Source organism: Salmo salar, chromosome ssa02 (assembly GCF_905237065.1).
Source record: "Salmo salar chromosome ssa02, Ssal_v3.1, whole genome shotgun sequence".
Classification (NCBI taxonomy): Eukaryota; Metazoa; Chordata; class Actinopteri; order Salmoniformes; family Salmonidae; genus Salmo; species Salmo salar.
Genome location: NC_059443.1, coordinates 75,176,239 through 75,320,417, shown reverse-complemented (window position 1 = coordinate 75,320,417; position 144,179 = coordinate 75,176,239). Strand labels below are relative to the sequence as shown.

Sequence of the window (144,179 nt, the reverse complement as noted above, 5' to 3'; positions counted from 1 at the left end):
AGCACTCTGACACGCTTCATGAAGCCCAGGAGTAGAGGCGTAATCTGGGGCTGAGAAACTAGCTTTGTGGGCTGTTTTCACAGATTAGATTAATCCAGGAGTAGGTTTAATCCTGACTAGGGTTAATTGAGTCAAAATGTGGTTGAATGAACAGCAACTGACCTCAGTCTATATGCTCCCTCCTGATCTTTTATTTTGATTTAACTAGGCAAGTCAGTTAAGAACAAATTCTTATTCACAACGACGGCCTACCTCGGCCAAACCCGGACAACGCTGGGCCAATTGTGCGCCGCCCGATGGGACTCCCAATCACGGCCGGATGTGATGCAGCCTGGATCTGTGACTTTACATTTGGAAACTGGTGTCCCAGACACACATTAAACCTAGTCCTGGAAGAAACACCAATCTCCATTCAAAGGGTGTTGAAGCCATATAAATATATGAACCCTGGTTTAGTGAAGTCCAAATCCACACAGTAATAATTCTGACTCAGTACGTTTGTTTTAGTGGTTTATTTCGCCATCCTCAGGACTTGACAGGTATTACAACCAGACTAACAGAAACCCTCTCAGGTACATTACAGATGAAACATCAGTCTATCACTTTTAAATTGTTACATTTCGACTATTTTACTAATGATACAAGTTAAGCATTTTCACACACACCATAGAGTCATACAGACAACATGGTGAGTAATTATACACTACCGACTGATATCAAGCTGAATGTAAAGGCTGCTCGCAAACTACACAAAATACATTTATAAATAATGACAAATAAATACACAACGGAGATGACAATGAGTGGAGAACCTTCTAGTCAGTGTGACAGAAATAAAACTGTTTCTCTGTAAACAATGAATAATGATAAAGGAGAATAAAATTACCATACTGCTACAGCGCTGCCATTGGCCAGGGTGAGATCTACAGCACTGCCATTGGCCAGGGTGAGATCTACAGCACTGCCATTGGCCAGGGTGAGATCTACAGCACTGCCATTGGCCAGGGTTAGATCTACAGCGCTGCCATTGGCCAGGGTGAGATCTACAGCACTGCCATTGGCCAGGGTTAGATCTACAGCGCTGCCATTGGTCAGGGTTAGAGCTACAGCGCTGCCATTGGCCAGGGTGAGATCTACAGCGCTGCCATTGGCCAGGGTTAGATCTACAGCGCTCCCATTGGTCAGGGTTAGATCTACAGCACTGCTATTGGCCAGGGTGAGATCTACAGCACTGCCATTGGCCAGGGTTAGATCTACAGCGCTGCCATTGGTCAGGGTTAGATCTACAGCACTGCCATTGGCCAGGGTGAGATCTACAGCGCTGCCATTGGCCAGGGTTAGATCTACAGCGCTCCCATTGGTCAGGCTTAGATCTACAGCGCTGCCATTGGCCAGGGTTAGATCTTGAGTTGTTACGTAGGGCTGACTCAAACCAACACAGTTGTGATGTAGGGCTGAGTCAAACCAACACAGTTGTTATGTAGGGCTGACTCAAGCCAACACAGTTGTTATGTAGGGCTGACTCAAACCAACACAGTTGTTATGTAGGGCTGACTCAAACCAACACAGTTGTTATGTAGGGCTGACTCAAACCAACACAGTTGTTATGTAGGGCTGACTCAAACCAACACAGTTGTTATGTAGGGCTGACTCAAACCAACACAGTTGTTATGTAGGGCTGACTCAAACCAACACAGTTGTTATGTAGGGCTGACATTCATTATGGAAAGAGGGATATGGTAAGCAGCTCCAAGTCTGTTGTTGATTGGTCGATTGATTAATTAATTGATATGATACATGGATAACAGGTCAGTGTGGTAACATGGATAACAGGTCAGTGTGGTAACGTGGATAACAGGTCAGTGTGGTAATGTGGATAACAGGTCAGTGTGGTAACGTGGATAACAGGTCAGTGTGGTAACGTGGATAACAGGTCAGTGTGGTAACGTGGATAACAGGTCAGTGTGGTAACGTGGATAACAGGTCAGTGTGGTAACGTGGATAACAGGTCAGTGTGGTAACGTGGATAACAGATCAGTGTGGTAACGTGGATAACAGATCAGTGTGGTAACGTGGATAACAGATCAGTGTGGTAACATGGATAACAGGTCAGTGTGGTAACATGGATAACAGGTCAGTGTGGTAACATGGATAACAGATCAGTGTGGTAACATGGATAACAGATCAGTGTGGTAACATGGATAACAGGTCAGCGTGGTAACATGGAGAGCAGGTGAGCGGCAGGTGAATAAAGCTAATATGTGTAGTAACAATATGACACCAGTAGGGGGCGGTGGTGTATTACAGTAAATACTGAGGCAAGGGCCCAATCCCAAATGGACATCTAACTGAAGGAGCTCAATCACCACAGCAGCCCTCCGTACCCCTCTACTGTTCAGGGTCATATATAATATTCCAGGGCTAGGCCAGGTTGAGGTCAGTGGGGTCGGCTACAGAGTTATCAGAAGGGGTGTCCTCCAGGGAGGCCTCGACAGTGTTGTTCCAGGGGCCGTCCACCTGGGGGTCAGAGCTGTTGGCCGAGGGGCTCTCCCCGACCACCGGGCCCTGAGAGGGGGTCACCTCGGGGGCCTGGGAGGGGGTGGGTGGCCGGTTGGCTGGGAGATCTGAGGGGGAGTCAGCGATGGTGCTGGAGGGGATGTGTGTGGCATTGGGTGTGTGTGAGGTGTTGGGTGTGTGTGTGGCGTTGGGTGTGGCGTTGGGTGTGTGTGTGGGGGTAGGTGTGTGTGGTGGGGTTGGTTCCTGGGGGTCAGAGCAGACGGCCTCTCCCTCAGCTACGTACCACACCTCATTGTGTCTGTTCAGCAGCTTCAGAGGACTGGAGAGAAACACAGGAAAGAATCAACACACACACACACACACACACACACACACACACAGACACAGACACAGACACAGACACAGAGAGCGAGACAGAGAGAGAGAGTTCATATAGCAATTGGGATAGATAGAGACAGACAGAGACAGAAACACAGGACAGAATGAATACTAAGAGGGAGAGAGAGAGGGGTGTGTATGTGTATTTATGAGATCATAGTGTGTGTGTGTGTATCTGAGATTAGTCTGTGTGTGTGTTTGTGTATCTGAGATTAGTTTGTGTGTGTGTGCGTGTGTGTGTATCTGAGATTAGTTTGTGTGTGTGTGTGTACATGCAAAAATGTGTTTGTGCATATGTGTGTGTCCAGGCCTACCTGTCGTAACCCACTCCATAGTGGTAGGTGTGGTTGTAGTCAGCCTGGACTCTGACCAGCTCCTTGGTCAGTAGGTGAGCATGAAGCCTGGAGGTCACTGATAACATCCAGCCTCCGTAGCTACGCACGTACACATCCATAGAGGGCATCTCAGTAAAGTAGAGCTAGAGAGAAACATCCCAACAACAATAACACATTATAACATCACTGATAACATCCGGCCTAGATTAGTTCCCACAGACATAATGACATGGCACAATTCCTTAGAATTCAAGTCATTATCCCCTCTGATAGAAATAACTCCAGAACCATAGAGCATTATCCCCACAGATATATAGATCGTAGAGCATTATCCCCACAGATATATAGATCATTATCCCCACAGATATATATATATCATAGAGCATTATCCTCACAGATATATAGATCATAGCACAATATCCCCACAGATATATAGATCATAGAACATTATGCCCACAGATATAGAGATCATAGAACATTATCCCCACAGATATATAGATCATAGAACAATATCCCCACAGATATATAGGTCATAGAACATTATCACCACAGACAGATAGATCATTATCCCCACAGATATATAGATCATAGAACATTATCCCCACAGATATATAGATCATTATCTCCACAGATATATAGATCATAGAGCATTATCCCCACAGATTTATAGATCATAGAACAATATCTCCACCCATTTTTCCCTCAGAACAGCCACAATTTGTTGGGGCATGGACTCTACAAAGTGTCAAAAGCGTTCCACAGGGATGCTGGCCTATGATGATTCCAATACTTCCCATGCTTGATACACACGGGAAACTGTTGAGCGTGAAAAACCCAGCAGCGTTGCAGTTCTTGACACAAACCGGTGTGCCTGGCACCTACTACCATACCCTGTTCAAAGGCACTTAAATATTTTGTATGTAACATCTCATTCCAAAATTATGGGCATTAATATGAAGTTGGTCCCCCCCTTTGCTGCTATAACAGCCTCCACTCTTCTGGGAAGGCTTTCCACTAGATGTTGGAACATTGCGGGGACTTGCTTCCATTCAACCACAAGAGTATTAGTGAGGTCGGGTACTGATGTTGGGCGACTAGGCCTGGCTCACAGTCGGCATTCCAATTCATCCCAAAGGTGTCCGATGGGGTTGAGGTCAGGGCTCTGTGCAGGCCAGTCAAGTTCTTCCACATCGATCTCTATGGCCCTCGCTTGTGCACAGGGGCATTGTCATGCTGAAACAGGAAAGGGCCTTCCCCAAACTGTTGCCACAAAGTTGGAAACACAGAATAGTCTAGAATGTCATTGTATGCTGTAGCATTAACATTTCCCTTCACTGGAACAAAGGGGCCTAGCCCGAACCACAAAAAACAGCCCCAAACCCTTATTCCTCCTCCACCAAACTTTACAGTTGGCGCTATGCATAGGGGCAGGTAGCGTATTCATGGGAACCGCCAAACCCAGATTTGTCCGTCAGACTGCCAGATGGTGAAGCATGATTCATCACTCCAGAGAATGCGTTTCCACTGCTCCAGAGTCCAATGATGGCGAGCTTTACAAATCAAATTGAATTTTATTGGTCACATACACATGGTTAGCAGATGTTATTGCGGGTGTAGCGGAATGCTTATGCTTCTAGTTCCGACAGTGCAGCAATATCTAATAAGTAATATCTAACAATTCCACAACAATACCTAATACACACACATCTAAAGGGATGGAATAAGAATATATACATATGTATTTATATGCACACCACTCCAGTCGACGCTTGGCATTGCACATGGTGATGTTAGGCTTGTGTGCAGCTGCTCAGCCATGGAAACCCATTTCATGAAGCTCCCAATGAACAATGCCCCTTGTGCTGACGTTGCTTCCAGAGGCAGTTTGTAACTCAGTAGTGAGTGTTGCAACTGAGGACAGATAATTTTTCCACGCTTCAGCACTCGGTGGTCCCGTTCTGTGAGCTTGTGTGGTCTACCACTTCGCAGCTTTGCCGTTTTTGCTCCTAGACGTTTCCACTTCACAATAACAGCACTTCCAGTTGACCGTGGCAGCTCTAGCAGGGCAGAAATTTGACGAATTGACTCCTATGACGGTGCCACGTTGAAAGTCACTGAGCTCGTCAGTACGGGCCATTCTACCGCCAATGTTTGTGTATGGACATCGCATGGCTGTGTGCTCGATTTTATACACCTGTCAGCAACGGGTGTGGCTGAAACAGCCGAATCGACTAATTTGAAGGGGTGTCCACATACTTTTGTAGCACTGCAGACCGGTCCCAGCTCCATAGCTGTCTACTGTACAGCAGAAGAGAACATCTTGATTCATCATCTGTTGAGAACATCACTGTGTATACCTGCGTAGTGTAACGCTAGGAACGCCAAGTTCCTGGGTTCAAATCCCGCAGGGGGTCGCACACACTCACATGCTAGAAATATATATAAATATACACACACTCACTACTACTGTAATACACTACTACTGGATAAACACCTCTGCTAAAATGGCAAACATCATAATATTAACTGTGTGATGTGTTCGTTCCACCTGTTTCTGATTGGAGGGTTGACCAGCCAGACTCACCTTGTCATTTGTGGGTGTGGGAGGCCTCTCCTGATAGGCTGCTGGAAGCAGGAAACTAAGGGTGTAGATGGCTGGTTCCCACATCCTGGTCTCCTCAGGGATCCTCACCAGGACTGGGGCAGTCATCTCCATCTGGAGACCTGTGGGACACGCAGACATGTTCACACGCAGACACGCAGACACGCAGACATGTCCACACGCAGACATGTCCACACGCAGACACACAGACACGCAGACATGTCCACACGCAGACATGTCCACACGCAGACACGCAGACATGTCCACACGCAGACATGCAGACACGCAGACACGCAGACATGTCCACACGCAGACACAGAGACACACAGACACGCAGACACGCAGACATGTCCACACGCAGACACGCAGACACGCAGACATGTCCACACGCAGACACACAGACATGTCCACACGCAGACACGCAGACATGTCCACACAGATGTACACACATATCCATTTAGAGGTGTATAGTATTCAGACACACAGTGCATTGTGTAGAGGTACAATGTCCTAGAATGGGTAAATTCAGACACACAGGACTAAACACTCTCTCTCTTACCTCTGTTGTTGTCTCCAGTGATGTACTGGAACAGTCTCTTACCTCTGTTGTTGTCTCCAGTGATGTACTGGAACAGTCTCTTACCTCTGTTGTTGTCTCCAGTGATGTACTGGAACAGTCTCCTGAAGGCCATGGCTGCTCCCACCCCCATGAAGTAGGCCTCCGCATCCGTAGACACCCAACGAGTAGGACTGTAGTGACGGACCTGACAAACACACACACAAATATTATTGAAGGAGACGTTTTTAACATGTAGGTGCAGGTGTCCGTCTATCTCTGTGTGTGTGTGTGTGTGTGTGTGTGTGTGTGTGTGTGTGTGTGTGTGTGTGTGAGATGGTGGGTGTGTGTGTATGTGATGGTGTGTGTATGTGTGTGCATGTGTGTGTGATGGGTGTGTGTGTGTGTGTGATGGTGCGTGTGATGGTGTGTGTGTCCACTCGCCTCATATTCATCTGTTTTGCACACCAGCTCATACTCCAGACATTCCTTTGACTCGGAGCAGAAACTGGAGTTGTTGCTGGGGCTAGAGGACAGAAGATACAATGAGACACTATTAACACACACACACACAGTAAAGGTGTGTCATTGAAAATGAGAGATTGTCTTACCCGACGCCGCCTTCAACTGAAACCATTAGAGCCACCAGCACCACCAGCCCTGGGAACAACTCCCTGAGGACACACACACACACACACACACACACACACACACACACACACACACACACACACACACACACACACACACACACACACACACACACACACACACACACACACACACACACACACACACACACACACACACACACACACACATGTTCATATCCACTGTCTAGTGGTGTGTGTGTGTGATGGTGTGTGTGTTGTGTGTGTGTGATGGTGTGTGTGTGTTGGTGTGTGTGTGATGGTGTGTGTGTGTTGGTGTGTGTGTGTTGTGTGTGTGATGGTGTGTGTGCGTGTGCGTGTGTGTGATGGTGTTTTCTGCAGAGGTACAATGGGGCACATTATCCTCTGAGAGGGAGAGAGAGAGCAGGGAGGGGTGTGTGAGAGAGAAAGAGAGAGAGATAAATAGGGAGAGAGATTTTGCTGCATCGTCATACTCTCTCTGCACTAGTCCCAGCATCAGCAGCAGGACAGGCGATCTGAGGTCACGGTGGAAAAGATAATGATGCCAATGGTCTTAACTAGATCCTTATCAACCACTGACCTACTGCAGGGCAGAAACAATCCCGTTACTCAACTCAGCTAACAGCCGTTATTTAACGGTTGGAAGCGAGCCAACGGTGGCGTTTCAATGCGGAAGACACACTGTGCTTGCCTTTCCTCCGCCAGGACCCGGTTAATATTGATGCAGCGGACCGAAACATGAGAGGGGGTGGCTCAGAAACAGACTCTCCCACCCTCTGTCTCTCTCTCGCTCTCTTTCTACCGCTCTCTCTCCGTGAGATGCGCAAGCAATGCGTCATTTTGCTGCTCAGGTCAATGTCACACCCACTTTACACTTTCTTTCTCCTATTTTGTTATACAACTACAAAAATGATTTCAAAAACCTTACCCATAGAATTACTCTCGTCCCACACACACGTTGAAGTAAAACAAATAAACCTAACAAAAATGGTCCCATTTGCTTTAAGAAAACAATATGCAATAATGAAAACGCACTTGCCCAACATAGTCCACTAAACAGCAGCAAACATGCAGTATGAGAACTCACATTGTGACGAGGAGTGTCCTGTCCCGTGTCCGTTATCCGCCGGTGAAATATGACTAGGCTACTGCGTGCTTTGTGCGCTCTGGAGGACGACGACAGTCACCCAGCTAGATCAGCAGTAGCTTTATAGTCTACTGCAGCTCGCGCTGCTTACGACACCACAGCCAGGTCTGGGCTGGCCCACTAACGGCCGACCGGAGGGGCGCAGGTGTGTCTGTGTGTGTTAATAATGCATCGGCGTGGGGTTAGCCGCGGGAAGTAGTTTAAGGGATGCAGAATGAATGCATATTTTTGGCTGCACTGAAGACATCAATACTGGTCCGCTGATACTGAACTAGTGAAGGTCCAGTGCAATCCTTTAGTGAATAACATTTAACTAAATGTATTTGAGTGTTTACCAGCATTTGTAACTTGAGTCTGATAATTATCTGTACAAAACAGTTAATCTGATAATACTTGTGAAATATAAAAAATGATTGCTTAACTCTTGTGTTGTTTTAAGGGTAAAAAAGAAAAGAAAAAAACAAATTTTTTCTTGAAATTTGATGACTTTTCCTAAGGGTGAACTCCTTATCCATTAAAGCTGGACACCACCAGGGTATAAAGATTGTCTTAGGGTCATTTCACCCTGAGGAAGGCACCGTGATGCCCAAACATTGGTAAATACCCATTCAATTGCTGGGAGTTTATATATGGAGTGTGCGACTTTCTTTTTGACCCGGCAGTTATAAACTAATTCATACATCACAAAACCACACACAAAACCACACACACACACACACACACACACACACACACACACACACACACACACACACACACACACACACACACACACACACACACACACACACACACACACACACACACACACACACATATTGAGAAATTGAGATTAAGTGTGCTACTGATTGAACTCAGCCAGCAGCTCCTGAAGAGGAAGATCCCCATGGTTGACACAGTTAGAAAGAACAAGCCTGATCTCCCCCTTGCACTCCTCGCAACAAGGGGGAGAGAGGCCTTCTCATCAAAGTTTGCCTTCACCCCCACCGCCACTCTAGTTTCTTACCTCCCAAAGAGGAACAAGAATGTGGTCCTCCTGAGCACACTGCACAAAACGGCTAAGATCAGTGATCGTGAGGACAGGAAGCCAGTCATTATCCTGGACTACAACCACAACAAAGGAGGTGTGGACAACCTGGACAAGGTGATTGGAACTTACAGCTGCAGGAGGATGACTGCCCGCTGGCCCCTGGTCATCTTCCATAACATCATTGATGTGTCCTCATACAATGCCTTTGTGATATGGAACAAGATCAACCCTACCTGGATGCCTGAAAAGCGGAACAAGATGAGGGTGTTCCTGGAGCAGCTGGGAAAGGCACTTGTAACCCCACACATTCAAAGAAGGGAGCGCCTCCCCCGCACAGCAGCCTCTGCAGCACTTGTGAAAGCTGTTCAGCTGAATCTTGTCCTGATCCACCTGAGGCTGCAGCTGGGGCAGGCAAGAGGAGGAGATGCCAATTCTGCCCCGCAAAGAAGGACTGTAAAACAAATACTATGTGCTGCACATGTGAGAAATATACTGCTTAAAAAAATAAAGGGAACACTTAAACAACACAATGTAACTCCAAGTCAATCACACTTCTGTGAAATCAAACTGTCCAGTTAGGAAGCAACACTGATTGACAATACATTTCACATGCTGTTGTGCAAATGGAATAGACAACAGGTGGAAATTATAGGCAATTAGCAAGACACCCCCAATAAAGGAGTGGTTCTGCAGGTGGTGACCACAGACCACTTCTCAGTTCCTATGCTCCCTGGCTGATGTTTTGGTCACTTTTGAATGCTGGCGGTGCTTTCACTGTAGTGGTAACATGAGACGGAGTCTACAACCCACACAAGTGGCTCAGGTAGTGCAGCTCATCCGGGATGGCACATCAATGCGAGCTGTGGCAAGAAGGTTTGCTGTGTCTGTCAGCGTAGTGTTCAGAGCATGGAGGCGCTACCAGGAGACAGGCCAGTACATCAGGAGACGTGGAGGAGGCCGTAGGAGGGCAACAACCCAGCAGCAGGACCGCTACCTCCGCCTTTGTGCAAGGAGGAGCACTACCAGAGCCCTGCAAAATGACCTCCAGCAGGCCACAAATGTGCATGTGTCTGCTCAAACGGTGAGAAACAGACTCCATGAGGGTGGTAAGAGGGCCCGACGTCCACAGGTGGGGGTTGTGCTTACAGCCCAACACCGTGCAGGACGTTTGGCATTTGCCAGAGAACACCAAGGTTGGCAAATTCGCCACTGGCGCCCTGTGCTCTTCACAGATGAAAGCAGGTTCACACTGAGCACATGTGACAGACGTGACAGTCTGGAGATGCGGTGAACGTTCTGCTGCCTGCAACATCCTCCAGCATGACCGGTTTGGCGGTGGGTCAGTCATGGTGTGGGGTGGCATTTCTTTGGGGGGCCACACAGCCCTCCATGTGCTCACCAGAGGTAGCCTGACTGCCATTAGGTACCGAGATGAGATCCTCAGACCCCTTGTGAGACCATATGCTGGTGCGGTTGGCCCTGGGTTCCTCCTAATGCAAGACAATGCTAGACCTCATGTGGCTGGAGTGTGTCAGCAGTTCCTGCAAGAGGAAGGCATTGATGCTATGGACTGGCCCGCCCGTTCCCCAGACCTGAATCCAATTGAGCACATCTGGGACATCATGTCTTGCTCCATCCACCAACGCCACGTTGCACCACAGACTGTCCAGGAGTTGGCGGATGCTTTAGTCCAGGTCTGGGAGGAGATCCCTCAGGAGACCATCCGCCACCTCATCAGGAGCATGCCCAGGCGTTGTAGGGAGGTCATACAGGCACGTGGAGGCCACACACACTACTGAGCCTCATTTTGACTTGTTTTAAGGACATTACATCAAAGTTGGATCAGCCTGTAGTGTGGTTTTCCACTTTAATTTTGAGTGTGACTCCAAATCCAGACCTCCATGGGTTGACCAATTGGATTTCCATTGATTATTTTTGTGTGATTTTGTTGTCAGCACATTCAACTATGTAAAGATAAAAGTATTTAATAAGATTATTTCTTTCATTCAGATCTAGGATGTGTTATTTTAGTGTTCCCTTTATTTTTTTGAGCAGTGTACATCTGCAAAGTCCATGCACACACACTTGCATACTGTCCTGCATGTGCCAATTAGAGATGATTGATTTATGTTCTTCACCCTTTTGTTTTGTATCTATTATCTTATTTTATTCTTATTTATTTATTGTTGTTGTTTATACACCTTGTGGGTGGGGGCAATGGTTAAAAAAATGGGAGAAGACTAGTATTTTGTAGTCGAATTCTTCATTGTACAGTATATAAGAATATATCACTATGTTGACAAAAAAATGCAAGACTTATTGTTTCCCTTCAATAAAATGCATTCAAAACTACTTTCTGCACATTTCTGCTACTTTCTTAGGCTATACAAGTGCTATCTCTTGCTAAAAAATGAATTTTACACCTATGCAGTACCGTTAGCAATAACAATAATAATAAACCTCTACTTTAGTAAAGAAAACAACTATGACAGGTGTGTTGTAATAAAAACGAGTGGTGTCCACTGATTAAATGCAGTCTTTCTGCATTGTGAAGAGAGAAAACCCAGATATTCACAAAGTTTGTGATGAATGACAGGTTGTTTCTTCATGCAGAATAGATTTGGGGTTTAAAATTCCATTAAGCTGCTTTATTTTAGGGGTTAAGTGACGGCGGGTCATTTTTGACCCTTAGGAGTATACAGAATGTTAAGACTACACAAGGATTAATATATGTTTCCCAGTTTCTTGAAATACTTCGCAAATGCAATGTGAAAGCTGAAACGGTTTATTCATTCCTTTTCCATTTTAGCAGACACGCTTATCCAGAGCAACTTACAACAGTGAGTGCATACATTTTCATACTGGTCCCGCATAGGAGTCAAACCTACAACCCTAGTGTTGCAAGCACCATGCTCTACCACCTGAGTCACATCATGGCATCACATCACAAACCTCTTGATGTCTCAATGTAGTCAATTACTGTAGTGGTCATTGTTTTTCTACATGCTGATAGAAAGTCTACAGGTATAGATCCAGATGACCTGCCTATGTACAATATCAAATCAAATCAAATGTATTTATATAGCCCTTCTTACATTAGCTGATATATCAAAGTGCTGTACAGAAACCCAGCCTAAAACCAGTCATGTACATTCACATTAAGTGGTTTGTAAGGATGGTAAATTAATACGTGAACAAAAACTGGTTGTTTTCCATGTTATTTAATTTGATGTGGATGTTTTGTGTCTTTGTCCATAACTTTGCACCATTTGATGTAAATGTTTGAGGACAGCGTTTTGTTCTTTCTAGATTCCATTAGAATGACATCACAGAGAAAGAGGCAGGGCAACAACTCTTACAATTCCAACTATTGAATCCTGATTCTGTTCCTAATTATACAACTACCTTTTTTTGACAAAGCTAAGACGCTGATTTTTTGTTGTCTATATCAGTCCACTTATACTAGTAAAGGCCCAGTGCACTGCTTTTGTGAGAATTTTTTTTCTCCAAAAATAATAATTGTTTCTATTAATTCACATTTTTAATTCTGATTTTTCAGGGGGTGCTGCAGCCCCCTCAGCACCCCTACTTCCCGCAGCTCTGGGCGTGGCCAGGGGTGCCTAGAGCTGCATAAATATGCTGGTTTCGGCAAGCAGTTACTGTACGCCCAGCCAGACAGCGCCCCAGTTACAGTATGCCCAGCTAGACAGCACCCCAGTTACAGTACGCTCAGCCAGACAGCACCCCAGTTACAGTATGCCCAGCTAGACAGCACCCCAGTTACAGTATGCCCAGCTAGACAGCACCCCAGTTACAGTACACTCAGCCAGACAGCACCCCAGTTACAGTATGCCCAGCTAGACAGCGCCCCAGTTACAGTATGCCCAGCCAGACAGCGCCCCAGTTACAGTATGCCTAGCTAGACAGCACCCTAGTTAAAGTATGCCCAGCTAGACATCACCCTAGTTACAGTACGCCCAGCCAGACGCGCCCTAGTTACAGTACGCCCAGCCAGACAGCGCCCCAGTTACAGTACGCCCAGCCAGACAGCGCCCCAGTTACAGTACGCCCAGCCAGACAGCGCCCCAGTTACAGTATGCCCAGCTAGACAGCGCCCTAGTTACAGTACGCCCAGCCAGACAGCACCCCAGTTACAGTATGCCCAGCTAGACAGTGCCCTAGTTACAGTATGCCCAGCCAGACAGCGCCCCAGTTACAGTATGCCCAGCTAGACAGCGCCCTAGTTACAGTATGCCCAGCCAGACAGCGCCCTAGTTACAGTATGCCCAGCCAGACAGCGCCCCAGTTACAGTATGCCCAGCTAGACAGCGCCCTAGTTACAGTATGCCCAGCCAGACAGCGCCCCAGTTACAGTATGCCCAGCTAGACAGCACCCCAGTTACAGTATGCCCAGCTAGACAGCACCCCAGTTACAGTATGCCCAGCTAGACAGTGCCCCAGTTACAGTATGCCCAGCTAGACAGCACCCCAGTTACAGTATGCCCAGCTAGACAGTGCCCCAGTTACAGTATGCCCAGCTAGACAGTGCCCCAGGAACAGATGACAGGCTGGCATCAATATTCAGATCACCAGAGACACTTCTTCAGTGGTAGGCTAAAGGTGACAGTTTAAAAAAGACTTTTCTTTGATATGTTTTGAATGTTTTAAATCAAATGCCACCACTTTCCTTCTGCCCTTTTCCGTGTTAAACGACCCTTTCCTTCTGCGCTTTTCCCTGTGTGAAACAACCCTTTCCTTCTGCCCTTTTCCCTGTGAAACAACCCTTTCCTTCTGCCCTTTTCCCTGTGTGAAACAACCCTTTCCTTCTGCGCTTTTCCCTGTGTGAAACAACCCTTTCCTTCTGCCCTTTTCCCTGTGTGAAACAACCCTTTCCTTCTGCCCTTTTCCCTGTGTGAAACAACCCTTTCCTTCTGCCCTTTTCCCTGTGTGAAACAACCCTTTCCTTCTGCGCTTTTCCGTGTGACACGGCCTGTCCTACATGTCTTAATGGTCTTGGGTGAGCTATATTGGGCCTTCTTTTTAAAGCCCAAAGCCCAGTCTTGACCCTGACCCACAGCTTTGCATAACATTCTTAAATCTGTTGACATACAGGTGTGTGTGTATTAGTGGAGAGTATACACTGAGTGTACAAAACATTAAGAACACCTTCCAAATATTGAGTTGCACCTCCTTTTATCCTCAGAACAGCCTCAATTTGTTATGGGGCATGAACTCTACAAAGGTGCCTAATGCGTTGCACAGGTATGCTGGACCATGTTGACTCCACCGCTTCCCACAGTTGTGTCAAGTTGGCTGGATGTCCATGCTTGATACACAAGGGAAACTGTTGAGCATGAAAAACCCAGCAGCGTTGCAGTTCTTGGCACAAACAGGGGCACGTGGCACCTACCACCATACCTCGGTCAAAGGCACTTCAATCTTTTATCTTGACCATTCACCCTCTGAATGACACACATACACAATCCATGTCTCAAGGCTTAAAAATCCTTCTTCGACCTGTCTCCTCCCCTTCATCTACACTGATTGAAGTGGATTTAGCAAGTGACATCAATAAGGGATCATAGCTTTCACCTGGTCAGTCTATGTCATGAAAAGAACAGGTTTTCTTAATGTTTTGTATACTCACTGTATAGATATGCTATATTAAAGCAGGTTGTAGATTAGGCTATAGGGGCTCGCTCGGTCTCTCCCACATGTTCCAAAGGTCAGCTTTATTTAACCATGTGACATCCGTCATACTGTTAGACATTACATCGTTGGTTAGCAGGTTTTAGTTTAAAACCGTAGACGCACAACAAACCCTGGAACAGATCCATTCAACTCCTCCCTCTGTGCCACAAATGGCATCCTTTCCCCTTTATAGTGCACTACTTAAGGGATAGGGTTCAACCCATAGGGCTATGGTCAAATGAAGAGCACTATATAGGGGATAGGGTGCCATTTGGGATGTAAATTAGGTATACTTGTGACATGTTGCTATTAGCAACAACTCCACTGATGTACAGTCCATGTCTGATCAGATCTTTAGAGTTAGAGCAGGAAACGTACTTAGAGGCTACTTGTCCCCTTCATAAGCAATACCTAAGGGCCTATGTCATCCCTGTGGAGGATCCATAGCCCAATCCCAGATCAACAGGTCTGTAATGATTGGATAGTTTCAAATACCTGCTGGAAGGCTGTGGGGGTTGTTGTGATTGGGTCGGTACATGTCATATTGGAATAGAATCAAGATGATGCATGTACCTATGAAGCCCACATGCACCGCTTATGAAGCCCTCATGCACTGCTTATGAAGGTGCTATGTACTGCTGGTGAAGGTGCTATGCACTGCTTATGTTGCCACCAACGATAATAAAATCATCCTCTCAGTCTTTTGTCAATATCAATATTTACAAACTCGTGATCTGTTAAATAATGTCAATAATAACAACACAGTAAAACCAAAAACAGACTAAATACAAACATCAGCCGCTCAGTAAAAAGCATTTCATGAAAATCTGAGAAACAAAATAAAAATTCATCCCCAGTCTATGATTCTGACAAACACAAAGTCAAATACATCAGATTCCTTCAATCCCAGTCCTGGAAACCCACAGACTGTGCAGGGTTTTGTGCCAGCCTAACACACCTCAATCAACTTATCAAAAGGGCTTGATGATTGGATGATTGATGGAATCAGGTGCTGAGATGGAACCAGGATTAAAGAAAAGTGAAATAAACAATATCTTGATATACATTCAAACATATGAATCATCTATATTGACAAGAACAGAACAGAAGATATGGAGATGCTAATCAAATGATGAAGATTGATTGAACAGTGGACCTGTCACTATCCTGACCAGGGTTCTGATAACTTCCCCCAAATACCCACATAGATGCTGCTTTCACTGGGGGTGGGTCAGTCTATCAGTGGGGGTGTCCGTTCTCTGGACCAGGGGTGAGACAGTCAGAACCTGTCAGGGCCACGGTGGGTGTCTGTTCTCTGGTCCAGGGGTGAGACAGTGAGAACCTGTCAGGGCCACGGTGGGTGTCTGTTCTCTGGTCCAGGGGTGAGACAGTCAGAACCTGTCAGGGCCACGGTGGGTGTCTGTTCTCTGGTCCAGGGGTGAGACAGTCAGAACCTGTCAGGGCCACGGTGGGTGTCTGTTCTCTGGTCCAGGGGTGAGACAGTCAGAACCTGTCAGGGCCACGGTGGGTGTCTGTTCTCTGGTCCAGGGGTGAGACAGTCAGAACCTGTCAGGGCCACGGTGGGTGTCTGTTCTCTGGTCCAGGGGTGAGACAGTCAGAACCTGTCAGGGCCACGGTGGGTGTCCGTTCTCTGGTCCAGGGGTGAGACAGTCAGAACCTGTCAGGGCCACGGTGGGTGTCTGTTCTCTGGTCCAGGGGTGAGACAGTCAGAACCTGTCAGGGCCACGGTGGGGTGTCTGTTCTCTGGTCCAGGGGTGAGACAATTAAAATAGACTAATTAATCAGTTGAATCAGCTGTTCTTTATTGATAACTAGAATTAAATCAACTATATAAAAAAATGATTAGTTGAAACAGGTGTTTTACTGCAGGGCCAGAGCAAAAGCCTGCACCCATACCAGCTCCTTCAGAGGAAGGTTGGATAACCCCTGTTCGACAGACGTCTCAAACTGCATCTCCAATTGGAAGAAACACACAACAGCCAAAACACGCATCAAAATACAGCCAAAGTAGTCCAACAGAACAGAAGTACCACTTAAATAGACAGAGGCTGCGTAGTGTAGTGCACTACATCAGGAACAGGGTTCCAAACCACACCCTGTGTAGTGCACTACATCAAGAACAGGGTTCCAAACCACACCCTGTGTAGTGCACTACATCAGGAACAGGGTTGCAAACCACACCCTGTGTAGTGCACTACATCAGGAACAGGGTTCCAAACCACACCCTGTGTAGTGCACTACATCAGGAATAGGGTGCCAGTTGGGACACATTAAAACAGAACAAGATACTCTGAATATAAAATATACCAATCACACATCTGGAAAATGATCATCTTTGGAGTCTCGCTTCCTCCGTTCTCCAGAGAGAAGAAAAGGAGAGGGAAAGGGAGTGAGAGAGAGAGAGAAAGAGATCATTAGAGGTCCATTCTATCCCAGACCAGACCATTCCATTCATCCATCGATGAGGGGGGGTGGAAGAGTTCTCCCTGGAATGAACCATTATGACACCAGGCAGGGGTGCAGAGCCTCCAGAAAGTCTCCAGATAAATGAGAGAGAGAAGGTCCAACGACAACTAAAGTCTGTCATCCTTTGTCTTGTTGCATAGCGAGGCAGTGGTTGCTTTAGTAACAGCCACCCAGTTTCAGATCGAGGAGTGGTTTTTTTGGGGTGGGGGGGGGGGGGGGAGTGGTGAAGGAGGAGTGTTTTTTTTTGGGGGGGGGGGTAAAGGGTGTGCCTTGGTCCGTTTCAGTCCCCGTTTCTCTCAAACGCTGAGGGGTTATATGGGTGTTTAGAACACCCCCCTCTTGCCAAACACACACACTCTCACAAGGTAGACTATTTCTGGCGCTCTCGACCATTAGATGTCTTCTTGACTTTAGAGATGCCCTCCAACATGCCGGACTCCGTCACCCTGCAGAGAGAAGAGGGAGAAAGAGAGGGTTAGTTTAATACTGAACACATCACATGTTTAAACATCCCCAGATGCTACCTCACAAAAAAACAACACTGTCTCTTACACTTCATCCATCTCCACGTCCTCCTCATCCAGGGGCAGCTGGAGGTAGGGGTTGTTGGAAGCCGGGCGGAACTTATACCCCGTCAACACAAAGAAGATCAGAGTAGACACCTCCACTAGGAACTACAGGAGGGAGGGGTAAAGAGGGAAAATAAAACATGCAGACAATCTCGAAAAACAATGAAGAAATGGCTATCGTCAGTGTCAGAGTTTCACAGTGTGACATCATCAGAAGTGGACAGTGTCTCACCTCGTAACACCACTGCCACTGGAAAGGCACCGTCACCTTCAGCAGGATGGCTATGATCCTCGTGAAGTAGATATAACACACTATCTACAGATCGAGAGATGGAGGGAGGGATGGAGGAGGGAGAGAGGGAGGGAGAGAGAGAGGAGAGAGAGAGAAGGAGAGAGAGATTACCTATCCTGACATCTTTCAGAACTTTCACAGAAAAATAAGTTCGAATTCAAAATATCTACGAGGAAGAGAGACAGACAGACACAGGTCTCCTCACCATGACATAGTAATGTCTGAATAGCTTGAGCTTCTCCAGGTTCATGGCAGCTGAGGGAAACAAAGAGAGGCAGACAGTATTACTACAGGGGAACTACAGTATTACTACAGGGGAACTCAGCACCAACTACAAGGTTGAAACTATATTTGACTAAGCTATAGTTATTAACCACTGCTAATTGTCCATGAAATGTATCCCTCCCTGTAGATGGCTCACCTTTCCCATCAGTGCTGGAAGCCTCTTGTAGGTGACGAATAGACCTGCAAACACAAACACACACACACATTATCCTCTGATGGCCCGTCAGGGAGGAAGGAGCCCCCTTCTCAAACCCAACAGTAATATTCTCCAACAAGGCAGCTGCATTGTCTTTTACATAAAATTCATGTTAGAATGTTCTAGTCACCCAAGTTATAGACTGTTTTCTCTGCTAGCGCACAGCAAGCGGTACCGGAGCGCCAAGTCTAGGACCAAAAGGCTCCTCAACAGCTTCTACCCCCAAGCCATAAGACTGCTGAACAATTAATAAAATTGTCACCGGACAATTTACATCGACACCCCCCCCCTCCCTTTTGTAGACTGCTGCTACTCGCCTGTACCCCTACACACTGACTCGGTACCGGTGCCCCCTGTATATAGCCTCATTATTCTTATGTTACTTTTTATTTTAGTCTACTTGGTACATGTTTTCTTAACTCTTCTTGAACAGCACTGTTGGTTAACCTTTTAGGGCTAGGGGGCAGTATTGTCCCTTTCGGATGAAATACGTGCCCATATTAAACTGCCTCCTACTCAAACTCAGAAGCTAGGATATGCATATTATTAGTAGATTTGGATAGAAAACACTCTAAAGTTTCCAAAACTGTTTGAATGATGTCTGTGAGTATAACAGAACTCATATGGCAGGCAAAAACCTGAGAAGATTCCAAGCAAGAAATGAACATCTGGTTCCTGTAGTTCTCAAGTCCTTGCCTTTCTAACACACAGTGAGTTAGGACTCAAATAGCACTTCCTAAGGCTTCCACTAGATGTCAACAGTCTTAGAAAGTTGTTTGAGCCTTTTGCGGTAAACACAGACCGAAGGAGAACGCTGGTAAGCAGGTGCCCTGAAAATCCATTGAGTTCAAAGGGCGCGTTCATGTGAAGAAGTCCCTTGTGTTCTAAACCATTTTTCAAGGCAATGCAAACGTCCGGTTGGAATATTACTGAAGTTTCACGTTCTCAAGGCCCTAAAGATTGATGCTATACAACGTTTGACATGTTTGAACGAAAGTAAATATAACTTTTTCTTGACTTTCTGTCGTCACATTTCCCTCGCGTGCCTACATTTTGAGTAGCCTACAGAACGCGCGAACAACAAGGAGCTATTTGGACATAAATGATGAACTTTATCGAACAAAACAACATTTATTGTGGACCTGGGAAATCCTGGAAGTGCCTTCTGATCAAGATTGTTAAAGGTAAGTGAATATTTATAATGCTATTTATGCGTTTAGATGACTCCAAGATGGCCGGTGTCTATAATTGCCTGCTGTTTTTTTCTGAGCACAGTACTGATTATTGCAAAGCGTGCTCTCCCAGTAAAGTTATTTTGAAATCTGTCGATGCGATTGCATTCAAGAGATGATAATCTGTAAATCTTTGAATAACAGTTTAATATTTGATCAACGTTTCTAGTGAGTAATTTTGTAATTTGTTGTGCTGATTCACCGGAATTTTTGGAGGCAAAATATTTTCTGAACATCACCGCCATTGTAAAATGCTGTTTTTGGATATAAATATGAACTTGATAGAACAAAAAATGCATGTATTGTCTAACAATGTCCTAGGAGTGTCATCTGATGAAGACTGTCAAAGGTTAGTGCATAATTTTAGCTGGTTTTCTGCTTTTGGTGACGCCTGTCCTTGTATTGAAAATGGCTGTGTGTAATGTTTTGTCTATGTACTGTCCTAACAAAATCTAACTTTATGCTTTCGCCGTAAAGCCTTTTTGAAATCGGACGACGTGGTTAGATTAAGGAGATGTTTATCTTTCAAATGGTGTAAAATAGTTGTATGTTTGAGAAATTTGAATTATGACATTGTTGTTTTCAAATTTGGCGCTCTGATATTTCACTGGCTGTTGATAGTGTGTACCGTGGGTGGGACGCTAGCGTCCCAAGTAGCCCATAGAAGTTAAGGGCTTCTAAGTAAGCATTTCACGGTAAGGTCTACACTTGTTGTATTCGGCGCATGTGACAAATACATTTTGCTCTGATCTAAGTAGCTGTCTATGGGAAAGCAGATGAAACACTTCAGCATCTGAATCCTGAGTCGACACGCCACCCGAATCACTACGCCACCCGAATCCTGAGTCACTACGCCACCCGAATCCTGAGTCACTACGCCACCCGAATCCTGAGTCACTACGCCACCCGAATCCTGAGTCACTACGCCACCCGAATCCTGAGTCACTACGCCACCTGCTTGACATACGCCACTCTGAGTCGACTTCCCCATCGGCTTTAAACAGGGCATCCAGCTTACACCCAGGAGGCAGCCCGGAGCAAACTTCACAGCCAGCTGAAACTAACATTAAACCCTAATACTGACCATACAACAGGGAAGAGGATAAGGTCAACCAGGAACAACACCTCCTCCTGACAGTACACTGACCATATAACAGGGAAGAGGATGAGGTCAACCAGGAACAACACCTCCTCCTAACAGTATACTGACCATACAACAGGGAAGAGGATGAGGTCAACCAGGAACAACACCACCTCCTAACAGTATACTGACCATATAACAGGGAAGAGGATGAGGTCAACCAGGAACAACACCTCCTCCTGACAGTACACTGACCATATAACAGGGAAGAGGATGAGGTCAACCAGGAACAACACCACCTCCTAACAGTATACTGACCATATAACAGGGAAGAGGATGAGGTCAACCAGGAACAACACCTCCTCCTGACAGTACACTGACCATATAACAGGGAAGAGGATGAGGTCAACCAGGAACAACACCTCCTCCTAACAGTATACTGACCATACAACAGGGAAGAGGATGAGGTCAACCAGGAACAACACCTCCTCCTAACAGTATACTGACCATATAACAGGGAAGAGGATGAGGTCAACCAGGAACAACACCTCCTCCTGACAGTACACTGACCATATAACAGGGAAGAGGATGAGGTCAACCAGGAACAACACCACCTCCTAACAGTATACTGACCATATAACAGGGAAGAGGATGAGGTCAACCAGGAACAACACCACCTCCTGACAGTACACTGACCATATAACAGGGAAGAGGATAGCTCCACAGCAGATGAGGTCAACCAGGAACAGAACCTCCTTCCACAGGGCGTACTCACTAGAGCCCTCCTCTGTAGACTCTATTATGATGTAGGCTACATTGGCCAGAACCTGGGAGAGGGGGAGGGGGAGAGAGAGAGAGAGAGTGAGAGTCAAACTGGTGGAAGTTTGCCAGAGATTAAGAAGAAAACATCACTAAATCTATCTCTGTCAGATCATTGGTTAACGAGACGACTGTCACTTCCGCACACCCCGCCCCCAGGTGTACATGTAGAGGGATGATGATATAACCCCCCCCCACAGGAGGACATGTAGAGGGATGATGAGATGTTCTTGTCTATTGATGTTCTGTATCACGTTTCAAGTTGTGTGTGGACCCCATTAAGAGTAGCTACTGCTTTTGCTCCAGCTAATGGGGATCCTAATAAAATACCAACCCCCCCAGGTGTACCTGTAGAGGGATGACGATATAACCCCCCCCAGGTGTACCTGTAGAGGGATGACGATATAACCCCCCCTAGGTGTACCTGTAGAGGGATGACGATATAAGCCCCCCCAGGTGTACCTGCAGAGGGAAGACGATATAACCCCCCCCCCCTAGGTGTACCTGCAGAGGGAAGACGATATAACCCCCCCCAGGTGTACCTGTAGAGGGAAGACGATATAACCCCCCACCCCCCAGGTGTACCTGTAGAGGGATGACGATATAACCCCCACCCCCCCAGGTGTACCTGCAGAGGGATGACGATATAACCCCCCACCCCCCCAGGTGTACCTGTAGAGGGAAGACGATATAAGCCCCCCCCAGGTGTACCTGTAGAGGGATGACGATATAACCCCCCACCCCCCAGGTGTACCTGTAGAGGGATGACGATATAACCCCCCACCCCCCAGGTGTACCTGTAGAGGGATGACGATATAACCCCCCACCCCCCAGGTGTACCTGTAGAGGGATGACGATATAACCCCCCACCCCCCAGGTGTACCTGTAGAGGGATGACGATATAACCCCCCACCCCCCAGGTGTACCTGTAGAGGGATGACGATATAAACCCCCCCCCCCCAGGTGTACCTGTAGAGGGCTGACGATATAACTCCCCCCCCCCAGGTGTACCTGTAGAGGGATGACGATATAACCCCCCCCAGGTGTACCTGCAGAGGGAAGACGATATAACCCCCCCTAGGTGTACCTGTAGAGGGATGACGATATAAGCCCCCCCCAGGTGTACCTGCAGAGGGAAGACGATATAACCCCCCCCTAGGTGTACCTGCAGAGGGAAGACGATATAACCCCCCCCTAGGTGTACCTGCAGAGGGAAGACGATATAAGCCCCCCCCAGGTGTACCTGTAGAGGGATGACGATATAAGCCCCCCCCAGGTGTACCTGTAGAGGGATGACGATATAACCCCCCCCCCCCCAGGTGTACCTGTAGAGGGATGACGATATAACCCCCCCCCCCCAGGTGTACCTGTAGAGGGATGACGATATAAGCCCCCCCCCAGGTGTACCTGTAGAGGGATGACGATATAACCCCCCCCCCCCAGGTGTACCTGTAGAGGGATGACGATATAACCCCCCCCCCAGGTGTACCTGTAGAGGGATGACGATATAAACCCCCCCCCCAGGTGTACCTGTAGAGGGCTGACGATATAACTCCCCCCCCCCAGGTGTACCTGTAGAGGGATGACGATATAACCCCCCCAGGTGTACCTGTAGAGGGATGACGATATAACCCCCCCCCCCCAGGTGTACCTGTAGAGGGATGACGATATAACCCCTCCCCCAGGTGTACCTGTAGAGGGATGACGATATAACCCCCCAGGTGTACCTGTAGAGGGATGACGATATAACCCCCCCCCAGGTGTACCTGTAGAGGGATGACGATATAACCCCCCCCAGGTGTACCTGTAGAGGGATGACGATATAACCCCCCCCCCAGGTGTACCTGTAGAGGGATGACGATATAACCCCCCCCCCAGGTGTACCTGTAGAGGGATGACGATATAACCCCCCCAGGTGTACCTGTAGAGGGATGACGATATAACCCCCCCCCCAGGTGAACCTGTAGAGGGATGACGATATAACCCCCCCAGGTGTACCTGTAGAGGGATGACGATATAACCCCCCCCAGGTGTACCTGTAGAGGGATGACGATATAACCCCCCCCAGGTGTACCTGTAGAGGGATGACAATATAACCCCCCCCCCCAGGTGTACCTGTAGAGGGATGACGATATAACCCACCCCCAGGTGTACCTGTAGAGGGATGACGATATAAACCCCCCCCCCCCCAGGTGTACCTGTAGAGGGATGACGATATAACCCCCCCCAGGTGTACCTGTAGAGGGATGACGATATAACCCCCCCCCCCAGGTGTACCTGTAGAGGGATGACGATATAACCCCCCCCCCCAGGTGTACCTGTAGAGGGATGACGATATAACCCCCCCAGGTGTACCTGTAGAGGGATGACGATATAACCCCCCCCAGGTGTACCTGTAGAGGGATGACGATATAACCCCCCCAGGTGTACCTGTAGAGGGATGACGATATAACCCCCCCAGGTGTACCTGTAGAGGGATGACGATATAACCCCCCCAGGTGTACCTGTAGAGGGATGACGATATAACCCCCCCCCAGGTGTACCTGTAGAGGGATGACGATATAACCCCCCCCCCAGGTGTACCTGTAGAGGGATGACGATATGAACCCCCCCCCCAGGTGTACCTGTAGAGGGATGACGATATAACCCCCCCCCAGGTGTACCTGTAGAGGGATGACGATATAACCCCCCCAGGTGTACCTGTAGAGGGATGACGATATAACCCCCCCCAGGTGTACCTGTAGAGGGATGACGATATAACCCCCCCCAGGTGTACCTGTAGAGGGATGACGATATAACCCCCCCCAGGTGTACCTGTAGAGGGATGACGATATAACCCCCCCCCCCCAGGTGTACCTGTAGAGGGATGACGATATAACCCCCCCCCAGGTGTACCTGTAGAGGGATGACGATATAACCCCCCCCCAGGTGTACCTGTAGAGGGATGACGATATAACCCCCCCCCAGGTGTACCTGTAGAGGGATGACGATATAACTCCCCCAGGTGTACCTGTAGAGGGATGACGATATAACCCCCCCCAGGTGTACCTGTAGAGGGATGACGATATAACCCCCCCCAGGTGTACCTGTAGAGGGATGACGATATAACCCCCCCCCAGGTGTACCTGTAGAGGGATGACGATATAACCCCCCCAGGTGTACCTGTAGAGGGATGACGATATAACCCCCCCCCAGGTGTACCTGTAGAGGGATGACGATATAACCCCCCCCAGGTGTACCTGTAGAGGGATGACGATATAACCCCCCCAGGTGTACCTGTAGAGGGATGACGATATAACCCCCCCCAGGTGTACCTGTAGAGGGATGACGATATAACCCCCCCAGGTGTACCTGTAGAGGGATGACGATATAACCCCCCCCCAGGTGTACCTGTAGAGGGATGACGATATAACCCCCCCCAGGTGTACCTGTAGAGGGATGACGATATAACCCCCCCCCCCAGGTGTACCTGTAGAGGGGATGACGATATAACCCCCCCCCCCAGGTGTACCTGTAGAGGGATGACGATATAACCCCCCCCCCCAGGTGTACCTGTAGAGGGATGACGATATAACCCCCCCCCCTCAGGTGTACCTGTAGAGGGATGACGATATAACCCCCCCAGGTGTACCTGTAGAGGGATGACGATATAACCCCCCCCCAGGTGTACCTGTAGAGGGATGACGATATAACCCCCCCCCAGGTGTACCTGTAGAGGGATGACGATATAACCCCCCCAGGTGTACCTGTAGAGGGATGACGATATAACCCCCCCCCCCCAGGTGTACCTGTAGAGGGATGACGATATAACCCCCCCCCCAGGTGTACCTGTAGAGGGATGACGATATAACCCCCCCCCAGGTGTACCTGTAGAGGGATGACGATATAACCCCCCCCCCCCAGGTGTACCTGTAGAGGGATGACGATATAACCCCCCCCCCCAGGTGTACCTGTAGAGGGATGACGATATAACCCCCCCCCAGGTGTACCTGTAGAGGGATGACGATATAACTCCCCCCCCCAGGTGTACCTGTAGAGGGATGACGATATAACCCCCCCAGGTGTACCTGTAGAGGGATGACGATATAACCCCCCCCCCCCAGGTGTACCTGTAGAGGGATGACGATATAAACCCCCCCCCCCCAGGTGTACCTGTAGAGGGATGACGATATAACCCCCCCCCCAGGTGTACCTGTAGAGGGATGACGATATAACCCCCCCCAGGTGTACCTGTAGAGGGATGACGATATAACCCCCCCCCCAGGTGTACCTGTAGAGGGATGACGATATAACCCCCCCCAGGTGTACCTGTAGAGGGATGACGATATAACCCCCCAGGTGTACCTGTAGAGGGATGACGATATAACCCCCCCCCCCAGGTGTACCTGTAGAGGGATGACGATATAACCCCCCCCCAGGTGTACCTGTAGAGGGATGACGATATAACCCCCCCCAGGTGTACCTGTAGAGGGATGACGATATAACCCCCCAGGTGTACCTGTAGAGGGATGACGATATAACCCCCCCAGGTGTACCTGTAGAGGGATGACGATATAACCCCCCCCAGGTGTACCTGTAGAGGGATGACGATATAACCCCCCCCAGGTGTACCTGTAGAGGGATGACGATATAACCCCCCCCCAGGTGTACCTGTAGAGGGATGACGATATAACCCCCCCCAGGTGTACCTGTAGAGGGATGACGATATAACCCCCCCCCAGGTGTACCTGTAGAGGGATGACGATATAACCCCCCCAGGTGTACCTGTAGAGGGATGACGATATAACCCCCCCAGGTGTACCTGTAGAGGGATGACGATATAACCCCCCCCCCAGGTGTACCTGTAGAGGGATGACGATATAACCCCCCCCAGGTGTACCTGTAGAGGGATGACGATATAACCCCCCCCCAGGTGTACCTGTAGAGGGATGACGATATAACCCCCCCAGGTGTACCTGTAGAGGGATGACGATATAACCCCCCCCCAGGTGTACCTGTAGAGGGATGACGATATAACCCCCCCAGGTGTACCTGTAGAGGGATGACGATATAACCCCCCCCAGGTGTACCTGTAGAGGGATGACGATATAACCCCCCAGGTGTACCTGTAGAGGGATGACGATATAACCCCCCCAGGTGTACCTGTAGAGGGATGACGATATAACCCCCCCCAGGTGTACCTGTAGAGGGATGACGATATAACCCCCCCAGGTGTACCTGTAGAGGGATGACGATATAACCCCCCCCAGGTGTACCTGTAGAGGGATGACGATATAACCCCCCCCAGGTGTACCTGTAGAGGGATGACGATATAACCCCCCCAGGTGTACCTGTAGAGGGATGACGATATAACCCCCCCCAGGTGTACCTGTAGAGGGATGACGATATAACCCCCCCCAGGTGTACCTGTAGAGGGATGACGATATAACCCCCCCCAGGTGTACCTGTAGAGGGATGACGATATAACCCCCCCAGGTGTACCTGTAGAGGGATGACGATATAACCCCCCCAGGTGTACCTGTAGAGGGATGACGATATAACCCCCCCAGGTGTACCTGTAGAGGGATGACGATATAACCCCCCCAGGTGTACCTGTAGAGGGATGACGATATAACCCCCCCCAGGTGTACCTGTAGAGGGATGACGATATAACCCCCCCAGGTGTACCTGTAGAGGGATGACGATATAACCCCCCCCAGGTGTACCTGTAGAGGGATGACGATATAACCCCCCCAGGTGTACCTGTAGAGGGATGACGATATAACCCCCCCCAGGTGTACCTGTAGAGGGATGACGATATAACCCCCCCCAGGTGTACCTGTAGAGGGATGACGATATAACCCCCCCCAGGTGTACCTGTAGAGGGATGACGATATAACCCCCCCCAGGTGTACCTGTAGAGGGATGACGATATAACCCCCCCCAGGTGTACCTGTAGAGGGATGACGATATAACCCCCCCCAGGTGTACCTGTAGAGGGATGACGATATAACCCCCCCCCAGGTGTACCTGTAGAGGGATGACGATATAACCCCCCCCAGGTGTACCTGTAGAGGGATGACGATATAACCCCCCCCCAGGTGTACCTGTAGAGGGATGACGATATAACCCCCCCCAGGTGTACCTGTAGAGGGATGACGATATAACCCCCCCCCCAGGTGTACCTGTAGAGGGATGACGATATAACCCCCCCCAGGTGTACCTGTAGAGGGATGACGATATAACCCCCCCCAGGTGTACCTGTAGAGGGATGACGATATAACCCCCCCAGGTGTACCTGTAGAGGGATGACGATATAACCCCCCCCCAGGTGTACCTGTAGAGGGATGACGATATAACCCCCCCAGGTGTACCTGTAGAGGGATGACGATATAACCCCCCCAGGTGTACCTGTAGAGGGATGACGATATAACCCCCCAGGTGTACCTGTAGAGGGATGACGATATAACCCCCCCCCCAGGTGTACCTGTAGAGGGATGACGATATAACCCCCCCAGGTGTACCTGTAGAGGGATGACGATATAACCCCCCCCCCAGGTGTACCTGTAGAGGGATGACGATATAACCCCCCCCCCAGGTGTACCTGTAGAGGGATGACGATATAACCCCCCCCAGGTGTACCTGTAGAGGGATGACGATATAACCCCCCCAGGTGTACCTGTAGAGGGATGACGATATAACCCCCCCCAGGTGTACCTGTAGAGGGATGACGATATAACCCCCCCCAGGTGTACCTGTAGAGGGATGACGATATAACCCCCCCCAGGTGTACCTGTAGAGGGATGACGATATAACCCCCCCCAGGTGTACCTGTAGAGGGATGACGATATAACCCCCCCAGGTGTACCTGTAGAGGGATGACGATATAACCCCCCCAGGTGTACCTGTAGAGGGATGACGATATAACCCCCCCCAGGTGTACCTGTAGAGGGATGACGATATAACCCCCCCAGGTGTACCTGTAGAGGGATGACGATATAACCCCCCCCAGGTGTACCTGTAGAGGGATGACGATATAACCCCCCCAGGTGTACCTGTAGAGGGATGACGATATAACCCCCCCAGGTGTACCTGTAGAGGGATGACGATATAACCCCCCAGGTGTACCTGTAGAGGGATGACGATATAACCCCCCAGGTGTACCTGTAGAGGGATGACGATATAAACCCCCAGGTGTACCTGTAGAGGGATGACGATATAAACCCCCAGGTGTACCTGTAGAGGGATGACGATATAAACCCCCAGGTGTACCTGTAGAGGGATGACGATATAACCCCCCAGGTGTACCTGTAGAGGGATGATGATATAACCCCCCCCAGGTGTACCTGTAGAGGGATGATGATATAACCCCCCAGGTGTACCTGTAGAGGGATGACGATCATGAAGATCTTCTTCTCCTTGTCTGACAGGATGTATTTAACGAAGGCCCAGCCAGTACCAATCAACGCCAGAGTGATGAACAGCAGAGCCCCCTTCAACCTGCACGCAACACGTTATTACGCACAACACACACGTTATTACGCACAACACACACGTTACTACGCACAACACACACGTTACTACGCACAACACACACGTTACTACGCACAACACACACGTTACTACGCACAGCACACACGTTACTACGCACAGCACACACGTTACTACGCACAACACACACAAACAAACGTAACAGACACACACACACATCAAAACGTACACACTGATCAGAAACATACACATCAAAACTGCTTTACTCATTTCATATGTATATACTGTATTTCAGTCAATGCCACTCCGACATTGCTCGTCCTAATATTTCAAAATGCCATTACTTTTAGATGTGTATATTGTTGTGTATTGTTAGATACTACTGCACTGTTGGAGCTAGGAACACAAGCATTTCACTACACCTGCAATAACTTCTGCTGAACATGTGTATGTGACCGATAAAATGTGATATTATACATACACTATGACACACACCCATTTTATATACACAGATGTATCATCCCCCCCTCCAGAAATATCACCCAGAATGAAATAGAAGTCAGACTGACAGGTGAGTAATGTAGTACATGACAGCCCATCCTTCTATGGGGTGTCCCTCTGTGTTGATGAAGTGGTAGTTGATCTGAGAGAGAGGAGAGAAAGATCAACATTTTATAGGATATTCCATTTTACATCAAAAGGCAATTATAATTTAGTGGGGTCGGTTAGGTGGAGGATGTATGTGGAGGTCCGTGTGTGTGGGTTGCTCTGTGGGTTGCGCTCTGTGTGTGTGGAGGTCAGTATGTATGTGTGTGTCTACATGTGTGTCTGTTGTACTCACACTGTGAAAGACCAGGGAGATGGACTTGGTGAAGGCCAGAGCTGCCATCAGCCAGTGGATCTTAAACACACTGTACCTACAGGAGAGGAGAAAGGAGTGGAAGAGAGGACGAGAGAGACAGGAGAAGATAGAGGAGAAGAGGGAGCGAGGAAGAGAGAGGATAGCAGAGGAAGAGAGAACCAGAGAGAGAAGAGAGAGGATAGCAGAGGAAGAGAGATCAAGAGAGATCAAGAGAGGAGAGAATAGCCGAGGATCAGATGGGTTATAAACTGTTTACTGGGAGCGTTCCTATGTGTACCGGTGCTTCATCAGTGTGTAGACCCAGAACAATGTCTGCTACACGGTTTCCGGCTGATAAAATGTATTAATTAATATCCCATCAAAATAAAATTGTAGCCGGCCAAATTGTCCAGGGCTGCCCATCGTACACCCTGCAGCACCATACCCTTCTCTCACTGCCTTATGAGCTGCTGAGAGACCGAGACAGAGACTAGGCTACTGTTGATTGTGCAGATAGAGGCCTCTTTCATTGCAGTAAAACGAACAGTAGAGACTAGGCCTATAGAGAACAGCCTACAAGAAGAGTAGATACTAGGCCTATAGAGAACAGCCTACAAGAAGAGCAGATACTAGGCCTATAGAGAACAGCCTAGGAGAAGAGCAGATACTAGGCCTATAGAGAACAGCCTAGGAGAAGAGTAGATACTAGGCCTATAGAGAACAGCCTAGAAGAGTAGACACTAGGCCTATAGAGAACAGACTAGGAGAATAGACACTAGACCTATAGAGAACAGACTAGGAGAAGAGTAGGCCTATAGAGAACAGCCTAGGAGAAGCATAGGCCTATAGAGAACAGCCTACAAGAAGAGTAGATATTAGGCCTATAGAGAACAGCCTACAAGAAGAGTAGATACTAGGCCTATAGAGAACAGCCTACAAGAGTAGAGAGTAGGCCTAGAGTGAACAGCCTAGGAGAAGAGTAGATACTAGGCCTAGAGTGAACAGCCTACAAGAAGAGTAGCGAGTAGGTCTTTTGAGAACAGCCTTCATGGGTAATGTACTCCACATAAATAAGTTTACTATGCAACTCGCTCTTCAGGTAGGATGTAATCTTGAAAATTGAATGTATTTTTTTCATATTTATAATTTGTTTCATCATTAGTGTTACTACTGTAGGCCTATTATACATTTATTATTTATGTTGTAAAATCAATATCATTAGTGTTAATACTGTAGGCCTATTATATATTTATTATTATTTATGTTGTAAAATAAATATCATTAGCCTATTGCTCCTATTTGTTGGATACAGTAGACACTAGCCTTTCTTGGTAATTGCTGCAATATAGCCTGTTTCAAACTTTTGTGAAGGTTTAAACCATTTTTGCAAGCGTTTTGTTTCATTCTTTTGAGCCATTTTCTTTGGCCAAATTAAGTTCCAACTAATGTTGTGTTTGCCACAATATAATAATCCTGTTCGTATTTTCCCTATAAAACAATGGCTTGACTTTTGATATTACCCTAATAAAGTTTACAACTTTTGAAAAAGGTTTGTTGTTGCTACTAGCCTCCTATACTGCAGGCCTATGATATGAGGGCGGCGTGGGAGGCCTATGATATGAAGGCGGCGTGGGAGGCCTATGATATGAAGGCGGCGTGGGAGGCCTATGATATGAAGGCGGCGTGGGAGGCCTATGATATGAAGGCGGCGTGCGAGGCCTATGATATGAAGGCGGCGTGCGAGGCCTATGATATGAAGGCGGCGTGCGAGGCCTATGATATGAAGGCGGCGTGGGAGGCCTATGATATGAAGGCGGCGTGCGAGGCCTATGATATGAAGGCGGCGTGCGAGGCCTATGATATGAAGGCGGCGTGCGAGGCCTATGATATGAAGGCGGCGTGCGAGGCCTATGATATGAAGGCGGCGTGCGAGGCCTATGATATGAAGGCAGTGTGCACCAGTGCTCCAGACTGACAGTTGTACTTGAGGTGAGGAAGAATGTTTTAGTAACCAAAGTTACTCCTATAATTTAACAATATAATACTGATCATAATAAAAAAAATATGTATATACTCTGACCGAAGATTAACGAATTAGCCTTCTCCTGTACACCTATATGTAATAATAAATCATAATAGTGTTTCTTCTGTACACCTATATGTAATAATAAATCATAATAGTTTGTGGGGTGGTTGTATTTACTTGTGGGCATTTCTTGTACAAGAGTGTAATGGCAATGTGTTTCTTCATATCCAGACTCCCCCCCCCGACACACCCACAGGGGTGTGGTCTCCCTGGTCACGGCCAGGGAGACCATTGTCCAGCACCCCTGGAGCAAATGGGGATAAGTGCTTTGCTTAAGGGCACAGCGACAGATTTTTAACGTTGTCGGTTGTGGGATTCAAACAAGCAACCTTTCGGTAAGTGGCCAAAACGCACTAACCTTGAAGCTACCTGCCGCCCCCGTTTAGCAGACACAGTAGCCTATCTGACAAGGATAAAGAAATGCATGTCGGTGTCGTAGCATGCCGCCGTGTGTGTGTGTGTGTACCTGTGCTTCAGCAGTGTGTAAACCCAAACCATGGCTATAATGAAGAAAACTCCAGCCATGAAGATGTATAGACGAGGGAGAGGGATCTCTGCTGCTGACAGGTAACCTCCTGGGTTCTTCTCCGTCACCTCCACCTGGACACACACACACACACACACACACACACACACACACACACACACACACACACACACACACACACGTAATCAGAAAATGCTAAGAAATGTAAACACTAACAAGGTAATACAGAACACCACTCACGTTGAGAGTGTAGGGGCGGTTGGTGCCTGGCAGAATGTTCTCACAGTAGTGGAAGTTGAGGTTGTACAGGCCCTCATCCAACTGGCCAATCACCATGTGGAACTGTGGAGAGGGAGGGACCACGGTCAGCTGTCACTCAAATAAACACCCAGCAGTGTGAAGGTTGAACAATGTGTGGAAGACTAAAAGCTGTGGAAAGGTTGGAGAATTATTTGACAATGTCTGTAAAAAGGTTGTTTTAAGGTTTTGCGGAAGATGTTTGAAGGCATTTAAACATTGTGTAAAGGTTGTGTAAAGGTTAGTGGACTCACGCTGAAGCTGTAGGAGCCGTTGATTTTCTGCACATCCAGAGTCAGCCCGTTGATCCGCCCCACCTGGAGAAGCATACAGTCAGAAGTTACACACATAGACAGAGAGACAGAGAGAGAGAGAGACAGACAGACACACAGAGAGAGAGAGAGAGAGAGAGAGAGAGAGAGAGAGAGAGAGAGAGAGAGAGAGAGAGAGAGAGAGAGAGAGAGAGAGAGAGAGAGAGAGAGAGAGAGAGAGAGAGAGAGAGAGCGAGAGAGAGACACACACAGAGACACACAGAGACACACCTGCTTGGTAGGTTTTTTTGTCTCAATTTTGTCCAAATGCGCCTTTACTTCTTCCTCCTTGGGTTCTGGCTTCTTTTCCTCCTTCGTCCCCTCCTCTTTCAGCACTGTATCTTTCTTATTTTCCTCCTTCGTCCCCTCCTCTTTCAGCACTGTATCTTTCTTATTTTCCTCCTTCGTCCCCTCCTCTTTCAGCACTGTATCTTTCTTATTTTCCTCCTTCGTCCCCTCCTCTTTCAGCACTGTATCTTTCTTATTTTCCTCCTTCGTCCCCTCCTCTTTCAGCACTGTATCTTTCTTTTCTTCCTCCACATTACTCTTCTGTACGGTCCTTTTCAAGTCCTCAGAGTCATTGAGAGCCGCTCTTCTTCTCCTGGAACCTGAACACACAGCCAATCAGAAGACAGCACATAATGATGATGGATGCAACGTGCATAAACTAACCTTGATACTCTGCAGTCAGGTTATATAATGACAACACTACAGGTTATATAAAACTACTCTGTAGTCAGGTTATAGAAAGACAACACTACTCTGTAGTCATGTTATATAATGACAACACTACAGGTTATATAATAACACTACTCTGTAGTCAGGTTATATAATGACAACACTACAGGTTATACAAAGACATTACTCTGTAGTCAGGTTATATAATGACAACACTACAGGTTATATAATAACACTACTCTGTAGTCAGGTTATATAATGACAACACTACAGGTTATACAAATACATTACTCTGTAGTCAGGTTATATAATGACAACACTACAGGTTATATAACACTACTCTGTAGTCAGGTTATAGAAAGACAACACTACTCTGTAGTCATGTTATATAATGACAACACTACAGGTTATATAATAACACTACTCTGTAGTCAGGTTATATAATGACAACACTACAGGTTATACAAAGACACTACTCTGTAGTCAGGTTATAGAAAGACAACACTACTCTGTAGTCATGTTATATAAAGACAACACTACAGGTTATATAATAACACTACTCTGTAGTCAGGTTATACAATGACAACACTACAGGTTATACAAATACATTACTCTGTAGTCAGGTTATATATAAAGACAACACTACAGGTTATATAATAACGCTACTCTGTAGTCAGGTTATATAATGACAACACTACAGGTTATATAATAACACTACTCTGTAGTCAGGTTATATAATGACAACACTACAGGTTATATAATAACGCTACTCTGTAGTCAGGTTATATAATGACAACACTACAGGTTATACAAAGACAACACTACTCTGTAGTCAGGTTATATAATGACAACACTACTCCGTAGTCAGGTTACATATAATGACAACACTACTCTGTAGTCAGGTTATATACACTGCTCAAAAAAATAAAGGAACACTTAAACAACACAATGTAACTCCAAGTCAATCACACTTCTGTGAAATCAAACTGTCCACTTAGGAAGCAACACTGATTGACAACAAATTTCACATGCTGTTGTGCAAATGGAATAGACAACAGGTGGAAATGATAGGCAATTAGCAAGACACCCCCAATAAAGGAGTGGTTCTGCAGGTGGTAACCACAGACCACTTCTCAGTTCCTATGGTTCCTGGCTGATGTTTTGGTCACTTTTGAATGCTGGCGGTGCTTTCACTCTAGTGGTAGCATGAGACGGAGTCTACAACCCACAGAAGTGGCTCAGGTAGTGCAGCTCATCCAGGATGGCACATCAATGCGAGCTGTAGCAAGAAGGTTTGCTGTGTCTGTCAGCGTAGTGTCCAGAGCATGGAGGCGCTACCAGGAGACAGGCCAGTACATCAGGAGACGTGGAGGGCAACAACCCAGCAGCAGGACCGCTACCTCCAACTTTGTGCAAGGAGGAGCAAGAAGAGCACTGCCAGAGGCCTGCAAAATGACCTCCAGCAGGCCACAAATGTGCATGTGTCTGCTCAAACGGTCAGAAACAGACTCCATGAGGGTGGTATGAGGGCCCGACGTCCACAGGTGGGGGTTGTGCTTACAGCCCAAAGCCGTGCAGGACGTTTGGCATTTGCCAGAGAACACCAAGATTGGCAAATTCGCCACGGGTGCCCTGTGCTCTTCACAGATGAAAGCAGGTTCACACTGAGCACGTGACAGACGTGACAGAGTCTGGAGACGCCATGGAGAACGTTCTGCTGCCTGCAACATCCTCCAGCATGACCGGTTTGGCGGTGGGTCAGTCATGGTGTGGGGTGGCATTTCTTTGGGGGGCCGCACAGCCCTCCATGTGCTCGCCAGAGGTAGCCTGACTGCCATTAGGTACCGAGATGAGATCCTCAGACCCCTTGTGAGACCATATGCTGGTGCAGTTGGCCTTGGGTTCCTCCTAATGCAAGACAATGCTAGACCTCATGTGGCTGGAGTGTGTCAGCAGTTCCTGCAAGAGGAAGGCATTGATGCTATGGACTGGCCCGCCCATTCCCCAGACCTGAATCCAATTGAGCCCATCTGGGACATCATGTCTCGCTCCATCCACCAACGCCACGTTGCACCACAGACTGTCCAGGAGTTGGCGGATGCTTTAGTCCTGGTCTAGGAGGAGGATCCCTCAGGAGACCATCCGCCACCTCATCAGGAGCATGCCCAGGCGTTGTAGGGAGGTCATACAGGCACGTGGAGGCCACACACACTACTGAGCCTCATTTTGACTTGTTTTAAGGACATTACATCAAAGTTGGATCAGCCTGTAGTGTGGTTTTCCACTTTAATTTTGAGTGTGACTCCAAATCCAGAACTCCATGGGTTGATAAATTGGATTTCCATTGATTATTTTTGTGTTATTTTGTTGTCAGCACATTCAACTATGTAAAGAAAAAAGTATTTAATAAGATTATTTCATTCATTCAGATCTAGGATGTGTTATTTTAGTGTTCCCTTTATTTTTTGAGCAGTGTATAAAGACAACACTGCAGGTTATATAAAGACAACACTACTCTGTGGTCAGGTTATATGACAACACTACAGGTTATATATAAAGACAACACTACTCTGTAGTCAGGTTACATATAAAGACAACACTACTCTGTAGTCAGGTTACATATAAAGACAACACTACTCTGAAGTACTTTTTGGGTTGGGGTCCCCCTGGAGTTCAGGCCTACCAGACAGCATACGAACACATCTTAAGTCTTTCCTTCAATCATTATTTATGGCAAAATGTGTAGAACAGCATGAAATTAACTCATGGATTCTTGAAAGTCGAGACAAACTGAATTTTTATAGTTGGGAAAAAATGCGTTACGTTACATTGAGAAATGTTATAAGGGAAAACATTTGCTTTGGGAATTTTCCTAATACTTTCAATATTATTCATTTCCATTTTGGTTCTATTCCTGGGAATACTCTTTTTTGGTGCAAAGGATCCCAATTTCAAACGCTCCCAATAAAATGTTTAAAATTCCAAAAACTTGCAATAATGAATATTAACTGACAAAATATTGTATGTAGTTTCTTGCAATAACCCTAAAGAATATTTCTCTCAAAACTGATTGCTAAAAGATTTGTCCAGAGATTTAGTCAACTCCATCAGATCAGTCTAAAATCTTAAATGAATCAGGAATGCGCAGGGGCAGCTATACCATAAGGACCCTGTTTTTAATGACCTCAGTTCATGTAGAGCAGCAAGACCACTCATGGTCTGTAAAGTTCATCATGTTCTGTACACTCAGTGTATATATATATATTTCAAATTCATATTAAGACAAATATTTGTGGGGAAAAAAGTTGAGATTGTCCCATCTTTCAAACAACAGTTCTCTCTGCACCATGGCAACAACCCCCCCATATACCTCCCTGTATTGAAGGGAGATATATAGTGCTGACCTGAGTCTTTAGTGAGTGTCTTGTCTGTCTTCAGCTGGGTCAAGACACTGTCCTGGTCTCCATAAGACTTCACATTGACTCTACAGAAGAGAGGAGAACACACAGTTAGTTTTTGACACACACATGTATTCACTAGGCACAAAAAACCCCAGCTGATCTCTCTCACACACACAGACAGAAAACCGTACCTGAGGATGTTGGTGTCAATGAGGAAGAGGAAGAGGGGCTCAACACTGCTTTGTTTGCTGAGCGGACACACCCCCGTTTCCTCCGCCTGGAGAACAAACATTACAACATTACTACACAACCTTTTACAACCTTACCACAACCTTTTAGAAACATTACATTAGGCCTATATGAATCCTACCTTTGAAGCACATCAAGAACAGCAGACCCTTTTCCTTTCTTCCTGTGCCAATCAAATTTGCCTAGACCTACCGTCAAGTTACCAGGTTGCTAGGTAACATGACTGAACAACATTGTTTGTTATCAAAACAATAATAAGCGACCCGGGGAAAAGTTTAAAACGCCCCGCGACATGGTTTGGGAAATTATATCAAAATCATCAGACTGGCGTGGCCTGTGTGCTCTTGGTTGTACCAGGGATTAAATGATAATCAACTTTGCTCACTCTGCTCCAATGTATCGAATGTACAAGTGTAAGAGCAGAAGACTGATCAGGGTCTGCATCCCCCACTCGCCATCATGGCTACAAACTGATGGAGGAATAGATGAGCAGGAAGAGCTGACGGAGAGAAGCAGGTGAGCGAGGTCAGGTAGGGGATGAGACCGGCGGATTACAGCTGCCAACCGTGATATGCGCATGAAAGTGAAGTGGACATTGTTGGACCGGCGCATATAAGAGACTAGTTGCTGTTGCTTAAAACATTTCACCAAATTTATAAAACACAACTTTATAATAATTTTATAACAGGACCCAGCGGCGTCTTTAGATCGTAGGGCAGAAAAAATGTTGGTAGTATCATATGAAACGGTACTAAAACAATGTATTACCTAGTATATGTACTGACAGTAAAACATAATGGGAGTTTCTCAATATGCATACTACCGTGCTCCACACTCACGCTCCAAGTGCATTCTCCGTGGACGTTCTTGTGAAAACGAGAGTGTGGAGAACACAAAAAACAAGTACATTTGAGCAGCACTTTCACTCCCCCTAGTGTATTACCTCACAGTTCACTGAACCTTCTTCCAGCCAGGACAATGGCAACAATAGACACCAAACAAGATATACACAAAGCAAACGTTTTACTTCGTAATTATCAGCTAGCTATATGTGAATTGTAATAATGTAGTTAAACAGATAGTTTAACAGGCAAAAATGACCTAAAACTAATGTTAAGCAAGGTAGATTCAATTCTCTGTGGGTAGCTAGCTAGCTAACAGTAGTAGCTAGCCAGTTAATGTTAGCCTATTGAATTACTATGGGCTTGCGTTCTATGCTCACTACAGTGGGTATTGTGGGCCGGTAAATGTGCCAAAATGAACACATATATTTATTAACGTATCAAGACAAAATATTGTATTCAGGGAACATATGAGATGTGAATAGGCAACATTTGCTTCAGATCAAATCATTTTTATACTTTACTGTAGTTTTTTTCTTGAGTTGTTTCATATTTCTGTTCATACTTTCCATTGACGTGTGATATTTTGATATTTCAAAATATGAACAAAAATATGGAACAAACGGAGTACACACCTGAGAAGTGCCCTTCATGCTCCGTTTCACTTTGATTTGGACTCATGTTCCGACCCTCCAGTGCTCGGAGCACGGTAGATTGCATTTAGAGAAACACCCAATGTCTCACATAGTAGCCTATATCTCACCTCCGTATCTACTGATAGTAATACCTATACCATGGTATTGTTGAATAGTCGATTTTGATTGGCTGGCGGGGCGTTCCAGAGCGTGCATTCATTTCAGATAACGAGACAGTTGCAAAAGTGATTTGGTTTGATGAGATCTACTCACTGTGTAGGACAGCACTCCATTAACACGAGACTTGGAGAGACTGAATCCCACCTATATGGAGAGAGAAAACAATGATACAATTCACTAACTGGAGACAATACAGCCAGAGAGCAAGCTGTACACACGCCAGTTGTTCTTACAGGGTGCTTGCTGTTGTCCTCAGGCAGTCTCAGGGAGAGAACGTTGACGTCCAGAGTTCCGTTGGCAAAGAAACCGAAGGTGTTGAGATGAACCACAAATCTAGTGTCATTCTGAAAGAGAGGTGGAGGGAGACAGTGGGAGGGATGGGGGGAGAGAGTGGGGGAGGGATGGGGCAAGAAGGATGGGGGGGAGACGGGTTGGAGGAAGAGAGTTTGGGGGGGGGTTTGACGAGGTGAGAAAGGAGGAGGGAGAGAGGTGGCATTTGTTATCCAAGTATGACAAATATCAATGTGAAAAATTGATCATGAAAACACTGAAGTTGTAGATAGTGTATCTAGCTAACTTAGCTATCTGAATGCTTTAACATCTCAGCTGATGTAACGTTAGACAGCTAGCTAACTAACCTTTTCTAGTTGTTTAGCTGCAACGTTTCTATGACAGTCAAGTGTAAAAATCACAGACACATTAAAAGGTTGCCTAGTTAACAAGCTATTTAGTTGGCTGGCTAAGTGATTAGTAGTAGCTAGCAAACACGAGTTGCAGAAATCCCCTGACGTAGGCGCTATAAAAGCGCTACACGTTAGGTAGCTAGCTATGGCTGAAAAGGGCAAAACAAAGTTAGCTAGCGCGATGCATTTTGAAGAAGTTACATTTGTGAAACTTTGCTACCGCTATCTCAATTTCGCATGTTATTGGCTATAAGTACACACTACCTGAGAACACAGTGTATGAAGTAACGTTAAAGCAAGATTGGTGTTATTTTACCTTTAGGGCGAGTTTGTGTCTTCTTGCTTCGCAAAAGACCAGCACGAGAACAAAAACCGCTAAACCAACGCGCCCATGTCGTCCCATGGTAGCTAACAAGCTAGCTAGACGGCTGGTAATATGTTACACAACTAGAGTATACACCTATTCACTACAGAATAAATTATATTCCTTGATAACGAGTGAAAATAATCAATTTACCAAAACTATTTTGCTTCCCTAGTTCACACTTCCTGGTATCATTGCTACTTACACGTCACCAGAGTGACCCGTGACTACTCTGCTACGGTGCTCCCAGGCGGAGGGAGGGTGTAGGACAAGAGAAAACACTAGCTAAGGTTTAAACAGTCTTCTCTAAAGACTGAATATCGTTTCTCGAGAAATAACTACTGTTGTAAATGTTTGTTCTCAATGCATCAGTCAGGGTTAGACAAAAATAAGTCAGTCCAACCACTCACTGGATCCATACGATCACTTGGCCAATATGCCTTGTTCATTACTGTCCTGGTTAGTGATTACTGTCTTATTTCACTGTAGAGCCTCTAGCCCTGCTCAATATGCCTTAATCAACCATGTTGTTCCACCTCCCACATATGCAATGACATCACCTGGTTTAAACGTCTCTAGAGACTATATATCTCTCATCATTACTCAATGCCTAGGTTTACCTCCAATGTATTCTCTTCCTATCATACCTTTGTCTGTACATTATGCCTTGAATCTATGCTATCGTGCCCAGAAACCTGCTCCCTTTACTCCCTGTTCCGAACGTGCTAGACGGCCAGTTCTTATAGCCTTTAGCCGTACCCTTATCCTACTTCTCCTCTGTTCCTCTGTTGATGTGGAGGTTAATCCAGGACCTGCAGTGCCTAGCTCCTACTCCCCAGGTGCTCTCATTTGTTGACTTCTGTAACCGCAAAAGCCTTGGTTTCATGCATGTTAACATTAGAAGCCTACTCCCTAAGTTTGCTTTATTCACTGCTTTAGCACATTCTGACAACCTGGATGTCTTAGCCGTGTCTGAATCCTGGCTTAGGAAAACCACCAAAAACCTTGAAATTTCCATCCTTAACTATAACATTTTCCGCCAAGATAGAACTGCCAAAGGGGGCGGTGTTGCAATCTACTGAAGAGATAGCCTGCAGAGTTCTCACTATCCAGGTCTGTACCAAAACAATTCGAGCTTCTACTTCTAAAAATTCACCTTTCCAGAAACAAGTCTCTCACCGTTGCCGCTTGCTATAGACCACCCTCTGCCCCCAGCTGTGCCCTGGACACCATATGTGAATTGTTTGCCCCCCATCTATCTTCTGAGCTCGTGCTGCTAGGTGACGTAAACTGGGACATGCTTAACACCCCGGCCATCCTACAATCTAAGCTTGATGCCCTCAATCTCACACAAATTATCTATGAACCTACCAGGTACAACCCCAAATCCGTAAACACGGGCACCCTCATAGATATCATCCTAACTAACTCGCCCTCCAAATACACCTCTGCTGTTTTCAACCAAGATCTCAGCGATCACTGCCTCATTGCCTGCATCAGTAATGGGTCTGCGGTCAAACAACCACCCCTCATCACTGTCAAACGCTCCCTAAAACACTTCAGCGAACAGGCCTTTCTAATCGACCTGGCCAGAGTATCCTGGAATGACATTGACCTCATCCCGTCAGTAGAGGATGCCTGGTTATTCTTAAAAGTGCCTTCCTCACCATCTTAAATAAGCATGCTCCATTCAAAACATTTAGAACCAGGAATAGATATAGCCCTTGGTTCACTCCAGACCTGACTGCCCTTGACCAGCACAAAAACATCCTGTGGCGTACTGCATCAGCATCGAATAGCCCCCGTGATATGCAACTTTTCAGGGAAGTTAGGAACCAATATACACAGGCAATTAGGCTAGCTTTTTCAAACAGAAATTTGCATCCTGTAGTACAAACTCAAAAATGTTCTGGGACACTGTAAATTCAATGGAGAATAAGAGCACCTCCTCCCAGCTACCCACTGCACTGAGGCTAGGAAACACTGTCACTACCGATAAATCCACAATAATTGAGAATTTCAATAAGCATTTTTCTACGGCTGGTCATGCTTTCCACCTGGCTACCCCTACCCCGGTCAACAGCCCTGCGCTCCCCACAGCAACTCTAACTCCCCCACTTCTCCTTCACTCAAATCCAGATAGCTGATGTTCTGAAAGAGCTGCAAAATCTGGACCCCTACAAATCAGCCGGGCTAGACAATCTGGACCCTCTCTTTCTAAAATGATCTGCCGAAATTGTTGCAACCCCTATTACTAGCCTGTTCAACCTCTCTTTTGTATCGTCTGAGATTCCCATTGTTTGGGTCTAGGACACTCTAGACCCAAACTGCTACAGACCTATATCTATTCATGGTTAGCAGATGTTAATGCGAGTGTAGCGAAATGCTTGTGCTTCTAGTTCCGACCATGCAGTAATATCTAACAAGTAATCTAACCTAACATTTCAAAACAACTACCTTATACACACAAGTGTAAAGGAATGAATAAGAAAATGTACATAAAAATATATGAATGAGTGATGGCCGAACGGCATAGGCAAGATGCAGTAGATGGTATAGAGTACAGTATATACATATGAGATGAGTAATGTAGGGTATGTAAACATTATTTAAAGTGCCATTGTTTAAAGTGGCTAGTGATACATTTATTACATCAATCTTTCCATTATTAAAGTGGCTAGAGTTGAGTCAGTATGTTGGCAGCAGCCAGTCAATGTTAGTGATGGCTGTTTAACAGTCTGATGGCCTTGAGATAGAAGCTGTTTTTCAGTCTCTCGGTCCCAGCTTTAATGCACCTGTACTGGCCTCGCCTTCTGGATGATAGCGGGGTGAACAGGCAGTGGCTCGGGTGGTTGTTGTCCTTGATGATCTTTTTGGCCTTCCTGTGACATCGGGTGGGGTAGGTGTCCTGGAGGGCAGGTAGTTTGCACCCGGTGATGCGTTGTGCAGACCTCACTACCCTCTGGAGAGCCTTACGGTTATGAGCGGGAGCAGTTCATTTCCTTTGTTTTGTTGACATTGAGTGTGAGGTTATTTTCCTGACAGCACACTCCGAGGGCCCACACCTCCTCCCTGTAGGCCGTCTCGTCGTTGTTGGTAATCAAGCCTACCACTGTAGTGTCATCTGCAAACTTGATGATTGAGGTGGAGGCGTGCATGGCCACGCAGTCGTGGGTGAACAGGGAATATAGGAGAGGGCTGAGAACGCACCCTTGTGGGGCCCCAGTGTTGAGGATCAGCGGGGTGGAGATGTTGTTACCTACCCTCACCACCTGGAGGTGGCTCGTCAGGAGGTCCAGAACCCAGTTGCACAGGGCGGGGTCGAGACCCAGGGTCTCGAGCTTAATGATGAGTTTGGAGGGTACTATGGTGTTAAATGCTGAACTGTAATCAATGAACAGCATTCTTACATAGGTATTCCTCTTGTCCAGATGGGTTAGGGCAGTGTGCAGTGTGATTGCGATTGCGTCATCTGTGGACCTATTGGAGCGGTAAGCAAATTGGAGTGAGTCTAGGGTGTCAGGTAGGGTGGAGGTGATATGGTCCTTGACTAGTCTCTCAAAGCACTTCATGATGACGGAAGTGAGTGCTACGGGGCGGTAGTCATTTATCTCAGTTACCTTAGCTTTCTTGGGAACAGGAACAATGGTTGCCCTCTTGAAGCAAGTGGGAATAGCAGACTGGGATAAGGATTGATTGAATATGTCCGTAAACACACCAGCCAGCTGGTCTGCGCATGCTCTGAGGACGCGGCCGGGGATGCCGTCTGGGCCTGCAGCCTTGCGAGGGTTAACACGTTTAAATGTTTTACTCACGTTGGCTGCAGTGAAGGAGAGCCCGCAGGTTTTGGTAGCGGGCCGTGTCAGTGGCACTGTATTGTCCTCAAAGCGAGCAAAGAAGGTGTTTAGTCTGTCTGGGAGCAAGACATCGTGGTCCGCGATAGGGCTCCATTTCGAATCTCACCGTACCTTCTCCGCTATGCAATCTGGTTTCAGAGCTGGTCATGGGTGCACCTCAGCCACGCTCAAGGTCCTTAACGATATCAAAACCGCCATCGATAAGAGACATTACTGTGCAGCCGTATTCATCGACCTGGCTAATGCTTTCGACTCTGTCAAACACAACATTCTTATTGGCAGACTCAACAGCCTTGGTTTCTCAAATGATTGCCTCGCTTGTTTCACCAACTACTTCTCCGATAGAGTTCAGTATGTCAAATCGGAGGGTCTGTTGTCCGGACCTCTGGCAGTCTCTATGGGGGTGCCACAGGGTTCAATTCTCGGGCCGACTCTCTTCTCTGTATACATCAATGATGTCGCTCTCGCTGCTGGTGATTCTTTGATCCAGCTCTACGCAGACGACACCATCTGTATACCTCTGGCCCTTCGTTGGACACTGTTTCAACTAACCTCCAGATGAGCTTCAATGCCATACAACTCTCCTTCCGTGGCCTCCAACTGCTCTTAAATGCAAGTAAAACTAAATGCATGCTCTTCAACCAATCGCTGCCCGCACCTGCCCGCCCATCCAGCAGTACTCTGGACGGTTCTGACTTAGAATATGTGGACAACTACAAATACCTAGGTGTCTGGTTAGACTGTAAACTCTCCTTCCAGACTCACATGAAGCATCTCCAATCCAAAATTAAATCTAGAATCGGCTTCCTATTTCGCAACAAAGCATCCTTCACTCATGCTGCCAAACATACCCTCGTAAAACTGACCATCCTACCGATCCTCGACTTCGGCGATGTCATTTACAAAATAGCCTCCAACACTCTACTCAACAAATTGGATGCAGTCTATCACAGTGCCATCCGTTTTGTCACCAAAGGCCCATATACTACCCACCACTACGACCTGTATGCTCTCGTTGACTGGCCCTCCCTTCATACTCGTCGCCAAACCCACTGGCTCCAGGTCATCTACAAGTCTCTGCTAGGTAAAGCCCCGCCTTATCTCAGCTCACTGGTCACCATAGCAGCACCCACCCGTAGCATGCACTCCAGCAGGTATATCTCACTGGTCACCCCCAAAGCCAATTCTTCCTTTGGCCGCCTCTCCTTCCAGTTCTCTGCTGCCAATGACTGGAACGAACTGCAAAAATCTCTGAAGCTGGAGACTCTTACCTCCCTCACTAGCTTTAAGCACCAGCTGTCAGAGCAGCTCACAGATCACTGCACCTGATCATAGCTCATCTGTAAATAAATGACGTAAATGTAAATAGCCCATCTAATCTACCTCACCCCCATACTGTATTCATTTATCTTGCTCCTTTGCACCCCAGTATCTCAACTTGCACATTCATCCTCTGCACATCCTCCCATTCCAGTGTTTAATTGCTATATTGTAATTACTTTGCCACCATGGCCTATTTATTGCCTTACCTCTCTTATCCAACCTCATTTGCACATGCTGTATATAGATTGTATGTTTGTTTATTCCATGTGTAACTCTGTGTTGTTGTATGTGTCAAACTGCTTTGCTTTATCTTGGTCAGGTCGCAATTGTAAATGAGAACTTGTTCTCAACTAGCCTACCTGGTTAAATAAAGGTGAAATAAAATAAATAAAAATGATGATGGTGGTGTTGGTGATTATGTTGATGATGATGACTGCACTTTGGGACCTGTGACCACAATAATCTCATGCTAACAATTTTTCTTAATTCAAGGAAATGAAGGATTTCATGAATGGATCAGATTAATGTGTTTGTGTAGGGATAATGACGTAGAAATATTAAAAGCTTAAAAATATCTAAAAATACCTTTATATACTTATGCAGTGTAGTCTACTATAAATCAAATCAAATGTTTACTCATCACGTGCACAGAATACAGCGGGTGTAAATGGCACAGTGAAATGCTTACTTGCAAGCTCCTATAGGCAAAGATATAAAACATATTTCCTTTAAAGCTTTGACGAAGGCCGTGAGGCCGATACGTAAAGCTTATTAAAGAGCAGTGATACTATCAAGAGCAGTGTGCGGGTTCCTTCTTTTTTTCTCTCATCTTATTCGACCATTAAAAAGCAAAGTCTCTGAGCTTTCCCTGAGCAGTGACTTCACCTGAGACATGAGGCTCATTCAAGACAGTTGAAGGGATTCTCCCATACTTTTGTATACTTTTTAGCCAGTAGCTCTGAAAGTTGGCCCCAGGGCCAAAAGTGGTCCTCAAAAATGTCATAATACCTCATGTGCAGATATGTGCACCACGTCATTGCTCTCTCTCTCTCTCTTGCTCTGCTGTGTGTGATCCTTGCCTGTTGTCAGTTAAATGGTGAGGCTGCATCTCATTGTCTGGAGGTCAAATTGCTAGAGGCCTGCCCCTGTGGGGGGAAAATGTAGGGAAAATGGCGCAGCACAGCTTCCAAAAAACAGTGGCTTTCAAAGTAAGCATTTCACACATTGACACATCCAGCCCAAAGCGGGAGGTTTAAGAAATACTAACTAGTTGCCAAAGTACCGGAGCATTTCTTTAAACATTCATAATGTTGCAGCTAGATAGCCTATCTTGTTTATGATAATACGTCCTTCATTTACATTTTAGTTGTTTAGCAGACGCTATTATGCAGAGTGACATCCAGTTCATTTGTAAACGCTACACGATGTGCATTTGAAAAGCTCTTCATTCTTTTCAGTCTTTGGCACAAAACCCCAAAGTGAACTGTTCACTCAACATGGGGTGTTGAGGCTGCGCATTCAGACCTTTAGAGGTAGATCAGCTTTCATATTGCAGATAGATTGTCACTTCCATCAATGTGGAATCATTGCATCATTTCCAATGCCCCATATATGTTTATATATATATATATATATATATCTATAAAAATCTATATATTTTAAACATATATTTTCCTGTATTATTTTCCCGAAACCTCCCATCCTTCAGGTACCCTTAACCCCTCCCATCTATCTCTATCTCTGATTTTTCAACTGTGCTGTTTCACAAAAGTTCTGAACCTATATACATTATACAGACACAGTATATTATACATTAGTTATCTCGTTATTTTTAGTCCCATCCTTCAGCTCGACTCAACCCCTCCCATCAATCTCTGAACACCATCCAGTATCCCATTTGCCATATATTTTTCTAAGGTGCTGTAATGTTTCACAAAAGTTATGAACCTTTCTATTCTCACAGTTTCTACAGATTTTAAATTAGAGATAAAAAAAAATTCTAAGACTATTATTATATTATTGATCGATTGACTATGACTTTTTAAATCACCCAGCAGTGCTATTTGCAGAGTTATCTCCAGGTAAATGTTGCAATTCTTCAGCCATTCCTGAACCTGCGACCAAAAACAAGCAACATATGGACAGTACCAAAACAAATTATCTAATGATTCTGTCTCTTCATAGCAAAAATATGCAGAGCTTGGATGGTTGTACCCCCCATATATATAACACCTATTGGTTGCAAGGATTTTGTATAATATTTTCAATTGAAAAACTCAGTTTGGAATCCAGCGTTGTTTTGTGTATCAGTTAATTATTTTATTTAACCAGGCAAGTCAGTTAAGAACAAATCCTTATTTACAATGACGGCCTACCCCAGCCAAACCCTAACGCAGATGACACTGGACCAATTGTGCGCCACCCTATGGCACTCCCAATCACGGCCAGTTGTGATACAGCCTGGAATCAAACCAGGGTCTGTAGTGATGCCTCTAGCACTGAGATGCACTCAGGAGCCATATATTCATAAACCATGTGCCATGGAATCGGCACATTGAAAATCTCTTCCCAACTATTTTTCAATCTATATGGCACAGCGGTCAATTTTTTTATCCTTAAATGAAACTGGTATACACTTTTATTTATCACAATTTTCTTTAACCAGTTTTGGTCTTTAATGCATGGCTGACAGACAAGTTCCTAACTTTCCTCTTCCATTTTTGGGGTAATGCTGAAATTAGTTGGTTGTAATTTTGAGTAGAGTAGAGTAGATATTTCCATATATTTTTGTTAGCTGCATGTGTGACATAACTCCACCAGTCCTATTTTTGATATCATTGACAAAGATTATACCGTTTAATTTTTTTCCCCCCCATGTCACGACTCCACCGAAGGTGGCTCCTCTCCCTGTTCGGGCGGCGCTCGGCGGTCGTCGTCGCCGGTCTATTAGCTGCCACCGATCCTTTTTTCTTTTTCGTTTGGTCATGTCTGTTTTGATTGTTCACCTGTGTCTTGTTTAGGTTGTTTAGTTTGGGTATTTATTCTCGCCCTACCCACTCTGTTTCGTGCGGGTTTGTTGCCCTGTCTGTTATTTTGGGTGACGTTAGTGTTTTTCATTTTATTTCATTCAGGTGTTTTCACTAGTATTTGTCCTAGTGGATTTAAGGACTGTATTTTGTTCGGTACCTGTATGTTTTGGATGAACTTTATTAAATACGCTTTTCTACGTATTTACTCCTCTCCTGCGCCTGACTTCCACACCCACCACTCGTAGAGAGTACTGACAGAAACCCGCACCACAATTATGGAGTCAGCAGGTGCGGACGCGCCCTCCCCGTCCATGGAGGAGCGTGTCCATCAGCATACAGCAGTTCTCCACCGTTTGGGGACGGCTATGGATCAAGTGTTGGCGAGAATGGAGAGATGGGAGAGAAGTGGTATCCCTACCCCGTCTTCAGCCACTCTTCAGCTTGCACCACCACCCTCTTCAACGGTGTCCAGCCCCAGCGGGATTCGACTCGCACTTCCGAGGGAGCACGATGGGGCGGCTGCCGGGTGCAAGGGGTTCCTGCTCCAATTAGATCTTTACCTGGCGACCGTTCACCCGACTCCCTCCGGAGAGGAGAGTGTTAACGCCCTCGTCTCCTGCCTTTCGGGGATAGCCCTGGAGTGGGCCAACGCAGTCTGGGATGGCCCAGACTCAGCGAGGGACAATTACCCAGAGTTCCCCCGCCGTTTCCGGGCTGTGTTTGACCATCCACCTGAAGGTAGAGCGGCGTGTGAACGTCTGTTTCATCTAAGGCAGGAGACGAGGAGCGCACAGGACTTTGCGCTGGAGTTCCGGACCCTGGCCGCCGGCGCGGGGTGGAATGACAGGGCCCTGATCGACCATTATAGGTGTAGCCTACGAGAGGACATCCGCAGGGAGCTAGCTTGCCGGGACACCACCCTCACGTTGGTCCAGCTAATCGACATCTCCATCAGACTGGACAACTTGCTGGCTGCCCGTGGGTGTTCTGATCGGGTCCTGTTCATTCCACCTCCCAGCCCGCCTGCTCCGACGCCCATCGAATTGGGAGGTACTTCTGCTAGGTCGACTGGAGGAGGAGCCTCCTCCTGCACCAGTTGTGGTTGGAGAGGACACGCTGCTGACCGGTGCTGGAGGAGCTCGTCTGGGAGTCGAGAGGGCAGGCAGAGCACTGCTCGAACACCTCAGGTGAGTCCGCACCAGACTCACCCAGAGCTCTGGTCAAATGTATGTGTTAGTTTCCTTTCTTGAGTTTTCCCCTCACTCCCAGCATAAGGCGCTAGTAGATTCAGGCGCAGCGGGGAGCTTTATTGATTGTGGGTTCGCGAATAGGTTAGGTATTCCCTTGATACTGTTGGATCAACCCTTCCACATGCACGCCTTAGATAGTCGACCACTTGGGTCAGGGCTGGTCGGGGAGGCTATGGTTCCACTGGACATGGTGACGGGGGGGGGGCATGAGGAGCGGATCAGTCTCTACCTCATTGACTCTCCTGCGTTTCCGGTGGTGCTGGGGATTCCCTGGTTGGCTGATCACGATCCTAAAATTTCATGGAGACGGGGGGCTCTTGAGGGGTGGTCAGAGGAGTGCTCAGGTAGGTGTTTAGGTGTTTCCATCGGTGCGACGACGGTGGAGAGTCCGGACCAAGTCTCCACCGTGCGCATTCCCCCTGAATATGCCGATTTGGCTATCGCTTTCTGTAAAAAGAGGGTGACCCAATTACCACCTCATCGACAAGGGGATTGTGCAATAGACCTCCAGGTTAAAGCTGCACTTCCTAGGAGTCACGTGTATCCCTTGTCACAGGAGGAGACAGTGGCTATGGAGACATATCACTGAATCTCTGAGACAGGGATACATTCGGCCATCCATGTCACCCGTCTCCTCGAGTTTCTTTTTTGTGAAGAAGAAGGATGGAGGTCTGCGTCTGTGTATTGACTATCGAGGTCTAAATTCCATCACAGTGGGATTCAGTTACCCGCTACCTCTCATCGCCACGGCGATGGAGTCATTTCACGGAGCACGCTTCTTCACAAAACTGGATCTCAGGAGCGTGTATAACTTGGTGTGTATCCGAGATGGAGATGAGTGGAAGACCGCGTTTAGTACCACATCTGGCCATTATGAGTACCTCGTCATGCCGTATGGGTTGAAGAATGCTCCAGCAATTTTCCAATCCTTTGTAGACGAGATTCTCAGGGACCTGCACGGGCAGGGTGTGGTAGTTTACATCGATGACATTCTGATCTATTCCGCTACACGCGCAGCGCATGTGTCTCTGGTGCGCAAGGTACTTGGATGACTGTTGGAGCATGACCTATACATCAAGGCCGAGAAATGTGTGTTCTCCAAACAAGCTGTCTCCTTCATGGGGTATCGCATTTCCACATCTGGGGTGGTGATGGAATGTGACCGCATTGCGGCCGTACGTAATTGGCCGACTCCACCCACGGTAAAAGAGGTGCAGCGGTTTTAGGGTTTACCAATTACTACCAGAGGTTTATCCGGGGTTTTGGACAGGTGGCTGCTCCCATTACCTCACTGCTGAAGGGGGTCCGGTGCGTTTGAGGTGGTCGGCGGAGGCGGACAGAGCTTTTTGTCTTCTGAAGGCTCTGTTTACCGATGCTCCCGTCTTGGCACATCCGGACCCCTCTTTGCCATTCATAGTGGAGATGGATGCTGCTGAGGCTGGGGTTGGAGCCGTGCTCTCAGGGCGCTCGGGCACGCCCCCCAAGCTTCGCCCCTGCGCTTTCTTCTCTAAGGAGCTCAGTCAGGCGGAGCGTAACTATGATGTGGGGGACCGGGAGTTGTTAGCTGTGGTAAAAGCCCTGAAGGTGTGGAGACATTGGCTTGAGGGAGCGAAACACTCTTTTCTCATCTGGACTGACCACCGTAATCTGGAGTACATCCGGGCAGCGAGGAGACTGAATCCCCGTCAGGCAAGGTGGGCAATGTTTTTCACCAGATTTCGTTTCACCATCTCGTATAGACCAGGTTCCCAAAACGAGAAGGCTGACACACTGTCCCGTCTCTATGATACCGAGGAGCGGTCAATCGATCCCACTCCCATACTTCCGGCCTCTTGTCTGGTGGCACCGGTGGTGTGGGAGGTGTACGCGGACATCAAGTGGGCGTCACGATCAGATCCCCCTCCACCAGGTTGCTAGCTCCGGTTAGCTTTTGACTAGCTCCGGTTAGCTTTTGACTAGCTCCGGTTAGCTTTTGACTAGCTCCGGTTAGCTTTTGACAAGCTCCGGTTAGTTTTTGACTAGCTCCGGTTAGCTTTTGACTAGTTCCGGTTAGTTTGACTAGTTCCGGTTAGCTTTTGACTAGCTCTGGTTAGCTGTTTACTAACTCCAGTCAGTTGGTTCTTGGCTTCGGTACGCTGGACACATGACATTTTTAACAATACTTTTTTTCTAATAAAAACTAGTATATTACATCCTTGGTGGAGCCCAAAAAACAGGCCTTATTTTAGGGCATTTTTCACACTGCCAACTCCTATTAGTTCTATTGAACACTGTGGCACCAACTCGCCTTCTGAATGTTCTAATCCCAGTTTATTGTACTATGTCACAATGGCAGCTTCGCTACTGTTGGCATTGGAGACCTGCTCACTTGTTTATAGTTAACATGTAAACAACGAAAAATTACTCATGGAACTCTGAGGGCGTCCCATTGTTTACTACAGGGAAATATAGGTGTGTCTGTCTGTTTTGCCAAATATCTCGCAATGTGTATATTTAGATATTTAAAAAAAAAATTGACACCATTTTAATCATGAGAATCTCCTCTTTCGAATTATGTAAGGTAGCCTGTTCAGTCATTTTCCAATAATTAGCATTAATGTCATTTGCAATATTCTTGTCTTTCTATTAGCCCTTCTTACACTGGGTGAATGTATTTTGAGCATGGGTATAAAGTAACTTCTAATGAGTTATACCAGTCTAAAGGCTTTCATGTTTTAGTCTCCTATGGGGCTTTAGTGGGCAACAGTCAACTACATAATTATAACCTAAACAGGTGAATGAATTCAAGTTAAGTGTAAATGTGTTTGGGGTATAAATGTAAAGAATTTGAGGATGTGAATTGGGTTGGAATTTAATATTTTTGATGGGTAAATGTATGTTTGATATGTGTATGAAGTAATATGTCAGGTATGAGACAGATTATTAAATAGACTTTAAAGAGAAGTACAATGAAAAAATACTACATTTACATTTAAGTCATTCAGCAGACGCTCTTATCCAGAGCGACTTACAAATTGGTGCATTCACCTTATGATATCCAGTGGAACAACCACTTTACAATAGTGCATCTAAATCTGTTAAGGGGGGGGGGGTTAGAAGGATTACTTTATCCTATCCTAGGTATTCCTTAAAGAGGTGGGGTTTCAGGTGTCTCCGGAAGGTGGTGATTGACTCCGCTGTCCTGGCGTCGTGAGGGAGCTTGTTCCACCATTGGGGTGCCAGAGCAGCGAACAGTTTTGACTGGGCTGAGAGGGAACTGTGCTTCCTCAGAGGTAGGGAGGCGAGAATGTTCAATAAAGATAATTGAGAGGACCTTTGAAAGAGAAGCCACGTTCTCCTGTTTCATCATTTATCTTGTGTTACAGGAACTATTATCTGCTGCACCAGTCCCAAAACTGGGACGTGTAAAACTCTTGTTTTCCTTAATAGGATGTCGGTGGGCGGAGCCGGGAGAGTCGTCAGCGAAATGGGATACACCTGTGCTCTGGTGTGTCCTGGGATAAATACACCTTACCTCCATTCATTGACACTCTCTCCATGCCTAGACATTTTGGAGTATAGTTTTTGTTGCATTATGATGGGTTAATGCTAATTGGGATGCGCTTTGGTTGGTATTCACTACATAGTCTAATAAGTGTTCTGTATAGTGCCTTAGACAGAGTTGTGGTTGTCTGGTGATGTCATCAAATTGTGTGTTGCATGGAGAAGTAGGCCACTAGGCCTAATACTAGTGTTAGGCTAACTGGTATTGTGTTTGATAAACTCTGTAGGTGCTTTGTTTATCTTTTGTTACAGATTTGAGTTGTGCTGTTTGGTGACCAGGGTTGGTTGCATTCATTTGTTTGGTAAACTTGCCACTGTGGTGGATAGTTGGTTGTGTGCTGTGTTGCAGAGTAATATTGGTTAGTTTCCAGGCCCCTGCCCAGGCTGGAAACTCTTGCTTTACTCGCTGTTGGGACATCGGTCTGAGGAGGTGAGCACATTCAGCTGTGTACCTCAGTGGGAGATTTGGGTAGGGTAGTGCTATTTGCTACCTGGAGCTATAGCCTTTCTTTTCCCCTGTTAGGTTTAGCAATGTGTTCCACTTTGGAATATGTTGAACATGGTTATTTTGTTTGTTATTTTTGTGTGGTGTCCGTGGACGGAGCAGTTGTCTCGGGGGCACATCCGTGGCTTAGGGGGAATCCGCCAGCATGCTGGGGGGTTTCCATGCCAGTGGGCTACAGTGCGTAATTACCCACCGCGAATCCACATGAAGATTGGTGTTGAGTTATTGTAGAATTTGGGGAAGCTCCTTATATCTCATCTCTCTCCTGTGGTGCCCAGTGTGATTGGCGCTTCTCTTGTGGTCTGGTGTGCTAGGCAGAGGGGAAGATGCTTTTTAGCAGGTACTTGTGACTATGGTGTCTAATGTAGATGAGTTAATTCACGTTCCATCAGAGGAATGTTAGAATGATGTACTAAAGAACAGCTGTTGAAGATCGCTGAACACTACCAGGTTGAAATTAGTGACAAACATAAACAATTCTGTTAGGTTGATATTGAAGGTCTATCTGATGGAGAGTGGTTTACTTGAAGTTACCACTGGGGCAGCCTCTGCCGAGGACCCACCACCTCCCCAGCCATCTCCCCGTTTCGTTACAATGGCCGCTCTGTCTGTTAGCCCTAGAAGTCTTCCTTTAGAACAGCAGAAAGAACTGCTTCTGTTACAGCTAGAGCAGGAACAGGCTAAACTGGAGCATGAATGTTAAGTATGAAAAGGAATTTAAACAGGATTTGGAGCATGCTAAAATCAAATTGCAACAAGAGCGGCTAGAGTTGGTTAGGGAAGGAAAGCTGTCGGGAGTTTGCTTTGGGAAGGTGACCCTGATTTACCAAGGGGTTGCTCCTCTCTTGGTCGTGCCCTGGACACATTTGATATTGTTGTAAACCTACGGCTGTTGCCAAAATGTTATGAGAAGGACCCTGAGATGTTTGAGTGCGTTGCTGACGCTAGGAGTTGGCCTGATTCACTTTAATGTTGCAGTGTGTGTTGACTGGTAAAGCACAGGAAGCATATTCAGCAATGATGCGGTTCAAATGGCTGTTACACATTTATGAATTGGTTCCTGAGGCTTACCGCCAACGATTTAGAACTTAAAAAAAGGCTAAACAGACTCAGGTTGAGTTTTCGCGAGAGTTTACTTCAGTTTAAACGCTGGTGTTCCCCCTCTGCGTTTACAACTTTCCAGGGGCTGTGTGATCTGATTATGCTAGAGCAATTTAAGGACACAATCCCTGATCGAATAGCCACGTACATTAACAAACGAAAAGTGAAGACTGTCTCGGAAGCTGCGGTTTTGGTGGACGAGTAGGTTTTGACTCACAGAAATGGCTTTGCAGATCCCCAGAGTGAGTGGGGGCGTTCGGCGAGATTTGGGCCTTGCCCACCGAGATGCTCTGGTTCACATGCAGAACTTCATTCATCTAGGGTAGAGCCTGGCTCCTGTGGTAAACCTGACTTCAGTCAAGACTCACTACTGTCATGGTTCAGGTCATTGAAAAAAACAAATGTCCTGTTCTTAGGGCCACGGGTAAATTCAGTACTCGCGCTATGTTAAACCAAAGCCTACGGTGTTAGCAGTGCCTGTCCCACATCCATTCACTCCATCTCATGCCCAGGTACATGTGAAAGTCCTAATTGACCCAGATTGTTAACCTTTCGTTACAGAGGGTTGTCTCTGTTAAGAAGTAATGACCCAGTGCCAGTGAAGATCCTGAGTGACACATGTGCCTCTGAGTTGTTTGTGTTAGTCAATGTTACCCTTCTCTACTGAGACTGATTCAGGGAATTACTTGGCTGGTGAGCGTGTATAGCCTGTTGTGTCTCTACCTCTAACGGTTTCCACTAAGCCGTCGTTTGAAGCGATTCCCGATGAGAGAACAGTTTCCCAGAGATGTTCTCTGCGTGTGTGGTGCCGTGTTCCATGAGCCGTGGTGATCTGGTCACTGCACCGGCTAACAATAATGTTCCAAATAAATCTGTCAATACTTTCCCTGTTATCTGTGTCCCGCTCTGATCTAATCAAGAACCAGAGGGCTGACACCACCTTAGAAGAGTCACGTGACTGGCCACTGGTTATTTTGTGTTTTCCTGTCATCTGTTCTCGTTTTCTTCCCTATTAAAGATTGCTTCCTGTGCGCAAAGGTTGCCGAGGTCTGGGGAGGATGAGGTTGGCTGGAAGATGGTGTTAATTCGGGCAGTAGTTTGTTTGGTTGGGGTGGTGTTCCGGGGTACTTGGTGGTCCCTGGTTTTATGGGGGGAGTGGGTTTGACAACCCTACCACTACACACCATTGTTAATTGTATATAGTTTACGTTATTCCTTGATCTCTGCATTGTCACGGGCTACAAGCCGGTTCGTGACAAAATGGGACCAACACTTTACATATTGCGTTAATTTTTGTGTAGTATAGTCATGAGAATCTCAATACATATGGTTTGGGCACCTAAGTATCGTGATGATATTGAATTGTGAGGTCCCTGGTAATTCCCAGCCCTACTAATGCATTGTAGCCTACTATAAATACAATTTAAATTAAACTTTTATTCGTCACATGCATAGGATACATCGGGTGTAAAGGATACAGAGAAACGCTTACTTGCAAGCTCTTTCCTATATACAAATATTTCCCTTATCTGACCATTAATGAATTTGGCATGTCAAGGGTCAATCTGTGGTTCAGAAAATAACAAACCACTTTAACAACTCTAGTTCATAGAGGACTGAGCATCCATGATATCAACATGATAGTTGTTTTAAGGCTTAGTGTTTATTTAAACCATTCCATTGTTTACAAAGAATTGAGTAAAACAAGTTTATTTTGGCCTCTAATGGGGAATGGCAGTTGAACTAAGCTCATGAGGCATTTATTTTCCACATTATCATTCACTTAAATCACAGATTGCTCTTTTAAGATAAACACTTCATTACATTTATATTTGGAAGCCACTGATTTGATCATCTCAAGTCTGGTTGATCTTCACGGACAGCAGCAGTAGGAGCTGCAGGCTCATGACGCTGGGCCTGGACAGAAGCTGCTGGTACTGGTACCACAGGCCCATGGGGTTGGACCTGGACAGGAGCTGCTGGTACTGGTGCCACAGGCCCATGGGGTTGGACCTGGACAGGAGCTGCTGGTACTGGTGCCACAGGCCTGTGGGGTTGAACACAGTGTCATGATTTAGCAAGCAGTACCTGAAACATGGAAGCCCAAATGTCGCCCTCGGACCTTGAGAGTATCATCTTGATGTAATGGTTAAGATGTTGGGTTGGTGAGTGAGATGCCCCCAGGTCTGGATTCACCATTTAGAATTATATTACACCCCAAAATATTGTTCTGTGGCAAAAGGTGAGTTCAAGAGCACGAATTTGATAGAATTCCAACCAAAAGAGGAGTTTGACAACTCTGATCTACTAACCTCAGCAATGTCAACATTTCTGGGCAGCAACAACACATTTAGGGTGGACTTATTGTTATCATCTGGGAGTTGGTAAAATAGTAGCACCAGAGCACGGATAGGAGAGACAGGAGCTTCCTGTTCCTTGGTGATGCCATATTTGCAGAATCCAGTGATGTTTAATATGATGTGAGTTTCTGTTGCCTCACGGGGAAGGAGAAACTCCATACTCTCATCAGTCACATGGGCTACAGACAGGAAGTCACATCCACCCTCTAGATGAGAAAGAGAACAGTCTTCTGTTCAGATGACAATGACAACCCAGTAGCGGAGTAGTGATGGTGATTAAGAATACATAGTCTATAACCTCCCTGGAAATGTATTTCTTACCAGAATGAATCTCAGTGTGGGAGGCGTAGTTGACAGACAGACAACTTAAGGCATGTAAACTTGAACAGGGGTCCTGCAGGCCTCTTTCTACTCTGGGCTAGACGCCTCCTGTCCCAGGGGACTGTCCTATAGAGCACCTCTCCCTCTCCCTCCATCCTAAACACCAGGCCTGTTATACTGCACTGGAACCTGTAGAACAAACAATTATTAAAATTACATTTGAATAACATTTCCAAAATTTGATTTAAAAATGTTGATATTGTCCTTAAACTATTAATGAGGGGGAAAAAAGTTACCGGTATGCTCCCTTGCCCTCATGACTATAGATTTCAGGTTCAAAGTGACTGGGAACCGTCTACAATGCATAGACAATAACATGTGTTATAGTTTGAACAGTAGTTGACTATAAACATATAAACTGGTCTTTCTTGCTTTCTTTACAGCAAAGGTCTTACCATGGGAGGGTCAGTAGTACACAGGCCTTGGTTGACTATTCTAATCTCTGTAAAGTTTAAATTCTCCATGGCATCAGGTAAGCTGTCAGAAAGAAGTCCTCGCTCTCCTCTTCCTTTGTCCCCTCACTAGAAAAAGGCCAACTGTGAGAGCGTGGCAAGGGAATGGATGATCCTTTCTGTTTTGGCAAGGTTGGATCATTGGGTTCCAGGAGGAGAGGAGAATCTGCACAGAGAAAGTGTAAGTATCTATTTGTTGACCCTCGTGTCATTTTGTGGACTGTGTGTTCTTCTTCAGGCCCTCCTAGGCAGTGGAGGAGCATATCACATTAAAATGAATAAAGCTGGTGATACTTCAGTAGACAATATCACAACCCTTTGGACTGATTACATACACGCTTCTGTTGTATTTTACTTCATCATCTTCCTCTTTTTCTTATTCTTCCCTTATGCATATTTCTGCCATTTTCAGGATTTCATCTGGACAGCGGGTGGCCTGAACATGGAGACAGAATTGGTACTAAAGGCTCAGCAGTAAATGTCCGCTCCCCAAGTTGATTTATAGTGGAATATCTGACTAGTCTCTTATCTCTTTCACTCCCCTGCAGGGTTCTTTCTCACAGACACCCTGTTTTGACTGCCATAACTCACACATCTCTCAGACCGTTTCTTTATAAGAGGCAGAAACTAGAAAATAACTGTGGAACAATATTAAACCTTATAATGCATATACACTGCTCAAAAAAATAAAGGGAACACTAAAATAACACATCCTAGATCTGAATGAATTAAATAATCTTATTAAATACTTTTTTCTTTACATCGTTGAATGTGCTGACAACAAAATCCCACAAATAATCAATGGAAATCCAATTGATCAACCCATGGAGGTCTGGATTTGGAGTCACACTCAAAATTAAAGTGGAAAACCACACTACAGGCTGATCCAACTTTGATGTAATGTCCTTAAAACAAGTCAAAATGAGGCTCAGTAGTGTGTGTGGCCTCCACGTGCCTGTATGACCTCCCTACAACGCCTGGGCATGCTCCTGATGAGGTGGCGGATGGTCTCCTGAGGGATCCTCCTCCTAGACCAGGACTAAAGCATCCGCCAACTCCTGGACAGTCTGTGGTGCAACGTGGCGTTGGTGGATGGAGCGAGACATGATGTCCCAGATGTGCTCAATTGGATTCAGGTCTGGGGAATGGGCGGGCAAGTCCATAGCATCAATGCCTTCCTCTTGCAGGAACTGCTGACACACTCCAGCCACATGAGGTCTAGCATTGTCTTGCATTAGGAGGAACCCAGGGCCAACCGCACCAGCATATGGTCTCACAAGGGGTCTGAGGATCTCATCTCGGTACCTAATGGCAGTCAGGCTACCTCTGGCGAGCACATGGAGGGCTCTGCGGCCCCCCAAAGAAATGCCACCCCACACCATGACTGACCCACCGCCAAACCGGTCATGCTGGAGGATGTTGCAGGCAGCAGAACGTTCTCCACGGTGTCTCCAGACTCTGTCACCTGTGCTCAGTGTGAACCTGCTTTCATCTGTGAAGAGCACAGGGCGCCAGTGGCGAATTTGCCAATCTTGGTGTTCTCTGGCAAATGCCAAATGTCCTGCACGGTGTTGGGCTGTAAGCACAACCCCCACCTGTGGACGTCGGGCCCTCATACCACCCTCATGGAGTCTGTTTCTGACCGTTTGAGCAGACACATGCACATTTGTGGCCTGCTGGAGGTCATTTTGCAGGGCTCTGGCAGTGCTCCTCCTGCTTCTCCTTGCACAAAGGCGGAGGTAGCGGTCCTGCTGCTGGGTTGTTGCCCTCCTACGGCCTCCTCCACGTCTCCTGGTGTACTGGCCTGTCTCCTGGTAGCGCCTCCATGCTCTGGACACTACGCTGACAGACACAGCAAACCTTCTTGCCACAGCTCGCATTGATGTGCCATCCTGGATGAGCTGCACTACCTGAGCTACTTGTGTGGGTTGTAGACTCCGTCTCATGCTACCAGTAGAGTGAAAGCACCGCCAGCATTCAAAAGTGACCAAAACATCAGCCAGGAAGCATAGGAACTGAGAAGTGGTCTGTGGTCACCACCTGCTGAACCACTCCTTTATTGGGGGTGTCTTGCTAATTGCCTATAATTTCCACCTGTTTTCCATTTGCACAACAGCATGTGAAATTTATTGTCAATTAGTGTTGCTTCCTAAGTGGACAGTTTGATTTCACAGAAGTGTGATTGACTTGGAGTTACATTGTGTTGTTTAAGTGTTCCCTTTATTTTTTTGAGCAATTAACTATATATATATATATATATATATAGTTAATCTGTAGTCTAGGACCCTATACATGTAAGGGGGGAAGGGTCTTATTACCCTTCCCCTTCTATTAATACAACATAAGCATAATCAATTATTATAATACATCAAACATTTGGTACCGCCCCTATCATGACCCCAAGGTTAACCCAACAGTAGCTAACGTTAGTTAACCCATACTACAGTTAGTTAGCAAACCACCCAGCTTCACGCCTAATTAGCTAGCTAGCATTTGCAGGTACCCAGAGAGTAACGTTGATGTTAGACTCTAGCAATTTTTTTTATGTTCCTGTCAAAAACAATCCCTCCACACCCTTTACCAGAAAACATATCTAACCGTTCTTAGATAACTAGACCAATACAGTAAGCTAGCTAATAATACAACCATCACATCTGTTTGCCCTGCTTTCCCGCCTTGTACTATCTAGCGAACAACTAAGTTAGTGTTAACGTTAGTTAGCTAGCATGAAAGTATCCAGGCAGAGTTACTAACGTTAGCCTAGAGAAAATAATAGTTTGCGACATTAACAGAAACAGATAATTATAATAACAACCTTATCAAATGACAAACATTTTCATAAATGTTGACGCTTACAATTATCCGCGTGTCCTTGTGTTGAGTTACCGCCTTGAGGAACAAATGGCGGGTGAACGACTTGCTCGTTCTGTCTCTCCCAGTTTTGAGGCATGACGGTTAAAAATTCTAATAAAATTCTGTTTAGTTGTACACTAATGATTTTAAATTACAGGTAATTTTCAGTCAATCTGTCTATATCAGAACATTTAACAAGCTATTCGGAAGATTTTAATTTTTTTAATCAATATTTTATTTATTTATAATATATATATATATATATATATATATATATATATATAACATTAAAAAAATAATACTATATGCAATATTGTATTCGTGTATCTCATGCATTTCAATGAGTACAAGCTGATCAGGCTGACCAAAACGGATGGAATAAATATAGCCCAGTTTTTGGGAAGACAATTTTGGGCGAAATAAAGTCCATGACCGACAGACCTGATATCGCCGAAGATTCGCCGTCCGTTTAAGTCACGTGCTGAGTGGCTATGTTTGGACCAAATCAAGGCTGGTCAAGACTTGAACCAAACATAAACGTCTATGATTGGTTGAGATTTGGTCCGGACCGGACCAAACATCTATGTCCGTGGACATTGAAATCAAGGTCGGTCTGGACCGCACCAAATCTGAACCAAACATAGATGTCTATGATTGGTTCAAATGTGGTCCGGTCCGGACCAAAAATCAATGTCCGTGGATGTGGAAATCAAGGCCGGTCTGGAACTGCACCCAGAAATGGCGTTGATCCGTGCTTACTGAGGTGTACACCGTTGCCTGAAATTTAATTTGATGAATGTGGTAAGCCTACCGTTTGTAAAACACCAAAAAACGACATCCTGACAGGACCAAAATAAGACATCAGCTGGTGCTTACTGGAGTGTAGCCTACCATGTCGGCCCGCAATAGAATTTTATGAATGTCCATCCAATGAGGTAGACCCACGGTTGGTAAAACAGGCCATTGCATCGACTTTATTAATCCTGAATCCTGTGACTAATCAATTTGGCTATTTTAACTCTGAATATCACCTCCCCAACTTTATCAGAAGACTACTTGCAATGTGTTTACACAGCGGGAAATGCAGAAGTATTTTATTTTTTCGCTATGATCAGCTTGTCAAAAAAATTGACTGATACTTGAAACCACTGATCATGACAATGGGGTGAAACTCCTGTACAACAGTTGTGATTGTCCTTTCGATATTGTCCATTTTATTTTGACCTGTCTTGTTTTTAGGATATGTTGCTTTGTTAACATGACAGCTCATTTTGTATTTGATTGAGCGCCATTTAGGTCAGGCTATTTCATCGGAGAAACCTGCATGATGTAAAAAGTGTCCATCTCATTACATTGTCATACATTTTATCTCCATCCTGTAGGCTACAGAAAAGGTTATGTGTGTCAAACAGGCGCTGTATAGAATACAGTTTAATTGTGCTGACCATTTGGAACAATGTAAACATCACTAAATAAAGTGTAAGCATACCAGAGAGTCTGCTGTAACGTTTTTTTTTGTTTTGTTAAGCCTTTATTAAAGCAAAGACTAAAAACAGTCGCATTCATTCGTGAATGCAATTTCCGAAATTGAACGGTTTATTTTTTTTTAACCTAATTATTCAATGTTTGCTTTATTTTATTATAAAACTTAAAATGATTAATTGCATTTCAAATCATAAAGGACTCGTATGCTGTGTGATGACATGAACGAATTGATTCATACAGTAGCCTATATAAGTATTGAAATATCGGCCTAAGTAAGTGGTAAGTTATGGTATTAAGACTAAACAGGATGCGCTCTTAGGCCTACAGCTCGATCGATGGTGGTTATACAAGGCTGCTATACTAAGCCTTCTAATGATAATGACATTACTTATTATTATAATGATGATAACAATAATTATAATAACAATAAGAAAGAGATCAAGAACAAGTAGCGTTATTATTATCTCTATCTCCCTATCTTATCATCCTTCCTCTCTCCTCTACCTTCTCTTCTTCTCTATACACTGCTAAAGCCGTTTTCTATCACTATAAATGTCAAGCTTCTGCCTCGAACCCTGGGAAACTCTTCTCCCACTTTCTCCTCCCTCCTTAATCCTCCACCACCTCCCGCTCTCTCCTCCCTCTCTGCGGATGACTTTGTCAATCACTTTGTTAAAAAAAGGTTGATATCCGCTCCTCTTTCACTCAGTCCACTGGTCCTACTCAGACAGAACTACCCTACACCTTGACCTTTTTCTTCCCTCTCCCCAGATGAAATCCTGCGACTAGTGATGTTCGGCCGCCCGAGAACCTGGCCACTTGACCATATCCCCCCCCTCCATTCTCCAGACGATGTCTGGAGACCTCACTTCCCTCATCAACTCCATTTTGAGACGATGTAGCCAGTATACACTTACTGAAAATATAATTAATCTAAGATAACTCAAGAAATCTGTCATTCATTTAGAAGTTTTTGCAGAGGAGATCATAAGTGCACAATTTTGCATCTGACTAGGATGTTTGGTGGCATGAATACGGGACAAGGGAGGTCCCGTATGGGACAAACCTATTTAGCACAATACAGGGGCGAAAATCTGATATCAACTTTGGAGGGGACAATTACATTACATTTTCTCAAGAGCAATTCCTAAGGGGGACACCAAAAGTAGTGCTGTAACACATAGCCTACATTGTAATATGGTAAATGTATATTGAGGAACCAAAGAAATAAGGTGTTTGCCGTACTCCTAACTACCGGTACCCAAAACTACACAACTAATCACAACAGCAATACCATTGCCTTTAACAAATCTTAGTTCAGTCACCAGTTTAAGTTGTGAGTGGGGGTATCCATGGCATTTTCCAATTATGTTCCTATTTTACCAGTCAAAAAAATGGACAACCTTTCATAATGTTGCCAAACAAAGACTCAACAAACTTACCTGAGACTCCCTGTCTCTGCCAGTCTGTCCCTGCATATCTGTCCCCAACTCTGCTGTCTGTGTGCTATCTGTTGCCTGCTCTGCCTAATGACATCATTGTGAAACATTTCCATTAGAATTTCATTTCTTTCTTATGAACATTTTATCAACTAGTCTTTGAGATATTAGGCTACTAGGTTTCTTACTTTGCGTTTTGGTGTACTGAAAAATACTCTGATGTCCATCTTTTATTTTTCTGCCATTTTTCTACCTGGCTGGCTGGCTACACACACACACACACACACAGTGTGTAGGTTATTTACAGTAGGAGATGGGCTTCTATCATCTTATCTTTTATCATTCTATTTGAGCTTCGATCTAAAAGGTAGCTAGCAAATGTGAAACGGATTAAAATGACAAGAATTGACAGCTGTATGAGTTCACCATTTACACAACATATGCTGCAACCTTTTGTAATTTTAATAGTTTGTTTCATATTGGCTGGCAACCAACAATAGCTGAATTTGCAAAGCTAGCGAGCACCAATTCCGTTTCAGTGGTGTTTGCTATAATCTTTGCTACCCGGGTTAAATAAAGGTGAAATAAAATAAATAAATAAAAGTTCCCTTACGACAATTTAGCTTTTGCAACGAGACCATTAAATATATTTAACCTGTTGGGGGTAGGGGGCAGTATTGACACGGCCGGATAAAAAACGTACCCGATTTAATCTGGTTACTACTCCTGCCCAGTAACTAGAATATGCATATAATTATTGGCTTTGGATAGAAAACACCCTAAAGTTTCTAAAACTGTTTGAATGGTGTCTGTGAGTATAACAGAACTAATATGGCAGGCAAAAACCTGAGAAGATTCCTTACAGGAAGTGCCCTCTCTGACAAGATCTTGTTCTTCTTGTCTCTGTTTATTGAAGACTGAGGATCTTTGCTGTAACCTGACACTTCCTACGGCTCCCATAGGCTCTCAGAGCCCGGGAAAAAGCTGAATGATATCGAGGCAGCCCCAGGCTGAAACACATTTGCGCGTTTGGCAAGTGGCCGATCAGAGGACAATGGGCTTAGGCGCGTGCATGAGTCGACCCCGTGCTTTATTTTCTTTCGTCTTTTTACCTAAACGCAGATTCCCGGTCGGAATATTATCGCTTTTTTACGAGAAAAATGGCATAAATATTGATTTTAAACAGGGTTGACATGCTTCGAAGTACGGTAATGGAATATTTAGAATTTTTTTGTCACGAAATGCGCCGTGCTCGTCACCCTTCTTTACTATTCGAATAGTGTCTTGAACGCACGAACAAAACAGAGGATATTTGGATATAACAATGGATTATTTGGGACCAAACCAACATTTTGTTATTGAAGTAGAAGTCCTGGGCGTGCATTCTGACGAAGAACACCAAAGGTAATAACATTTTTCTTATAGTAAATCTGACTTTGGTGAGTGCTAAACTTGCTGGGTGTCTAAATAGCTAGCCCTGTGATGCCGGGCTATCTACTGAGAATATTGCAAAATGTGCTTTCACCGAAAAGCTATTTTAAAATCGGACATAGAGTGCATAGAGGAGTTCTGTATCTATAATTCTTAAAATAATTGTTATGCTTTTTGTGAACGTTTATCGTGAGTAATTTAGTACATTTTTTGTAAATTCACCGGAAGTTTGCGGGGGTATGCTAGTTCTGAACGTCACATGCTAATGTAAAAAGCTGTTTTTTGATATAAATATGAACTTGATTGAACAAAACATGCATGTATTGTATAACATAATGTCCTAGGTGTGTCATCTGATGAAGATCATCAAAGGTTAGTGCTGCATTTAGCTGTCTTCTGGGTTTTTGTGACATTATATGCTAGCTTGAAAAATGGCTGTGTGATTATTTCTGGCTGGGTACTCTGCTGACATAATCTAATGTTTTGCTTTCGTTGTAAAGCCTTTTTTGAAATCAGACAGTGTGGTTAGATTAACGAGAGTCTTGTCTTTAAAATGGTGTAAAATAGTCATGTTTGAGAAATTGAAGTAATAGCATTTCTAAGGTATTTGAATAACACGCCACAGGATTCCACTGGCTGTTACGTAGGTGGGACGATTTCGTGTGTGCGCGATTGACTGGATTAACCTCACGTCAATTACGTTCATTGAGTGCCTTTCAGACAGTAGATATGACCCCTCTGTTACCTTGCCAACTAAGGAACTGACAGTGGATCAAACCATTGTGAGGCAAAGGGTGGGGGGACGCAATCTTTTGAAACTTAAAAACGCGCTATTAAGTGTCTATAATCAGCACAATTGCTTTCATTGCGTATTATTAATATTATTTATATTACATAGTTATGTTTCAGTGATATATTGGGGGGGACAAATCATTTTTCCCAGGATGGGGGGGTCGTGTCCCCCCCGTCCCCCCCGGGATTTCCGCCCCTGGCACAATATAAAGGACATCCTGGCTAATACGGGACAGTTGTCAACCCTATTACAGATATAATATATTTATCCATGAAATAACAGCGTACTCAGGTTTCCTTCAACTCAATTTCTTACCATGGATGGGTCCGTTTTCAGACATTCCAGACGAGCGTGCCAGCCTAAGAAGAGCGCTACAGTTTACTTTCGTTTCCAACCGCCCAGCCCATCCTTCTTCTTCGTTTAACGGCGGTTGGCATCCAATAAATGTTGCATCACAGGTGAGATGAGAGAACTCGATCTGGTGACCACTCTGCTACGGTGCTCCCAGGAGGAGGGAGGGTGTAGGACAAGAAAAAACACTAGGCAGAGCCCCACCTGTTTTAAGCCCCACATGTTTTGCAAACATTTTAAAAAATGACATGGGGTTTGCCAGTTTTGCAAACTATATATATATCATTGAGTTAATAAAGCATACAAACATGGTCTCTTTTTTTGTTGTTGAGTAAGGCAGCTCCAAAATGCAGGTGTTTCAGCCTAGCTCAGATGCTTTCTGTGGTGGTGGGGCAAGGTCATTGGACACAGATAAATGAAGTCAAATCAAGTTATATCTACAGTAGCTTTGATTGGACTGATCATGTCAACATCATACTTTCAAAGTCTTAGCTTGCAGTCATCATCATGAATGAAGTCAACAATCTACTGGCAAATCCTTTTTAATTCTTGTCATATGAAGAGAAGTTATAGCTGAAACGTATCAGTGCTCATCGGCCATTGGACATAAACATTACACAATAAGTTGGAAATTCAACAATGAGTGGTTTGGAAGGAATCAGTGTGGTAACTGCAAGTATTGCAAAGCAATCTTTAGACTGATATTCAATGGAGTGGCTGTGTGCTCTCAAGTCTAAGATTAAGGGTCTATTTTCCTAGTTTAAAATTACAAACATTCAACATTGGCCATTCTGTCAATGAAGCATGATTTGTGCCGAACTGAAAACAAATGTTAACTCAGAATTGCAAAATCTGACTTTAGTCAGTTCGAGACAACTGTGATCTCAGGAAAAAAGAGCTACGACTGGGAAAATACGTTCTGAACTTTCGTCAAACTCAGAATTGTAAATCGGGAACCTGGACCTCATTCTAGAGCTACGACCTGAAGATCACTGACGTCATCATGATTACATTTTTCCAGAGTTCCCAGTTGTCCTGAAAGCACCATAAATCCAGAGAATACCAGACTTTGATGACAAAGTTTGATGACAAAATTTTCCCATGAAGGACCGCCGCGCCACCTTCCTGTTCAAGTGGGCACAGCACAACAAGGTGAATCCAAAAATGTCTTGTATGCTGCTGCATAAATGATGTAATATGCCAGGGAGATGTGTATACTGTTGTGTAGTAAGCTTTTAGTAGCCCATGTGCCTCACCCTAATAATTAGGTACATTTTTACCTCTTAATTTCGCCTACTGTTCTGACTTGGTGGTGCACATGTAGCCTATAACCTGTTTTTGAGAAATGTAATCATCAAATCTTGTAACAGCTTTCATTGTCTGCTCATATGCCCCCTTTATTTATCTTACGGTTCTGACTTGGTTTACAGGGAGAACACTGTAAGAACGGCCCATGTTCTGAATTCTGTCGTTGTACATTACAAAAGTGCGGAACAAATAGCTCATTAATGTCTTAATCGAAATTACGGATTGCCTCTTGTCCGCTTCTCGTCCCCTTATGCCATAGTTTGTACGTCTCAATTGTCAGAAAATACATTTGTTAAATCAAGTCAGCCATGTTTTTTTAAAGGTAGTAAATAAGGCTGAATTAACTGTTTCACTGCCAGACAAGGCTCCACTGATAGCCTGGTGTAGCAGTGGTAAGGTGTTGGGACAGCTTTTTGTAGGCCCTAACAGTTTGTGGGTGCCGTTTGTCACCGTTATAGTGCAATTCATCTATTGTTTAGTGTTGTGTAGTGGCTTTGCTGGCATGCATCCCACAATTACATTTTTTAAATTAAATGAACATGCTAAAACGGCCACTGTAGCTAAAGTTTAAACAGTCTTCTCCAAAGACAATATAGTTTCTAGAAAAATAATTACTGTTGGAAATGCTTGTTCTCAATGCATCAGTCAGGTTTAGACTAAAATAAGTCAGTCCAATATGATGGTTGTGTTGATGATGACTGCACTTTGGGACCTGTGACCACAATAATCTCATGATAAGTTTTTCATGAATGAATGGATCAGATAAATGTGTTTATGTAGGGATAATGACGTGGAAATGTTAAACGCTTAAAAATATGCAGTGTAGTCTACTATAAATCAAATGTTTATTCATCACGTGCACAGGTTACAGCGGGTGTCAATGGCACCGGGAAATGCTTGTAAGCCTCTATATATAAAGATATAAAAAATATGTCCCTTATTTGACCTTTAAAAAGCAAAGTCTCTGAACTTTACCTGAGCAGTGACTTCACCTGAGACATGAGGCTCATTCAAGACAGTTAAAGCGATTACTTTTTAGCCAGTAGATCTGAAAGTGGGCCCCAGGGCCAAAAGTTGTTCCCAAAAATGTCAGAATACATCACATATGTGCAGATACAGTTGAAGTCGTAAGTTTACATATACTTAGGTTGGAGTCATTAAAACTCGTTTTTCAACCACTTCACAAATTTCTTATTAACAAACTATAGTTTTGGTAAGTCGGTTAGGACATCTACTTTGTGCATGACAAGTAATTTTTCCAACAATCGTTTACAGACAGATTATTTCACTTATAATTCACTTTATCACAATTCCAGTGAGTCAGAAGTTTACATACACTAAGTTGACTGTGCCTTTAAACAGCTTGGAAAATTCCAGAAAATTATGTAATTGCTTTAGAAGCTTCTGATAGGCTAATTGACATAATTTGAGTTAATTGGAGGTGTACCTGTGGATGTATTTCAAGGCCTACCTACAAACTCAGTGCCTCTTTGCTTGACATCATGGGTAAATCAAAAGAAATCAGCCAAGACCTCAGAAAAAAATTGTAGACCTCCACAAGTCTGGTTCATCCTTGGGAGCAACTTCCAAATGCCTGAAGGTACCACGTTCATCTGTACAAACAATAGTACGCAAGTATAAACACCATGGGACCACGCAGCCGTCATACCGCTCAGGAAGGAGACGCGTTCTGTCTACTTGAGATGAACGTACTTTGGTGCGAAAAGTGCAAATCAATCCCAGAACAACAGCAAAGGACCTTGTGAAGATGCTGGAGGAAACCGGTACAAAAGTATCTATATCCACAGTAAAACGAGTCCTATATCGACATAAACTGAAAGGCCACTCAGCAAGGAAGAAGACACTGCTCCAAAACCGCCATAAAAAAGCCAGACTACGGTTTGCAACTGCACATGGGGACAAAGATCGTACTTTTTGGAGAAATGTCCTCTGGTCTGATGAAACAAAAATAGAACTGTTTGGCCATAATGACCATTGTTATGTTTGGAGGAAAAGGGGGAGGTCTGCAAGCCGAAGAACACCATACCAACCATGAAGCACGGGGGTGGCAGCATCATGTTGTGGGGGTGCTTTGCTGCAGGAGGGACTGGTGCACTTCACAAAATAGATGGCACCATGAGGAAGGAAAATTATGTGGATATATTGAAGCAACATCTCAAGACATCAGTCAGGAAGTTAAAGCTTGGTCGCAAATGGGTCTTCCAAATGGACATTGACCCCAAGCATACTTCCAAAGTTGTGGCAAAATGACTTAAGGACAACAAAGTCATGGTATTGGAGTGGCCATCACAAAGCCCTGACCTCAATCCAATAGAACATTTTGTGGGCAGAACTGAAAAAGCGCGTGCGAGCAAGGAGGCCTACAAACCTGACTGAGTTTCACCAGCTCTGTCAGGAGGAATGGGCCAACTTATTGGGGGAAGCTTGTGGAAGGCTACCCAAAACGTTTGACCCAAGTTAAACAATTTGAAGGCAATGCTACCAAATACTAATTGAGTGTATGTAAACTTCTGACCCACTGGGAATGTGATGAAAGAACTAAAAGCTGAAATAAATAATTCTCTCTTATTCTGACGTTTCACATTCTTAAAATAAAGTGGTGATCCTAAAACAGGGAATTTTTACTAGGATTAAATGTCAGGAATTGTGTAAAAACTGAGTTTAAATGTATTTGGCTAAGGTGTATGTAAACTTCCAACTTCAACTGTATGTGCACCATGTCATTGCTCTCTCGCTCTGCTGTGTGTGATCCTTGCTAGCTGTCAGTCAAATGGTGAGGCTGCATCTCATTGTCTGGAGGTCAAATTGCTAGAGGCCTGCCCCTGTGGGGGGAAAATGGTGCAGCACAGCTTCCAGAAAACAGTGGCTTTCAAAGTAAGCATTTCACACATTGACACATCCAGCCCAAACCTGGAGGTTTAAAAAATACTTACTAGTCGCCAAAGTACCAGAGCATTTCTTTAAACATTCATAATGTTGCAGATAGATCTCGTTTAAGATAAGACATCCTTCATTTACATTTTACATTTTTTGTCAACTCCTTTAACTCATCAGCCAGGTTGTTCAGGCCCATCTTCCTCAGGATCTCCAGTGTGATCTTCACAGCTCCCTCATCACAGTAGCTCTCTACCATCCTATCCACTGTGACCAGCCTGTCAGCATCCTCCAGCTGGCCCTTTGAGATGGAAGAGAAGCCCTCCACACCCTTAATCAGGTACCACTGAAATTTCTTCATGTCGCTTCGGCCCAGCTCTTCCAGAGTGTCCAACAGCAGAAAATTAACCTTCGTTGTCCCTAGACACAGAAATAATAATATGAAACATAACTAAAATAAACAGTCCTGACTAGAGGGTGACTGACTAATCGGAAAGGCCGATTAATTAGGGCCGATTTGAAGTTTTCATAACAACCGGAAATCGGAATTTTTGTACACCCATTTGGCTTTTTTTTTTAAGACCTTTATTTAACTAGGCAAGTCAGTTAAGAACACATTCTTATTTTCAATGACGGCCTAGGAACGGTGGGTGAACTGCCTTGTTCAGGGGCAGAACGACAGATTTTTACCTTGTCAGCTCGGGGATTCAATCTTGCAACCTTACGGTTAACTAGTCCAACGCTCTAACCACCTGCTTTACATTGCACTCCACGAGGAGCCTGCCTGTTACGCGAATACAGTAAGAAGCCAAGGTAAATTGCTAGCTAGCATTAAACTTATCTTATAAAAAACAACCAATCAATCATAATCACTAGTTAACTACACATGGTTGATGATATTACTAGTTTATCTAGCCTGTCCTGCGATGCATATAATCGCTTAGGTACACGTTGCTCCAACGTGTACCTAACCATAAACATTAATGCCTTTCTTAAAATCAATACAATATTTTTAAACCTGCATATTTAGTTAATATTGCCTGCTAACATGAATTTCTTTTAACTAGGGAAAATGTGTCAATTCTCTTGCAACAGAGTCAGGGTATATGCAGCAGTTTGGGCCGCCTGGCTCTTTGCGAACTGTGTGAAGACTATTTCTTCCTAACAAACACAGCCGACTTCGCCAAACGGGGGATGATTTAAAAGCGCATTTGCGAAAAAAGCACAATCGTTGCACGAATGTACCTAACCATAAACATCAATGCCTTTCTTAAAATCAATACACAGAAGTATTTATTTTTAAACCTGCATATTTAGCTAAAATAAATTATTAACCAGGTGAAATTGCGTCACTTCTCTTGCGTTCATTGCACGCAGAGTCAGGGTATATGCAACAGTTTGGGCCGCCTCGCTCGTTGCAAACTAATTTGCCAGAATTTTACGTAATCATGACATAACATTGAAGGTTGTGCAATGTAACAGGAATATTTAGACTTATGGATGCCACCCGTTAGATAAAATACAGAACGGTTCCGTATTTCACTGAAAGAATAAAATGTGATAGTTTCCGGATTCGACCATATTAATGACTTAAGGCTCGTATTTCTATGTGTTATGTTATAATTAAGTCTATGATTTGATAGAGCAGTCTGACTGAGCGATGGTAGGCACCAGCAGGCTCGTAAGCATTCATTCAAACAGCACTTTCGTGCGTTTTGCCAACAGCTCTTCGCAATGCTTCAAGCATTGCGCTGTTTATGAATTCAAGCCTATCAACTCCCGAGATTAGGCTGGTGTAACCCATGTGAAATGGCTAGCTAGTTAGCGGGGTGCGCACTAATAGCGTTTCAAACGTCACTTGCTCTGCATGTGTAACGCTGCTTCGAGGGTGGCTGTTGTCGATGTGTTCCTGGTTCGAGCCCAGGTAGGAGCGAGGAGAGGGACGGAAGCTATACTGTTACACTGGCAATACTAAAGTGCCTATAAGACCATCCAATAGTCAAAGGTATATGAAATATAAATCGTATAGAGATTAATAGTCCTATAACTACAACCTAAAACTTCTTACCTGAGAATATCGAAGACTCATGTTAAAAGGAACCACCAGCTTTCATATGTTCTCATGTTCTGAGCAAGGAACTTAAACGTTAGCTTTCTTACATGGCACATATTGCACTTTTACTTTCTTCTCCAACACTTTGCATTATTTTTTGCATTATTTAAACCAAATTGAACATGTTTCATTATTTATTTGAGGCTAAATTGATTTTATTGATGTATTATATTAAGTTAAAATAAGTGTTCATTCAGTATTGTTGTAATTGTCATTATTACAAATAAAAAATATTGGCCGATTAATCAGTATCGGCTTTTTCTGGTCCTCCAATAATCGGTATCGAAAAATCATAATCGGTCGACCTCTAGTCCTGACGGATCAGAATTATGCATTTATGTTGATGTAGGTAAATAACAAGTTCCCTGTTATGTGTGCTGAGTCTACCTTTAATAACTGTAATTGAAAAAGGAAACAAGTGGACGGCACTTAAACACAGGAGTCGACGTGCAACCTAACAATTAACTAATTGAAAAGGTGCAACACTCACCATTAAGTAACTAATGTTTTCTTTAACTTATCTTTAGGATTCTAAACAGCTATAGTATTGTGTTTGCTGCAAAAATCTGATTAGGGTACTTTCTCCTCTAACACAATTAAATCTCTTGGGGGAAGACAGGAAATTATATTTACATGCTGTAGCGCCACCTGGTGGTGTAACTGTGGATAAAAAGAGACCTTGATTACAAGTAATTCTCAAGAAATTCTGTAATTTGACAGATCATCCACATCATTAAAAAGCAGGTATATAGTGTTTAAAGTGAGCTAGGTTACATTGCAGGCAAGATACAATGAAAGGCACTGTACACCATCATTCATTTAACAACACAGAACCATTAGGATAATTAGAGTTCTTCACATTTGATTTCCTCATAGTATCATTGTTTATGATAAGGAAACCATCGGTGATGAGACTAAGACAAGGTTTGATGAGAACCGTTACCTGAAGATGGAACTTCTGTTGGGGAGACTGTGGATGAGAAAGAGAAGGTGTTGTACTATATAGAAAAATAATGATGTATCATAATTAATGTAATTGAATCAACAACAACAACGATATGACTACTACTACTAATATTACTACTACTACTGTTATCTCTACTACAATGACTGTTACTAATGTCATGTAAAATGCTAGTATTACTACTAGTTCTATCGTAACTCCTACTCTCTTTGAATTTCAGTTACCTGGTAGTGAAACAAGGCGGTCCCATATACGTTCATTTTCTGGACCACCATGTTCTTCCAGAAGAAGATTCACTTTTTTAATAACAGTTTGTAAATACAACTGAAATGTTGGCATGTAGTTTGTATAGGAATCATAATCCACAAACTCTGCTTCCTGGAGAGAAACAAAAGCACAAATATCAAATCAAACAGAATTGTATGTGATTTCTATATCTTATCAAGGTAGCATCACAAAAGTATTGACGTGTTAACACATTTCCTCTCTCTCTCTAGTTCATATTTATTAGCCTACCTTTGGATCTATGTGATGTTCATCTGTTAGATCGGTGGAGAGGGTATATTCTTGGTCCGGGGTTAGTCTACAGTTAGGATTTTTTTCAATGTAGATTTCTCTGTCTCCATTCCTTGTCCTCCTGGTCTTACACACCTTGAGAGGATTGGAAATGGTTTGGAACACACTGTCATGATTTAGTAGCAGTACCTGAAACATGGAAGCCAAAATGTCGCCCTCGGACCTTGAGGGTATCATCTTGATGTAATGGTTAAGATGTTGGGTTGGTGAGTGAGATGCCCCCAGGTCTGGATTCACCATTTAGAATTACATTACACCCCAAAATATTGTTCTGTGGCAAAAGGTCAGTTCAACAGTACGAATATGATAGAATTCCTACCAAAGAGGAGTTTGACAACTCTGATCTACTTACCTCTTCAATGTCAACATTTCTGGGCAGCAACAAAACATTTAGGGTGGAATTATTTTTATCATCTGGGAGTTGGTAAAATAGTAGCACCAGAGCACGGATAGGAGAGACAGGAGCTTCCTGTTCCTTGGTGATGCCATATTTGCAGAATCCAGTGATGTTTAATATGACGTGAGTTTCTGTTGTCTCATGGGGAAGGAGAAACTCCATACTGTCATCATCAGTCACATGGGCTACAGACAGGAAGTCACATCCACCCTCTAGGAGAGAAAGAGAACATTAATCTTCTGTTCAGATGACAATGACAACCCAGTAGTGGAGTAGTGATGCTACTGATGGTAATTAAGAATACATAGTCTATAACCTCCCTGGAAATGTATTACTTACCAGAATGAATCTCACAGTGTGGGAGGCGTAGTTGACAGACAGACAACTTAAGGCATGTAAACTTGAACAGGGGTCCTGCAGGCCTCTTGCCTCTCTGGGCTAGAAGCCTCCTGTCCCAGGGGACTGTCCTATAAAGCACCTCTCCCTCTCCCTCCATCCTAAACACCAGGTCTGTTATACTGCACTGGAACAGACCTGCACTGGGGCACTGGAACCTGTAGAGCAAACAATGGTGTAGAATGACATTTAAATTAGATTTCCTGAATTAGATTTTAAAACAATGTGGCATTGTCTGTACTAAATATCAATGAGAAAACAAGTAAGAGAAGACCAAGTTACTGATATGCTCCCTTGCCCTCATGATCATCGACACCTGGTTCAAAGTTCTCAGGAGATCTCTAAAATGTAAAAACAATAGATTTTGAATAGTTTGAAGAGTAGTTCAATATAAACAAACTGGTCCTTTCTTTCTTTCTTTCTTTCTTTCTTTCTTTCTTTCTTTCTTTCTTTCTTTCTAGTGAAGTTCTTACCATGGGAGGGTCAGTAGTACACAGGCTCTGGTCCACTATTCTACATTCTGTGATGCTTAACTCCTCCATGGCCTCAGTTAAGCCGTCAGACACTCTGACACGTTTCTCACTCTTCACTCCAAATGAACCTTGGTTAGATGATGGAAAAGTTAGAGAGCCTATCAAGGGTCTGGGTGGTCTTGGGAAGATGAAGGCCTGTCCAACAATGGGATCATTGGAGTCCAGGAGGAGAGGTGAATCTGCACACAGAGAAAGTTTGAATATCACACTTGGCGAGTTTTTAGTCTCTGGTTATCGATCAATAACCATTCATCATGATTTTGTCAAATCGATATTTCATGTGTAGTTAATCTGCAATTTTCAATCAACATCCTACACTCTCAGATTTTTTTTTTTTACCAAACTGAACTCAAAGGGGTACAAATGCTTGTCACTGTAGTGGTACCCTGTAAGGTACATCAATTGTACCATTAGTTATAGAAACATAATTGCACCCTTGCAGTTCGTACCTTAAAAGAGCTAAAAGGTAAACATCTGCCTATATAGGGTACCACCGCAGAGAATATTTGTTCCTTTTAAGTGGCAAAAATGTACCTCGTCACGTGTACACGTGTACACGTGTACACGCCTCGCCACCATCCCACTTTTAACACAAATGTATCGAATTTGGGGGTAGCCCCAACTGCGACTCAAACCAAGGTTCAGCAACTGTCAAGCCAACACCTTAACCATTATGCCAAAAGGTCGCTAAGGGTGGTTCTTGGTTGGTAAATATTGTAGCGACCTTAACCCAACCCTGAACGACCTTGTCAGGAGGTACGGACCTCTTGGCGTAAAGGTGTTGGCTTGACAGTTGCTGGACCCAGGTTTGAGTCCCAGTTGGGGCTACCCCCGAATTCTCTACATTTGTGTCAGCTCTTTATTGCATATGCTCTTATGTAAGCCTTCATAAAGCCTTCTGAACTGGCTGCGTACATGCTCAAACTTTAATTAGCCGAAAATTACTACCTGAACCATGCCCCCACTAAGCCACGCCTCCAATGATTGTACCTTTTTATTGAAAATATTTGGTATAATTATACTACATTATCCGCACATGTACCCTAAAAGGTACCTCTGAAGGTACATTGTGTATTTTATATTTTTATACCCCAGGGAACAATACTGTACCCTAACCATACCCTTTTTTCTGATTGTGTAGTTACGATTGTGTTGATCCTTCAGGTCTTGCCTACGGTTCTGGGAGGACTATGAGAAGAGGAACTTGACATTTCCTACAAAATTCCATCTGGGGCTTTATATATTACTGAGAGGGTGAGGCCTGGCAAAAAAAATGGTCATCGTACCTTTACTGCGTGATGCCCGCCTGTCCAAAGTACTAGAAAAACGACCAGATCCCGGCCGGACTTGTTTGTTTTCGTTCTCTTCACTGGAAATTCCAGACAGCACTGTTCTTTTACGCCCTAGGGATAGTGAGAATCAAATGTGTTGTAAAAGCACAAGTTACATCTATTAGCACATGCATCTGTTTATCACATTTTTTGAATCAATAATACTTCACAAGTCAGTTTATGATTTCCCGGAGTTCTGAGCTGAGTTCCACAAGACATAGTGAAGAGACATTGCACAATCACTTTGCTATTAATATAACATTGTTATTAATATAAAATTGCTATTGTACAACTTTTTTTACAGTGTCAGCTGGATTCTCTTTGAGTGAAAGCTTATGATGTAATCAATCTGAAAATGAATAGCAATAGTACTAACTAGATTAGAAGGTACAATATCTGAAGAAAATGTGTGTGTGCTTGCTTTAGCTGTCAAAGTATTTTTATGGTTGTGTAAGAAGTTTAAGGATAACATAGAATTCAAGATGGAGCTAGGGAGGGAGAGAGAGGGGAGGGGCACAGCCAGGCAGTCCGGCCACCAGGCTGACAGAGTCTTAACAGTGCATCGATAATCAAAAGCTTTTTCTCGCAATGCTGTATCTCAAAATTTCTTGGCTTGCAATGTCTCGCAAGTTCACTAAAGTAGGGGCTATCAATGAGTAGGCTAAGCTATTCAACATGCAACAGACCGAAGACTGAACACACACACACAGACAGACCGTGGAACCGTGTGCATAGGTTATATCTTGGTCACCTGTATCTCAGTCTTGTCTTGCCTGTGAATTCACCAAAAGTATATATAGGCTATCAATGAGTATGTCTAGCTAATCTACATTGTGCCAGTGAATTGAATTGCCAAATGCGTCAGTTTAACCTGTTATGACTAGGGGGCAGTATTTTCACGGACGGATAAAAAACGTACCCGATTTAATCTGATTATTACTCCTGCCCATAAACTAGAATATGCATATAATTATTGGCTTTGGATAGAAAACACCCATGGGCTCTCAGAAGGCGGCAAAAAGCTGAATCGTGGCTTTGCAGGCCCTGGCTGAAAAACATTAGCGCGTTTGGATAGTGGCCGGTCAGAGTACTATGAGACTCAGGCTCGTGCACGAGGGGATCCCATGTTTTTATTTTCTCTCTCTTTGTACGTAAACACGCTTTCCCGGTCGGAATATTATCGCTTTTTTACGAGAAAAATGGCATAAAAATTTATTTTAAACAGCGGTTGACATGCTTCGAAGTACGGTAATGGAATATTTCGATTTTTTTGTCACGAAACGCGTCGGGCGCGTAACCCTTCGTCACCCTTGGATAGTGTCTTGAACGCACGAACAAAACACCGCTATTTGGATATAACTATGGATTATTTTGAACCAAACCAACATTTGTTGTTGAAGTAGCAGTCCTGGGAGTGCATTCTGACGAAGAACACCAAAGGTAATCAAACTTTTCTAATAGTAAATCGGAGTTTGGTCAGGGCTAAACTTGGTGGGTGTCAAAATAGCTAGCCGTGATGGCTGGGCTATCTATTCAGAATATTGCAAAATGTGCTTTCACCGAAAAGCTATTTTAAAATCGGACACCTCGATTGCACAAAGGAGTTCTGTATCTATAATTCTTAAAATAATTTTATGTTTTTTGAGAACGTTTATCGTGAGTAATTTAGTAAATTCACCGGAAGTTTGCGATGGGTATGCTAGTTCTGAACGTCACATGCTAATGTAAAAAGCTGGTTTTTGATATAAATATGAACTTGATTGAACAAAACATGCATGTATTGTATAACATAATGTCCTAGGGTTGTCATCTGATGAAGATCATCAAAGGTTAGTGCTGCATTTAGCTGTGGTTTTGGTTCATGTGACATTATATGCTAGCTTGAAAAATGGGTGTCTGATTATTTCTGGCTGGGTACTCTGCTGACATAATCTAATGTTTTGCTTTCGCTGTAAAGCCTTTTTGAAATCGGACAGTCTGGTTAGATAAAGGAGAGTCTTGTCTTTAAAATGGTGTAAAATAGTCATATGTTTGAAAAATTGAAGTTTGGTTTTTTTTGAGGAATTTGTAATTCGCGCCACGCCTATCATTGGATATTGGAGCAGGTGTTCCGCTAGCGGAACGTCTAGATGTAAGAGGTTAATTAGACCTAAATATGCAATACAAATTATTGTGCCTATAGCTTATTTAAACTTAAGGATCCACCCCTTTTAAAAATGTTTTGCCTAAAATGACATACCCAAATCTAACTGCCTGTAGCTCAGGACCTGAAGCAAGGGTATGCATATTCTTGATACCATTTGAAAGGAAACACTTAGAAGTTTGTGGAAATGTGAAATGAATGTAGGAGAACAACACATTAGATCTGGTAAAAGATAATACAAAGAAAAAAAACATGCATCTTTGAAATGCATGAGAAAGGCCATAATGTATTATTCCAGACCAGGCACAATTTAGATTTTGGCCACTAGATGGCAGCAGTGCATGTGAAAAGTTTTAGACTGATCCAACGAACCATTGCATTTCTGTTCAAAATGTATCAAGACTGCCCAAATGTGCCTAATTGGTTTATTAATAACTAAGTTTATAACTGTGCACTCTCCTCAAACAATAGCATGGTATTCTTTCACTGTAAAAGCTACTGTAAATTGGACAGTACAGTTAGATTAACAAGAATTTAAGCTTTCTGCCCATATCAGATATGTCTATGTCCTGGGAAATGTTCTTGTTACTTACAACATCATGCTAATCACATTAGCGCACATTAGCTCAACCATCCTGAGGGTGGGACACCGATCTATAGAGATCCTTTTAATGAAACCCTGGTTGTTGATGTCCAGTGGTGTCAAACTCAGAGCACGGGGCATATTGAAAAAAATATAAAATAAACGAATTCGCGGGACAGGCATATCCTATTATGTTTGTTTTTACAAAACAAAACGTCCATGCGACCCAAACTGGCCACCTTTGCTGCGACCCTAATGAAAAAGTATTTAATAACTCCAAATAACAAAAACGTAGTTATAGGTTGTTGTAACATTTAAACTTAAAACATGTCTTTCATTTTTTGCACTGAATGGATCACCAGTGTGGTTGAATGCAGCATTGCTGTATGTTGCACTCAAAATGTATTGTATTTGAGTAGCCAGTCTAGGCTACCTCTCAAATGTTGCTGTAATAGGCCTACATGTTTCTCCTTTGTGTGGTGTTTTGTTGTAAGTTTAGTTTTTTTGGTTATTCATTGTCCAGCTTTAAAAAGCAAAGCCAGACTGCAACATTTTAGTATTCTAGCTAGGACTATGGCATGTGTCTGTACACTTTCCCTCCGCTGAGTGCTGTAAATTTGACACGACAGCAGCGCGATTGAAGTTCAATTCACGGATGCAAGCGCATCTGGCTATAATTTCATAATGTACATTGGCAACCCATCATTCAGGGCAGGTGAGCCCCAAATCTTTAGCTAAAAGAAAATACAAAAAAAATGGGCTTGCCTGCTTTGCGTGTTATTTTGGCATTAATCGGTGTCACATATCAGTTTGCAAACAATGTAAACAAATGACTAAATCATTGAGTTAACCTGTTATGGCTAGGGGGCAGTATTTTCACGGCCGGATAAAAAAACGTACCCGATTTAATCTGATTATTACTCCTGCCCAGAAACTAGAATATGCATATAATTACTGGCTTTGGATAGAAAACACCCTAAAGTTTCTAAAACTGTTTGAATGGTGTCTGTGAGTATAACAGAACTCATATGGCAGGCAAAAACCTGAGAAGATTCCATACAGGAAGTGACCTGTCTGACAAGTTCTTGTTCATCTTGGCTCTTTTTATTGAAGACTGAGGATCTTTGCTGTAACGTGACACTTCCTACGGCTCCCATAGGCTCTCAGAACCCGGGAAAAAGCTGAATGATATCGAGGCAGCCTCTGGCTGAAACACATTATCGCCTTTGGTAAGTGGCCGATCAGAGGACAATGGACTTAGGCGCGCGTACGCAGTCGAACCCCATGCTTTATTTTCTTTCGTCTTTTTACCTAAACGCAGATTCCCGGTCGGAATATTATCGCTTTTTTACGAGAAACATGGCATAAAAATTGATTTTAAACAGCGGTTGACATGCTTCGAAGTACGGTAATGGAATATTTAGAATTTTTTTGTCACGAAATGCGTCGTGCTCGTCACCCTTCTTTACCATTCGGATAGTGTCTTGAACGCACGAACAAAATGCCGCTATTTGGATATAACAATGGATTATTTGGGACCAAACCAACATTTGTTATTGAAGTGGAAGTCCTGGGAGCGCATTCTGACGAAGAACAGCAAAGGTAATAACATTTTTCTTATAGTAAATCTGACTTTGGTGAGTGCGACAACTTGCTGGGTGTCTAAATAGCTAGCCCTGTGATGCCGGGCTATCTACTGAGAATATTGCAAAATGTGCTTTCACCGAAAAGCTATTTTAAAATCGGACATAGCGAGTTCATAGAGGAGTTCTGTATCTATAATTCTTAAAATAATTGTTATGTTTTTTGTGAACGTTTATCGTGAGTAATTTAGTAAATTCGGTATGCTAAGTAGGTATGCTAGTTCTGAACGTCACATGCTAATGTAAAAAGCTGGTTTTTGATATAAATATGAACTTGATTGAACAAAACATGCATGTATTATATAACATAATGTCCTAGGGGTGTCATCTGATGAAGATCATCAAAGGTTAGTGATGCATTTAGCTGTGGTTTGGATTTATGTGACATTATATGCTAGCTTGAAAAATGGGTGTCTGATTATTTCTGGCTGGGTACTCTGCTGACATAATCTAATGTTTTGCTTTCGTTGTAAAGCCTTTTTGAAATCGGACAGTGTGGTTAGATAAAGGAGAGTCTTGTCTTTAAAATGGTGTAAAATAGTCATATGTTTGAAAAATGGAAGTTTTTGTATTTTTGAGGAATTTGTAATTCGTGCCACGCCCATCATTGGCTATTGGAGCAGGTGTTCCGCTAGCGGAACGTCTAGATGTAAGAGGTTAATAAAGCTATTAAGGGAATTCCTGCTTGAATGTAATGATTAAATAATTCTACCCTGAATTTAGGGATATGGTCTATATAGCCTGTAGAATGAGTAACTAAAGGGTTAAGCATAAATCACATGAGATTGACTAGGATAAGAGAGGAATGGGTGTCTGTGTGTTTAAGTAAACACCAAGAACTGTTAAACTGTGGTTGACCTGACCTAGCTTGAACTCTAAGGGTTTATGATATGAGAGGGAGTACCCCTCAAGGTTTCCCTAATCTCAGAGGAATAAAACTGTCGGCTGGGTAAGGATTTACAGTGTTGAGAGTTCTGGGGAAGACGACAATTAACTCTTAATGTTAGTGTGTAATGTGTGTGCGTAAATGAGGAGACTGGTATATAATAGATGTTTTGTGTATGAACTGCAGAGCACTCTGGTGAATAAACATTCGTGACTATTGTAAACTGGGAATTCTGTCTGTTTTATTTAAACCAGAACTTTACGAACTCTGAGATGCAGACGGAGTATTTTAATTGAAGTTAACATTGAGAACATAATTCTCCTAACAATTGGTCCTTTGTGCCGGATCCCAAAATCTGTCCCTGTCTTCCGAAGGTAACACGCCGAAAACCGTGCACGGGCGGGTCATTGACTCGTAGATTAAAGACCTGTCCCCTGAAATTGGGGTTCCATAACAGGCTGGTAAATATCTAAGGTCGACAGAGACGGTGACGGGATCCAACCTGCATTGCTTTTCCCAGCCTATAAGACAAAGGTCAGTAAATCTTTATTCACGCGGATTTGGGGAATGATATCGGTATGATTGCGTTAAATGAAAGATGAGAAGGATTTTGATGTAATCTAGGTGTCAAACGCTGGAATATGCGCCAGGGCATTTTAACCTGGTGTCCTATCTTTAGAATTTTGTGTAGAGAACCCTGATATAGGTAGTGTTCTATGCAATTGGAAGATAGGAATCGGGTGTGGAGCCACCTAGGCAGTTAAGTCCTCAGTGACTTTGTCTGTAATGACATAGGGTACCTGCAGTACCAAAATAAACTAAAGACCCTGGTGACCTGTCTTTAGAATTTTGTTTAGAGAACCCTGATATAGGTAGTATTCTAGGCAATTGGAAGATAGGAAATCGGGCGTAGTAGGAAGAAGTAGTGACACACATAGATTGTGAGAATACACATTGGGAAATTTCCACGGGGGTAAGAAGATAATTGCGTGTGAGATTGATCAATATATCTGTCAAAAGCCACAAGTAACAACGGAAAAATGGGCTGTTAACCAGGGCCTTACAACCTCAGGGAAATAGCTTATTGTTGTGTCCGTGTGAGACCCAATAATCTATCAAAAGTCATAAAAATAATTATTCTAAGATCCTAGAGGAAAGATTAACAGTATGTATTTATCAACATAGGTTAAGGATAATAACGGTAGAAAGCACACAGAGTAATAGAACGCACACATAGATTGTGAGGAGAAGCATAATAACAACAATAGTAATTGAACAAACATGAGTAGTAAATCCTCTCAGATGGAGAGGACTCCCAAGGCCCCCACAGGGACACAGAAAGGAGAACAGGATTTAGCAAACTTATTGAGAAAGTGGATAGAGGTGGAGAAAGGGGGAAACGGGGAGAGTAGAAAATGGATAGAACCAGACGATAGAAAGCATTTGAATTGCGATAAGACAGGACATTTCACCCGGGAGTGTAGGGCTCCATGTAAACATTGTGACCGAGTAGGACACAACCACCGAAATTGCAGCCCTAAGCAATAGCATTGGTGGTTCAGAGGTAGAATTCTCGCCTGCCATGCGAGAGGCCCAGGTTCGTATCCCAGCCTATGCACCAGGGGACTAAAATGTAAGTTTCTGATGGTAATTTAACTATTGGTATGTTTTGCCTGGAACAATACGGTTGTTAGTGTTTGTTTAAGATGGAAACCGAACGTTTTGATAGCTTGTTTAGTTTAAATTGAAAGACTAATTCATTCAAAATAATAGCAAGGTGAATTCGATAAAGTACGTTGTTTGTTGTCTAAATGGCCTGCCGAAAGGACATATAGAGAATGGGAGTTGTATTTAAATAACTGAATCAAGGAAGAGACAGTTACCTAAATCTAATTAAGTATAATGAGCAGATAGGTAATTGCGATAACGTTGTACCCACCGAAAGGTGTTTATTTATATTCTAAAAGAGTTGAAAGAAGTATTTTATAAATTTGGCGATTTACATTATATTTTTAAAGTCTTGGACATTTCATAAGAGTGAAGCCGAAAGTTGTAACATTGGTTTTAATCTTACGATAGAGGTAAGGCAGAACGTTGTTTGAGAAGAGGTAATATTTTTGCCTACGGGTAAAAAGAGGAGAGTTGGTTGTGAGCGCTGGACTATATGTGGCTGGAAGCAATTCTCGTCTGAATAGTTGAATCGTAAAAGTTTTGTGATAGATTCTGGTTATTGATTCTTGGTTTGATTGTTAAGTAACACCAGTGAATTGAACAGGAAGTGAATGTATGCTAACATTATAATCTGTTCCCATTGCATGGAACAATGTCAGGTCAGTAAAGTGAATTGCAGGATGAGTTAATTTTATTTTTATAGGGACAAGGCACATTAAACACAGTTGTGGGTATAATAGCAGGGTATTCCTAGCAAACAGAATGGGCCTGTTTGCAGACAAACTGAAGGGGTTTTAATGTCGTAAAGCAAGCTTGGGTCAAATTAGTCAAATAGGGGAGTTTCATAGATTTGAAGTACAGTATTGTATCCAAGGGTAGCGCATGTTCAATTAAGTACACAACCATCGAGGAAGTTTAAAATGAATGATTAATGATTTGAGGGAGTACAGTGGAGTTATTATTAGGTTTTGTTTGTAGTCAACGTTTGGGTTTCTGAATCGGTGTAGTATAATGAATGCTGACCAAATGTTTGTGGTCTTTTTCTGAAAAAAGGAGCGCTTCATTGTCTCCCTTTGGAAAGTTTCCTAGGGACAGGATATCTTAAAGGGGTATACACACATGGCATTTTAGAAGTTTTATTTTCTGAGTTTTAATTAAACATGTGAATTATTTTTATAAACGTGAATTATTTGTATAATTCTGAGAACCTGGGATACAACATGTACATAAGGTTTGACGGTTTTTCTTTAATTTGTCTAATAAAGTAAGAAAGGACATTTTTGAAAGGGTGGTATGACTTTTGACCTCTATCATGGCTCTCCTTTGTGGTCTGATCAGCCTCATGGAAGGGCCATTTGGATAGTGAATTTAAGGTAATTTATGATACTGATTTTAAGGAAACTTGTAGAACTGATAATTATGGAGTTTAAAATTCTTAGACACATTGGTAATTTGAACCAATGAGAAGACAGAATGACGATAAGGGTACAATGATTTTCTTTGTGGAGTAGTTCAGATTAGTAAATTTGATCTGATTATGTAATTTGAATATCTTATGACCAGTAGTGGTATTTTAATACATTATCTAGCTAAGTGTATTTTCCCTTAGGAAGTCAGCTGTTGTCGGATGCAGTGTAAGGAATTTAACACAACAATGTTGTGAAATTGACATATTATTATTATATTTAGCAAGAATAAGTGTAATAATGGTAGACTTAGGTTAAGTATATAGGATATATTCTAAGCCAATAGGAGAGGGATATATGACATCTGTGGTGATCCAGGATCATTGAGAGTATGGAGATACATTTAAGTAGCTATGGAATAATCTCAGAGATTACTACTATAAACATTGATTTTTCTGAAATACATGAGAGCCAACAGGGGGAACAGTGAGATAGTTAGTCAATAGGTGGAAACAGAACCAATATGTGACACTGACTGTTATAAGAAAGAGCGACAGACAGATAGAAGGAAGGGCAGACGGAGAAGTCCTCCCCCGCACTGCTGGGACCGTGATGGGTTGGAAGTAGTAGGAAGAAAGGAGGGGGGCTAGGAGGAGGAGAAGATAGAAGTGACACAGAATGGTTAGATAACAGTTACTAAGTGAAGGCTAGCATAGTTAAATTATAGACAGGTTAGACGTTGTACCCTCCATGTTATAGTCCCAAGCATAATGCAATTCTCTAATGTTTTAGTAAAGAAAGACGCCCCGATGTATGACTGAAGGATGTAATATATACTCAGCTACTATAAGGAGTGATTTAGAGTGAGGGGCCAGTATGGGTAGTTGAGGATTCGGTCAAAAGAGGAATGGTAACCACTTCTGGGAAACCTATTACACATGCCCAGTTGATTTTGAATTTATTAGATGTTGTACTTTTACCAGAAAAGTTAGCTATTTGTAAGTGTGAGGCGCACTCTAAGGGAAGGGAGAAAATTTGCAAGGGCAACAGGAAGGCAAAACAGGAAGCGGAATGGGCAGGCCTCAAGCCGCAGCTGCCGACACAGCATTTGTTGAAAGAGGAAGTGAACATAGACAAAATGGTATTACAGGACGGACAAACTAGAGCACCAGTTAAGGAGATTTCAAAATGGGAAAAGTAGGAGCGGGCTATACAGATGGGACTTGGTACATGGATAAGTTGCCCTTACTACCTAAGTCGTTGTTCAGAAATGCAGGAATATTGATGCATGGGCAAAGCCATGTATCAACAGGGGGGATGGTAGAAATAATAAGAAAACACCTCATAGCATACGGAATTACAAATGACTTTAAAATAATTGTTACAGATGTGTTATTTGTGCACAGCATAATCATCAAGGTAGAGTAAAAGCACCACTGGGAGAATACCCCCCAGGTAGAATATCCATTCCAACAATTGGAAATGGACCTCATTGATATATTTTATAACCTATCCCAAAGTGAGGGAAAGAAGTGGTGTTTAGCAATAATAGATAAGAATAGTAAATGGATAGAAGCGTTCCCAACTTACTTGGAGGACAGGATTATGGTAGCTAAAATATTAGGTCAAAATATTACCCCTAGAGTTGGTGTACTAGGATCTATTTCTTTACATAATGGATTACAATTTAGCTAATCAGGTAGAGTCTATAGAATACCAGAGTTAGGGAGATTAGAACAGGCAGACATAGAAGTTGAAGATATATTAGTAGAACACGAGAAGACTGTTTGTTAACCACTCGTATGTCCAAGATTTTGTGTCCAGCAGGTGAATTACAGGAGAAGGTGATTCACGCAATTCAGCCTGGAGACTGGGTGTGGATCCAATCGTTGAAACGAAAAGACTGGAAACAGCCCCATTGGGAAGGACCCTACCAGGTTCTGTTAACCTGTTAGGGCTAGGGGGCAGCATTGACACGGCTGGATAAAAAACATACCCGATTTAATCTGGTTACCACTCCTACTCAGTAACTAGGATATGCATATACTTATTACATATGGATAGAAAACACCCTAAATTTTCTAAAACTGTTTGAATGGTGTCTGTGAGTATAACAGAACTCAAATGGCAGGTCAAAACCTGAGAGATTCCTTTACAGGAAGTGGCCTGTCTGACCATTTGTTGAACTTCTTTTCCATCTCTATCATTTACTAAGGATCTCTGCTCTAACGTGACACTTCCCACGTCGTCCATAGGCGCTCAGAGCCCGGGAAAAAACAGAATGTCGTCATTCCAGCCCCAGGCTGAAACACATTATCGCCTTTCTCAAGTGGCCCATCAAGAGACACTAGCTTATGCGCGTGACCCCGACCGCCCCCGCCTTTGGGATTTTTTCCTCTGTTTGCCGAAAAGGAGATTCCCTGTCGGAATATTATCGCTTTTCTACGAGAAAAATGTCGTAAAAATTGATTTTAAACAGCGGTTGACATGCTTCGATGTACGGTAATGGAATACTTAGAATTTTATTCGGATAGTGTCTGGAACGCACGAACAAAACGCCGCTATTCGGATATAACGATGGATTATTTTGGACCAAACCAACATTTGTTATTGAAGTAGCTGTCCTGGGTGTGTATTCTGACGAAGACAACAAAAGGTAATGAAATGTTTATAATAGTAAATATGATTATGGTGAGTGCTAAACTTGCCGGGTGTCTAAATAGCGAGCCCGTGATGCCTGGGCTATGTACTTAGAATATTGCAAAATGTGCTTTCACCAAAAAGCTATTTTAAAATCGGACATATCGAGTGCATAGAGGAGGTCTGTATCTATAATTCTTAAAATAATTGTTATGCTTTTTGTGAACGTTTATCGTGAGTAATTTAGTAAAATGTTAGCGAATTCCCGGAAGTTTGCGGGGGTATGCTAGTTCTGAACGTCACATGCTAATGTAAAAAGCTGGTTTTTGATATAAATATGAACTTGATTGAACAAAACATGCATGTATTGTATAACATAATGTCCTAGGGTTGTCATCTGATGAAGATCATCAAAGGTTAGTGCTGCATTTAGCTGTCTTCTGGGTTTTTGTGACATTATATGCTAGCTTGAAAAATGGGTGTCTGATTATTTCTGGCTGGGTACTCTGCTGACATAATCTAATGTTTTGCTTTCGTTGTAAAGCCTTTTTGAAATCGGACAGTGTGGTTAGATTAACGAGAGTCTTGTCTTTAAAATGCTGTAAAATAGTCATATGTTTGAGAAATTGAAGTAATAGCATTTCTAAGGTATTTGAAAATCGCGCCACTGGATTACACTGGCTGTTGCGTAGGTGGGACGAATTCGTCCCGCCTAGCCCAGAGAGGTTAATCACCGCCTTTGACATTAGAATAGCTGAGAGAGCCACTTGGATCCACGTTACCCACTGCAAGAAGGTAGGAACACATACGAGCACTACTGATCACACACACACAGAGTTAGGAGAAGAACCGATAACTAATAGGGTTCAGGGGTTACCTTCTTAACGAAGATTCCCTAACCCGACCTGTCATCACTGTGTGTGCTCCTAGAGTGTGAGTATGGGGTGGTTCCGGGCAGATCGGCTACAGGCAGGAGAGGGTTGGCAATTTTTTGGAAAATGGGGGACCCTAAGCTGCATCATAGTATTAATAATATTCTTGATACATCCAGATCCACAACCAGTCGGCATAAATCGTACCGAATCTCTACCATTGTTGAGAAGCAAAAGACAAACTACTCTAAATAAGGACAGGCAAGGAAGAGTAACATATAGAATAGGGGTTAGAGAAGGACAAAACGCAAGGTTTAAGATGAGGATACTAAATATGACTAATGGAGGGGACACTGTTATAAGGAGATAACTGACAACAACACCCCCTTATACCTATGTCAACCAACTATGTCCATGTGTTCCTGGTCCCAGGGGTTTAAACACACATGGGGAAGGGAATATGAGACTAATATCTGGAAATGGAGTGCACGGTGCAGAGTTGAACGGAATAAGGATATTCCCTCATGTATGTTGGGGATAGTAGTAACTATAGAAAATGTAACTAGTAAGGACATACAAATTAAGTATATGGCATGCGCTGATGAGTATGGCAAGGATACCTGCATATCATTTCAGTGGACAGACACTACAGTGAAGTACAATGTAGTAAATCCGTTATTAGGAATTGATAATTCAGGTGGAAGATCCTTTGTTTCCACTCAGGCTCTTTCTAGAGCTACGACCTGAAGATCAAAATCAAATTAAATTGTATTTGTCACATGCATTGGAGTGAAATTAACCAACAATTCAGTTAAGAAAAAGTGTTAAAGTATTTACTAAAATAAACTGAAGTAAAAAAAAGAATATATATCATTATTATTATTAAAGAGCAACAATAAAATAACAGTAGCAAGGCTAAATACAGGGGGCACCGGTACAGAGTAAATGTGTGGGGGCACAGGTTAGTCAAGGTAATTGAGGTAATATGTACATGTAGATAGAGGTAAAGTGACTATGCATAAAAAATAAACAGAGTAGCAGCAGTGTACAAATAGTGGAGGGGGGGTTGGGGACAATGCAAATAGTCTGGGTAGCCATTTGATTAGCTGTTCAGGAGTCTTATGGCTTGGGGGTAGAAGCTGCTAAGAAGCCTTTTGGACCTAGACTTGGTGTTCCGGTACCGCTTGCCGTGTGGTAGCAGAGAGAAAAGTCTATGACTAGGGTGGCTGGAGTCGTTGACAATTTTTAGGGCCTTCCTCTGACAGCTTGGCCCCAGTGATGCACAGGGCTGTACACACTACCCTCTGTTGTGCCTTGCGGTCGGGGGCCGAGCAGTTGCCATACCAGGCAGTGATGCAACCAGTCTGGATGCTCTCGATGGTGCAGCTGGAGAACTTTGAGGATCTGAGGACCCATGCCAAATCTTTTCTGTTTCCTGAGGGGGAATAGGCATTTCCGTGCCCTCTTCATGACTGTCTTGGTGTTTGGACCATGATAGTTTGTTGGGGATGTGGACACCAAGGAACTTGAAGCTCTCAACTTGCTCCACTACAGCCCCATCCTGTAGTCCACAATCATCTCCTTTGTCTTGATCACGTCGATGGAGAGGTTTTTATCCTGGTACCACACTGCCAGGTCTCTGACCTCCTCCCTACAGGCCATCTCATCATTGTCGGTGATCAGGCCTACCACTCGTGCCGTAAGCAAACTTAATGAGGGTGTTGGAGTCGTGATTGGCAATGCAGTCATGGGTGAACAGGGAGCACAGGAGGGGACTGAGCACGCACCCCAGAGGGGCACCCGTGTTGAGGATCAGCATGGCCAATGTGTTGTTACCTATCCTTACCACCTGGGAGCGGCCCATCAGGAAGTCCAGGATCCAGTTGCAGAGGGAGTTTAGTCCCAGGGTCCTTAGCTTAGTGATGAGCTTTGAGGACACTATGGTGTTGAATGCTGAGTTGTAGTCAATGAATAGCATTCTCACATAGGTGTTCCTTTTGTCCAGATGGGAAAGGGCAGTGTGGAGTGCAATAGAGATTGCATCATCTGTGGATTTGTTGGAGCGGTATGCAAATTGGAGGGGGTCTAGGGTTTCTGGGATAATGGTGTTGATGTGAGCCATGACCAGCCTTTCAAAGACACTTCATGGCTACAGACGTGAGTGCTATGGGTTTGTAGTCATTTAGGAAGGTTACCTTGATGTTCTTGGGCACAGGGACTATGGTGGTCTGCTTGAAACATGTTGGTATTACAGACTCGGTCAGGGACAGGTTGAAAATGTCAGTGAAGACACATGCCAGTTGGTCCACGCATGCTCGGACTACACGTCCTGGTAATCCATCTGGCCCTGCGGCCTTGTGAATGTTGACCTGTTTAAAGGTCTTACTCACATCAGCTACGGAGAGGGTGATCACATAGAAGTAATTTAGCTCATCTGGTAGGCTCGTGTCACTGGCAGCTCGCGGCTGTGGTTCCCTTTGTAGTCCGGACTACGAGCGTCGGAGCCGGTGTAGTACGATTCAATCTTAGCCCTGTATTGACATTTTCACTGTTTGATGGTTCGTCGGAGGGCATAGCGGGATTTATTATAAGTTTCCGGGTTAGAGTCCCGTTCCTTGAAAGCGGCAGCTCTAGCATTGCGGATGTTGTCTGTAATCCATGGCTTCTGGTTGGGGTATGTACGTACGGTCACTGTGAGGAAGATGTCATCGATGCACTTATTGATGAAACCAGTGGCTGATGGTGTACTCCTCAATGCCAACAGAAGAATCCCGGAACATATTCCAGTCTGTGCTAGTAAAACAGTCCTGTAGCTTAGCATCTGCGTCATCTGACCACTTCCGTATTGAGCTAGTCACTGGTACTTCCTGCTTTAGTTTTTGCTTGTAAGCAGGAATCAGGAGTATAGAGTTATGATCATATTTGCCAAATGGAGGGTGAGGGAGAGATTTGTACGCGTCTCTGTGTGTGGAGTAAAGGTGGTCTAGAGTTTTTGGTTGCACATGTAACATGCTGGTAGAAATTAGGTAAAACTGACATAAGTTTAAAGTCCCCGGCCACTAGGAGCATCGCCTCTGGATGAGCGTTTTCCTATTGGCTTATGGCATTATACAGCTCATTGAGTGTGGTGTTAGTGCCAGCATCAGTTTGTGGTGGTAAATAGACATCTCCGAAAAATATAGATGAAAACTCTTGGTAAATAGTATAGTCTACAGCTTATCATGAGATACTCTACCTCAGGTGAGCAAAACCTTGAGACTAACTTAATATTAGATTTGGTGCACCAGCTGTTATTTACAAAGAAACAGACCACCACCCCTTGTTTTAACGGAGGCAACTGTTCTATCTTGCTGATGAAAATGAAAACCCAGCCAGCTATATGTTATCCATGTCGTTCAGCCACGACTCGGTGAAATATACTGCTCAAAAAAATAAAGGGAACACTTAAACAACACAATGTAACTCCAAGTCAATCCCACTTCTGTGAAATCAAACTGTCCAGTTAGGAAGCAACACTGATTGACAATAAATGTCACATGCTGTTGTGCAAATGGAATAGACAACAGGTGGAAATTATAGGCAATAAGCAAGACACCCCCAATAAAGGAGTGGTTCTGCAGGGGGTGACCACAGACCACTTCTCAGTTCCTATGCTTCCTGGCTGATGTTTTGGTCACTTTTGAATGCTGGCGGTGCTTTCACTCTAGTGGTAGCATGAGACGGAGTCTACAACCCAAGTGGCTCAGGTAGTGCAGCTCATCCAGGATGGCACATTACATTTACATCAATGCGAGCTGTGGCAAGAAGGTTTGCTGTGTCTGCTGTGTCTGTCAGCGTAGTGTCCAGAGCATGGAGGCGCTACCAGGAGACAGGCCAGTACATCAGGAGACGTGGAGGAGGCCGTAGGAGGGCAACAACCCAGCAGCAGGACCGCTACCTCCGCCTTTGTGCAAGGAGGAGCAGGAGGAGCACTGCCAAAGCTCTGCAAAATGACCTCCAGCAGGCCACAAATGTGCATTTGTCTGCTCAAACGGTCAGAAACAGACTCCACGAGGGTGGTATGAGGGTCCGACGTCCACAGGTGGGGGTTGTGCTTACAGCCCAACACCGTGCAGGACGTTTGGCATTTGCCAGAGAACACCAAGATTGGCAAATTCGCCACTGGCAGAATTTCACAGATGAAAGCAGGTTCACACTGAGCACATGTGACAGACGTGACAGAGTCTGGAGACGCCATGGAGAACATTCTGCTGCCTGCAACATCCTCCAGCATGACCGGTTTGGCGGTGGGTCAGTCATGGTGTGGGGTGGCATTTCTTTGGGGGGCCGCACAGCCCTCCATGTGCTCGCCAGAGGTAGCCTGACTGCCATTAGGTACCGAGATGAGATCGTCAGACCCCTTGTGAGACCATATGCTGGTGCGGTTGGCCCTGGGTTCCTCCTAATGCAAGACAATGCTAGACCTCATGTGGCAGCAGTTCCTGCAAGAGGAAGGCATTGATGCTATGGACTGGCCCGCCCATTCCCCAGACCTGAATCCAATTGAGCCCATCTGGGACATCATGTCTCGCTCCATCCACCAATGCCACGTTGCACCACAGACTGTCCAGGAGTTGGCGGATGCTTTAGTCCAGGTCTGGGAGGAGATCCCTCAGGAGACCATCCGCCACCTCATCAGGAGCATGCCCAGGCGTTGTAGGGAGGTCATACAGGCACGTGGAGGCCACACACACTACTGAGCCTCATTTTGACTTGTTTTAAGGACATTACATCAAAGTTGGATCAGCCTGTAGTGTGGTTTTCCACTTTAATTTTGAGTGTGACTCCAAATCCAGACCTCCATGGGTTGATAAATTGGATTTCCATTGATTATTTTTGTGTGATTTTGTTGTCAGCACATTTAAGCTCTCTAGGGTCGGTGGGACGAAATCATCCCACCTTCTCAACAGCCAGTTGAATCCCGTGGCGCGTTATTCAAATACCTTAGAAATGATATTACTTCAATTTCTCAAACAATGACTATTTTACACCATTTTAAAAGACAAGAATCTCATTAATCTAACCATACTGTCTGATTTCAAAAAGGCTTTACAACGAAAGCAAAACATTAGATTATGTCAGCAGAGTACCCAGCCAGAAATAATCAGACACCCATTTTTCAAGCTAGCATATAATGTCACATAAACCCAAACCACAGCTAAATGCAGCACTAACCTTTGATGATCTTCATCAGATGACAACCCTAGGACATTATGTTATACAATACATGCATGTTTTGTTCAATCAAGTTCATATTTATATCAAAAACCAGCTTTTTACATTAGCATGTGACGTTCAGAACTAGCATACCCCCCGCAAACTTCCGGTGAATTTACTAAATTACTCACGATAAACATTCACAAAAAACATAACAATTATTTTAAGAATTATAGATACAGAACTCCTCTATGCACTCGCTATGTCCGATTTTAAAATAGCTTTTCGGTGAAAGCACATTTTGCAATATTCTCAGTAGATAGCCCGGCATCACAGGGCTAGCTATTTAGACACCCAGCAAGTTTAGCACTCACCAAACTCAGATTTACTATAAGAAAAATGTTATTACCTTTGGTGTTCTTCGTCAGAATGCACTCCCAGGACTTCTACTTCAATAACAAATGTTGGTTTGGTCCCAAATAATCCATTGTTATATCCAAATAGCGGCGTTTTGTTCGTGCGTTCAAGACACTATCCGAATGGTTAAGAAGGGTGATGAGCACGACGCATTTCGTGACCAAAATTTTCTAAATATTCCATTACCGTACTCCGAAGCATGTCAACCGCTGTTTAAAATACATTTTTATGCCATTTTTCTCGTAAAAAAGCGATAATATTCCGACCGGGAATCTGCGTTTAGGTAAAAAGACTAAAGAAAATAAAGCATGGGGTCGACTCATGCACGCGCCTAAGCCCATTGTCCTCTGATCGGCCACTTACCAAAGGCGATAATGTGTTTCAGCCAGAGGCTGCCTCAATATCATTCAGCTTTTTCCCGGGTTCTGAGAGCCTATGGAAGCCGTAGGAAGTGTCACGTTACAGCAAAGATCCTCAGTCTTCAATAAAAAGAGCCAAGATGAACAAGCACTTGTCAGACAGGTCACTTCCTGTATGGAATCTTCAGGTTTTTGCCTGCCATATGAGTTCTGTTATACTCACAGACACCATTCAAACTGTTTTAGAAACTTTAGGGTGTTTTCTATCCAAAGCCAATAATTATATGCATATTCTAGTTTCTGGGCAGTAGTAATAACCAGATTAAATCGGGTACATTTTTTATCCGGCCGTGAAAATACTGCCCCCTAGCCATAACAGGTTAAAGGGAGTGCTCCTAACCACAGCTTGTTACCTGTAAAAAAGACACCTGTCCACAGAAGCAATCAATCAGATTCCAAACTCTCCACCATGGCCAAGACCAAAGAGCTCTCCAAGGATGTCAGGGACAAGATTGTAGACCTACACAAGGCTGGAATGGGCTACAAGACCATCGCCAAGCAGCTTGGTGAGAAGGTGACAACATTTGGTGCTATTATCCGCAAATGGAAGAAACACAAAAGAACTGTCAATATCCCTCAGCCTGGGGCTCCATGCAAGATCTCACCTCGTGGAGTTGCAATGATCATGAGAACGGTGAGGAATCAGCCCAGAACTACACGGGAGGATCTTGTCAATGATCTCAAGGCAGCTGGGACCATAGTCACCAAGAAAACAATTGGTAACACACTACTCCGTGAAGAACTGAAATCCTGCAGCGCCCGCAAGGTCCCCCTGATCATGAATACATATACATGCCCGTCTGAAGTCTGCCAATGAACATCTGAATGACTCAGAGGACAACTGGTGAAAGTGTTGTGGTCAGATGAGACCAAAATGGAGCTCTTTGACATCAACTCAACTCGCCGTGTTTGGAGGAGGAGGAATACTGCCTATGACCCCAAGAACACCATCTCCACCGTCAAACAGAGGTGGAAACATTATGCTTTCGGGGTGTTTTTCTGCTAAGGGGACAGGACAACTTCACCGCATTAAAGGGACGATGGACGGGACGATGGATGGGGCCATGTACCTTCAAATCTTGGGTGAGAACCTCCTTCCCTCAGCCAGGGCATTGAAAATGAGTCGTGGATGGGTATTCCAGCAATGACAATGACCCAAAACACACGGCCAAGGCAACAAGAAGTGGCTCAAAAAGAAGCACATTAAGGTCCTGGAGTGGCCTAGTCAGTCTCCAGACCTTAATCCCATAGAAAATCTGTGGAGGGAGCTGAAGGTTTGAGTTGCCAAACGTCAGCCTCGAAACCTTACTGACTTGGTGAATATCTGCAAAGAGGAGTGGGACAAAATCCCTGCTGAGATGTGTGCAAACCTGGTGGCCAACTACAAGAAACGTCTGACCTCTGTGATTGACAACAAGGGTTTTGCCACCAAGTACTAAGTCATGTTTTGCAGAGGGGTCAAATGCTTATTTCCCTCATTAAAATTCTAATCATTTTATAACATTTTTGACATGCGTTTTTCTGGATTTTTTTGTTGTTCTGTATCTCACTGTTCAAATAAACCTACTATTAAAATTCTAGACTGATAATTTCTTTGTAAGTGGGCAAAAGTACAAAATCAGCAGGTGATCAAATACTTTTTTCCCCCCACTGTATAAAGGGAGGACATCCGTAAAAGACATGGACAACGTCAGGGAATAAGCAGGTAGATGTCGAGCCTATAAATGACAAAAATAGTGCAGAGAAATGACATTACTTAGGATAACAATAGATATATGTTGTGTACTGAACAGGGCTTGCAAGCTGTTTTCAAAACATGGGAGCAATAAGATCTCATCTTGCTAGATTGCAAAGCCAACCAAATATACGCCTTAGCAAACAATGATTTTGTCAACTAATGTTAGATGCAACTAACATGACAAGTACATAGACCTATTTTGCTGTAAAACAACAGATCCATTCCTATGATATTAGCCAGAAGGATCTGATGCTAGCTAGCTAATCAGTCAAGTCTATGGAAGATCCAGTTAGCACAAAATCCAGTGTAGTTCCTCCAGGGCAGTTGTGATATCAGCTTAAGGGGGAATATATACGTCTGTGACTATAACCGAAGAGAATACGGTCGGCATTTGATTGAGGTATTCTAGGTCGGGTGAACAAAAGGACTTAAGTTTCTGTATGTTATCACAATCAAACCATGAGTAGTTAATCATGAAACATACACACCCTCCTTTCTTTTTCCCAGAGAGTTCTTTATTCCTGTTTGCGCAATGTACTGAGAACCCAGCTGGCTGTATGGACGGGGACAGTATATCCGGAGAGAGCCATGATTCCGTGAAACAGAGCATGTTACAGTCTCAATGTTCCTCTGGAAGGAGATCCTCACCCTGAACTGGTCTACTTTATTGTTCAGAGACTTAACATTAGCGAGTAATATACTCGGAAGTAGTGGATGGTGTGCCCGCCTCCTGAGTCGGACTAGAAGTCCACTCCGAATACCTCTTCTCCGGCGGCGGCATCTTGGAACAGCCTCTGGGATAAGTTCAATTGCCCTGGGTCAGTGGTTCCCAATTTTTTTATAGTCCCGTACCCCTTCAAACATTCAACCTCCAGCTGCATACCCCCTCTAGCACCAGGGTCAGCACACTCTCAAAATGTTGTTTTTTGCCATCATTGTAAGCCTGCCACACACACACACACACAATACGATACATTTAATAAACATAAGAATGAGTGTGAGTTTGTCACTTCCCACGAGCCGGGTTGTGACAAAGAGCTCTTATAGGACCAGGGCACAAATAATAATAATAAATACTTTTGCTCTTTATTTAGCCATCTTACATATAAAACCTTATTTGTTCATTGAAAAGTATGAATATCTCACCACAGGTTAATGAGAAGGGTGTGCTTGAAAGGATGCACATAACTCTGCAATGTTGGGTTGTATTTAAGAGAGTCTCAGTCTTAAATCATTTTCCACACAGTCTGTGCCTGTATTTAGTTGTTTTCATGCTAGTGAGGGCCAAGAATCCACTCTAACATAGGTACGTGGTTGCAAAGTGCATCAGTGTCTTAACAGTGTGATTTGCCAAGGCAGGATACTCTGAGCGCAGCCCAATCCAGAAATCTGGCAGTGGCTTCTGATTAAAACCTCTTGGCGTTCCCCCAGGATAGGGGGCGCTAAAGCGATTTTTGAAAAGAATTCGTGCCCATTTTAAACGGCCTCCTACTCAAACTCAGAAGCTAGGATATGCATATAATTAATACTTGTGGATAGAAAACACCCTAAAGTTTCTAAAACTGTTTGAATGGTGTCTGTGAGTATAACAGAACTCATATGGCAGTCAAAACCCTGAGACAGATGGAAACAGGAAGTGGAATTCTGAATTGCGAACTCAACTTCATCACGTTGCCTATTAATCACACCGTGAGCTATGGTTCATTGAGCACTTCCTATTGCTTCCACTAGATGTCCCCAGTCTTTACAAAGTGATTTGAGACTCCTACTGTGAAAACTGAATGAATGAGACGCAGTGGAACGTGGTCACACGGAGAGGGCCATCACCATTATGACGCCGGCGCCCCTGGCTACCCTCCCCTTTCGAAACGTTTTGAAACACAATGCAATCGTCCCCCTCGAATCTTATTGGCTCTCTTGTTGAAAAACGCCCTGAAGATTTATGTTATACAACGTTTGACATGTTTGAACGAACCTAAATGGGAAAAAAAATGAATTTTTTCGAAATGGCTGCCCCGTGGCCGACGGAAGTTTTGGAGCAGCCTTCAGACGCGCTAACAAGAACAAGCTCTTGGAACATAAAGGAGTATTTTTTTCGAACGAAAATACATTTGTTGTGGACCTGGGATTCCTGGAAGTGCTTTCTGATGAAGACAACCAAAGGTAAGGGATTATTGACAATAGTATACAAGACTAGATGTGATATGCGATTGTTCCAAGATGGCGCTGACCTGTAAAGTTAGCCTATTTTTCAGAGTATCGCATCCCCTTTCATCGCAAAGTATGATTACCCAGTAAAGTTAATTTTAAATCTGGCATTACAGGTGCTTTCAAAAGATATTCATCTATAAATCTTAGAATGACAATATTACATTTTAAAAATGTTTTCGAATAGTAATTTAGTAAATTGTAGCTCTGTTTCATCGGATGCATTTGAGGGAAAATTGTTAGTCAACGTTACGCACCGATGTAAAATGCTGTTTTTATATATAAATATGAACTTTATCGAACAAAAGAATGCATGTATTGTGTAACATGATGTCCTAGGTGTGTCATCTGATGAAGATTGTCAAAGGTTAGTGCTGCATTTAGCTGTTTTTTGGTTATTTGTGATGCATGTGGTTGGTCGGAAAATGGCTATGTGGCTACTTTTACGATATACTCCTCTAACATAATCTAATGTTTTGCTTTTGCTGTAAAGCCTTTTTGAAATCGGACAACGTGGTTCGATTCAGGAGAGGTGTATCTATAAAACGATATAATTTGATATATATATATATTTTTTTATTATTAAATTTTGTTATGCTAATGGGGATATGATTTTTCGCTGGATGTCCGTCCCGCATACGGGACGGAGGCCGCACAGGGGTTAAATTCAATTTTCACAGAACCGCATGTTGCAATTTCGATGAGTCTCTCTTGTTCAGATATCGATAACTGGACGGGAGGCAGGGCATGAAAGGGATTATGAATCCAGTTGTTTGTGGCATCTGTTCCGGGAAAGTACCTGCGTAATTGCGCACCCAACTCACTCAGGTGCTTCGCTATATCACATTTGACATTTTCCGTTAGTTTAAGTTCATTTGCACACAAAAAAATCATACAATGATGGAAAGACCTGTGTGTTGTCCTTGTTAATGCAGACAGAGAAGAGCTCCAACTTCTTAATCATAGCCTCAATTTTGTTCCGCACATTGAATAGAGTTGGAGAGCCCTGTAATCCTAGATTTAGATCATTCAGGTGAGAAATAACATCACCCAGATAGGCCAGTCGTGTGAGAAACTCGTCATCATGCAAGAGGTCAGACAAGTGAAAATTATGGTCAGTAAAAAAAATGTTAAACTCGTCTCTCAATTTAAAAAAAACGTGTCAATACTTTGCCCCTTGATAACCAGAGCACTTCTTTATGTTGTAAAAGCGTTGTGGTCGCTGCCCATACCATTGCATAATGCAGAAAATACACAGGAGTTCAGGGGCCTTGCTTTAACAAAGTTACCATTTTCACTGTAGTGTCCAAAATGTCGTTCAAGCTGTCAGGCATTCCCTTGGCAGCAAGAGCCTCTCGGTGGATGCTGCAGTCAGGAGCATCTGCTTGCGCTTGTGTTACCACTCCACTATGTCTCCCTGTCATGGCTTTTGCGCCATCCGTACAGATACCAACACATCTTGACCACCAAAGTCCATTTGATGTCACAAAGCTGTCCAGTACTTAAAAAATATCCTCTCTTGTTGTCCTGGTTTCCAGTGGTTTACTGAAGAGGATGTCTTCCTTAACCTGTTGGGGCTAGGGGGCAGTATTTTCACGGCTGGATAAAAAAACGTACCTGATTTAATCTGGTTACTAATCCTACCCAGTAACTAGAATATGCATATACTTATTATATATGGATAGAAAACACTCTAAAGTTTCTAAAACTGTTTGAATGGTGTCTGTGAGTATAACAGAACTCATTTGGCAGGCAAAACCCTGAGACATTTTCTGACAGGAAGTGGATACCTGATGTGTTGAATGACCTTTAAGCCTATGCCATTGAAACACACAGGGGTTGATTAATGTTTTGGCACTTCCTATTGCTTCCACTAGATGTCACCAGCCTTTACAAAGTGTTTTGAGTCTTTTACTGTGAGATCTGACCGAACAAGAGCCATGGAACGGTGATGGCCGATTAGACTCTGGCGCGCGAGTTCATGTTGGGTACCCTCGTTCCAATACGTTATAAAAGAGAATGCATTCGTCCACCTTGAATATTATTCATGTTCTGGTTAAAAAAGGCACTAATGATTTATGCTATACAACGTTTGACATGTTTGAACGAACGTAAATATATTTTTTCCCCTCGTTCATGGCGAGAAGTCCGGCTGGCTTAGATCATGTGCTAACAACACGGAGCTTTTTGGATATAAATGATTAGCTTTTTTGAACAAAACTACATTCGTTATGGACCTGGGATTCCTGGAAGTGACATCTGATGAAGAGAATCAAAGGTAATGGATTATTTACATAGTATTTTCGATTTTAGATCTCTCCAACATGGCCGTTTGTCTGTATAGCAAAGCATATTTTTCTGGGCGCAGTGCTCAGATTATTGCAAAGTGTGATTTCCCAGTAAGGTTATTTTTAAATCTGGCAAGTTGATTGCGTTCAAGAGATGTAAATCTATAATTCTTTAAATGACAATATAATATTTTACCAATGTTTTCTAATTTTAATTATTTAATTTGTGGTGCTGACTTGACTGCCGGTTATTGGAGGGAAACGATTTCCTCAACATCAATGCCATAGTAAAACGCTGTTTTTGGATATAAATATGAACTTGATAGAACTAAAAATGCATGCATTGTCTAACGGAGTGTCATCTGATGGAGATTGTAAAAGGTTAGTGCATCATTTTAGCTGGTTTTATGGTTTGGTGACGCCTGTCTTTGAATTGACAAAACATTACACACAGCTATTGTCAATGTACTCTCCTAACATAATCTAACTTTATGCTTTCGCCGTAAAACCTTTTTGAAATCGGACAACGTGGTTAGATTAAGGAGATGTTTATCTTTCAAAGGGTGTAAGATAGTTGTATGTTTGAGAAATTTGAATTTTGACATTTATTTGGTTTCAAATTTGCCGCTCTTGAAATGCACCTGCTGTTGATAGGGTGCACCACGGGTGGCACGCTAGCGTCCCACATAGCCCCAAGAAGTTAATTGACCCCCCATAAACATACATATACCAGGAGCTGTGCCAGGCCTGCCACGTCTGTTGACTCATCCAGCTGTAATGCATAGAATTCACTGGCTTGTATGCGAAGCAGTAACCGTTTCATAAAACATCCCCTGCCATGTCACTGATGCGGTGTGAAAGTGTTGTTTGATGAAGGCATTGTCTGTATAGTTTTTTGGGCCTTTTCCCCCAGCATTGCCCCAGCAGGAAGAATTCAGTCCTCCACAATAGTATGGGGCTTGCCTGTCCTAGCCACTCGGTAGCTCACCATATAATATGCTTCTAGCCCCTTCTTATTAAATGGTATCTGTTGCTTTTATACATGTCTTACTACTCGAAAGTCTTAATTCTCGCTCAAAAAACTCTGGTGGATTATTTTTGAAATTGGATGTTTTGTTTCTAAATGTCTGCGCAATAGTGAAGGTTTCATTGAGTTGTGAGATAGTTATTTTGCACATATAACACACTGTGGCTGAGGAAAGGCACTACTCCCAATATAAGTGAACCCCAAATCAATGTAGTTCTCATCATATTTACGCCGCTTCGATGGTCGAAAGTCCCTGTATGTTCAGTGATTTCCCAGGTAAGGGGGCAATAGTTCTTCGGCTGCATCAGATTCACAACTGTCAGTGACCATCCTTTCTGGGCCAACAACAAATGTAGAATTACAGATGCTAGCATTGGATGTGCTCGTGGAAGCAGAACAACTTGTTTTGTCGACAGGTGCAGGTGTAGTACTGCTGGTAGTAGCAGTAGAGCTGGTTTTTGTCTCTATGGATGGGGGCCCTACTTTTTTTAACCATTCATCAATTTTCGAGCAAATGGAATGAGCAGCAGCTACGTTTGGCTACATACGGACCGTTAGTGGAATTCCCGCGAGAGAGTAAAGGTTATTGTGATTGGATGTTAATTATTTGACTAGGCTACCTGTATTTGACATTGTGTTGTTATTTCGCCCAAAATTTTATTTTTGACAGTGTAACGAGGCTACTCAGGTGAGAATAAAACCTCACCCAAATGTATAACCCTGTTGGAAGATATAGATTTAGTATTTTTTAATTTTTTTAAAAAAATGTGAATCACATTTTTATTTGGTGTACCCCCACGGCATTGCGCGTATCCCAGTTTGGGAATACCTGCCCTGGGGGGTACAAACAAAGGATCCAATTCGGGGAAAGTCGTATGCTGGCGAGTTACCACCGCTCTGATATCCAAAAGTTCTTTCCATCTGTATGTAATAACACAGAAAAACTTTCTGGGCTAATATTGTAAGAAATAACACACAAAAAACTAAACAAAAATGCAAAGTTGCTTAGGAACTAGAAGCAGAGTTGCCATGTCTGCAGCGAGGCCACAGTTCTGAAGGAGATATGGCGAAGGATGCAACACAACCAGTTGCCAATGTTATTCGTCAATCCAGTGATCTGGATACGCTTATTGTGAAGAAGGTGGATTTTGTAGCTTTCATAGCAACAGCTATTAATTGTCCAAGAAGCTGGATATCAGTATATCTGCAGTCGAGTAGTTTTTGGGCCTCCAAGACAGCAGAAGCACTGCAAGGACTACAGTCGCCAGGAAATATCCCACCATCACAGGATCCTTCTGAGCCTGTGTAGGGACCTGACTAAAATAGAAAAGCAGGCTGATTTTGTTTAATTAACATTTTGTTACTGATAGTTTGTATGGAATATCATAATTTCGTTTTTTGGATCCTTATTATCCACCTGTACAATAGGTGGCAGAATGCACATAATTGTTGCGAACACCATTATACCAAAGAAGAAGCAGCCATGATATCATAGAAGAAGAAGTAGGATAATTGTGCAAAATGATAGCCTCTGACTTTATCAGAAACTTGCCCATAATGGTATATGCTATATTGAACAACCTATTTCGACCTTGGTGGGTTTATTTATTTAATGTATTATACTGAAATGTTTTGAAGCAGATACATATTCATGGTTTGCATATTTTGTCACAATATTGTTTTGGACTGATGCCCGACTGATCATTCTACTCAATGAGCGCTGATGAAGATTTCATCAAAAGTGAATTACAGTGGCTTGGAAATACAGTGACATTCAAAAGGATGACGACATGATAATGCTGGCAATGTTGTTCCCTACTAAATATTTAATTACTTTAGCAATGTCATCTTATTTCCAGGTACTACAGTGTAATTTTGACTAAACAGTAGTTCGCCTCCTTCTTCGGGTTGGGTTTATCGGTGGTTGGCATCCAACATTATGGTGCATTACTGCCACCTACTGTACTGGAGTGTGGGCCAGAGACAGGGAGAAACTAAAATCCTACCAGCAAGCCCCGTTGCTCTTAAAAAATATATAAAACATTTGAAACCATATCTAATGATGTTCTACTAAATATACTCTAAACTAATTTCCTGTATCCCCTTCTCCCTCATACTAGATCTCAGCCTCTCTTTCCCTCTGATACTGCCTACACTATAGCAATACATGCTCCACGGTCTCTGTTTCCATTAAGGTCTTATTCAAAAGGCTGTGTCCCACCCTTAATATTGTAAAAATAGTGTCCTCTCCTGTCTCTTCCTGCCGTCCTCCCCAACTTTCCTCTGTACTTGAAATAAATGCCTGCCTTTAGTATCTCTATTCCACTGCTCCTGCCATCTCTGCACCATCACTGTCCATATCAGGCTTTTTGCCTCTACCTTGCTCATTGAAGCAACAACAACACTACTAAGTGCTTGTTTAGTCAGTACATCAACTGCCTCGTTCCCCTCCACCCCCACATGGGCATAGTTGCCCTCCATCCAGAATGACTATGGCGACGCCGGTAGAAAAACATTCACAACAAGATGGTATGACATGACGGAGGTGCAACCTACGAATAGTTATTATTTATTGCATTATACTGAAATGCCTTGAAGCAGTTAAACATAGTTAATATTATAATGGATGAATGAAAAAGGGAAACAGGCTGGCCAGTGTGGTCCCGTGGGCTCCGGGCACACATGTACAGCCTTGGCTACCAGAGTCTGCATGGGTTCGATTCCAACCCGCTGCTTCTTTGACTCGCAAACTGGGCTACCTTTCCTCTCTCCTCTTCACTGTCCAATATTTCAATAACATATATAATAAAAGCCTGGGAAAAAAGAAAGGAGGATGTAGGGAGAGAGAACTGATGGAGGGATGAAAGGAGGTATGTATGGAGTTTTTCTGGGTTGATGGATAAGAGGTTATAGGAGTTGAAGGATGGAAGAAGGAATAGTAGGACACAATATAGTTGATGTTTGAATGGCTTCATTGTTGAGAGTTGCTTGTATGTGTGATGTTAAAATTGATTTAACAATAGCGCGTAAACACATTTTAATGCTATAGTGTGTGATCAGGGGGATCTGTTCAATTGTCATTTAAAAAAGTATTGATATTTACCCATTGATTATTGAAGAATATTCTTCATAAATACCTCATGAGTTTGGCACAACTGTCTTCCTATCTCATAACACAAAATATAAGGTTTTTGTAGACATAAAGGATGTAAACAAAGAAATATAGCTATAGCTTCAAACTATATTTAAATCTATCATGTGGATGTCAAGGAATGTCAGTTCTTGCATCCAGATGACTATCACAAAACAAGCAGTTGGGACCCCATTTGGTTAATGAATCGCAGAATGTAGCTTTAACCATTAAAGTGTGGGTGGGTGGGTGAAGGGGGGGGGGCAAAAAGCTTTATAGATAAACAAGTAAATGCTATCAAAAAGCTCTTTGTAAGAATTGTAAACCTGACCTGCATGCACAATATTTAATGTGTTTAAGAACAGTAACAGCAGGAAGAAATATGAGGAATTTCAGAAGTGTTCTTGCTGAAGTAAACAGACAAAATAATGTATTAATCTTACTCTTGATGAGTTCATCCTCACTTCTGCTGGGAAAGGAGCTGCTACAATTCGCTTCACTAGTTGGTCCAAAGTTTTCTTTTTGGGCCTTCCATGTTGGGGCCTGGAATTTGTGTGGAAGAAAAACTAGAAAGAAAGAGAAAAGAACAAGATGTTAGTCATACATAATACAATCAGCATATTAACAAGTAACAGAGCTGGAAACAGATGTATCCGTCTTGCTGTGTCTATCAAAAAGTCTCTGCTGCTCCACCAACTGCAGATGTGTTCCTTTGGGTCAGTTAAGTTCATGTAGACCACACTGCCCGTTGTTATGGCACTATGTCCACTGAAATAATATATGTCTATATATGTCTGAGCCATCAGGAATTTCCATCTTGTAAAATGTCTGCCAAGATGCCGGGATATGACAATCTGGATACCCCACTAATGGGCCTATTACCTCTTCTGTGTTTTCTTTTTAACTCCTTTGTAAGATTTTTCAGTTCCATCTTCCTCAGGATCCTCAGCGTGATCCCCACAGCTCTCTCAGCGCCGTATCTCTCAACCATCTGATTCACTGTGTCCTGTCCATCAGCGTTCCTCAACTGGCTCTCTGGGATTGGAGGATAGCCAGGCAGCTGGACGCTAGCTAGGTTAGACTGAAAGTCCCTCAGTGTGTCTCTGAGCTTCTCCAGAGTGGTCAGCAGCAGATCTGGTACTGTCTTCATTGTGGGTCTCTAGGTGCAATGAAACAATATAGGTAGAATCTTAATTTGGTAATTATTGTACTACTACTATTTTCTGTCTTTTACTAGAGTTTGTATGCTCAGAGCCCAAACATCTCCTCTCCTCACCGTGACCAGTGCATCTTTTTCCTTTGTGTCTTTGCTACCTGATGCTTCTCTGTCCAAGGTACTAGAAGAACTGCCAACCAGCAGGACAAGATCCTCCTCAGTCCTTCTTACAGATGTGGGTGGCATGAGAGCCCCTGATGAGAGAGAGAGAATGTCTGCGTTCTCATCATTTTGAGAACTCGCATCTTAGCGTAAAACAAGGCTAAAGGCAAAACGTTTGCGGAATGCTATCGGTTGTTCCAATTACTGGTTGTTCAGGTACAACTAAAAACAAAATGTATCATATTTTCACTGCACTTCACATTCCAAAAATAAACAACATATCTTAGCGTTTGATGTGTTGTCAGTGCTTCTAAAACTAACCTGCTGTATATTGTGAGTACTTGATTAGCAATTGAACCCTTGAATTGAATACTTGCGTATTTGCATCCATCCCCAATAGGGGCAGGAGCCTCCTGCTTGATGGACGCTAGTCTGTCGCAGGGTCTTACCCCCCAATCCATCTCCTAAATGCTGAGTGCCAAGCAGAGAGGCATCAAATCCCGCTTTTGAAGTCTTTGGTGTGACTCCGGGGATTGAACTCCCAACCTTCCAATCTCAGGGCGGACACTAGCCACAAGGCTATGGAGTTGGTAACTGAATCATATTTGTACTATAATCTTAAGATAACAGATCCGCTTGTTCAAACGTGGTCGTGCCACGTTGCATGTACAGTTATCAATTTCTGCCATGTTTCCATATAATCTAACAAGTGTTGTGGTTCCAAACTAGCGTTATCTTAACCTGTATATGATTTTCTGAGTGTTCAGTACTATTTCACAAGGATGTTCACCATCTCTTTCATTCTTACCTACAGTTCTGGGATCAGCTGCAGAGGTGGACAGGTTCAGATCCGGAATAATCTCCAGATCTGAATAAATAGGTTCCTATGTGGAAAATCATAGAATAGGTTGGATCTTTACCTTGATTAAAACATAATGTCCATACTGTACCTAAAGCCACAATTACTGTGAAAAATCTTATTGAAAACCAGTTATGATATTGAATATCTCAAAGAAAATAGATGGAAAAGAATTTATCAATAGGTGAATCAATATTTGAATAGTTGGCTACCTCTGGTAGTACAGGACTGCTGGCAAACACAAGGGACATGGAGGTGTGAGGATGCTGAACTGCAAACCCTGGGTAGAGGGGCTCAGTGAATGTGGCCTGGAAAGTGTGCAGGTGGGTCATTGTGTCAGAGAAGACCTCGTAGAAGGACAGAGTGCCAGCTGGCCAGTCCAGAAACACTCCTACTCTGGGGAGTGGACGGGAGGAGGACTGGTCTCTCTGGGGAGAGTTGTTGAGGTGCTGGTCAGGTATACCAGTCTCTTCATTATTGTGCAAGGCAGAGTAACCATCCCGATTGCAGATCAGACACCAGGACTCATCATTGTATCCAAGCTTACAGACACGACGTCTTCCTTTCCTGCTGATGCCTTCATATGTCATTCCTATGGTAGCCTCCATCCCACTCCACTCTACCTCCCAGTAGCAGTGTCCAGTCAGACCCTCTCTAAACAGCACCTGGGTATAGTGATCAAATCTCTCTGGATGATCAGGATACGGCTGCTCCTCTTTAACCCTCTCCACCCTTCTTTTCCCCTCAGACAGAGAGAGGTTTCTGTGTGCTGTGTTTGGGTCCAGTGTGAGATCACAGGCATCTGCAGAAGAGAGGAGAAAACAATCGCTGGATCAAGCTGGTGTTTGAGTGTGCATGTGTGTGGTTATTAGCTTTTTGTTTAATAGAGGAGTATGATTAAATCCTCATAACTAACACACTTACATTTCTTCATCAGCTGTGGTTTAACCCAGATCTCTTCATTATGGTCCACACTGTGAGAGAGACAGAGGAACAGACAAAGTGAGTGACACACAGCTTCTGTACGAACTAAGGCTAGAAGAGTTTTACAAAAAAATCTGGAACTGACTGAATATCAGGGAAGACTGTTTGGCATTCTTTCTGACATTCATGATTGCCACAAATAGAACTCAGAATTGTGGTTGAAATAGGAAATAAACTTTAACCTAAATAAACTATTTTCACACTAACTGTACTAACTTGAGTTTCTCCAGTCTACAGTGTGGATCCTCCAGTCTAGCAGAGAGCAGCTTCACTCCAGAGTCTCCTGGGTGATTGAAGCTCAGGTCCAGTTCTCTCAGGTGGGAGGGGTTTGACCTCAGAGCTGAGGCCAGAGAAGCACAGCCTTCCTCTGTGACTCTACAGAATGACAGCCTGCAGAGACAGGTCAACATGATTTTACAACAGGACTGCTGCCCTCTAGTGGTGATAGCTTATACACAGTATATACATATTTCCAATAAACCCAAATCTGTTTCTAAATCAAATCAAATGTTATTGGTCACATTCACATATTTAGCAGATGTTATTGCAGGTGTAGCGAAATGCTTGTGTTCCTAGCTCCAACAGTGCAGTAGTATCTAACAATACACACAAATCTAAAGTAAAATAATGGAATTAAAAAATATATAAATATTAGGACGAGCATTGTCGGAGTGGCATTGACTAAGTACTAACCTCAGTTTCTCTAGTTTACAATGTGGATTCCCCAGTTAACCCAGTATTTACCTTATTGGTTGAGCTGACTTACTGGCTACTGTAATGATGTTGTGCTTTGACACATCATCTTTGTATTGAGCAGGTATGTTTCTAAGTACTAACCTCAGTTTCTCTAGTTGACAGTGTGGATTCCCCAGTCCAGCAGAGAGCAGCTTCACTCCAGAATCCTGCAGGTCATTGTGACTCAGATCCAGCTCTCTCAGGTGAGAGGAGTTTGAGCTGAGAACTGAGGCCAATGCTTCACACCCTCTCTCTGTCAGGGAACATCTATTGAGCCTAAACAACACATGGATTCTATTTTAACATGTATAGTAACATATATAGTAACAAGCAGACAACATTGAGAGCAGGAGCACACCAAGTCAATACTGTACATTTTCTGGAGAGAGCTGGTAAACATGAGAAGAAAAATAAATGTACCAAAAAAAGCTCTCAGGCTGACATGAAAAAACACCCAAAAGTACTGACCTCAGGATCTCCAGTGGATGTTTCAGTGCAGCAAAAAGTACCCTCAGCCTGTCATCATCATCAACATCATAAAACAGCACACTGTTCCTCAGGTCCAGCTCTCTCAGGGTTGAGTCTGCTGATTGTACAGCGGAGGCAAGGGATCCACAGACCTCCTCAGAGAGTCGAAAGCCATCCAGTCTGTAGAAACAGAAACAATATGACTTAAACAGAGTGTGATGTAGTGCAGGTCAGAGACACATAACAGCATTATTCAGAACCTGTCCTTTCAGATGGTAACACATTTAGTACATCAACTCTTAGTGAGGTACATCTGGTATGTAGTCATGTCTGTAGGTATGCAGTCAAATCTGTAGGCATGCAGTCACGTCTCTAGGCATGCAGTCACGTCTCTAGGCATGCAGTCACGTCTCTAGGCATGTAGTCACGTCTCTAGGCATGTAGTCACGTCTCTAGGCATGTAGTCACGTCTCTAGGCATGTAGTCACGTCTCTAGGCATGTAGTCACGTCTCTAGGCATGTAGTCACGTCTCTAGGCATGTAGTCACGTCTCTAGGCATGTAGTCACGTCTCTAGGCATGTAGTCACGTCTCTAGGCATGTAGTCACGTCTCTAGGCATGTAGTCACGTCTCTAGGCATGTGTCTGTCTGTAGGCCTGTGGTCATTAAATTAAGAAATAATAATGTTGACAGCCTGATAATTTTACCCCTCAAAAACTGCTCAACAATAAATAAACCTTTAGGTTATTGTCATGTTATAACCCTCCTAATGTACTGACCTCAGTGTCTGTAGTTTACAGTGGGGATGTTTCAGAGCAGTAAAGAGTTCCCTCCCACCACCGTCAGACAGTCCACTGTTCCTCAGGTCCAGTTCTCTCAGAGAGGAGTCTGCTGATTGGAGAACAGAGGCCAGTGATCCACAGTCCTCCTCATAGAGTGTAAAGTTACCCAGTCTGTAAAAACAGAGACAATATCACTCATACAGAGTGTGATGTAGTGTATAAACAAGTATTATCAAATAATTATACACTATATATACACACAAAGGTATGTGGACACCCCTTAAAATGAGTGGATTCAGCTATTTCAGCCAGGCCCATTGCTGACAGGTGTATAAAATCGAGCACACAGCCATGCAATCTCCGTAGACAAACATTGGCAGTAGAATGGCCTTCCTGAAGAGCTCGGTGACTTTCAACGTGGCACCGTCATAGGATGCCACCTTTCCAACAAGTCAGTTGGTCAAATTTCTAAATTCCTGCCCTGCTAGAGTTGCCCTGGTCAACTGTAAGTGCTGTTATTGTGAAGTGGAAACGTCTTGGAGCAACAGCGTCTCAGCCGCAAATTGGTAGGCCACAAAAGCTCACAGAATGGGACAGTCGAGTGCGGAAATGCGTAGCAACACTCACTACAGAGTTCCAAACTGCCTCTGGAAGCAACGTCAGGACAGGAACTGTTTGTCGGGAGCTTCATGAAATGGGTTTTCATGGCCGAGCAGCCGAACACAAGCCTAAGATCATCATGCATAATGCCAAGCATTGGCTGGAGTGGTGTAAAGCTCTCCGCCATTGGACTCTGGAGCAGTGGAAACACGTTCTCTGGAGTGATGAATCACGCTTCATCATCTGGCAATCTGACAGACAAATCTGGGTTTGGCGGATGCCAGGAGAACGCTACCTGCCCCAATGCAGTGCCAACTGTACACTGCGTGCACAATTATTAGGCAAGTGAGTATCCTGATCTTATCATTGTTTCTATTCACATTTTCAAACTCCAAACCATATAAACTTGAATGCTTATTGGATTTAATCATTTTCAGATGATATGTATTTGTGTAATGAGGGAGGGTGTGGCGAAAGTGAATAACATCTTATATCAAGGTGTGCATAATTATTAGGCAGCCTCATTACCTCAGGTAAAATGGGCCAAAAAATTAATTTAACTGACACTGAAAAGCCAAAAATGTACAATGCCTTTCAGACGGATGCGACACTCTTTAAATAGCTAAACTATTGAGGTGTGACCACCGGACATTCAAACGTTTTGTTGCCAATAGTCAACTGGGGCGCAAAAAACGCATGGGGAAGAAAAGGCGCAAATTAACTGCAAAAGACTTGAGAAGAATTAAACGTCAAACTACCAGGAACCCATTATCCTCCAGTGTCACCGTATTCCAGAACTGCAACCTACCTGGAGTGTTCAGAAGTACAAGGTGTCAAGTGCTCAGAGACATGGCCAAGGTCAAGAAGACTGAAACAAGACCACCACTGAATAAGATTCACAAGTTGAAGCGTCAAGATTGGGCAAAGAAATACCTGAAGACAGATTTTTCAAAGGTTTTATGGACAGATGAAATGAAAGTGACTCTTGGACCAAATGAATGGACCCGTGGCTGGATCAGTAATGAACACAGGGCACCACTTTGAATCAGGTGCCAGCAAGGTGAAGTAGGGGTACTGGTATGGACTGCTATCATTGAGGATGAGGTAGTTGGACCTTTTCGGGTTGAAGATGGACTGAAACTCAGCTCCCAGTTTCTGGAAGATTCTTTCGTCAAAGGGCCTCAAAGATGCCTGAATAATGACCTGGCCCCCTTCCTCACCTGACTTAAATCCTATTGAGAACTTGTGGGCCCTTCTCAAATGTGAGATTTACAGTGATGGAAGACAATACACCTTTTTGAACAGCATTTGGCAGGCTGTGGTTGCTGCTTCAGCGAAAATTGATCGTGAACAGATCAAGAAACTGACAGACTCCATGGATGGAAGGCTCATGGCAGTTATTGAAAATAAGGGTGGCTATATTGGTCACTGAATATTTTTGAAAGGCCAACATTTTTATATAATTGTCATTGTGTTACTTATCTGTTACACTTACTCTAAAAATTGAGAATAAACAAGTGAGTTGAGAGAAATTATTTTTGTAATTTAGTTGCCTAATAATTGTGCACACTAATAGTTGCCTAATAATTGTGCACACATATATTTCCCTGAGAAAGACAAAACTCACTTTTCCTTTGTTAAACATTCAGGTTTGAGGTTCATTAACATTTTGGATTGAGTGAGAGAGAGCATTGTGTTTGTTCAACAATAAAATGAATGCCGAAGAAGACAATTTGCTTAATAATTGTGCACGCAGTGTAAAGTTTGGTGGAGGAGGAATAATGGTCTGGGTATGCTTTTCATGGTTTGGGCTAGGCCCCTTAGCTCCAGTGAAGGGAAATCTTAACACTTCAGCATACAATGACCATCTAGAAAACAGTTTGGGGAAGGTCCTTTCCTGTTTCAGCATGGCAATGCCCCTGTGCATTGTCATGAAATGGTTTGTCAAGATCGGTGTGGAAGAACTTGACTGGCCCACACATAGCCCTGATGTCAACCCCATCGAACACCTTTGGGATGAATTGGAATGCAGACTGCGAGCCAGGCCTAATCGCCCAACATCAGTGCCCGACCTCACTAATGCTCGTGGCTGAATGGAAGGAAGTCCCCGCAGCAATGTTCCAACATCTAGCGGAAAGCCTTCCCAGAACAGTGGAGGCTGTTACAGCAGCAAAGGGGGGACCAACGCCATTTAATGCCCATGATTTTGGAATGAGATGTTCAGACGAGCAGGTGTCCACCTACTTTTGGTCATGTAGTGTATATAGAATGTATCAGAGCATACCCTTGGGGTTATAATCTGATTCCAACAAACTGTCCAACAATTTTGGGGTTCTCTTGACCCAACCAACGGTATACTGACCTCAGTGTATCCAATTCACAGTGTGTATGTTTCAGTGCAGCAAAGAGAACCTTCACTCTGCCATGAAACATCCGACTGTTCCTCAGGTCCAGCTCTCTGAGATGTGAGTCTACTGATTGGAGAATGAAGGCCAGTGATTCAAAGAGCTCATGTTGGAGTACCCAGCCAGACAGTCTGTAGAAACTGAGAAAATATCATTAAATATCAAGTCAAGTTGAATATGTGTTGAGAATATTGAAACAGGTATACCAGTTGTTTTTCAATTGTCTTTCTCTAGGAAATATTGAGACAATGTTTGCTGACTCTTTGATCCTTCCTGGTGGCATAAGTGCCTTCAATACCAGAGCGATCAAAATCATCTCAGATTACAGACAAATGCAAACGTGATCAAAATGAGACATGAGGGTGCACACATGGCACTGTGATAGACTACATCCAATTTGCTGTTGTGAGTGTTGGAGGCTATTTTGTAAATGACATTGCTGAAGTCAAGGATCAGTAGGATAGTCAGTTTTACAAGGGTATGTTTGGCAGCATGAGTGAAGGAGGCTTTGTTGTGAAATAGGAAGCCGATTCTAGATTTACCTTTGGATTGGAGATGTTTAATATGAGTCTGGAAGGAGAGTTTACAGTCTAGCCAGACACCTAGGTATTTATAGGTGTCCACATATTTTAAGTTAGAACCGTCCAGAGCAGTGATGCTAGTCAGACGGACAGCGATCAGTTGAAGAGCATGTATTTCATTTTACTAGCATTTAAGAGCAGTTGGATAACACGGAAGGAGTGTTGTATGGCGTTGAAGCTCGTTTGGAGGTTAGTTAACACAGTGTCCAAAGAAGGGCCAGATGTATACAGAATGGTGTTGTCTGCATAGAGGTGGATCAAAGAATCACCCGCAGCAAGAGCGACATCATTGATATATACAGAGAAAAGAGTTGGCCCGAGAATTGAACCCTGTGGCACCCCCATAGAAACTGCCAGAGGTCCGGACAACAGGCCTTCCGATTTGACCCACTGAACTCTGAGAAGTAGTTAGTGAACCAGGCAAGGCAGTCATTAGAGAAACCAAGGCTGTTGAGTCTGCCGATAAGAATGTGGTGATTGACAGAGTCGAAAGCCTTGGCCAGGTCGATGAAGACGGCTGCACAGTACTGTCTCTTATCGATGGCGGTTATGATATCGTTTAGGACCTTAAGCGTGGCTGAGAAGGTGCGGTGGGATTCGAAATGGTCGGTGATCTGTTTGTTAACTTGGCTTTCGAAAACTTTAGAAAGGCAGGGCAGGATGGATATAGGTCTGTAACAGTTTGGGTCTAGAGTGTCTCCCCCTTTGAAGAGGGGGATGACCGCGGCCACTTTCCAATCTTTAGGGATCTCCGACGATACGAAAGAGAGGTTGAACAGTCTAGTAATAGGAGATGCAACAATGGCGGCGGATAATTTTAGGTAGAGAGGGTCCAGATTGTCTAGCCCAGCTGATTTGTAGGGATCCAGATTTTGCAGCTCTTTCAGAACATCAGCTGTCTGGATTTCGGTGAAGGAGAAGTGGGGGGGGGGGCTTGGGCCAGTTGCTGCAGGGGGTGCAGAGCTGTTGGCCGGGGTTGGGGTAGCCAGGTGGAAAGCACGGCCAGCCGCAAAGAAATGCTTATTGAAATTCTCAATTATCGTGGATTTATCGGTGGTGACAGTGTTTCCTAGCCTCAGTGCAGTGGGCAGCTGGGAGGAGGTGCTCTTATTGTCCATGGACTTTACAGTGTCCCAGAACTTTTTGGAATTAGTGCTACAGGATGCAAATTTCTGTTTGAAAAAGCTAGCCTTTGCTTTCCTAACTGACTGTGTGTATTGGTTCCTGACTTCTCTGAAAAGTTGCATATCGCGGGGACTATTCGAAGCTAGTGCAGTACGCCTGATATGAGAATTATCTAATAAAAGGTAAATGAATCAATAAACCATGATGAATTATTAGTCATACAGCAGGTTTAATGAATAATCAATGTAATGATCAATGTAGGGATCGATTAGTCTGATTATTTCCGGAAAGTCCAGGAACCACTGGAGAGGGAAAGAAATGTGCGTATGCAATTAGTATAGCTACAGAAGCAGATGGTCAAGGGAGTAAAACCTCAGAGAGTTCCTAACCTTGAAGGAAAGGAACAGGCTGAGCCAGAAGGTGATAAACAGTGTGAGAAGTTTGAGGGTTGCAGGTCACCAACGGATTGTGTGTAAATGCATGTGCGTAAGTAAGCAAGAACTATATAATGACTGTTTTGTTATCCTGACGCCAGAACGTTCTCATGAATAAAGCTACAGAAACCTTTTGCAGAAAGCTGAGTCCTTGCCTAATTATTTTAACCCATTGTCTTACAAACCTTGGGCATTAGTCAAGGCGAATTGATTATTGATTATCATCATCAAGATATAGAATTCTTTTAACATTCGAGCCGGATCTCAAACTGCCGCTGTCGTTCCAAGGAGACACCGAAACCGTGCACGGGCGGATGAAATATCCGTAAATCAAAGACCTGGCCCTTTTCTGTGGGTTCTTTACAGGCCGGTGGCAAACTGGTACGCGACAGAGGTGGTGACGAGATTCAACGAACATTGAAAAACTCAGCTGCAAATTATAAGGTTAGTAGACTTTATTCATTGTTTTGGGGAATAGCACCTGTATGATTACATTAAATAAGGAATGAGTGATACACCTGTGTGTCTGCGTTGCATGATGAGTGATACACCTGTAGGTCTGCATTACATGATGAAATGAGGAATACACCGGTATGTCTGCATTGCATGATGGAATAAGGGACACAATTGGGTGTTGGCATTTGATGAGAAAGCGATTGTTGTGAGTGTAAGGCAAAAGCGATTGTTGAGAGTGTAAGGCAAAAACGATTGATGTGAGAGTGAAAGGTACTCTGGGTGTTAGACGCTGAAATTGATGAATGTTATAGCTGGTGACCTGGCTTCAGAAGTTCGCGTGGAGAAAAATCGGTTTTAAAGGGAATCAAGTATTCTGCGCAAATAGAAGGCAGGAATCAGTTGTAAATTCAAAATGTAATTGTTGTGAAAGGCAAAAGCGATTGTTGTGAGTGAAAGGCAAAAGCGATTGATGAGAGTGAAAGGCGAGAGCAAGTAGAGGATTTTAATGTACTCTGGGTGTTAGACGCTGAAATTGAGGAATGTTATAGCTGGTGACCTGGCTTCAGAAGTTCGTGTGGAGAAAAATCGGTTTTAAAGGGAATCAAGTATTCTGCGCGAATGGAAGGCAGGAATCAGTTGTAAATTCAAAAGGATACGAATTCGAAAGAGAGACAGGGTCCGAAACGACCCTGGGAAACTGTGGCCACTGCATAAAACTAAACTAAGTCTTATGGTGAGACCTGATAACGTAGTAAAAGGGTCAAGAGTCCATAGGGGGATAGTCGGTACCTAAAGATAGAGTTTATTTAGGTCTGATATCCATGGGAGAAGAGAAACCTAATATGGCGGAGTGAGAAACAGATATTAGTGTCAGAGAGTTACATGAAGCAACAGATAAATAGGCTGTTAACTAGGGCTTTACGACCCCTGGAAATGAGTTTATAGTTGCATACGTATGAGACCTAATGTCCGATCAAGAGTCCCCTCTATAGATAAAGTTTCGAGAGAGATAGAGTGATTATGCTGGGATGAGTGATTGCATGTGAGGAGAATCCAGTCAACAATCGCGAGAAGAAAAACAGGCCGTAAAACCTAAAAATAAAACAGGTTGCGGTGTTTGTATATCAGGATCGGTGTGGGGGATCAATCATTCTAGCAGAACATCTCTATATTGATAATTAAGGAAATTAATAGGTGTTGTTACACATAAAGGATATATTGATAAAGTCAAGAGTCACAGGGAACGACAGGAAAATAAGAAGAACTTATAGTCGTATACGTGTGCGATATAAACAATATGTCAGGAAGCATGCGAATAATAATTCTAAAATTCTAGATTAATAACAGTAAATAGCATACACATAAAGATTAACAGCGAGTAGACACATTGTATTTGGTCCAGAGTTGTATAAATTAAAGCACATAGTTTAAGGTTCTTACGAATAATATTTCTAAAATTCTAGATTGGAAGAAGAAGCAGAATAAATACGAGGGTACTTTAACAACATGGGTAGTAAATCCTCTAAGGAGATTCCGGTATTGACGGGAGATGAACGCTTTATGCTGGGAAAAGATAAGAGGAACATTTATTTTGGACCGAGATGGAGGAAGAAATACGATTTTGATGGATGTTTAAATGTGAAAGATTGGAATTAATGGTAAAACAAATACATAGGGTCTGTGGGGATAAGACAGAGAAGCAGCGCACAGAAGGCCTTGACACTGCTCGTGTTTGGCTGGCAGAAGCTAGGAAGAGAGCGGAGGGGGCCAGGGATAAGGGCGTTGCTAACAATGATTTGGGCCCCACCAAGGAACCATAGACAGAGACAGTTTAGGGATAGACAGAGAGGAGAACAGGATTTAGCAAACTTATTGAGAAAAGTGGATAGAGACACTGTAGACAGAAGGGGAAAAACAGGGAAACGCGCTGACAAAGACGGAGAGAAGATGTTTTAGTTGCGATAGAACAGGACATTTCGCCAGAAACTGTAAAACACCCTGTAAACATTGTGACCGAGTAGGACACAACTACCAAAATTGTAAACATGAACAATAGTGGTTCAGTGGTAGAATTCTTGCCTACCATGCGGGGGGCCCGGGTTCGGTTCCCAGCCCATGCACCATGGGACTAAAATTTAATTTAATTATTGTTATGTTATGAATGGAACCATACGGTTGTTAGTGTTTGTTTAAGATAGAAACCGAAAGTTTTGATAGCTTGTTTAGTTTAAATAGAAAGACAGTCGATAAAGTACGTTGTTTGTGGTCTAAATGGCCTGTTTTAAGGATTTATAGAGAATGGGAGTTGTATTTGAATGACGGAATCAAGGAAAAGGCAGTTACCTAAATATAATGAATTATAAGGAGCGGAAATTAATAATTGCGACAGAATTGTGGCGATATACATTATATATTTTTTTTAAACCCTTGGACATTTCATAAGACTATAAGCCAATACCTAGAGAGATTGAAGGACGTGTCCAACGCAAATAGTGGGTTAATAGAACCCCCGGTAGTGGATGGATTTGATGCCCCGTATTATCAGCAATTAAAAATTGCTTTCCTCAGTGGAATGCGTCCCGAGATAAATCGTGCCACCAAACAGAACCTCGTAGGGTGGGGGGCTAGCAGATCTGAGGGAAGTAAGCAAGGCCAGAGAGGGAGTAGAGACAGATACAAAGAGAAGGTCAGGCGCCCCCAGCCAGACTCAGAGGAGGAGGATGCATGACTAACTATGGAGAGCGGGGGAACAGACACTAGTGAGGGGAAGGACGATTTTCTGAATTTAGTTATAAACAGCGATTGTGAAGTTTTTGAATTGGCTACAATTGATTTGGCATTACAACAAGAACAGAAACCCTATTTGACACTAACAGTAATGGGAGAGAAAATAAAATTTCTGTGTGATACTGGGGCGTGTCTTGTTTTCTGAGTTTTAATAAACACATGAAATTCTTTTGATAGGGGATGTTCTGGGAACCTGGGATACAAACTGTAGATAAAGTTCTTAGCTTTAATTTGTTTAATGTAGTAAGAAACACGGTTCTGAAAGGGTGGTATGACTTTTGACCCCTCTGGTGACTTTTCCTGTGTGGTCTGATCAGCCACATTTGAAAAGCCATTTGGATGGTGAATTTAAGGTCATTGGTGATATTGATTTTAAGGGAATTTGTAGAACTGATAATTATGATGAAGTTAACCTCTTACATCTAGACGTTCCACTAGCGGAACACCTGCTCCAATATCCAATGATAGGCGTGGCGCGAATTACAAATTCCTCAAAAATACAAAAACTAAAATTTTTCAAACATATGACTATTTCACAGCATTTTAAAGACAAGACTCTCCTTTATCTAACCACACTGTCCGATTTCAAAAAGGCTTTACAGCGAAAGCAAAACATTAGATTATGTCAGCAGAGTACCAAGCCAGAAATAATCAGACACCCATTTTTCAAGCTAGCATATAATGTCACAAAAACCCAGAAGACAGCTAAATGCAGCACTAACCTTTGATGATCTTCATCAGATGACACACCTAGGACATTATGTTATACAATACATGCATGTTTTGTTCAATCAAGTTCATATTTATATCAAAAAACTGCTTTTTACATTAGCATGTGACGTTCAGAACTAGCATACCCCCCGCAAACTTCTGGGGAATTTGCTAACAATTTACTAAATTACTCACGATTAACGTTCACAAAAAGCATAACAATTATTTTAAGAATTATAGATACAGAACTCCTCTATGCACTCGATATGTCTGATTTTAAAATAGCTTTTTGGTGAAAGCACATTTTGCAATATTCTAAGTACATAGCCCAGCCATCACGGGCTAGCTATTTAGACACCCGGCAAGTTTAGCACTCACCAATATCAGATTTACTATTATAAAAGTTTGATTACCTTTTGTTGTCTTCGTCAGAATGCACTCCCAGGACTGCTACTTCAATAACAAATGTTGGTTTGGTCCAAAATAATCCATCGTTATATCCGAATAGCGGCGTTTTGTTCGTGCGTCCCAGACACTATCCGAAATGGTAAATCAGGGTCGAGCGCATGGCGCAATTCGTGACAAAAAAATTCTAAATATTCCATTACCGTACTTCGAAGCATGTCAACCGCTGTTTAAAATAAATTTTTATGCAATTTATCTCGTAAAAAAGCGATAATATTCCGACCGGGAATCTCCTTTTCGGCAAACAGAGGAAAAATCACAAAGACGGGGGCGGCCAGGGCACGCGCCTAAGCCCACAGTCCCTTGATCGGCCACTTGAGAAAGGCGATAATGTGTTTCAGCCTGGGGCTGGGATGACGACATTCTGTTTTTTCCCGGGCTCTGAGCGCCCATGGAAGACGTAGGAAGTGTCACGTTAGAGCAGAGATCCTTTGTAAAAGATAGAGATGGCAAAGAAGTTCAAGAAATGGTCAGACAGGCCACTTCCTGTAAAGGAATCTCTCAGGTTTTGACCTGCCATTTGAGTTCTGTTATACTCACAGACACCATTCAAACAGTTTTAGAAACTTGAGTGTTTTCTATCCAAAGCCAATAATTATATGATTATTCTCGTTACTGGGCAGGAGTAGTAACCAGATTAAATCGGGTACGTTTTTTATCCAGCCGTGAAAATACTGCCCCCTAGCCATAACAGGTTAAAGTTCTTAGACACAATTGATAATTTGAAACAATGAGAAGACTAAAAGGGCAAAGCCTTAGACTAAGGGTAGGCTTCTTTAAGTCTATTTTCCTAGAACAATAAGGGTAAAATCATTTTTCTTGGTGGAGTAAATCAGATTAGTAATTTTGATCTGATTATGTGATTTGAAAATATTTTGACCAGTAGCAGGGGTATTTTTTACATGATCTAGATACGTTTATTTTCCCTTAGGAAGTCAGCTGTTGTTGAATTCAGTGTAAGACATTTAACACAACAAGGCTGTGGAATTGATATAATAGTATTCCTATATTTTGTTGTGAATAAGTTTAATAATGGTAGACTTATGTCAACAGGACAGGAATATATGACATCTGTAGGTGATCCGAGATAAATTTAAGTAGATATGCAATATCTAGACAGGTTGATTTTTCTAAAACTCAGGAGTGCAATCAAGGAGACAATGAGACATTTAGTCAATATTTGGAAACAACCCATATTATGAGAAAAAGTAGGAGACAGATAGAAGGGCAGATGGAGAAATCCTCCCTTGCAATGCTGAAACCTTGAGGGTTGGGGAGTAGCAGGAAGAAAGAAGGGGGCCAGCAGGAGTAGATAGGAAGAGAATTTGGTTCACTAAGCTCTAGGATATTAATTAATGGAGAGACTATCGGCTCCATTGGCAGGCATGTATTTTAGTTTTGATTTTAAGTTTATGTTTGGTAAATTCGCTAGGAGGAGATTAGTATAATTTTGTTGAAAGTAATTGTTACCCTAACTAAAAGGGCAATGAAAGCTTAGTTGGTTTCTGGTGTTAGACACTGAACCATTGCCCAGACACTATTCTGCACAGTAGGCCGAAATAGTAGAATTGACTAGAACCGGGGAAATAAGAAAGGAGAGAAAAGTTACTATTTACACAGACAAGCACATAGACATTTAAAACCATACAAAACAGCACAGATACATCTTAAAGAAGATAAAACACTTGACAGAGAATTGTTACAGAATAGCCGAGGATGAAGGCCCCAGGGAGAATTGGACATGTGGAAAATGAAAGGGGGCATCCTACAAGAGAAGGTCTGACATAAGGATAATTTACTTATCCTACCAAAGACATTGTATGGATACGCAGCAATATTGATACATAGGCTAAGCAATGTATCAAGGGGAGGGAAGTATAGTAGAGTAGTTAGGAAAGAGTGATGGCCTAAAGGATAATTACTTAAACAATTTTTTTGTAAGAAGATCCATTCCAACATTTGGAATTGGACTTATTGAACTATTCCGAATTGAGGGGAAGAAGGGGTGTTTAACAATAATAGATAAGTATAGCAAATGGGTAGAAGCGTTCCCAACTTACTTGGTGGACATGATTATGGTAGCTAAAATATTAAGTCAAGATATTATCCCTAGAGTTGGTTTACTAGGAGCCATCTCTTTAAATGATGGATGACATTTTAGCTAATCAAGTAGAGCCTATAGAATGCCAGAGTTAGAGATACCAGAACAGGTAGACATAGAAGTTGAAGAAATACTAGCAGAGCACATGAGAAGACTGTTTGTTAACCAAACCCGTATGTCCAAGATTTTGTGTCCAACAGGTGAATTACAGGAGAAGGTGATTCACTCAATCCAACCAGGAGACTGGGTGTGGATCCAGTCCCTGAGGAGAAAAAACTGGAAGCAACACCGTTGGGAAGGCCCATACCAGGTTCTGTTAAACCACTGCCTTTGCCATTAGAAAAGCTGAGAGAGTCACTTGGGTCCACGTTACCCACTGCAAGAAGGTATGTACACACATGAGCACTGATGATCACACACAGAGTTAGGAGAAGAACCGATACCAACAGGGTCCGGGGGTTACCTCCTTAACGAAGATTTCCTATCCCGACCGTTCATCACTGTGTGTGCTCCTGGAGGTGTGAGTATGGGGTGGTACCTAGCAGAGAGACTAAAGCCAGGAGAGGGTTGGCGGTTTTTGGGAAGAGTAGAGACTGAGCTGCATCATAGTCTAATCTTTCTGATACATTCAGATCCACCACCTTCCGGTACTAATCATAGGACACTGTTGTCATTGAGAAGAAGTAGAGGATACGCTATATAATACACTGATGAGTGAAATACAGAATAAGGAATCAAAGAAGATCAAGATGAAGAATTTAACCTGTTAGGGCTAGGGGGCAGCATTGACACGGCTGGATAAAAAACATACCCGATTTAATCTGGTTACCACTCCTACTCAGTAACTAGAATATGCATATACTTATTACATATGGATAGAAAACACCCTAAATTTTCTAAAACTGTTTGAATGGTGTCTGTGAGTATAACAGAACTCAAATGGCAGGTCAAAACCTGAGAGATTCCTTTACAGGAAGTGGCCTGTCTGACCATTTCTGGAACTTCTTTGCCATCTCTATCATTTACTAAGGATCTCTGCTCTAACGTGACACTTCCCACGTCTTCCATAGGCTCTCATAGCCCGGGAAAAAAGAGAATGTCGTCATTCCAGCCCCAGGCTGAAACACATTATCGCCTTTCTCAAGTGGCCCATCAAGAGACACTAGCTTATGCGCGTGACCCCGACCGCCCCCGCCTTTGGGATTTTTTCCTCTGTTTGCCGAAAAGGAGATTCCCTGTCGGAATATTAGCGCTTTTCACGAGAAAAATGACGTAAAAATTGATTTTAAACAGCGGTTGACATGCTTCGACGTACGGCAATGGAATACTTTGAATTTTATTGTCAGGAATTGCGCCAAGCGCGACACTTCTTTACTATTTCGGATAGTGTCTGGAACGCATACGAACAAAACGCCGCTATTCGGATATAACGATGGATTATTTTGGACCAAACCAACATTTGTTATTGAAGTAGACGTCCTGGGTGTGCATTCTGACGAAGACAACAAAAGGTAATGACATTTTTATAATAGTAAATATGATTATGGTGAGTGCTAAACTTGCCGGGTGTCTAAATAGCGAGCCCGTGATGCCTGGGCTATGTACTTAGAATATTGCAAAATGTGCTTTCACCAAAAAGCTATTTTAAAATCGGACATATCGAGTGCATAGAGGAGGTCTGTATCTATAATTCTTAAAATAATTGTTATGCTTTTTGTGAACGTTTATCGTGAGTAATTTAGTAAAATGTTAGCGAATTCCCCGTAAGTTTGCGGGGGGTATGCTAGTTCTGAACGTCACATGCTAATGTAAAAAGCTGGTTTTTGATATAAATATGAACTTGATTGAACAAAACATGCATGTATTGTATAACATAATGTCCTAGGGTTGTCATCTGATGAAGATCATCAAAGGTGAGTGCTGCATTTAGCTGTCTTCTGGGTTTTGGTGACATTATATGCTGGCTTGAAAAATGGGTGTCTGATTATTTCTGGCTTGGTACTCTGCTGACATAATCTAATGTTTTGCTTTCGTTGTAAAGGCTTTTTGAAATCGGACAGTGTGGTTAGATTAACGAGAGTCTTATCTTTAAATGGCTGTAAAATAGTCATATGTTTGAGAAATTGAAGTAATAGGATTTTGAAGATTTTGAAAATCGCGCCACAGGCTGGCAGTGGCTGTTACGTAGGTGGGACGAATTCGTCCCGCCGGTCCCATAGAGGTTAAGGTAAACATTAAACAATTTCCTGGGGAAGCAGAGAACTGTACAGGAATTGGGGTTGGCCAGATTGAAATACTCAGCCAACCCACCTCGGTTCACCTAAATTCCTGATGAGCACCAGTGTTATAGATACAAGAATGGCACCGAGAACTTAGAGGATTTTAATGGCTGAAAGTAATCGTTAATGTGACTGAATTAGGTTTGAAAGATAAATAGAAAATTCTTAACCTCACAGCACCTATAACTGATGTAGGGTGGGCCAGTATCAGTAAAGGACGCATACGACAGAAATTACCACAAAGGGTGGTTAGGAACTTGCACCTGGGGTTATTGGTCCAACCAGTTCGAGTTAGTCATCAGAGGCCAGTCATCAGAGGCCAGTTATAGGAGGCTAAAGTAGGCACAGGAGGAGTTTTGACCAGGATGGGATTAGCTTTGTCTGGATGGATGCTATTGGCATCTTCAGGGAAGTTCCAGATGAATACAAAGCTATGAATCAAATATGTGAAGGCTTTAACCTGTTGGGTCTAGGGGGCAGCATTTGCACGTCTGGATAAAAAAAATGTACCCGATTTAATCTGGTTACTAATCCTACCCAGTAACTAGAATATGCATATACTTATTATATATGGATAGAAAACACTCTAAAGTTTCCAAAACTGTTTGAATGGTGTCTGTGAGTATAACAGAACTCATTTGGCAGGCAAAACCCTGAGACATTTTCTGACAGGAAGTGGATACCTGATGTGTTGTATTGACTTTAAACCTCTCCCATTGAAAAACACAGGGGTTTATGAATATTTTGGCACTTCCTATTGCTTCCACTAGATGTCACCAGCCTTTACAAAGTGTTTTGAGTCTTCTGGAGGGAGATCTGACCGAACAAGAGCCATGGAACGGTGATGTCCCATTAGACACCTGGCGCGCTACTTCATGTTGGGTACCCTCGTTCCAATACGTTATAAAAGGCTATGCATTCGTCCACCTTGAATATTATTCATGTTCTGGTTAAAAAAGGCCCTAATGATTTATGCTATACAACGTTTGACATGTTTGAACGAACGGAAATATATTTTTCCCCTCGTTCATGACGAGAAGTCCGGCTGGCTTACATCATGTGCTAACGAGACGGAGATTTTTGGACATAAATGATGAGCTTTTTTGAACAAAACTACATTCGTTATGGACCTGTGATACCTGGAAGTGACATCTGATGAAGAGAATCAAAGGTAATGGATTATTTACATAGTATTTTCGATTTTAGATCTCCCCAACATGACGTCTAGTCTGTATCGCAACGCGTATTTTTCTGGGCGCAGTGCTCAGATTATTGCAAAGTGTGATTTCCCAGTAAGGTTATTTTTAAATCTGGCAAGTTGATTGCGTTCAAAAGATGTAAATCTATAATTCTTTAAATGACAATATAATATTTTACCAATGTTTTCTAATTTTAATTATTTAATTTGTGACGCTGACTTGACTGCCGGTTATTGGAGGGAAACGATTTCCTCAACATCAATGCCATAGTAAAACGCTGTTTTTGGATATAAATATGAACTTGATAGAACTAAAAATGCATGCATTGTCTAACATAATGTCCTAGGAGTGTCATCTGATGGAGATTGTAAAAGGTTAGTGTATCATTTTAGCTGGTTTTATGGTTTTGGTGACCCTGTCTTTGACTTGACAAAACATTACACACAACTCTTGTAAATGTACTGTCCTAACATACTCTAAATTTATGCTTTCGCCGTAAAACCTTTTTGAAATCGTAAAACGTGGTTAGATTAAGGAGATGTTTATCTTTCAAATGGTGTAAAATAGTTGTATTTTTGAAAAATTTGAATTTTGACATTTATTTGGATTCAAATTTGCCGCTCTTGAAATGCACCTGCTGTTGATGGAGTGCACCACGGGTGGCACGCTAGCGTCCCACCTAGCCCCAAGAGGTTAAGCTGCAGCTGGCCCAGAACAGAGTGGCACATTTTGCTCTTAATTGTAATCAGAGGGCTGATATAAATACTATTCATGCCAGTCTCTCTTGGCCAAGAGTTGAGGAGAGACTGACTGCATCACTTCTTTTTATAAGAAACAATGTGTTGAAAATCCCAAATTGTTTGCATAGTCAACTTATACACAGCTCTGACACACACACTTATCCCACCAGACATGCCACCAGAGGTCTTTCCATAGTCCCCAAATCCAGAACAAATTCAAGAAAACGTACAGTATTATATAGAGCCCTTATTGCATGGAACTTCCTTCAATCTCATATTGCTCAAATAAACAGCAAACCTGGTATCAAAAAACAGATAAAGAAACACCTCGCGGCACAACTCCACTATTTGACCTAGATAGTTTGTGTGTATGCATTGAGATGTAGGCTGTGTGCACCTTTTTAAAAATGTATGTAGTTCTGTCCTTGAGCTGTCTAATGATGTTCTGTATTATGTCATTCCGTATTATGAATCATGTTTTATGTGGACCCCAGGAAGAGTAGCTGCTGCTTTTGCAACAGCTAATGGGGATCCTAATAAAATACCAAATACATCAATACAGTATTACTTACATTGCCTTTCTACATTTCTTCACAGCTGGGATCAGTCTCAAACGCCCCTCCTCAGATGTGTTGTATCTCCGCAGGTCTAACTCATCCAGCACGCCCTTTGACATCAGCAGAGCATTGACCAATGCTGAGCAGGCAACAGGTGACAGTTCATTTCCTGTTTGATTTCCTGACTTCAGGAAGTTGTTAATGTCCTCATGTACTGAATCATCTTTCATCTCAGTCAAGCAGACGAGTAGATTGATGTACCTATCAGGTGAGACTTGCTCTACGTTTGGCTCCCTGAGGTATTTCTTCATTTCCTCAACAGTCTCTGAGCTGGTCTCTGTCTGTGGCAGTAGGCCTTGTAACAGTCGCTGGTTGGATTCCATTGAGATGCCAAGAAGAAAGCGGAGGAACAGGTCCATGTGTGCACGCTCCAAGGCTTTATCCACTATCATCTTCAGCAGCTCATGCAATGACAGCTCTGAAGACACATCCCCAATGAAAGAATCCAGGGCCTTGATGTTCTTGCTCACACAGCAGTGGAACACATACAGAGAAGCAAGGAACTCCTGGAAACTCAGGTGAACAAAGCAGTACACCTTCTGATACAACACACACTCTTCTTTCAAGATTTCTGTGCAAAACCCAGAGTACACTGAGGCTTCACTGACATCAATGCCACATTCCTCCAGGTCTTTCTTAGAGAATATGAGATTGCCCTTCACCAGCTGTTTAAATGCAAGTTGTGCCAGTTTGAGAATGGTTTCTTTGTTTTGTTCTATGATTATGTCCAGATCCGTCTCATTTTTCCCATCATACTTCTTGCTTTTCAGGTTTGTCTGAATGAGCAGGAAGTGATTGTACATCTCAGTCAGAGTTGTGATCTCTCCACTCTCATCATCACTCAACATTTGCTCAAGAACCCTGGCAGTAATCCAACAGAAGACTGGTATGTGGCACATGATGTGGAGGCTCCTTGATGTATTAATGTGTGAGATGATTCTGCTGGCCAGCTTCTCATCCTCAACATTCTTCTCAAAGTATTCTTCTTTCTGTTTGTCATTGAACCCTCGTACTTCTGTCACCTTGTTGATGTACTCATGGGGAACCTGATTGGCTGCTGCTGGTCTGGAGGTTATCCAGAGGAGAGCGTCGGGGAGTAGATTCCCCTCAATGAGGTTTGTCATCAACCTGTCAACTGATGATGTCTCAGTTAGATCACTCAACTTCTTGTTTTGATGAAACCCTAATGGTAGTCTGCTTTCATCCAGACCGTCAAAAATGAACATGACTTCATAGTCATCGTATTTCTGTGCATCTTCTATCTCTCTAAGTTCAGGATGGAAGTCATTCAAAAGTCTATGAAGACTGTACTGATCGTCTTTAATCAGATTCAGCTCTCTGAAAGGGAGCACAAAGATGAAATCAACATCCTGATTGGCTTTTCCTTCTGCCCAGTCGAGGATGAATTTCTGGACTGAAACTGTTTTTCCAATGCCAGTGATGCCCTTCGTCATTACAGTTCTGATCTCTTTCTTCTGTCCAGGTAAGGGTTTGAAGATGTCGTTGCAGTTGATTGGAGTGTCCATGAATGTTTTTCTCTTGGATGTACATTCAATCTGTCGAATCTCATGTTCTTTATTAACCCCTTCACTCTTTCCTTGTGTGATGTAGAGCTGTGTGTAGATGCTGTTGAGGGGAGTTTGTTCCACTGCAGTGCCTTTAGACAGAAATCTAAACTTGTTTTTCAGACTGGCTTTATATTCCTCTTTAACTCTCTGTATGACATCCACTGCAAAAAAAAAAGACCAAACAAATAATGAACACCACATTTTAAAGGAGAATTCTAAACTCATTTAGTAAAAAAAAAAAAAAAGAATAACGTTTTTATGACAGGATACAACCGGAGTTTAGGTAGAATAATTGCGTAGGGCTCATGCAGGGATTGAATTGGCATTCTTGCCACAGGGGGAAATATATGGTTCCGTAGACAAGAGTGTTACCTGCTCGACCAGATTCGAGGCCTAAAAACCTAATTAAGGTTCTCATTACATTTTTTGTTGTGTTTTTGATTTATCAAACAGCACATACATGTCTGATCCTTATCACCAGGTTGCTATGTTCAGTGCTTTATGAATTCTCAATTTCTCTGTACAATGGGGAAGATCTAATACAGTGCTGGGCAACTGGGGTATCACACATGGTAGCCCTCTGTCTCTGTGAGGCCCTCTGTTTAATTTTGAAATCCTGCCCTAGCACTACACAGCTGATTCAAATATCCAACTCATCGGGTAGGGGGGGTTGGATAACACTGGATCACGTAAATCATCTGATGTGTTGTTCTATTCTTCTCAGACATACCTTTGCGCCTAGTCTGTCCATCAAAGTCCACACCTGTAACGTACGAGATACAACTTTTAATTACATATAAATGAGAGAGAGCGAGCAAAAGAGAGAGAGAGAGCAAAAGAGAGAGCGAGAGCAAAAGAGCGAGAGCAAAAGAGCAAAAGAGCGAGAGCAAAAGAGCGAGAGCAAAAGAGCGAGAGCACAAAAGAGCGAGAGCACAAAAGAGCGAGAGAGCGCAAAAGAGCGAGAGCGCAAAAGAGCGAGCCAGCGCAAAAGAGCGAGAGCGAGCGAGCGCGCGAGAGCGAGCGAGCGCAAAAGAGCGAGAGAGAGCGAGAGAGCGAGCGCAAAAGAGCGAGAGCGGCGGCGCAAAGCGAAAGCAAAAAGCGAAGCAACGGCGCAAAAGCGAAGCGAGCAAAAGCGGCGAAGCAAGCGGCGCAAAAGCGAGAAGCGAAAGAAGCGGCGAGAGCAAAAAGCGAAGCGAGCGAAACAAGCGAAAGCGAAAGCGGCGCAAAAAAGCGAAAGCGGCGCAAGCGAGCGAAAACAAGAAGCGAAAACAAGAAGCGAGAACAAAGAGCGAAAACAAGAAAGCGAAAGCGAAGCGGCGAAAGCAAAGCGAAGCGGCGAAGCAAGCGAGCGCAAAAAGCGAGCGAAAGCAAGAAGCGGCGAGAGCAAAACGAGCAAAGCGGCGAAAGCGAAGCAAGCGAAGCGGCGCAAAAAGCGAAGAAAGCGAAAACGAAGCGAGCGCAAAAGCGAGAAAGCGAAGCGGCGAAACAAGCGAAAGAGCAAGCGAAAGCAAGCGAGCGCGAGAAGCGAAAACAAGCGAAAGCGAAAAGCGAAGCGAAGAAGAGCGAGCGAAAACAAAGCGAAGAGGAGCGGCAAGGCAGCGAGAAGCAAGCGAAGCGGCGAAAACAAAAGCGAGGCGAAAGCGAAAGCGAAGCGGCGAAACAAGCGAAAGCGGCGCAAACAAGCGGAAGAGCGAAAGAAAAGCGGAGCGAAGCAAAAGCGAGCGAAAGCAAAAGCGGCGCAAAAAGCGCAGAGAGCGAAGCAAGCGTCGCGAAACAAGAAGCGAAAGCGGCGTCGCGAAAACAAGGAAGCGGCGGCGAAAACAAGCGAAGCGAGCGGCGAAAACAAGCGAAGCGGCAAGCAGGCGAAAACAAGCGAAAGCGGCGGCGAAAACAAGCGAAAGCGGCGGCGAAAACAAGCGAAAGCGGCGGCGAAGAACAAGCGGCGAAGCGAGCGAAACAAGCGAAAACAAGCGAGCAAGGAGCAAGCGAAAAAAAAGAAGCGGCGAAACAAGAAGCGGCAAGCAAGCGAGGCGGCGAAAGCAAGAGAACAAGCGAAGCGGCGAGAAGCAAAAGCGAAACAAGCGAGAAAGCGAAACAAAGAAGCGGCGAAAAAGAAGCGAAGCGGCAAGCAAGCGAAAACAAGAAGCGAAAGCGGCGAAAAAAGAAGCGAAAGAAAGCGAAAAGCGAAAAAAAAGCGAAAGCAAAAAGCGAAGCGAGCGGCGGCGTGTAAAAAGCGAAAGCGGCGAGAACAAAAGCGGCGCAAGCGAAAACAAGCGGCGCAAAAGCGGCGAAACAAAGAAAGCGGCGCAAAAAGCGAGGCGAAACAAGCGGCGAAAACAAAAGAGCGAGCAAGCGGCGAAAAAAAGCGGCGGCGAAAACAAAAAGCGAAGCGAGGGAGCGAGCGAAAACAAGCGAGCGAAGCGAAAGCGGAAAGAGGCGAAAGCGGCGAGCGCAAAGGAAAGCGAGCGAGCGCAAAAGCGAGCGAGCGAAGAAGCGAAAACAAAAAGCGGCGCAAAAAGCGAGCGAAAGCGTCGCGAAAAAAGCGAGGCGGCGTGCGAAAAAAAAGCGAGAAGCGGCGGAAAGCGAGCGGGGAAAAAAAGCGAAACGAGCGGCGAAAACAAGCGAAAGCGAGCGGCGAAAACAAAAGCGAGAAGCGGCGAAAACAAGCGACGAAAGCGAGGCGAAAACAAGGCGGAAGCGGCGGAAACAAAGCGAGCGGCGAAAGCAAGAAGCGAGGAGCAAAAAGCGAGAGCGCGAAACAAGCGGCGAAAACAAAGCGAGAAGCGAGAGCAAAAGAGCGAGAGCGAGCGAGCGAGAGCGAGCGAGAGCAAAAGCGAGAAGCGAGCTCAGAGCATAAAGAGAGAGCGCAGCGCAAAAGAGAAGAGCGCGGCGCAAAGAGAGAGAGCGCGCGCAAAGAAGAGGGAAGCAGCGCAAGAGAGAGAGAGCGCGCGTGCGCAAAAGAGAGAGAGAGCGCGCGCGCGCAAAAGAGAGAGAGCGAGAGAGAGCGAGCAAGAGAGAGCGCGCAAAAGAGAGAGAGAGAGCGCAAAAAGAGAGAGAGAGAGCGCAAAAGAGAGAGAGAGAGAGCGCAAGGGAGAGAGCGAGCAAGAGAGAGCGAGAGCGAGCAAGAGAGAGCGAGAGCGAGCAAGAGAGAGCGAGCAAGGAGAGCGAGAGCGAGCAAGAGAGAGCGAGAGCGAGAGCGAGCAAGAGAGAGCGAGAGCGAGCGAGCAAGAGAGCAGCGAAGCAGCGCAAGAAAGCTGACGGCGCAAGAGAGCGCAGAGCGCGCAAGAGAGCCAGCAGCGCAAAGAGCAGACGCAGAGAGCGCGAGCGCAAGAGAGCGAGCGCAAGAGAAGCGAGCGCAAAGCGAGCGCAAGAAGCAGCGCAAAGAGAGCATAAAGAGAGCGCAAAAGAGAGCGGCGCAAAGAGAGCGCAAAGAGAGCGCAAAAGAAGAGCAGAAAAGAGAGAGCGCAAAAGAGAGCGCGCGCAAAGAGAGAGCGCGAAAGAGAGCGCAAAGAGAGCGCAAAGAGAGCGAGCAAAGAAGAGAAGCGAGCAAAAGAGAGAGCGAGAAAGAGGAGAGCGAGCAAAGAGAGAGAGCAGAAGGAGAGAGCGAGCAAGAGAGAGAGAGAAGCGCGCAAAGAGAGAGAGCGAGCGAGCAAGAAAGAGAGAGAGAGCGAGAGAGAGAGCGAGAGAGAGAGAGAGAGCACGAGAGAGAGAGAGCGAGCGAGAGAGAGAGAGCAAGAGAGAGAGAGAGCGACAAGAGAGAGAGAGAGCGCAAAGAGAGAGAGAGAGCGCAAAAGAGAGAGAAGCGCAAAGAGAGAGCGAGCGAAAGAGAGAGAGCGAGAGAGCGCAAAAGAGAGAGAGCGCAAAGAGAGCGCGCAAAAGAGAGAGAGAGAGCGCAAAGAGAGCGCGCAAAGAGAGAGAGAGAGCGCAAAGAGAGCGCGCAAAGAGAGAGAAAGAGAGCGCAAAAGAGAGCGCGCAAAGAGAGCAGAGCGAAAGAGAGCGCGAGCAAGAGAGAGCGAGCAAGAGAGAGCGAGCAAGAGAGAGCGAGCAAGAGAGAGCGAACAAGAGAGAGCGCAAGAAGCGAGCAAGAGAGAGAGAGCGAGCAAGAGAGCGAGAGCGCAAAGAGAGCGCAGGAGAGCGCAGCAAGAGAGAGCGAGAGCGAGCGAGAAAGAGAGAGCGAGAGCGATTGCGAGCAAGAGAGAGCGAGAGCGATAGCGAGCAAGAGAGAGCGAGAGCGAGCGAGCAAGAGAGAGCGAGCGCAAGAGAGCGCGCAAAAGAGAGCGCGCAAAAGAGAGCGAGCGCAAGAGAGCGCGCAAAAGAGAGCGAGCGCAAGAGAGCGCGCAAAAGAGAGCGAGCGCAAGAGAGCGCAAAAGAGAACGAGCAAAAGAGCGCGCAAAAGAGAGCGAGCGAAAGAGCGCGCAAAAGAGAGCGAGCGAAAGAGCGCGCAAAAGAGAGCATGCAAAAGAGAGAGCGCAAAAGAGAGCGCGCAAAAGAGAGAGCGCGCAAAAGAGAGCGCAAAAGAGAGAGCGCAAGAGAGCGCGCAAAAGAGAGAGCGCAAAAGAGAGAGCGCAAGAGAGCGCGCAAAAGAGAGAGCGCAAGAGAGCGCGCAAAAGAGAGAGCGCAAGAGAGCGCGCAAAAGAGAGAGCGCAAGAGAGCGCGCAAAAGAGAGAGCGCAAGAGAGCGCGCAAAAGAGAGAGCGCAAGAGAGCGCGCAAAAGAGAGAGCGCAAGAGAGCGCGCAAAAGAGAGAGCGCAAGAGAGCGCGCAAAAGAGAGAGAGCGCAAGAGAGCACGCAAGAGAGAGAGAAAGAGAACAAAAGAGAGAGAGCGCAAAAGAGAGAGAGAGCGCAAGAGAGAGGGAGAGAGAGCAAGAGAGAGGGAGAGAGAGAGCAAGAGAGAGGGAGAGAGAGAGCAAGAGAGAGGGAGAGAGAGAGCAAGAGAGAGAGCGCAAAAAAGAGAGCGCGCAAAAAAGAGAGCGCGCGCAAAAGAGAGAGAGCGCGCAAAAGAGAGAGAGCGCGCGCAAAAGAGAGAGAGCGCGCAAAAGAGAGAGAGAGCGCAAAAGAGAGAGAGAGCGAGAGAGAGAGAGCACGAGAGAGAGAGAGAGCACGAGAGAGCACGAGAGAGAGAGAGCGCAAAAGAGAGAGAGAGAGAGCGCAAAAGAGAGAGAGAGCGCAAAAGAGAGAGATCGAGAGCGAGACAGCGCGCAAAAGAGAGAGAGCGCAAAAGAGAGCGCGCAAAAGAGAGAGAGAGAGCGCAAAAGAGAGCGCGCAAGAGAGAGAGAGCGCAAAAGAGAGGGCGAGAGCGCGCAAAAGAGCGAGCGAGCAATAGAGAGCGAGAGCGCGCAAAAGAGCGAGAGCGAGCAAGAGAGAGCGAGAGCGAGCAAGAGAGAGCGAGAGCGAGCAAGAGAGAGCGAGAGAGAGCGAGAGCGAGCGAGCAAGAGAGAGCGAGAGCGAGCGAGCAAGAGAGAGCGAGAGCGAGCGAGCAAGAGAGAGCGAGAGCGAGCGAGCAAGAGAGCGAGAGCGAGCGAGCGCAAGAGAGCGCGCAAAAGAGAGCGAGCGCAAGAGAGCGCGCAAAAGAGAACGAGCGCAAGAGAGCGCGCAAAAGAGAGCGAGCGCAAGAGAGCGCGCAAAAGAGAGCGAGCGCAAGAGAGCGCGCAAAAGAGAGCGAGCGCAAGAGAGCGCGCAAAAGAGAGCGCGCAAAAGAGAGCGCAGCGCGAAAGAGAGCGCAAAAGAGAGCGAGCAAGAGAGCGGCGCAAAGAGAGCGAGCGCGCAAAAGAGAGCGAGCGCGCAAAAGAGAGCGAGCGCGCAAAAGAGAGCGAGCGCAAGAGAGCGAGCGCAAGAGAGCGAGCGCAAGAGAGCGAGCGCAAGAGAGCGAGCGCAAGAGAGCACGCGAAAGAGAGCACGCAAAAGAGAGCACGCAAAAGAGAGCGAGCGAAAGAGAGCGAGCGAAAGAGCGCGCAAAAGAGAGCGAGCGAAAGAGCGCGCAAAAGAGAGCGAGCGAAAGAGCGCGCAAAAGAGAGCGAGCGAAAGAGCGCGCAAAAGAGAGCGAGCGAGAGAGCGCGCAAAGAGAGAGCGCAAAGAGAGAGAGCGCAAAAGAGAGAGAGCGCAAAAGAGAGAGAGCGCAAAAGAGAGAGAGCGCAAGAGAGCGCAAAAGAGAGAGCGCAAGAGAGCGCGCAAAAGAGAGAGCGCAAAAGAGAGAGCGCAAAAGAGAGAGCGAGAGAGAGCGCAAAAGAGAGAGCGAGAGAGCGCAAAGAGAGAGCGAGAGAGCGCAAAGAGAGCGCAAAAGAGAGAGCGAGAGAGAGCGCAAAAAAGAGAGAGAGAGAGCGCAAAAAAGAGAGAGAGAGAGCGCAAAAGAGAGAGAGAGAGCGCAAAGAGAGAGCGCAAAGAGAGAGCGCAAGAGAGAGAGCGCAAAAGAGAGAGCGCAAAAGAGAGCGCGAGAGCGCAAAAGAGAGCGCGAGAGCGCAAAAGAGAGCGCGAGAGCGCAAGAGAGAGAGAGCGCAAAAGAGAGAGAGAGCGCAAAAGACAGAGAGCGCAAAAGACAGAGAGAGAGCGCAAAAGACAGAGAGAGAGCGCAAAAGACAGAGAGAGAGCGCAAAAGACAGAGAGAGAGCGCAAAAGACAGAGAGAGAGAGAGAGCGCAAAAGACAGAGAGAGAGAGAGAGCGCAAAAGACAGAGAGAGAGAGAGAGCGCAAAAGACAGAGAGAGCGCGCAAAGAGAGAGAGAGAGCGCGCAAAGAGAGAGAGAGAGAGCGCAAAGAGAGAGAGAGAGAGCGCAAAGAGAGAGAGAGAGCGCAAAGAGAGAGAGAGAGAGCGCAAAGAGAGAGAGAGAGAGCGCAAAGAGAGAGAGAGAGAGAGAGAGAGAGAGAGAGAGAGAGCGCAAAGAGAGAGAGAGAGCGCAAAAGAGAGAGAGAGCGCAAAAGAGAGAGAGAGCGCAGAGAGAGAGAGAGCGCAAAAGAGAGAGAGAGAGCGCAAAGAGAGAGAGAGAGCGCAAAAGAGAGAGAGAGAGCGCAAAAGAGAGAGAGAGCGCAAAGAGAGAGAGAGCGCAAAAGAGAGAGAGAGCGCAAAAGAGAGCGCGCAAAAGAGAGCGCGAGAGCGCAAAAGAGAGCGCGAGAGCGCAAAAGAGAGCGCGAGAGCGCAAAAGAGAGCGCGAGAGCGCAAAAGAGAGCGCGAGAGCGCAAAAGAGAGCGCGAGAGCGCAAGAGAGCGCGCAAAAGAGAGAGCGCGCAAAAGAGAGAGAGAGCGCGCAAAAGAGAGAGAGAGCGCGCAAAAGAGAGAGAGAGCGCGCAAAAGAGAGAGAGAGCGAGAGAGAGCGAGAGAGAGAGCGAGAGAGCGAGCGAGAGAGAGAGCGAGAGAGAGAGAGAGAGAGCGAGAGAGAGAGCGAGAGAGAGAGCGAGAGAGAGAGCGTGAGAGAGAGAGCGTGAGCGAGAGAGAGAGAGAGAGAGAGAGAGACCTACCTATATCCTGGACCAAATAAGTATACTGCTCTTGGAGGATCCTGTAGAAGGCTGATTTGACTTTTACTCCCCCTGAGTCTAAGGCCTTGTACAGCACCCTCATCTGGCTCTGGTTGGTCAAGGCAGCAGAGATGTTAGAGTACTCCTCAACATGGATCATACACCTCTGGAGCAGGACATCTGCTATGTACATCACCATGGTAACTCTCTGAATAAGCTCAGCCCTGTACTTGTCCACAAACTCAGCATCTGGAGTTGAAAAATTAAATGGTGTCTTACATACAAAACCAACGTAAGCACTGATACACTGCACATGTTATAGAGAAGAGAACATCTTTTAAAATGGCAAAAACAAAACAAATAAAATACTGGTAAACATTACTGTACAAGGAGATCATATCCAGAGTTACACCTCAGCTTAGACACACAGGTTTACCTCTTTCCTCTCCTCTCTTCTTTTCACTCACATCAAGGGAGTGGGATAGTCTGAAAAATGACAAACATGTTTTGTGTTTGTGAGGCAGACTAAAAATGTAGTTTTGGTACATAGTGTTCAATTTGTGGATGTTTTTGGACTCGTGTGCTGGTAAAGACCCCTGGGATATCACACAGATAGATATTTTTTTACAATAGTCATGTTTACAATAATGGTATGTAATTAATATATCTATTCTTACCGAGAGGGGGCTGGCAGAGAGTAGGTCTGAAGAGATGAGGGTTGGGTAGCGGGGAGTGAAAAGGAGGGCTGGAGAGAGGGAGGGTCTGGGAGAGGAGCTGCTCTGTGTTCTCCTAGTGCCTCCTGAACATGATCACCACCTACCAAGGGGACAGAGAGCATTAGGATACAAAATGGTTGAAGGAGAAGGATTTAAATGTTTCTGGAGCACACCCTGAGTTAGGACTGCAACACATGAAGTACTGCTGATGATCCAAATAATGTAGTGCCTCGGTCTCTAGATGGGTGAGGGTCAATCAGTGTTCTAATAATGTAATGCCTCTGTCTCTAGATGGGTCAGGGTCAATCAGTGTTCTAATAATGTAATGCCTCTGTCTCTAGATGGGTGAGGGTCAATCAGTGTTCTAATAATGTAATGCCTCTGTCTCTAGATGGGTGAGGGTCAATCAGTGTTCTAATAATGTAATGCCTCTGTCTCTAGATGGGTCAGGGTCAATCAGAGTTCTGTCTTACTTGTGAAGGGGTTACTGGGTTCCTGTTTTGTTTCCATAGGCTCAGCATCTTTATCTGTGGATGGGTCCAGTATGGGATGGGTTTCACACATCTGCAACAACAATAAATATTCTAATACTGTGGAAGATAAAACGTCTATGTGCATATAAAAGGTCAATTCTGAAAATATGTTTATTGGATCGTCTTTGCACAACTCACACTTGAAGAGGTCCGTTTCCTTTTAGGTTCACTTTCACATTCATTCTCATTTTCTTCACACTTTTGACGGGCTTTCTGCTTATGACGAGCTGAGGCAAAGTGTCTGGTCAAACTTGACTTCCTACGGTAATCAAGAGGCTTTTTGTTGTCACATGCTCTGCAAAACAACTGGCCTTCTTTCTCAAATGCATCAGGAAACTCTTTCACTCTGCCTTTGACCGTTATGCAACGTTTGCTTGGTGAGGACATTTCAAGTCAAATGTGAAGTCAGTCAGATTCAACAATTGACTGGCTGATTGGTCCTGCAGACATCTGAGAGCATTAGTTGCAACACGCTTGTTTACTTACGCCAGTTCACTACAGAATTTGAAGACAAGCAGTCTGGCCAAATAGACCTATTCTGTAGCCAACGAGTTACAGATTCAGGCAGAATCAACCTATTCTGTAGCCACTGAGTTAAATAATTGTCAACGTGTGAAAGGAGGGATAATCTGTTTCCCATAGAGTCAGTGTCATCTGTAGCTTTGGATCGATACTCCTCTCTGGTTACGCTCACCCTCCCTGTAGTCAAAGAGAGAAGTGAGAAAACAGGTTTGATTGCACTTAAAGTTTCTACTGTACTAGCATGGAGAAATCCTGTCTGTTTGTGGCCAACATTCCATTCCTAGCCAATCCTTGTCATGCCAAACATAAAGGTCAGACTGTATGCATTGACCCCCCCTCCCTCTTTTACGCTGCTGCTACTACTCTCTGTTTATTATCTATGCATAGTCACTTTAACTCTACCCACATGTACATATTACCTCGACTAACCTGTACCCCTGCACATTAACTCTGTACCAGTACCCCTTGTATATAGCCTCGCTACTGTTATTTTACTGCTGCTCTTTATAATAATTTGTTACTTTTATTTTGTACTTAACACTTATTTTTCTTAAAACTGCACTGTTGGTTACGGGCTTGTAAGTAAGCATTTCACTGTAAGGTCTACACCTGTTGTATTCGGCGCATGTGACAAACGCAATTTGACTTGATGGTATGACAAGCAGTGGAAAGTTAGCATGAACAGACCGGATTTCTCTAGGCTAGTCTCCAGATTAAGTTCCAGAAGGTATAGACTGAACATGTTGAATATATTCTGATATAACTAACAACTATGATATCTCCATAATAAGGTTGTTGCCGTGACCACATCACCACCACATCACTGCTGGAGTCATCCTGGTGATTTGCTTGACAATAAATTATTTACACAAATGTTATAACTGTCACAGCCCTACTCCATCATAACACCACAAGAGTATATTATAAGGAATTAAAATATTGTCATTGAAAATTGTTGCCAAAATGGGTCTCTTTTTGTGTCACAAACATACACATTTAGGACCTGTCAATCAAAGCCTTAGGGGCGTATCCAACAAAATGACAACAAATCATCAACTTCCTTTCTTACATAATCATGACACCTGAATCAACATTATTATCATCATCACCTTCAATCTTTTGTTGAATTTAGTTATATGCCATAGCCTAGCATAAAAGAAAAGGCCAAAAACTTGAGTTGAGAGAGTCTCATCTTTCCATAGAGGGGGGTATAATAGTTTGTAGGCCGTTCGGACGCTACTAACGATTTTGTGAGAATACATAGGCGGATGCGGTATATTCAGACGCATTCAATGCTAAAAACATATCTCTATCTTAAATTGAGGGAGTATGGTTTTATTATTATTATGCTAATTAGATTTCCGCGTGATGTTTTGGGAAACGCATGTTAAAATACATCTTAAAACACTAAGTATGACTAAATTCCATCGCTATCGGGAAAGAGGACCCAGGTTGTTTTTCTTTTTTACAAGATCAGCTTTAAAATAATATTTATGTTTCTTTTCATGAGATACAATCAGTTATTTACGTAATTTCTTGTTTAGTTATTTTTTGTTGTTTCTTTTTAAAATAATTAGCATCAGCAGCCGAGTCGTATGCATTAGTTCACACCAAACCGTTTGGCAACATAGCATAAACGGTTCACTCCGAATGGTGTACAACAACTTGAAGTAAACAGTTTCCGTTGCAAAACATTTTATGGTTGGCACAAATGAATTCGTCTCGGGTTTGAGGAAGTTCAGTTGCTTGGCTTTCCACATTTCACCTATTTTTCACACAAAAACACATTTGGCATCGTGAAAAGCGTTAGGCTAAATCAGTGGATTCGAGGATGAAATGTCTTTGTTGCTTACTTGCTTGTTTTAAGCCTAGTTTTGAGAAGACACGTCTAGGCCTGTATAGCCGAATATAGAAGGCGCGCTCTCCCTACGGGCATACAGATGTGAATGCGGAAGGAACTCATTTTGGATGAGACTATTGAAAAACTTTCCACACAAATCATGATCAACTTTACGGAAACGCATAACAATCATGATCAACTTTACGGATACACATAACAATCATCGCCTTACCTTTTATATCTCGCTCAATAGAAGCCGAGTTGGATCGTCCGGAGGTCCAAATTACATATGGGTTGCTCAACTAATTTTACATACCAGGTTCTCGCGTCTCATCTCCTGCCGCGTTCAAACAACTTGGAGAAATCGATTTGACCGGTCATCCAATTCGGAATTCCAACTCGGGTCTCTTTCGAGAGCCCGACTTTCTGACCTGTAGATCACCGACGTCATGAGTTCCCAGTTGTTTTGAACGCGACTTCGAACACTTGGGTACACACCGTAGCAAAACGTATTGAAACTAAAAAAGTATTGCAATGGAAAATCGTTTTTTATTGGACAAATTCAGGTAGGTCACTCCCCGTTTGGTTCCTAGCGAATACAACACCGAGAGGGCAGATACGCAGTTTCCGGGATGTCACGTACCGTTGTAACAACCTTCTATTCAAACTTCTTTTCGATCAAATAAGCCTCATGTAGCAATTAAGCCGTTAAATTTTTTGACCAAATTCCATACTCTCAATGACCTCTATACAAAAACTAATCGTTTGGTGAGCGAAAAACGCCACCAGCTGGAAAATACCGGAGTTGGGCTTCGCCTTCTCTGATACACCCCAGACACTGACACTGAGCTATAATAAGAACGGCGCAGGACGTTTATCCTGGTCTCTAGCGCCCCCAGGTGGTTTAGCTGGAAATGATAGAGTGATGGGGAAGAGGGTGGAGCCACGAGGCAGTGATGCTGTGAGGAGAGGGATAAGAGAGAAAGAGAGACCAGAAATCCAAATTCCATCTAGCCCTAGAGCAGAGATGGGCAACTTTGATGGGGGTAGGGGCCACCATTTTTTAAAACTCATCATGAGGGGCCTCATGGGTCAACGTACCCCCCAGCCCACCAGCAAAACATTTTAGCGGCCCACCTCATGACAGCAAAGATTTTTTTTTTATGTTATACTTGTTATATTAATATATTTCCTGCAGTCTATCCAAGATGGCATAGCAGTCAGTCTTTTGTTCCTCGTCTTGTCCCTTGTATATATATTTTTGACATATTTTTCGCATATATTTTTGTATATTCTTCTTAACCTCAACTTCAACATACTCTCCTGCAATCCGCCTCACCCAATGTGGTACGGATCTGCTATTTTCTTTACTTTGAACCGGAACCCCCAACAGAAGCTAGCCAGCTAACTAGCTACTAGCTAGTAGTCAGCTAGCCACTGCTAGCGGTCATCAGCTGCCTTTAGCCCGGACAACTCTCGCCAGTCTGCACAGCGCAACTCAAACCAGAGCAAATCTGACTTATTTTTCTCCATATCTCCGGATTCCTACCGCAAGTTCTGAACCTTTTCACCTGGATCATCGCAGCTAGCTAGCTGCTATCTGAGTGGCCACTCCTGGCTAACGTCTCTGTCCCGAAGCAAGAACCAATTAGCCTGAAGCTAGCCTTTGCTAGGCCCATCTCCCGGCAAGCCGAAGAGGTCCATCAGCCAATTGGCCTGGACCCCGCCGACCCATCACGACTGGATTACTTACGTAATTCGCCCAAGGTTTTTTTTTTCAACTGGCTCCTCCGTCGAGACGTCCCCTGAATGCCCATCTGCTAGCCGCGGCCTGCTAGCTGTCTAGAGCATATCGGACTGTTAGCTTAAGAGGCCCATTGGACAAATTCTTGGGCCATTATACCTATTTTGCCAATTGGCTTGGACCCTTTTACCACACGGAGCCCTGCTGATCCACAACGACTGGTCTGTCGACGTAACAGCACGAGGTGGCTAAAGCAGACTTCTTCCGTCGCGACGTCCCTCTAAGGCCCTTCTGCTAGCTTGCTAGCCCCGGCCCGCTAGCTGCCTATCTAAGGCCCACCGAGCCACTCACTTGACCCCTATGATCACTCGGCTACGCATGCCTCTCTCTAATGTCAATATGCCTTGTCCATTGCTGTTTTGGTTAGTAATTATTGCAGAGCCTCTGGCCCTGCTCAATACGCCTTAGTTAACCCTTTAGTTCCACCTCCCACACATGCAGTGACCTCACCTGGTTTAAATGTTTCTAGAGACAATATCTCTCTCATCATCACTCAATGCATTGGTTTACCTCCACTGTATTCACATCCTACCATACCTTTGTCTGTACATTATGCCTTGAATCTATTCTACCGTGCCCAGAAACCTGCTCCTTTTACTCTCTGTTCCGAATGTACTAGACAACCAGTTCTTACAGCCTTTAGCCATACCCTTACCCTACCCCTCCTCTGTTCCTCCGGTGATGTAGAGGTTAATCCAGGCCCTGCAGTGTCTAGCTCCACTCCATTCCCCAGGCGCTCTAATTTTTTACTTCTGTAACCGTAAAAGCCTTGGTTTTAACATTAGAAGCCTCCTCCCTAAGTTTGTTTTATTCACTGCCTTAGCACACTCTGCCAACCCGGATGTCCTAGCCGTGTCTGAATCCTGGCTTAGGAAGACCAAAAACCCTGACCACCAATTTCCATCCCTAATTATAACATTTTCCAACAAGATAGAACTGCCAAAGGGGGCGGAGTTGCAATCTACTGCAGAGATAGCCTGCAGAGTTCTGTCTTACTATCCAGGTCTGTGCCCAAACAATTTGAGCTTCTACTTTTAAAAATCCACCTTTCCAGAAACAAGTCTCTCACCGTTGCCGCTTGCTATAGACCACCTTCTGCCCCCAGCTGTGCCCTGGACACCATATGTGAATTGATTGCCCCCCATCTATCTTCAGAGCTTGTGCGGTTAGGTGACCTAAACTGGAACATGCTTAACACCCCGGCAATCCTACAAGCTAAGCTTGATGCCCTCAATCTCACACAAATTATCAATGAACCTACCAGGTACAACCCCAAATCCGTAAACACGGGCACCCTCATAGATATCATCCTAACCAACCTGCCCTCCAAATACACCGCTGCTGTCTTCAACCAGGATCTCAGCGATCACTGCCTCATTGCCTGCGTCCGTAATGGGTCTGCGGTCAAACGACCACCCCTCATCACTGTCAAACGCTCCCTAAAACACTTCAGCGAGCAGGCCTTTCTAATCAACCTGGCCCGGGTATCCTGGAAGGATATTGACCTCATTCTGTCAGTAGAGGATGCCTGGTTATTCTTTAAAAGTGCTTTCCTCACATCTTAAATAAGCATGCCCCATTCAAAAAATGTAGAACCAGAAACAGATATAGCCCTTGGCTCACTCCAGACCTGACTGCCCTTGACCAGCACAAAAACATCCTGTGGCGTACTGCATTAGCATCGAATAGCCCCCGCGATATGCAGCTTTTCAGGGAAGTTAGGAACCAATATACACAGGCAGTTAGGAAAGCAAAGGCTAGCTTTTTCAAACAGAAATTTGCATCCTGTAGCACAAACTCCAAAAAGTTCTGGGACATTGTAAAGTCCATGGATAATAAGAGCACCTCTTCCCAGCTGCCCACTGCACTGAGGCTAGGAAACACTGTCACCACCGATAAATCCGCGATAATTGAGAATTTCAATAAGCATTTTTCTACAGCTGGCCATGCTTTCCACCTGGCTACCCTTACCCCGGCCAACAGCACTGCACCCCCCACAGCAACTGGCCCAAGCCTCCCCATTTCTCCTTCACCCAAATCCAGATAGCTGATGTTCTGAAAGAGCTGCAAAATCTGGACCCTACAAATCAGCCGGACTAGACAATCTGGACCCTCTCTTTTTAAAATTATCCGCCGAAATTGTTGCAACCCCTATTACTAGCCTGTTCAACCTCTCTTTCGTATCGTCTGAGATCCCCAAAGATTGGAAAGCTGCCGCGGTCATCCCCCTCTTCAAAGGGGGAGACACTCTAGACCAAACTGCTACAGACCTATATCTATCCTACCCTGCCTTCCTAAGGTCTTCGAAAGCCAAGTTAACAAACAGATCACCGACCATTTCGAATCCCACCGTACCTTCTCTGCTATGCAATCTGGTTTCCGAGCTGGTCATGGGTGCACCTCAGCCATGCTCAAGGTCCTAAACGGTATCATCATCGATAAGAGACAATACTGTGCAGCTGTATTCATCGACCTGGCTAAGGCTTTCGACTCTGTCAATCACCACCTTCTTATCGGCAGACAACAGCCTTGGTTTCTCAAATGACTGCCCTGCCTGGTTCACCAACTACTTCTCAGACAGAGTTCAGAGATATCCCTCTAGTGGTGTGGGGGCTGTGCTTTGGCAAAGTGGGTGGGGTTATATCCTGCCTGTTTGGCGCTGTCCGGTGGTATCATCGGATGGGGCCACAGTGTCTCCTGACCCCTCCTGTCTCAGCCTCCAATATTTATGCTGCAGTAGTTTGTGTCGGGGGGCTAGGGTCAGTCTGTTATATCTGGAGTATTTCTCCTGTCTTATC

The 144,179-nt window shown here is 44.1% G+C and overlaps 3 protein-coding genes across 7 annotated transcripts; all 3 read right to left on the bottom strand.

The window, feature by feature from the left end:
* Positions 1-497: 497 nt before the first annotated feature.
* LOC106594696 (heme-binding protein 1) lies at positions 498-8,390 on the bottom strand. Its single transcript, XM_045710019.1, has 7 exons — positions 8,108-8,390; positions 7,000-7,062; positions 6,833-6,914; positions 6,476-6,596; positions 5,815-5,954; positions 3,210-3,373; positions 498-2,836 (listed from the first exon to the last, which is right to left on the bottom strand). Coding segments are annotated over exons 1-7 (987 nt in total). The 5' UTR covers positions 8,110-8,390; the 3' UTR covers positions 498-2,421.
* Positions 8,391-14,910: 6,520 nt separating this feature from the next.
* On the bottom strand, positions 14,911-40,614 carry LOC106592812 (protein GPR108). 2 transcript variants are annotated; one of them, XM_045710016.1, is made up of 19 exons: positions 40,326-40,614; positions 39,560-39,670; positions 39,420-39,470; positions 37,612-37,697; positions 37,424-37,503; positions 33,863-33,949; positions 33,573-33,817; positions 33,285-33,347; positions 32,974-33,075; positions 32,713-32,846; positions 30,161-30,236; positions 29,889-29,962; positions 29,211-29,328; positions 21,727-21,857; positions 18,658-18,701; positions 18,442-18,491; positions 18,177-18,260; positions 17,928-18,049; positions 14,911-17,821 (listed from the first exon to the last, which is right to left on the bottom strand). In XM_045710016.1, the coding sequence occupies exons 1-19, from the start codon at positions 40,410-40,412 to the stop codon at positions 17,746-17,748; spliced, it is 1,821 nt and encodes a 606-aa protein (XP_045565972.1). In that variant the 5' UTR covers positions 40,413-40,614; the 3' UTR covers positions 14,911-17,745. The 2 variants fall into 2 exon arrangements, with proteins under 2 accessions (XP_045565972.1, XP_045565968.1); XM_045710012.1 differs by having other exon boundaries at positions 33,573-33,949.
* A 29,866-nt stretch (positions 40,615-70,480) lies between these two features.
* On the bottom strand, positions 70,481-140,393 carry LOC106591257 (uncharacterized). 4 transcript variants are annotated; one of them, XM_045709989.1, is made up of 29 exons: positions 139,810-140,387; positions 137,354-137,914; positions 137,156-137,246; positions 136,644-136,782; positions 136,403-136,452; positions 135,967-136,215; positions 129,251-129,283; positions 126,908-128,681; positions 113,415-113,597; positions 110,450-110,623; positions 109,671-109,850; positions 109,305-109,478; positions 108,684-108,857; positions 108,408-108,457; positions 107,696-108,285; positions 107,433-107,508; positions 106,583-106,716; positions 106,189-106,465; positions 105,750-105,872; positions 76,995-77,111; positions 75,649-75,887; positions 75,458-75,516; positions 75,119-75,333; positions 74,735-74,991; positions 74,323-74,457; positions 74,031-74,184; positions 73,786-73,812; positions 73,476-73,502; positions 70,481-71,149 (listed from the first exon to the last, which is right to left on the bottom strand). In XM_045709989.1, exons 2-29 carry the CDS (start codon positions 137,600-137,602, stop codon positions 70,866-70,868), a joined length of 6,234 nt encoding a protein of 2,077 aa, XP_045565945.1. In that variant the 5' UTR covers positions 137,603-137,914; positions 139,810-140,387; the 3' UTR covers positions 70,481-70,865. The 4 variants fall into 4 exon arrangements, 3 of the variants coding, with proteins under 3 accessions (XP_045565945.1, XP_045565948.1, XP_045565953.1); XM_045709992.1 differs by having other exon boundaries at positions 139,894-140,387; XM_045709997.1 differs by lacking the exon at positions 73,476-73,502 and having other exon boundaries at positions 139,810-140,388.
* Positions 140,394-144,179: the final 3,786 nt, after the last annotated feature.

What these genes read in the sequence shown, in the direction of transcription:
- LOC106592812 (XM_045710012.1), bottom strand. Translation starts at nt 40,412, where the DNA reads ATGGGACGACATGGGCGCGTTGGTTTAGCGGTTTTTGTTCTCGTGCTG. An exon ending in TACACACTGCTGAAGCACAG is followed by an intron (nt 30,237 to 32,712) that starts GTACACACACAC and finishes CCTCTCCTGTAG; the next exon opens with GTACAGTGTGTTTAAGATCC. An exon ending in TCAGACATTACTATGTCATG is followed by an intron (nt 18,261 to 18,441) that starts GTGAGGAGACCT and finishes CTCGATCTGTAG; the next exon opens with ATAGTGTGTTATATCTACTT.
- LOC106594696 (XM_045710019.1), bottom strand. An exon ending in TCAGTTGAAGGCGGCGTCGG is followed by an intron (nt 6,915 to 6,999) that starts GTAAGACAATCT and finishes TCTGTCCTCTAG; the next exon opens with CCCCAGCAACAACTCCAGTT. An exon ending in CACTGGAGACAACAACAGAG is followed by an intron (nt 5,955 to 6,475) that starts GTAAGAGACTGT and finishes CGTGTCCCACAG; the next exon opens with GTCTCCAGATGGAGATGACT.
- LOC106591257 (XM_045709989.1), bottom strand. Translation starts at nt 137,602, where the DNA reads ATGTCCTCACCAAGCAAACGTTGCATAACGGTCAAAGGCAGAGTGAAA. An exon ending in TGTCAACTAGAGAAACTGAG is followed by an intron (nt 108,858 to 109,304) that starts GTTAGTACTTAG and finishes CTGTCTCTGCAG; the next exon opens with GCTGTCATTCTGTAGAGTCA. An exon ending in AACATCACATAGATCCAAAG is followed by an intron (nt 74,185 to 74,322) that starts GTAGGCTAATAA and finishes GTTTCTCTCCAG; the next exon opens with GAAGCAGAGTTTGTGGATTA.